The 144,179-nt window shown below is 41.4% G+C and overlaps 2 protein-coding genes and 4 long non-coding RNA genes across 6 annotated transcripts; 4 read left to right on the top strand and 2 right to left on the bottom strand.

Moving 5' to 3' along the window:
• The first annotated feature begins 21,910 nt into the window (after positions 1 to 21,910).
• On the top strand, positions 21,911 to 38,649 carry LOC115775279 (NLR family CARD domain-containing protein 3-like). Its single transcript, XM_030722839.1, has 8 exons — positions 21,911 to 21,955; positions 22,824 to 22,941; positions 31,812 to 31,853; positions 32,329 to 32,442; positions 33,136 to 33,258; positions 35,038 to 35,116; positions 36,544 to 36,772; positions 36,860 to 38,649. Exons 3-8 carry the CDS (start codon positions 31,846 to 31,848, stop codon positions 38,647 to 38,649), a joined length of 2,343 nt encoding a protein of 780 aa, XP_030578699.1. The 5' UTR covers positions 21,911 to 21,955; positions 22,824 to 22,941; positions 31,812 to 31,845.
• On the top strand, positions 38,593 to 64,163 carry LOC115775285 (ribonuclease inhibitor-like). The gene is made up of 5 exons (XM_030722842.1): positions 38,593 to 38,640; positions 58,446 to 58,619; positions 60,532 to 60,702; positions 63,053 to 63,099; positions 63,973 to 64,163. The coding sequence occupies exons 2-5, from the start codon at positions 58,534 to 58,536 to the stop codon at positions 64,161 to 64,163; spliced, it is 495 nt and encodes a 164-aa protein (XP_030578702.1). The 5' UTR covers positions 38,593 to 38,640; positions 58,446 to 58,533.
• A 9,966-nt stretch (positions 64,164 to 74,129) lies between these two features.
• LOC115775281 (uncharacterized) lies at positions 74,130 to 75,828 on the top strand. Its single transcript, XR_004019288.1, has 3 exons — positions 74,130 to 74,262; positions 75,553 to 75,608; positions 75,716 to 75,828. It is a non-coding gene; the product is annotated as an uncharacterized LOC115775281 (long non-coding RNA).
• A 9,961-nt stretch (positions 75,829 to 85,789) lies between these two features.
• Positions 85,790 to 86,474, top strand: LOC115775280 (uncharacterized). Its single transcript, XR_004019287.1, has 3 exons — positions 85,790 to 85,845; positions 86,209 to 86,264; positions 86,372 to 86,474. It is a non-coding gene; the product is annotated as an uncharacterized LOC115775280 (long non-coding RNA).
• A 13,339-nt stretch (positions 86,475 to 99,813) lies between these two features.
• LOC115775283 (uncharacterized) lies at positions 99,814 to 101,791 on the bottom strand. Its single transcript, XR_004019290.1, has 3 exons — positions 101,732 to 101,791; positions 100,018 to 100,073; positions 99,814 to 99,910 (listed from the first exon to the last, which is right to left on the bottom strand). It is a non-coding gene; the product is annotated as an uncharacterized LOC115775283 (long non-coding RNA).
• A 5,086-nt stretch (positions 101,792 to 106,877) lies between these two features.
• LOC115775282 (uncharacterized) lies at positions 106,878 to 108,696 on the bottom strand. The gene is made up of 3 exons (XR_004019289.1): positions 108,586 to 108,696; positions 107,969 to 108,070; positions 106,878 to 107,877 (listed from the first exon to the last, which is right to left on the bottom strand). It is a non-coding gene; the product is annotated as an uncharacterized LOC115775282 (long non-coding RNA).
• Between the last annotated feature and the right edge of the window lie 35,483 nt (positions 108,697 to 144,179).

Raw genomic sequence — 144,179 nt, forward strand, 5'->3', positions numbered from 1 at the left:
CTGAGAGAAGAGCTAGAGAGGATGTGGAAGGTGAAGGTAACAGTGGTCCCCCATAGTAATCGGATCACTTGAAGCAGTGACCCCCATACTGGGAGAGTGGCTCCAGCAGATTCCAGGAAAGACATCTGAGATCTCTGTCCAGAAGAGCTCAATACTGGGAACAACTAAGATACTGTGCCGGACCCTCAAACTCCCAGGTCTCTGGAAGAGGACCCGAGCTTGGAGGGGAAAGACTGCAAAGAGAGCGAGTTGGAGAAATTATTTATTTAATAATTATATACTATTGCATAGCCATATTTATAATATTCTACATCAAATGTTATTTTTCAATCTAATCCTTAAAGACATTTAAAAATTTTGTGTCCCTGAATTGTTCTCTCTTTTACTTTTATGGAAATCCCCCTCACTGTTCCTCTGGTCACATGACTTACAAAACACAAGATATTTTTTGGAGGGAAATCATCTACAAGAACAACAGGAAGTATCAATCTTTCAACAGCTTTTTGTCATCTCTGATGTGTAAAGAATATCATGTCCACTCTGTTACACTTACTTACAGGATAAACTGGTGGGTTTTTGTAATTCTGATCATATGATAGCTAAACTGTTAAGTACCCTTTCTTGTCATCTTCATGTGCTAAAATTTCCACCCTCTAAGTACTTTACACAGTAACAATACAGGCACACAGTAATGGGCAGGTTGGTCATGGGCCTGATATATTTTTTCTGTGTATTTTGAATTTATTTGAACCATAATGTGGGAGTTTAATCTACTGTAGGTATGCATCTTTTTTTAGTTTGAATACATTTTCAGTGCATGTAAATATAATACCTTCTTTAATATGTTGCTAGGCAAAAAAATAAGAAATAACAATAAAAAAAAACTGTATTAAAAATTGTTTAAATAATAAATTCAAAATAATATAGTTTTTGTTCAGATTATTAAAACAAGCAAGCATTTTGTCAAGCAACTGACACTGATATGCAAATGAAGTAAAGGTAGAAGTAAATCTTTTGGTTATTTACAGTAGCATAATGTCTTTATGCATACATGCAAATGTATCTTCAGATATTCACACACAAGCATAATAAACATCCAGACGACTGCATATTTCAAATATTCACATAATCAAAACTAAAGAGAACTAAAATAAGACGACGTGACGTGTCTGAACTGATCTGAACTGTCTTCTATAAATCATGAATCGTCCAGTTCACCTGACTGATTTTGTGAAATATGTAAATTTAAATGGTCTCATGTTTATGGTGTAAAACTTTAATATTATTTTCCACCACTGAAACAATGTATATACAGAAAACAATAAAAACAGACAGATTCAGTTTGAGTCAAATGTCAGTTTGTTATAATGTTCAGAGTCTGCAGGCTTCATCTGTCCATCACTGCAGTGTCAATGTCTCCACACTCATTTATCTATGAACCCCTAATTTATTCTGTCTCTGTGTTTTCTTTTGACCCCTGCAGGTCAGACTGTGAGTATGGAACAGGAAGTTTACCAAGCAGAGGAAAACTGTAACTCCACCATGACGTGGCTCCTCTATTCCAACACCAACAGACCTCCTGACTTGGTGCAAATGCTGCAGAGTTATTGGATGTCAAACAGAAGACAAGTACTTGCCTTTACAGTATAACAATCAGACTGACACTATCCAGATGAGTTCTCCAGGAACCGACTTCAGTGTGATCCACAGCTCGCCAGGAAAGCATGGATCAAATGTCTCTTAATTGATCTCAGTCTCAGTGACAGTGGGACATATTGATGGCTTGTTATCCTTTAAGGAAGAAAACCATTACAACCCCAACATTACAGGTGAGATGACATCACCTGCATCTTTGTTGGTATCCATCGCAATAACTCAGTAGTAACTGATTTATGCCTGGATTGATTGAAGAATTCCACCTAATCAACGTGTTTTTACAGTCAAGAATATTTTTTTATTGATCTTCTTGATTACTTGTCAATAACAGATATTTAAATATACACTTGTGAGAGTAAGGACGGGTCTTAAAAGTTAGTGAAAACAACAGATTGTACATAAAGCATGACTGCAGTCACTATGAGGTCATGCAGTGGTTTGAATTCTCAATCTTAGCTTTATGGCTGCCCTCATGGTGGGTGTTTGGAGACAGAAGTGACTCAAGGCTTGTTACATTTACCTGATTTGTGCTTCTCATCTGCTCTATCTCCTATATGTGAAATCAATTTCAGTACATTGAGTTGAAGGATGTCTGAGGAGAGTGAAGGAGCAGAGGAGCAAGGAGAGAAGATCCTGCAGGAGGAGCTAAAATCAAGGATGCAGAAGAGTTTTTACCTTCAGTGTATAAAAGATGGACAACAGATGGAATATATCAACCCCGGTGAGAACATAACTCTTCAAATTGTTCATTGTATTATTTTTTAGTTACTGAAATTAAAGATAGAACTTTAAAAAGATGACCAACTGTGATAAAACTTTCTGCCCAGCACCTTTTGTGCATGTGTGAAAAAAAGAGTGATTACGGTCCCTGCTTTTGTACTCAGAGTTTTGAGTTTATACTGTGATAATGATTCGTGTTTTTTTCTTTATGTTATGTTCTTTGTTTTTTTCATTTAATTCTGTTTATTAATATTGTTCTAAATTGTCTGCGTTTCCCCTTGTCCTTTGTTGCGTTGTCCCTCATAGCTGTCTGCTTCCTTGCCTTGTGTTTTCCTTAGACTCTGAGATTTGACCATTGTGTGTTTTGCATTAGAAATTAAGTTGATCGACTCTGAATGGCATAAGCGGAAGAGAATGGATGGATGGATGGATGGATGGATGGACACGGATATCTGAGAAAGTGTACATTTGAGTACATTCAGAGAAAATACGGCAGATGGAGTAGTACTTCTGTAGCTTCTTTTTTCTTCTTTTTCCTTTGAGAACTCAAAGCGTTTTTTACTACAAGCCTCATTCACCCAGTGACGCACAAATTCATACAAGCGCTGCTTCAGGTAAAGAGTGTCTCTTTTCCCCACCTGGGATGTGTGGGGAATAGAGCGGATTGGATGCCGAGGGAGACCTGCACAGGTGTGCATCACTGTCAGGAAACGCTGCGCAGCCAAGTCCTGAAGGCAGAACGCGTTATAAGCACGTAACTCAACGTGAACTGTGTAGAGGCAAAGGTTAAAAGCAGCAGTTTTGGTCTTTCTGGAGGAAATACTTTGTGAATTTGGTGACGTGCCTCATCACACCGCTTTGATGAGCTGCCTGAGGAAATCTGTCCGTTCATGGAACAGTAGGAAAGTAGGAAAAGGAAAAGACTCAGCAGGGCTCCGGGATGAACGGTGGCTGTGTGAGTCGGCCTTTTCCTGCGACACAGTGAAGCATTTTAATGTTAAACCCACAAATTCGGCGACTGGACCGCGTGATTACGCACACGTATGACACAATGAAACCTTTTCTAGTCAAGGTGCACCTGCGAGAGATCTTAAAAGGGAATTTATGCTACTTTCCTTGTAGCAAAAAATAAATAAATAAATAAAAACTCACTCACAGGTTTAATTTAAATAATTTAAAATTAGAAACCCCTGTACTGGTAACAGAATTTCTAAATCTTTATACCCCTAAATTACTATCAAAAATATATAAGTTATTATTAAAAATTAATGATTCAATATCCCTCCCAACTACAAAATGGGAGCGAGATCTTTCCATTAACCCAGAGGAAAACTTCTGGACACAGATATGTTTAAACACTTTCAAAATGACTAAAAGTCCGAATTTACAACTTATACAATACAAAACTCTCCATAGAATACATTATACAGGACACAGGATGTTCCAAATGGGCCTCAGAGACACAAATATATGCACCCACTGTTCAGGCAACCATACTGAAAACTATATGCATGCAGTTTGGTCTTGTACACCTGTTCAGAGGTTCTGGCAGAGGATATGTGAGGAATTATCCACATGTTTTAATTGCGATATCCCAACATCACCAAAACTGTGCATTCTAGGTGATTTAAGTGAATTAAACATGGAAACAAATATATCACACATAGTTCTTACTACCTTATGCATCGCTAAGAAAACTATCCTCATGAATTGGAAATCAAAAAATGATTTATGCGTTACTCACTATAAGAATCTACTTTTAGACCACATTAGTCTGGAAAGAATGTCTGCCACCTCTAAAAATCAACTGGCAAAATTTGAATCTCTCTGGTCCCCACTGATCAGCTCCATCGCATGATGGGGGTGACGAGCTGTGGTCTAGTTTCATGGCGCACCCGGTAGGTGGCTGGGGGTGGGCCGGGGGGCCTGGGTGTCTGATGGCTCTGGCCTGGAGGCGGTGGCTACCGTTTTGTGGTTTCTGTGTCCGGGCCCTGGTTGTTGGTGGTGGGGACTTGGATGGTGCTCTTATGGTCGTGGGGTGTGGGGCTCGGGGTCCCGTGGTGGCGGTGCTGGCCCCGTCCGGGTGGCCGGCTTCCTCTGTGGGGGTCGGGGTGCGGGGGTCGGGGCCCTGGTGCCCGGGGTTGCCCGGTTCCTGGCTGGGCCCCTCCCTGCGCTGGAGGGGTCTGTGCCCCCTTGGGCGCGCCGCCGTGTAGGGTGGGTTGGCTGTGTCGGGGTGTCTGGCTGGCATTCCGGGATTCTGGGTGCCCTCCCCCATGGGGTGGTGGGGCGCTCAGGTGAGGGAGCAGCAGTTGCCCCACACGGGGCCGGTTGGTTCTGACTCAGGACCACTGTGTGCGTGTGTGTGTATGTGTGAGTATGTATGTGGGGGTGGTGTGTCTGTGTGTGTGTGCGTGTGTGTGCGTGCGTGTGTATGTGTGCGTACGTGCGTGTGTGTGTGTGTGCGATATTTGTTGTCCTTTGTATGCATGTGGGGTGTGTGTTGTGTCCTGTTTGCAGTGGGGGCAGTGGGTGCCGGCCTGGAGTACGGTGGCGTCCTGGGGGTGCGGTCACTTCAGGCCCTGGGCCTGCCTTCCCTGGGCTGCGGGGGGGTGTAGGGAACTGGGGTGCCTAGTGAGCCAGTAGCTAGCTGGCTCTCTTCCTCCGGGGGGTAGTCCTCTGCCTCCCGGTCATATTTATCCTGGCCCCTCCCCTCCTCCCACTCAGTTTAACATCACATTATGCACACATAGGTTCTCGGGGGTGGGGGGCTCGTGCTGCAGTGAGTAGGGCCATCACCTCGGCTCTGCTCGCTGTGCTGCGTGATGTCCCACTCCTCCTTTTTTAATTGCATTATACAGCTCACAACACATCATAGTACATATAGGGCCTTGGGGGGCAGGTGTGTCACACAGTGGTTAGTGGGTGGCACTGCTGAGGTGGCCCCACTAGTCTGTTCACTGCTGCCTGCACCTCAATTTTATTTACATTTTAGACATTGAGGGCCTTGGGGGGACAGTGTGGATGGGCGCTGTTATTCAGTGCTCATATTACATCTGTCCCTCCAATTTTAAAAGCACTGTAGTTTTCACACACCCATACACATTCTTCTCAGTACATACATTCACATCACCCCCCCAACACGCTGAGTGGGAGGAGGGGGCGGGCGGGCGGGCCTTCTCACACCCCAGTTCCATGCACCCCGCCTGGGATGGGGACTGGCTCATTGTTCGGGGCTGGGTTGGCTGCTTCCCTGGGTTGCCGCTGGCTTGGTGCTGGTACCCGCTCTCCCACATTAGGTGTCCATGTATGTTACATGTGCGTATGCATGAGTGTGTGACTGGTGCATGCGAATGTGCGTGCGTGTGTATGTGCGTGTGTGTACATGAGGGAATGACTGGTACGTGTGTGTGTGTGTGTGTACGTGCGTGCTTGTGAGAGTGTGTGTGTGTGGACAGCTGGGCCTGGGTTGGTGGCTTGCCAAGCCTTGGCACCGGTGGGACACGGAGGGTGGGAGTTACCCCTCCCTACCGCTCCACGCTGCTCCCCACTGGTCGTCACTGCCGCCCCTGGGGTGTGGGTGCCCGTGGGTCCCGGGATGTGTGGCCGGATGTCTCGGCATGGTTTTTGGCCTGCTCCCTTGGCGGCCGTGGCCTGGGGGTGGCTTGGGCCTCTTTGGCGCGTGGGGGGGCTCTGCCGGGTGTCGGGCTGCTCTCGGGCGCTTGGGGCCTTGGGGGCCGCGTGCCTGGCTCGTGCTGGGGGTGCCGGCCTGCCGGGGGGGGTGGGCTGCCCGTCGTCTCTGGCTCTCTGGACTCTAGCCCCTGGATTGTGGGGGTTCCGTCTGTAGCCTCCCTCCTTCCTCTTCTGGGGAGTGTACGCGGTTGCCATCGGGATGTGTGGCCCCAAGTCTTCTGAGCTCCTGTGCTGTGGATGGCCTGGGTCCCCTGGGTCCTTCCCTATCTGCCTCTGGATCGCGGGGGGCATGGTTGCAGTTTCTCGCCCTCATTATCGAATACATTGCATGACAAAGGCGCATACACACACATTACTACAAACAATAAACTTGTGTGTGTGTGTTTGTGTGTGTGTGTATATGTAGGTGCATATGGGTGTGTGTATGGATGTGTGTGTGTGTGTGTGTGTGTGTGTGAGTATATCAACCCCTTTATTTTTTTTATTTTTATTTTTTTTTTCTATCTCCTTTCTTCCTTTTCTCCCCCCCCCCCCCCCCCTTTTCTCCCCCAACCTCTTGTTCTTGCCCCTTCCTTGTTGCCTGTCAGACTTGGCATGAATAACTAAATAAAAAGATAAATAAATAAAAATAAAATTGCAAACATTAACAAGAAGAGCCTATAGGAAACATATAGAGCTGTTCTTGTCAAAGCAAATATGTTTGGTACATCAGTGTATTCGGATCATCATTCCGATTGTGAAAGATGCCAGACATGACAGGCTAAAAAAAAAAAAAAAAAAAAAAACTCACTCACTCTCCACCGCTGTGTTTTACAGCCGCGCTTTTTGCTGATAAGCTGGACACACTGCGCAGTTTACGCAGCGTTTCTTTTTTCGACTTTGAAGCGCAGAAATTAATATCACAATTTTTACCTGAAAAAAAATTGCCAGTTTTCATCAGCTTGAAACACTTTCATTTTCCCTGCATTTGAAGAAAACTATAATGTTTCACATTTTATTTTTATATAAAGTTGCTGTATTCTGGACATTCAAGTTCATATTGCTGATTAAAATATTTTCAGTTCTGGACTCTTCAGTAAATGTTAGTTCTGTTTGGCCTGCGAGTTAGACTGTGTTTGCAATGTTGGCCCATCCTCTGATTGAGTTTAACACCCCTGACCTGTGTCTAAGATATGCGCGCTTCGGTATCTTGCCAAAGGACACTTCGACATGCAAATCGACCCACCTCCTGAAACACCCGGTCTCACCGCAGTCCTTAACCGCAGTGATCATTTGCATAAATGAAACAAAATTACTATCTCATATGCAAAATCACAACAGTCTCAAAGCCGGATGTGGTTTCTCGGTTTCTATTTAAGACCTGATGGCTCGGAACTGTCGCTGAGTGCAGTTCGCGCGCACCTCCTTGACTTCCTGCAGCTCTGTTTTTATGGATTCCTGCATCCTTCTTGTTGCTCTGTGTTTGTAAGTAAACTATAAAAGGTCTCTGAGTGTCTTGAATATATGCGATTATTTTACCAGATAAGATGTTGCAGCCTATTACAGATTGTTTGCATTCTCTCTAATTACCTTTTGTGTATCTAAAGCCCCAGTTCTGCAGCTCCTTGTGTGTTGTTGTCTTTGTTTCCTACAATTTGTGGGCATCTTTGTTTTCAGTTTTCCTTGTCTGATGCAAGGTCATCTGCTTCAGACTTCATTCCTACCTTGGAATTATGATTTTTAACTCCTGACAGAATGAATAATTCATTTTCATTAATGCACAACTTAATCACAGGAATCTGCACTATAACTGTGACACTCTACAATCCCTTCATTGGGGACGCAACTGAGTGTGCAATGTATGTTGGGTGGTGGCTAAGAGACAATCGAGATATGGACAATTACTGCAGAATTACTCCAGATCTACTTTGGTGTTTCTGCAGTTTCTTTGTGTCTGTTTTGTATCTGCTGTAATGAGTGAATGAAGTCAGACTGTAGATTTTCCTTCTTCTAGCTGTACTGACTGACCTTTGACCTCATGTGTTGATGACTCTTCACCTCTGTCTCCTCTCACAGGGAGAAGATGATCTGCAGGATCCTGCTGCTCCTCATCCTCACCTCATGTGTCTCTGGTTAGTTTACAGCTTCACTTTATGAACTCCAAATAAAGCTCAACAACAGATTTGTTCCAGTTCTCAGTGTGTCTGCTCCTCTCTTTCCCTCTCTGTCTCCTCAACAGGATCATTTGTAGTGAATGTGACACAGACCTCCTATCAGGCAGAGGAGAACCACAACATCACACTGGAGTGGACGTTCCCCACCAACCCTGACAGATCCTCTAAATATCTTTTCATAGTGTGTAGGCTGTTCACAGAGAATGAACATGAACCTATAAATCATGATAGTGTCTCAGTCCTGTATCATGTTCATGGAGGTTTTGAGGTGTCAGAGTCTCAGGATGAAGAGTTTTCAGGACGAGTCCAGAGTGACAAAGACGCCCTCAGAGAAGGACGAATCAGACTTCAAGTGTCCAGACTCAGGACTGATGACTCGGGTCTGTACCTGTGTGAGGTCAACACTGATGATGGCTTTGGCTCTGCCAGATGTCGACTCAGCGTCACTGGTAAGTTGATTTATTGTAGTTTTGTTTTGTCCAGTTTATCTTGATCATGTAAACATTATACAGAAAGACTTCTGAAAAAAAAGAGAGATATACATTTCTATACAAAATAAAGAAGTTACACTCCAGTATGGCTCCACCTGCTGTATTCTTATTCAGTTTATTTGTGGAGTGGGAAGACCTGCACACTTATTTAATTCAGCCATATCTCTGTAAGTTTTCAGTTAATATCTGTCTGGTTTCCTTATTAATATAAACTGCAATAACCACAATAAATCTTTTTCTAACTGCACAGATTATGATCATATTGTTGTGTTTCCCTCCAAACAGAAAGACAAAAGATTTTCTGTAAGAACAGTGATTTCATATGATCCCTTTAACCTGCATTTTTTAGAATAAAAAGTGTAATTTACTAGTTGTTGCCCTAATAACTGTAAAAATACAGCACAGAAACGTAATGAATTGAAACCAGAGAACAGAGAATACAGAGTGATACACGATCCAGTATCTTCTCCTCCTGCAGTACTTCTTGATACTTCAGAATGAATATTAATGTGTGCTTTTCAACTAAATCTCTAATCTATTATTAACCCAAGAACTCTGTCTTCATGGACTCTTTCAGTATCGACCTTATTTATTTGTCTTTTGTGTGTTAATTTGTTTTTATTGAGCCAGATCTTCAGTTTAATAATTTCAGCATTAGTCTCATTCAATAAAGGCTGAAAATCAACAAAAGAGCAGAAAATATTAGTATCATCAGCAAACTGTACCAATTTTATTGCATCGTTGATGCATAAGTTAAACATTAAAGACCCAACACTGACCCCTGGGGGACACCACAAGCAATGGCCATACAATCATTAACATCCTGTTGCCTGTTACTTAAATAACTTCCAGCCCAATTTAAAACTAGCTCCCTCTTATCATAAAGTTCCAGTTTATATTTTTAATATATTATTATCTATTGTATCAAGTCTATATAATCAAACCATGTACTGATTTTTGTTGATGGAGTTTGGGATGTTATTGTGTTGAGGGTAATATAGCCAGTGATGTTGATCTGCTTGATCTGAACCTAAACTGACTCTCGGTCAGTTGTTTATGTTTGTTTATAAATGTTTCCAGTCAGTTATTTACTAGTTTTGTGATCATTTTTGAGAACTGAGGTAGTAAAGAGACAGACCTGCAGTTTGTGAAGTTGTGTGTGTTTCCTGGTTTGTTCAGAGATCTAATTTTTACTATTTTAATTTTTTCATCAAATATACTCATTTGAAATGATAAATTACAGCATTACAATCCAAAGATTTGTTACTTTTACTTTTCCCCAAAACAATTTAAAGAATTTAATTTTCCTCTACAGCTGTGAGGATTTGATGAAGATTTCTATGTGTCAAAGTTTCCAGCTTTTCCTCTGCTGTCCCAGGATCAGTGATTTTTCCTGACTAGATCTGGTCCAGCTGTCACAAAGAATTTATTAAAACATAAACATTCCTCATGATTGTTGCTTAGCTGAGCCCCACTTTTTAAAACACTGTTCTAAACACTGTTTAGTAGAACTGAAACAAAATGAACTATACAGATAAAATATATTTCTGTCCTTTCCAGCAGCTGCTGATGAGCGCAAACCTCAAACTCCAACAATGAACCCACAGACAGAGAGTCGAGGAAGGATCGTCCTCCATGCTGCTCTCATACTGACAGCAGCTGCTGCAGCTCTGCTCATCATACTGTGCTTGAAATGCAATAAAAAAAGAAAAAAACAAAATCATCATGTAAACAGTCTCTGAGCAGTGTGTCACCTCGACTTCTTCCTCTGAGTCTCATCCTGCTGCTTCATGTGACTGAGGAGCTCCCTGAACTCCACAGATCCACATGTTAACAGCTGGGTCTGCAGTGGAAGCTTTGTGGGAGCATCAAGCTCAGTGTGAGCTGAGAAACACTGTCTGCAGTCTGCAGCCATCATCACAAAATACTGAGGAAACATTCAAAGCTCTGATCAGGAATAATATTTCTACCCTCTTTCGATTCTTTCAGTTTTATAACTCACATATTTTCAGATGTTTTTTTATACTCATCCATTGATCCCTGTGTTATAATGAAGTCATAATATGTTGATTATTAATGATCATAGTTACAATGTGCAGAGTGCTTCTTTTCTCAAGGTGAATAATTGTCTGTATATATTGTAAAGAAATATTTTTTTAATTATCAAAGCTACGACATTTCTGTGTGTGTGTGTGTGTGTGTGTGTGTGTGTTTAGGTCTTTTGAGAGAGCAACACCAAGTATAATCTAATAAACAGTATTGATAAAACCAGCAGAAAATGATCATTTTAAACCAGCTTGTATTAAATGTGTTTTCTTTATGAATTAAAGATTTAAGAAAAGGTGTTTCTGCAGCTGCTGCTGCTGTTTTCTTCTTTTGCAGGTGTCTTCATTCTCTCTATAAAAATGTTTTCATGATGTGCCACAGAGGTGTCCCCCCCCCCCCCCCCCCCCCCCCCCAATCTGGATATTGGAAATGGGGGCGTGGCCACTTTGATTGACGGGTGTCCTGATGGAGCCTCATTAGAGGAACCATTAACTGTAAATCAGTACAGAGTTCACTTGAGTGCAGAAACAGTGAAACTGAACAAGCTGTGAATTAATTCAGGAAATCTGTGAAACTGAAAAATAACCAGTTCATATTGAATTTGTTCCATAAATCAGAAGTGCTGAAGAACACGTACAGAACCAGCTCAAAGACTCTGACCACACTCCTCAAACAGCATGACTTCACCCACAGCAATAACTGAGCTTTAGGAACACTGAAGTGTGTGAAACAGGAACTGATTTAAAACACGAATTACTGTAGTTTAGAGGAACACTTGAGGTGTTATGGTTGTACATATGTGTTATGGTTGTGTTGTTGGCTCACAGTGCAGAGCTCACTGTTGCCACCTAGCGGTGAAACTATGGCATTGACAGCAGATCAGCTGAGAGTAAATGAGCTGAGAGCAGAGATGTTTCTCTGAGTGTCTCTGCAGTAATTCTCACTTTCACAAAGACGTCTGACACAGAGGAGAGATTTTCACAAACTGCACACAGAAATGCAGTCACAGCTCAGAGTGTTTCACAGTGTTCACAAACACACGTCTGCATTTCTCCTTCAGCTTATTTTCACTTTGTCACAAGTTCTTTTTTCCTGATCAGTTTATCCAGCAGTTCCTTCCTCCTCTGTCTCATTCACACTGCTGCAGACACGTCGTTCTTCCAGCTGATCGTTTCCAGGAGCCGCTGATGGTTTGAATTCAGAAACTGTGGCTGTAAAACTTTTCTACAAATACATTTATACATTTAATCAGCTGACCAAAGAGTGAAATAACCTTTGACCCCTAAAAGGCAGAAGCAGCCCTGAGATCATGAACTTAATGTCATGTGGCCATGAATGATGTGATTTATTTCTCTGCTGTAATCTTTGTTTTTCTGCCCATTAAAATGTTTCAACAACCTGTTTTCATGAGCAGCTCAGAGTCAGACTGTGAGGCATCCAGCAAGAAGTCCAGCAGGAAAACTGCAGCCTCACCTTGATGCTCCTGGAGTCTCTCTCTCACACACACACACACACACACACACACACACGCACACACACACACACACACACACACACACACACACACACACACACAGAGTGGGAGGGCCAAGCAGAAAACACATGATCCTGGATCATAACACACTCTAAAAACTACAAAGTCTGGACTGACAGCAGCTGAAGGTGAACGAGGTGAGTCGTTACCTGCTCACTCATTGATGATGTAACAACGTGCAGATAATAATCAGCTGTTAGCTTATCAAGGTTCTAAATGATTTTCACAGCTGCTGGTTTAGTCTTTGTGTCTTTATTTTCAGAGTTCAGAGCATCATTCCTGCCTCTGGTTACAGCACTGATCTCATTAATCACTGAGAGAAGTCAGACTGATCAATAATCAATCGATCAGACAAGTTAGACAGAACTGAAATGTTGGTAATGATCCCTGAAAGTGCAGCAGGTCAAACTGAAGCAGCAGCTGATCTGGAAACTGTGATGGGCGTTTACAAGAGACTGAAAATAAGAGAGCAGGAAAAGGTGAGCTTATAGCGCCACCATCTGGACAAACAGGCTCATTCCAGCTGTCTGACTGGTCTGACTGGATTTTTGATATTAAAATGCAGCATTTATGTGAGATTGTTTTAATGTTACTCTACATTAGTTGTTGCTGTGATGCTTCTCCTCTATAATACATATAACTCAGTAATACTGTGATAGAAACACTGTTTGTAGCTGTTCTGTTGAGTTTCTGTGTTTAACTCTGAATCTGTTTACAGGTGATTTCTGTGATGAGAATCTAATTATTTAGATTTTAACATTTTATAAGAGAACATTATTAAAAATGAAACTCAAACACTTTCTAACTCTGTAAACATGAATGTGACTCTTCTTCTGATGACCTCACAGCTCACTGCTCAGTGTTTATATCTGCAAACATTTATTTATTTATTTATCTGACATATCTGACACAGACCACAGTTAAACACTGTTGTGCGTCCCCATTAACTTACCTGGATGAATAAACCCTTCATGTATAAATGCAGTAACTCATGAGGTTACTTCTCCCTAGCGTCCAAATGCATCCATTACAGAGAAAGAAATAAAAAAGCTCCAACAATGACAATGAAAGATTTTTATTCTCTTCTATTATTTCCTGCACTGTTAAAGTTGAATAAATCTTTATTGATCTGCAGAAAATCAAAGCTGGAGCATGGAGGGACTGTGTTTTCCAGATGTGATCCAGATGCTGCTGTTTGGTTCATGTATATCTTTCCTTCTATAAATCCAACCTGTGAATGTTTGAATGATGGAACCAGTCACTCAGTGAATGTGATCAGTCCACTGGGACCTTGTTTGGTCTCCATGTAGCAGAGCTGAGTTTCATGTGATGATCCTGTTCTTGAAGCAGAAGAAAGTCCAGCAGGAAACCAGAGAGCAGCTGATCTTTGTGTCCTTCACACTCAAAGTTCATACAAAGTGAAAGCAAAGTATCACTTCCTGCTTATAACCTGAATACTTTGTTACAACCTGCAGGAGTCAAAACACTGCAAACATTAATATAATATCTTCATTATAAAAATACTTTAGATTAACTGTTTAGGTGAAAGAAGACAGTGTTTATTTCATCATCTGTGTGATGAGGGACAGTTTAATAGTTTCCTTTCAGAATAATGAACAGTGTAAACACAAAGAATATTTTCCTTCATTAAGTTCATTATTTGGTGGATCAGTTTTGGATTATGGCTCATTATTCTCTGTCCACATTATTAAACTGAGCAGCAGTCTCCTTCCAACCTATGACACCAAAGTGTGTAATAAACCTGCTCCTATAATAAATAAGGCAGAAGGTAAAGTGTTTGTGAGGTCAATGAAAAAATAAATATGTTAGTAAGTATTTCTGTTTATACTGTGGAAATTTTCTACCTCTGCTGTGTACAGTGTGTATTATTGATCTGTATTTGCTGAACAGAGAACGATGCTGAAAATGTTGGTAGAGTTCAAATAGTTCCACAGTTTTTACCGTGTTACTGTGAAGTGACTCATCTGTATCGTGATTATGCAGTGAAAGAGTGTGTTTGCTGATGCTACTCAGTCTTGTGAAAGATAATTTTAACTTCACAAAAAGAAAGGAAGAAAAAAAGAAAAACTGTGGGTGGAAATGAATATAGAAGGTTCTGCCACTTCCTGTGTTCTTCTCTCACACTGAAACCAGTGCAGAAAACCAAGAACTACAGAGTGAATATAGTTGTTGTTGTTAATATCGCCTCAGTCTGTACCTTTTTCTTTTTATGGTGTTGCATCTTCCTCGTTTCTCTAATGTCTCGACACATGAATCCAGCATGTGATGCAAAGCTGCCTCTTTGGACGTGATGCTTGAGAAGCCAAGACTCAGAACACGCAGCTGTTCTGATAAATTTGAGAAAACATGAAACTGAAATACGTTCAGGTGGCCTATAAACACCTGACATACAGGTACACTTTCAAAGAAATGAAACTTTTACAGCTTTTTTCCAGTTTATACAAGAATAGAAGGAGAATGCTTTTATTTGTCATCATACAGAATGTACAGTGAGGTTGGAGGGCCACTCCTGTTCAGTGCCATGCTGTAGATCTAATATTTTAAAGCAGGGTTTCAGTGACAAAGGCAGGTTTGACTTCTCGGAAGTTCAGTGGTTGCAGCGGTGGGGTACAGTCCCATCCCCCACAAAGGCCAGGCTGTCATATGATCGTTTTTTTCACTTTCCCCGTGTAGGAGACACACCAAGCGGCCAACGTCAGTCATATTTCCTCTCATGGTCCGTGACTGTCTGCAGGTAATGTGTTGATGTTGTTGTTATCATTAATTCTTGTTTACCGCTTCATTCACGGTGTTATAACAGCTTCAGCTTCAGGTGAAGCGCTGCTTCTGTGACCCGTGTTATCTTCGTCACTTTAAAAATCTGCAGGCTGGTTTATCATGTCAGAGACATCAGACCATCACTCTGATTATCTCTGAGTGTAGCTTGAACAGATGAAGCTCTCACGCAGAAGAAAATGAGTGCGGAAGTAGAATTTAATTCCAACTTCTGTTAAATATGTGAAAATGTAAATCGCAGCAGTGAAACCCTTTATTCATATTTTTCAGTGTTAACGTGTGTGCATGTCGGTGTCTTTGCTGGACGGGTGAAAGTATGAGTGATGCTTGCAGTGCACTTATTACACACAGTACCTGCTGTTACTGTCGCCATAATAAAGCCAAAGTAGGCTACATGTGGTAGGTGTTTGTATATAACTTATCATATTCTGTCTTATCCTGTGTTTGAGAGCAGCTCTGTTCACTAAACAAATAATGCTGGATTTGACAGTCGTGGAAAGACGATGTGCTGCAGTGCCACCTGAAGAACCTGAACTTTTAAGAACAGGAATAAACTGCTGGGAATCGTAAAAGTGTGCAGAAAACTTGCTGGCATAGCCCTCAGAAACCTCACTGACTGAGGTGAGGTCAGGGAAAAAGGCCAAACTGATCCTGGAGGATTCAGACCGCCCACCGTGAGTTTAGGCTGCTTCCTTCTAGACGCAGATAATGACTACCGAGATGTAGGACCAGTAGATTGAAGGACTCCTTTTTAAAAAGGTTTTAAATCATTTGTTGCGATTTTATGTATGTTATGGTGTACTTGTTTTTTTTTGTTGTTTTTTTACTATTGGTTGTGTGAACGTTGAGTATCCTCAATACTAAGATTTTTGTTTGGAGGGAAAGGATCAGAAATGATATCAAAGAGAGCTCAGGTTTAGCGGTTTGGAGACAAAGTTAGAGAGAAAAGGCTGAGATAGTTTGGACATGCGCAGAGACAGATACGTCAAAGGATGCTGATTATGGAGGAAAACAGGAAGACCACAGAGAAGCTTTATGCATTAGTGACGGAGGACATACAGAGGGTTGGTGTGACAGAGGAGGATGACAGGGTGAGATAGAGCAGACTATCTGCTATGGCGACCCCTAAAGGGAGCAGCAGAAAGAGGTCCTTGCTCTCACGTGAGAGGTGGGCACAAGGTTTTGTTTGAGCACTGGGGAACCTGTTAAGTCGTGCTTTCAAATAATAATTGCTAATGTAATATTAACTTGATGATTTTGCCTGTAGATCAGATGTTCTTCAGTTCAAGTTTCTTAACAATGTGAATGAGGCTGACCAGAGTAAGCAACATTATCCTAAGATTAGTTCATAAACTAGCAACAACAACTAAACCACACTAAATAAGGGGGTTTGTGACTTGCTTGGTTTTCAAAATATTTTATGGGAGAATGTTTTATTATTTGTCAACATGTGATCGTAGATGATCCCTTGTTGATGAATTTTCCACATCAGTCACTGAAAAGCTGAGAGCTGTTCAGAGAAAAGGAGACGATGCTGCCAACCTGTGACATAAATACATTTCTGCAACACTGAACACTGAGATTTATTTACTTATTGAAAGGGAAAATATTGCTTACATTAAAGTGGTTTATGGTGTAATATTTGTTTTTGACATTGGTCAGGAAGAGGTTAGGACCTAGAGACATACTGGCTGAACTTTGACCTCATGTGTTGATGACTCTTCACCTCTGTCTCCTCTCACAGAGAGAAGATGATCTGCTGGATCCTGCTGCTCCTCATCCTCACCTCATGTGTCTCTGGTTAGTTTACAGCTTCACTTTATGAACTCCAAATAAAGCTCAACAACAGATTTGTTCCAGTTCTCAGTGTGTCTGCTCCTCTCTTTCCCTCTCTGTCTCCTCAACAGGATCATTTGTAGTCAATGTGACACAGACCTCCTATCAGGCAGAGGAGAACCACAACATCACACTGGAGTGGACGTTCACCACCAACCCTGACAGATCCATCAAAACTCTGAACATCACATGCAACTTTATAAATCAACACAATGAGCCTGAAGTGTTACCTAATAATTTAGTCCATCAATCTCCAACTGCAACAAAAACCTTTGGCTTTTATTGTGTGGTTAAAGGTGAAGAGAGCTCTAATCATCAACATGAACGCTTTAAAGGAAGATGCAGAAGTCACAAAGACGCCCTCAGAGAAGGACGAATCAGACTTCACCTGCTGAGACTCAGGACTGATGACTCGGGTCGGTACCTGTGTCATGTGAAAACAGATTATGGTTTTGGCCATGATCAATGTAACCTCACTGTCACTGGTAAGTTGATTAAATTTAAATTATTTGAATTTGTTTTTATTTTGTGTTTCCAGCTCCAAAGTTCTGTTGTTGTTCATCATCTTTCAGTTTTTAGTTTGTTTATTGTGTTTTTCATCTTTGTGTTTTTCTTCCATTGACTGTTGTTTATGATATTCTTCTTTCAGTTTTCCTCACGTATAGTTGAGTCTCCATCGGTGATGTTTCCTTCTTTAGTTCTTCCTGATTTATTTTGATGGCCTCCTGCTTTGTGTACATTGGATTTACTTTTGCTTTCCCTGTCTGGTTTTCCCAGTTAGTTCCAGGTGTGTTCCCGGTCTCCCTGATTACCTTGTGTGTGTTTATCGTCCTTGTCTCCCTTCACCCTCCCTTCTTTGTCGTGTCATCCTGTTCAATATTGTTTCTGTTTCCTCCCAGCAGCTGTAAGACTGTATAACCATCACAGCTCCCAACAAAACCACAATAACCTACACATTGTAGGATAATATATAATATATTGTAAATAGTCCGGCCTGTTAAGGTTCAACACAGGCACATCATGTACATTGTATTATTATTATTATGGTTAATCTTGTTTGTTGTTTTTTATATATATATATATATATATATATATATATATATATATATATATATATATATATATATATATATATATATATATATATATATATATATATATATATATATATATATATATATATATATATTCTTTTTATTAATAATGTAAATTATTATATTTATAATAACTGCAGCTGCTGTTACACCCAAATTTCCCCTCTGTGGGACAATAAAGGCTGTTTCTTCATCTTCTTCTTCTTAGTTTCATAGTTCCCAAACTCCTGCTGAATCCCAAGAATCGTCCTGATTTACTGACATTTTTTTAAAGGATGTTATCAATGTTGCACTGACTGAGTAGTTAAACTAGACGTGATGGAAAATGCATTATTTATCATTGCCATTTTTTCTCCAACATATGGTGTGCTTTAGATGGAAATCAGCATCATGTTTAAGTTCAAGAAAGATTTTTTTCCCTTTGGTCCAGTTGCTGATCCGCCCCAGCCTGTGACACCAACTCCGAGTCCACAACCAGAGAGTTCGGGAAAAATCTTCTGGGGCATTTTTCTGGCAGTTCTGGGTGTTTGTGTTTGTTTTTTCTGTTTAAGAAGAAGATATGCCAATATTTAGATTTGTGACACAACTTTGGTCTTTAAACACATCAAGTATGTTTTGGCTGCTCAGTCTGAGACTCATGAAGCAAACCTGCATCACACTAACACCTGAGAGAGTGTGAAGCAGGTTCTGGGGTAACAGTCCAGATGGGGTAAATATGCTCACTACACCACTGTGTATTCCACTGATACTGTTCAGGTGTAACACACTGAGTCAAAACATTACTTCAAGGCGTGACTCACAACCCTACTTACAAAGGTTCTGTGGGTGTCAGAAAGTGATGAGTTCAATTATGTTCACATGACTTAGTGTTTGAGTTTAAACTAACACAGCTGTAATAATCCAAACTATTAGTGTAAAAAACAAAAAGCTTCCATTCTTCCAGATCAGCTATATCAGAAATATAAATGTAAAATGAGTTGCTGAGCAGTACAGATGTTGTGAGGAGCAGCTGCTTTGGGCTGATGTAAGACATACAACATAATATAATTATTCTATTTATTCATATTATTTTATATAAATAACCAGCAGATGCCAAGTCAAACTTTGAGCTGAACACTGGAAGTGGTCACCAGTGGGAGGATAATGCTGTTAATGGACCTCTGAGGAACTGTGAAACACATCAGTGGGTGTCCTGGGCAAACAGAGCCTGGATTGCTCATTATAGCAGCAAACTGTTAACTTCAGATGATGTTGGATGAGAGAATCACTTTAGATTTAGCTTCACTCCTCATTCTTCAACATGCAGCATTGCTATTGTAAATGAATGATGCATTTGAACTGTTTATAATGTGTTTGTATTGTTAATAAATAATAAATGTGATATAATTGTCATTGTTCTGACTCATCTGTGTGTAATTCATGCAGGAAACCTGCAACAATAATAATTCTCTCCTCAGCAGGAGATCAGATTGAGACGCTGAAAAGCTCAGATCAGCGACTGGTCGTCATGGTGATTTATGGACCTTGAGCCACATGTTATGGAGTGAGATGGTAACCTGGATCTCTTTTCAGAGACGGTCTCAGGTTTTGAATGTAAACAGCCTCCTTGATTTGTCTTTGACTGCCTGCTGAGGCCTAGTTGATGACCTTTGACCTCTTCTGCATCCATGCTGTGTCTATTTCAGCTGCTGTTTATGCTTTCATTTGTCCAGGCTCCAGGATACAGACTGAACAAAATATTTGAAAACACATTTTAAATAAGGAAAAAAGGAAAAAAAAAAAGAAGACTCGATTTAGCAACATCAGGGCCAAAATGGATTAAGCTCATTACATAACTATGTTTAAAATTAATGAAGAAAAACGTTAGGGTAGAAAAGTTTGTATAGAAACAGGATTTCTGACAAGAAGTGGAAAATTTAAAGAAAATCAGTTTAATTTGACTCAGTGAACCATGCAGCTCAGCAGCCTTCATATAGTAACATTTTAGCTCCACCTTCTGGTCAGCCGTAGGGTTTGTGTAGGTAAAATACTGTAAATACTGTCCATGTAATCTAATACATCTAAAACTCTCGATGTTGTGGGTTGTCTTTCTGGGACACTCAGCAATCTGTTTTGTTATTTGCCAAATAAACAGAAATTAAACAGACAACCACTCCAGCTGCTGCTGTTAGTCCCAGTACCACATACAAGACAATGCTTCTCTGACTCTCTGGTTGGGGTCTCAGAGTTGGTGTCTGATCAGCTGCTGTTGGAGAAAACACAAAGATATTTAATGACACTTGTTTGTTGCAATAAGAAGCATATTAAATGTTTAAGTTATAAAAGACAGATAAGCAAATAATACAGTTCTCAGTAGCTAAACTCAGTCAAGTCTATTTTAACGGTTCAGTCAGTGTAACAGTAACAATCATCTTCAAAGCAGAAAAGGAGGAAGAAATTATTTCCTCTCAGTAATCGAAGGAACCTAAAAAAACAGCCTATCCTCCCAGGTTCCGGCATGTTCGTTTATTAAAGAGGAATAAGACCAAAACAATGGAATATGGAGTCCAATTATTAAATTTAATTACGCCATTTCAAACAGTTTACAGATATCTGGGTCAGACTGCACGCCATGCCCGTGTGAGATGGCATGAAGTTCTGGCACATTCTAATTCAGCTTACAGTTTCATATAGTCACAGCTTATCAGTCTTGTTACATCATTATACAAAACAAGAAATGTGCAAGACAGAGAAAAAGGATTCCACAGCTGCTTCTCCCTCCAAGGGTTCCTTTATCATGTTTAGTCTCATTGACCACTCCACTCAGGAGTCCTTGCTCCTGTTATTGATACAATGGTGACAGAGCAGGAACATTCTGACCCAAAACATTATGTACTTCTGTATTTTAATCAGTTATGTTATATTCCAGACCAATTTCTCAGGGAAGTAAATGTACATTTCGTAAAGACAAACATATACCATGAACCTCATGAGGTGAGGATGAGGAGCAGCAGGATCCTGCAGATCATCTTCTCCCTGTGAGAGGAGACAGAGGTGAAGAGTCATCAACACATGAGGTCAAAGGTCAGTCAGTACTGCCATATTCAGTCAAAAATATGGTGAAACTTGAGGAAGAGAACAGACAGGTACAAAGTGGTAGATGATAATGATACAAATGGAGTTTGTATTTTATCTTTTATCTCACTGTAATTCTGTGTCTCAGTTCCTGCTGTGATGTGGATTATTGTCCAGCTTGTTACCTGGTGAACTAAATATTTGAGTTAGTACATATTATGAAGTGAAGCTCAGACCAAAGCAGTTTATTATAAGGGATGGTGTTCTCCTCTGTAGTGGGACCCTGAGTTCCTCTGCCTGGACTGAGAAGGCTGAGGGTCTCCCACTGCAGGCAGATCATAGACTGTGTTCAGCTTTGTCTCTGCTGAGGACTCAAGGTGAGACCATGAATTCAGTCTTTTGTCTTTTGAAACATGATCCTGTGGTCATATTTGCATGTTGCTATGGAAATGCTTTGAATAACCTTTAAACTCCAGCCTCTGGTTGATGATCTGTAATTTTTCATCTTCCTGATTCAGATGTTTGAGTCTGATCTGGTCTGAAAACAAGACAGGATATTCAAAGCTTTGCAGAGTCCTACATTTCATAAAACAAATGTTATTAGAGATGGATTCAAATGTCAAACACTATTTATGTAACTGGGTTATTTAAGCTTTGCTGTTCAAAGAGGAAATTCAGTAACCAGGAGCATGAAATTCAACAACACATCAGAATAATGTGATGGTAACATGAGACTCAAAACTGGTTTAACCAGCTGGACGGTGCAGGCGTGTCCGTCAAGGTCAAATAATGAGCTCAGTGTGTGCAGCTCTCCTTTTATTCAAATCACATTTAAAAAACAGGGAAGTGAAGTTCAGAGTGAAGCAGATTCATGGTGGACATTTGGTGAGCTTTAAATTATTTTCATTACAGAAACATTTCTGTTATTATTGAATGTGCAGATGGAAATTATTTCTCATTTAGTTTGGTAAAAATAATTCTTCATTAATTTATTGATGAAGACGTTCCTGTGAATCCTGCAGTGGTTACAAACAGTCGGTGAGGAAGTTCCTCTTTGGAGAGTTAAAGATTGGAAAGAAAAGCTGAAATGGTTGAAGTAGAGGCTGATTATTAATGTTAGCATGATGATGAGATCAAAGAAGTTATGATGTGTTATCTGAGTTATGATGTGTACACAGAATAACAAGAATTAACTTTACATGCAGTTTCTTTTTTTAGTCTTTAGTCACTTTACTTTATTTCAGCTCATTGGTCACATTTGTTTTACTTTAAAATCATTTTAATATTTTGAATTTTTTAATACAAAGTTCTGTAAAACACCTAAAACCTGTTTAACAAACAGCACAGGTATGCAGTTTGTTTATGTATGAGTCTAAATTTATGACTCTATGAAGCACACAGCTATGATCAGAAGAAATGGTGGATATTAATGGATTTATAGATCAAAAACAGACCTGATGGGGATCAACCTGAGCTGAACCAGTTTCTGTGTTATTAACCTAAAAACAACAACACAGAAGTTACAAGCTGTGAATTCTGCTCTGTGTTTTCAACATCCTGAAAGTTGCATGTCCACTCAGTTTTAGAGCAACAAGTTTCATTTGATTTGAAGGAAACGTCCAGCTTCTTTTCACAGAGACAAACTTCACTGAAACATGTTGTGGGCAGTTCAGAACGAGCAGAGACTTCATGATCATCATGTTTTAGTTTAAACACTGAAAAGTGTCTTTGTGTTATTTTCACCTAAATACAGACTCACACTCTTCAAGCTCAAACTGATGAAGGGACCTAAATAGAAAAAGGGCAGAAACAGCGCCACCTGCTGCAGACAGCACAGAGCTGCAGAGTGACGGCGATCAGGAGGAAGTCGAGTAAGTGAAGCTTTGATGTGATTTCACGCTGATGATAAAATAGTCTCTCATGTTTCACTTCATCACAAACAAACTGATTGTTTGCTGGGTTGTTGATGTTCAGACACAAGCTGACAAATAATGAACGCTTTAAGGAAAATATAACACTAGAATCAGGGCCGTATTACCGACCGGGCGAGTGGGGCTGGCGCCCCGGGGCCCATGGATCCAGGGGGCCCAGGGGGAGGCCAACAACAATCCAGATACCGATGTCGATGCTGATTGCGATAGAGCCCTCTATTCTAGGATCTTCTTCCTATACTTCTTTAGTCTATAAGGGTTAACTGAAATGGGCTGGGGGGAGTGACAGCAGTCAGAGGGCCCTCGGCCACAGGACATAGGAACCAGAGGGCCCCTGGGCCATGTCGTACAGCAACCAGAGGGCCCCTAGGCCACGGATGACGGCAATCAGAGGGCCCCTGGGCCACGGGGGATGGCAAAGGGCCCCTGAACCACGGGATATGGCAACCAGAGGGCCCCTGGGCCACGGGGGACGGCAATCAGAGGGCCCCTGGGCCACGGGGGACGGCTATCAAAGGGCCCCTGAGCCACGGGATATGGCAACCATAGGGCCCCTGGTAGACCCAGGACACGCTGGAGAGATTATGTATCTCGGCTGGCCTGGGAACGCCTTGGGGTCCCTCCGGATGAGCTGCAGAGGTGGCAAAAGTACTGACATTCTGTACTTAAGTAGAAGTACAAGTACTTGTGTTAAAAAATACTTTGGTAAAAGTCGAAGTACTGGTTCAAGTTCTTTACTTAAGTAAAAGTAAAAAAGTACAGGCTCTGAAATTTACTCAAAGTAAGAAAGTAAAAGTAGCTCTTTGGAGGACGTTTCTACCTGCTATTTTTGTGTAAAGCTAACTGAACTGAACTTATTATATATTATTGTAATAATATAAAATAATACATGAGAACACAAACGTTATTCCAATCTAAATTTTAATTCTAATGAATGCTCTCAGCTTGAATCACAAACTGTGAAAGGGAATTTAAACACAGCTCTGTTCTCTGTGTCCTCCATAGCAGAGGGTGACTGTGCCTCCACCTAAACACAAACATGAGGATACTCAGGGGTTACAGTGGGATTCAGAAGGTGGAGGAACACTAAGATCAGCTGTAGTGACTCTGCATGGGGAGAAGAACCACAGCTTTCTATTGTAGCTCCAGTAAATGATGTTGGTGTGCAGGCTGTGATCAGCTGACCTGCTGCTGCTGCTCTGAGGTTTACTGCTCTGTGTGGATGAACTGAACTCACAAAGATGTAACCCAGTATTTCACAGCTATCTGAGCTGATCTCCATCCCCTACACTGACAGCATACAGGCTGTAGAAATGTTGGATTCAGTGAATGAATCTCAGCATCAGCAGCTTTGATTCAAACTCATCTCTGCTGCACTGATGTAACCTGTAACTCTGACCATGAACACAAAGTGCACCAACACAGAGCTTTACTGTAAATACAGTACAACAAGCTAACCCTTTATTATGTACTAAACTGCAGTATTTTCATACAATCTTTGAATAACACAAAGTCAGCATACTTCAGTTTATTTTCCAGTCCTTACCTTTAATTCTAACCTCTCTTCTTCCTCTCCTGTCCTCTTTCTCCATCTCTGAGTGAACTTCTCTCTCTTTGCTCTCCCTGAAATGCAGCAGCTCTTCTTTTAGCTAGCAGACACACTGTGTGACAAACTGCACACACTTTGTGTGTTTGCTGATATTTGTTGAGCATTTAAAAACGTTGCATTTACCTGCCACACGTTACTCCCTTTATGCTCGCTCCTCTTCAGTAGCGCTAGCTAAGCTGTTTATGTCCCGCGAGCATAACTTACGGATTCGGTCCGGCCCGCTTTAACCCCTGATTATAGCGCTAAAAATGAGACATTAATTATCTGGGTTTGTGTATTTAATCCCTTTGTACCCGATAAGCCCCGGTGATGGAGGATACGCCAGTACGATTGTCTCTTATATGTTAATATTCCTCCGTTTAGGCTCAGATCGCTTGATGACTGACGGCGCACTGACCGGAAACGCAAACTTCTCCCTGACGTGTTAAAAAGTAACGAGTCTGTTTTGAAAATGTAAGAAGTAGAAAGTACCGATACTTGTGTAAAAATGTAGGGAGTAAAAGTAAAAAGTACTCAGAAAAATAAATACTCAAGTAAAGTACAGATACCTAAAAAATCTACTTAAGTACAGTTACGAAGTATTTGTACTTCGTTACTTCCCACCTCTGATGAGCTGGAGGAGGTGGCTGGGGAGAGGGAAGCTTGGGCTTCTCTGCTTAGGCTTCTGCCCCCGCGACCCGGCCCCGGATAAGCGGAAGAAAATGGATGGATGGATGGAGGGCCCCTGGGCCACAGGAAACGGCAATCAAAGGGCCCCTGGGCTATGCGGTACGGCGACTAGAGCGCCTAGGGGGACAGCAATCAAAGGGCCCCTGGGCTACAGGATATGGCAACCAGATGGTCCCTGGGCCATACAGTACGAAAACCAAAGGGTCCCTGGGCCACAGAATATGGCAACCAGAGGGCCCCTGAGCCATGATGTATGGCAACCAGAGGGCCCCTGGGGCATGGGGGACGACAACCAGAGGATCCCTGGGCCATGAGGAACGGCAGCCATTGTAAGAGAAAAACCAATATGGATTTTCCAGTGGACTCAGTCCTGCTAAAAATCACAGAAAGTCGCAATTGGCTCTCTGAAAAGTCGCTTAAAGTCACCAGATGACATCATGACATTACGTATGATGTCACAGCACCATGCACGCAATGCCAATCTCTAGAAAACGTGTGGGGACGGTTATGTCTGTAGTAGAAGAAGACAGTGCTAGCGGATTTTTACAGATCAGAGCTAATCTGCAGCACTGATTCACCATTAGAAATGCTTCTGACAGCGGCGCAAAGCTACAGTTATGTTGAGAACAATGATTTTTGTCACTTTAAAGACGAGCAGCCAGATTCACCAAAAGGTTGCGAAAGTTGCTAAATGTTTTTTTGTCGCTAGGGACGCCCACAAGTGCGGACGTTTTTCCTTTCCAAAACCCCGCCACTCCGAACGGGGTTAGGGTTAGGGTAAGGGGGTAGGGATATGCACCCCCTTCGGGTTTCGGGTTTCGGAGTAGCGGGGTTTCGTAATGGAGAGGTGTAACCCCCACAAGTCACTAAATCTAACGGCAAAGTTTCTCAATTGACAACACCTGCTTCGTGACCACAATGTATCCTGGGCCTAACGCTGGCCCCAGTAGAGAGCTAGTAGAACTTGTATCTATTTTCTGTGGGAAGTGATTTCGATGGTGATTCACTTGTCATGATACCTATTAGTTGTCTTCGGGGAGAGTAATAGACAAGTAGACATTCACCTTCGGAACACCAGGTTTTGTACCATTTCACTTTGTAGATTACGCTTCCATATGTCCCACAGTTAAGTGAAAATTGAATCTAATATTCTTAAATCCATTTATCGAAACTTCTATCAATATTATTTTATTAATATCTCACATATCAGATTTAGCCACCAACAATTTGTTTAAAAATCTCATAGACATTTACATAATATTATAATTGTATTGGAATAAATTATATTGTACTTAAAGACTTATGTCATTGAAAGAGCAACTGTATTTTTTCAGTGAACAAATTTGGATTTCCAATGTCGATTTTCCAGTGGACTCAGTATTGTTAAGAAAATCACAGAAAGTTGTTATTGACTCTCTCAAAAGTCGCTAGAAGTCGCCAGATAAAGTCATGACATTATGTATAATGTCACAGCGTTATAACGGGTGCACGGCTACGACTATCCTACAAGAAGGCAGTGGGATTCATGTTGCTATTGCGACATGCTGCTATGCCGACAATTGATGTCTATTGTCGGCATAGCGATATGTGCCTAACCCAAAACTATTCCTAACCTTAACCATCAGTGAAGAAGTGTCGGAATAGCGACATGTCGACATAGCGGGATGTCGGAATAGGTATTGCTAACCAAGGCAGTGCTAGCAGCTTTTTACAGATCAGAGCTAATCTGCTGCCCTATTTCTCCATTAGAATGGCTTCTGACAGTGGCGCAGGGCTACAGTTGTGTTGAAAAATAATGCTTTTGTCACTTAAAAGACAAGTAGCCAGATTCGCCATAAAATCGCCAAAGTCAATAGATGGTTTCTTTTATCGCTAGAGATGCGCACAAGTTACTAGACCTAGCAACACTGTCACTTTGTGACCACCGCATATCCTGGGCCTAACGCTGGCCCCAGTAGAGAGCTAGCAGAAATTGTATCTATATTCTGTGGGAAGTGATTTCGCTCCTGCACAATATTGTTTGCACACAAAATGACATGGTGATTCACTTGTCATTATAACCTATTAGTTCTCTTCGGGGAGAGTAATACACCAGTAGATATTCACCTTAAGAACACAAGGTTTTGTACCTCTCAACTTTGCAGATTTCGCTTGCATATGTCCATATGAACAAATTTGGATGTCCAATATGGATTTTCCTGTGGAAATCACAGAAAGTCACTATTGGCTCTCATGACGTCATGACGTGACATATGACGGCAAAGCGTCATACACAACGCTCATCTCTAGAAAACGTGCATGCATGGCTGCGTTCATAATGCAAAAGGGCAATGCTAGCAATTTTTAAAGATTAGAGCTAATCTGCAGCACTATTTCACCATGAGAAACACTTCTGATAGCAGCACAGAGTTACATTTATGCTGAAAAACAATGACTATGCCGGGTGCATGTCGCTATTGCCATTGATTTCTATTGTCTGCATAGCGGTATGTTTTGGTTTTGTTTATTACTGACACACTGTTTAATTAAATGTGCCTAACCCAAAACTATTCCTAACCTTAACCGTCAATAAAGGCATATGCCTTACCCTAAAACTATTCCTAACCCTAACCGTCAGTAAAGGCAAATATTTATTACATTAGTTGTCGGAATAGCGGCATGTCGGGATAGCGAGAATCAACGGACAATGCCACTGAAAAGATGAGTTGAGTCATCAGCTGACCAAAAAGTTGCCAAAGGCGCTACACGACATTTTTAGTCGCCAGGGACCATCAAAAGTCGCTGAATTGGCCACAAGTAGTGGACTGAAAGAAGGGGCGGAGACTTTGGCTCTGTCTCTATATATATAACCCCCTGCATCACTTCTGTTCACTCAGAACTTGACCTTGGCTTACTGCTTGACAAATTGCTTTGCATTCAACCTGTGCAACATCACTTGTTTAGTTGTAATAATCAACAGCCTTTTTAAAGGCTTGCATTCATTTGTATCATATTATATTAAGCTATACTATATCATTATACGTATAGTTTAATATTCAACAGCCTTTTTAAAGGCTTGTATACATTTATATTATATTGTATTATATTATATCATACTATATCATCATATGTAGTTTAATATTCAACAGCCTTTTTAAAAGCTTGTATACATTTATATTTTATTATTGTGTACTATATCACATTATAATATATCACATTATACGCATATCACATTACACCTTTAAAGGTTAAAAGCCTACCTTAAAAGGCTAGTGTATTTCGTGTTTAAATATAACACCTTCCGAACTTTAAGGAGTGTTGTATTGTATTTGGCCATTCTCTGGCAACTTCATTTAGTGAATTTAGCAACATTGCCTATTAGTTTTGATATGTAAACAACAGCTACTTTCTGCCTTTAAGCTTCACACTGCAACTTTTGGCCATCTTTAATAACTAAAAAGCTGATAAGCGACTTTTTCCCATTTTAATCATTTCATCATATTCTGTTCTGTCTTAGGAAGTCTTACACGGTTGAGATATTACCTTTATCTAGCTTCTGCCCTTAATCATATATCGTGTTGTCATCAAGTGACTTTTCACAGAGCCAGTGGCGACTTGGTTTTTTGTTTGTCTTGTTTTTTTTTTTAGTTTTTTTTGCAACTGTCATTAATAGTAGGCCTATGGATTGCAAACAAAAAAGTGGCACTTCAAAGCGAAGAGCCAAAAAAAACAGAGAGGCAAAACAGGCTGACTTCTTAAAAAATGTGCCTTCGATTTCTGGCTTTTTTGATAAGCCAAAGGATTCCAATGTTGATACCAATGTTGATAATGTCATCAGTGGTCCGAGTTGCAGCAGTGTAGAGAGCACCACTGATTTGATCATGCCGGAGCCCACACAGATCCAATCCGGTGTAGACCTGGCCTCTCAGGCTCAGGCTTCAGGGCCACACACAGAGCTCAGTTTCCACCCAGAAGCTGGGGACACCATCTCCAGTCATGGATCTTCTGCTTCATGCTCAAATACCACAGCCATTCCAGACTTGTGTACTCTTACAACAGCAGACTCACTGTCAGACCAGGAGGAGTACACTGAGACCAGTATCCCATTAGCAGCTAGGACCTCAAACTCCTGGTGTGAAACCGTTAATGACCCTGCTTTGTGGCCAAATGCCATTACTGAACAGGCTAAGTCGATTCTGGTTAGTAGAGGAGCAGTTGCTTTTCAAAATCGGAGTGAAAAGTACCCTGCCTCAATTAGAGATATGACCATGGGGGGTGGCACTAGGAGTTTCACAAATTCCTTAGTCAAATGCTGTCTACCTAATGGTCAGTCTGTGGAAAGGCAGTGGCTCCTTTACTCACCTTCCTCTGGTTGCATTTATTGTTTTGCTTGCAAACTGTTCTCAAGTAAGTGCAATGCATTTGTCAATGGGTTTTCTGATTGGAAACATTCTGAGCGTATCGGTGAGCATGAGAGGAATGAGGAGCATAGGGCTTGCATGTTAGCATTACACAGTCGTTCCAAAGACACAGGAAGAATTGATTCTGATCTTATGAAACAAATTGATGCAGAAAGGCAATACTGGCGGGACGTTTTGAGAAGAGTTGTTGCTGTAATTCAGTTTTTGGGAGAGAGGGGCCTTGCGTTCAGGGGTGATGACGAGCAGTTTGGATCACCTCACAATGGTAATTTCTTAGGCATTATCGAACTGTTGGCCAAATTTGACCCTTTTCTAGCTGACCATCTCCAAAGGTTTGGAGGCAAGGGCAAAGGCTCTGTGTCCTATCTCTCATCCACAATCTGTGGGGAATTTATCCACTTAATGGGAGAAAGAACAAAGGAAGCGATTATCAGTGAGATAAAAGAGGCCAAATACTTTTCTGTTATCGTTGACTCCACTCTCGATCTTGCACATGTGGACCAACTCACTTTTATTTTCAGATTTGTTGAAGCTGGGGGAGACGTTGTTGAGTGGTTTCTGGGTTTCGAGCCTATTGAGAATCATAGCGGGAGCAATTTGGCTGAGTGTGTTGTTGCAATGGTGGAGAACCTGGGCCTAGACATAAGTAACTGTCGTGGCCAGTCTTACGACAATGCAAGTAATATGTCAGGAAAGTACAATGGAGTTCAAGCTCATCTGAAACGCATAAACCCATTGATTTGTTATGTCCCCTGTGCTGCGCATTCATTGAATTTAGTTGGTGTCAATGCTGTTGACAGTAGCCCAGAAGCTGGGCGTTTCTTTGACTTCCTGCAATCTTTGTACACATTTTGTGCCTCTTCAACACACAGGTGGGGAAAGGTTTTCAGAAATACAAATGTGAAACTCACACTGAAGTCCTTGTCAGGCACTCGCTGGAGTGCAAGAGCTGAATCAACAAATGCTCTGTGGAAATATTATGCACAACTGAGAGATTCACTGAACAATATTTCCAAAGATCCACAGGAGAAACGTGACACTAGAAGTGAGGCCTCTGCACTTTGTGGCAAGCTGGACACCCTAGAGATAGCTGTCATGGCATACTTTTGGGATACAATACTGCAGCGGTTCCAAGCCACAAGCCTGCAGTTACAGAAGCCTAACATCAACATAAATACGGCAACACAGCTTCTCAGTTCTCTTTGTGATTTTGTGGCAGCACAGAGAGACAATTTTGCCCATTTTGAAAGATCAGCCTTAAGTGTTACTGATTCAGTCTCCCAAGACTACAGACATGATCTCCAGCGCACAAAGAAGCGCAAACATATGGCTGATGAAAGTGCAGAGCCAGATGTTAAATTAGGTGGAAAAGAAAAGTTTCGAATTGAAACGTTCAATGTTCTAATTGACAAGCTTGTGTCCTGTCTTGACCATCGGTTAACTGCATACACACACTTGACCAATCTTTTTCATGTTCTTTTCATGCCTGATAATATGTCAATCAGTGAGCTCACTTCAAGGGCCGAAGCACTTGCTGCAGCATATCCCACTGATCTAACCATGAGCCTGGCAGATGAACTTGTTCAATTCAAATCATTCATTCCAAAAGAACAAAGATGCCCAAATACAATGCTAAAGACCGTGGTAAATTTGGATTTGCAGTCCACTTTTCCAAGTCTTTACATCGCACTTCGACTGTTCTTGACTCTGCCAATTACAAACTGTGAAGGGGAACGGTCATTCTCCAGAATGGCTCGAATAAAAAATGAGCTCAGGATGAAAATGACCCAAAATCGTCTGAACTCCCTCTCACTTCTTGCAATTGAACCACAGTTTGTGCAACAGCTGAACTTTGATGAGTTGGTAGATGATTTTGCACGAAGGAAGAGCAGAAAGAGACTTTTGTAGGGGAGTGTGTGTCGGGGGGGGGGGGGGGGGGGGGGGGGGGGTTGGTATGGGCTCGAAGCGGGAGGGGGGGGGGGGGGGGGGCCTTGCAATCTCCTTGCCCCGGGGCCCAGACCCACCTTAATCCGGGCCTGACTAGAATATTAAACAGGTCACTGCCTTCACAGCAATCAAAGATCCCAATAAACAGAAAGAAAACCAAATTATAATCTGTGTTTGATTCTCAGGTTTCTCATCAGGTGACTGCAGGTTTGGACCAACATGGAAAGGTATCACACTCAAAAGCTCACATTAACTCTGCAAACACAAAGACACTCAATAACTCTACAACACCTCTGTTCTCTCTGTCATCACTGATTACACCAAACTGCAGCTCTCTGTCAGACAGCATGTTAGTGTGACTCATGGAGATGAAGATGACAGCTTTAAGACATTCAGCCAACATGATCAGAGACCATCTCATCAAAGAGAAGAAAATAAAGAAAATCTGACTCAGACTGTGAATTTAATAAAGTCAAAGAAAAGCAGGAAAATTTTCTGAGACATCAGAAATCAAACATTTACAGCACAGAATGTGGCAGCTTAACACTAGAAATCATTCAGTATGAAGAGCTTCAAACTTTATAGGTTCACTGTTTTCTATTTGCTGTAGATGTTCAGTCTGTCCAGCATATGTTTCACCTGAAGAGTAAAAATAAAATTGTAGACATGTTTCTCTAACTTGTGCTTTTCCTCCCTTCCCAGAGCAGACTCTCCTGAAGCTGAACCTGGACTCAGCTCTGTGTCTACAAGGAAGCAAAACTATCCACAGGAAGAAGCCGCTGACCTTAAAAGAAGAAATGTGTCTGCTGCTGAGAAGTAAGAGTTAACTGAATGTTAAAGGTATCTTACAGCTGTCATTACAGCTGACCTCCCACTGCTCAGCTTTAAGAGCTTCACGAGGAAAACTGACCAGAGTGCTGTCATTTATTAAAATGGTGGCTTAAAGTAAAACTGGAAGAAGAAATATTTTTATCTTATAGATGAAGTCATTGTATTAAATCCAAACATGATATGAATATGAGCAGTGAGTGATGATAGATGTGGATATTCATTCTCTGCTTCTACCTGAGACTGTGAGGCTCTGCTCCACCTCACAATACATTTATCATCCAATATTAATTCTTCCCACAGTGCAGTTCCTGCATGATTTATAATGAAATTTGTATTTAATCACAAAATCAAAGTTTGAAAAAATAAACATTTTCCTGTTTATAACTTTGAGCCATAAGCAACGAATAAAAAAACACTTCAGAAAAAAATGTGTTACACAGTGCAGCCAACCCATCTCAAAGGCTGTACAGTAAGTAGCAGCTGCTGTGGTCACTTTATGATTATTATTTTTTATCTGTGTTAATGGAAATGAAAAAAAAGACTAAAGAGAGCAGAAGAGCTTCAGCCTTCAGAGGCTTGCAGTATTGTTATTGTGGTGACAGCTCTGAGTTTGTCCAGTACTCACAGCTGAAGACTAAGAAGTTCATTTCTCTCTGTTATGGTCTCTTTGTCTACCAGGATCAGTGAGGGACCAGACTCCTCTGAACCTGAACCTGCAGCCAGCTGTGTGTCTTTGAGCAGTGATCAGTCAAAGGAATTCTTGATCCACTTTAAAGGATCAAAATGTTCTGGTGTTGAGAAGTAAGACATTTTAAAATGACCTCACAGCTGAACAGTTCAACTGTCCATCAGTAATCTCTGGAGCTTTTTCCTGAAGACGTTTCGTGTCTCATCCCAAAGGCTTCTTCAGAAGTAAACCATACCCAGTGCAGCAGTCAAACATTTATGCCATTTATTTAAAATAAAAAATGAGCCCAGGTCAAAAGAAAACAAAAACTAAAAAGCAGAGCTAAACTTTCAGTCCAGCTTCATATTACATGAACGTTTCAGTCTGACACAAATGCTTCAGGGCAGGAAACATCAACTCGAGGCCCGCCAGAGCTTTCCATCAAGCCTCTTGAATAGTACTGCCACAGGTACTTTACCCCAATCAATCATGTCGCCTCATAACCCGTTAAATACCATCTCTGACTAGTCTGAGTTATCAAAAGCCTCCAAACACCACTTCCCATTGACCGTGAATGAAATGACTAAAATTTAAGACACAGATAAAATAAAAAAAAAAACTCTTTTAAAAGAAAAGTGTCGGGCAGATTTAGAGGGTTTTGCATCTGAACTCTTCATGTTTCTACATTCGGTTAAAAACAACAACATTGTCTGAAAAGTAGATTGTGCAGAGATAAACTCATGAAATAATTTATTCCAGCTTTTATAAAAAAGAGATATTAATCACCAGTGGTTCTCTACATAGGAAAAATTAAAACCTTTAAGATGCTCCCTTTATGGCTCACCACAGCAGATCATCTTCCTCCATCACACCCTGTCCCTACCATCCTCCTGTCACAGCAGCCCACTGTATGTCCTCATTCACAGAATCCATGAATCTCTTCTGTGGTCTTCCTCTTTTCCTCTTCCCTGGCAGCTCCATATTTGACATCCTTTGTCCAATATATCCACTATCCCTCCTCTGCACATGTCCAAACCATCTCAGCTTTGCCTCTAACTTTGTGTTCAAACTTCCCTCTGATGCACTCATTTTGAATCTTCTCCATTCTGGTCACTCACAGGGAAAATCTGAACATCTTCAACTCTTCAACACAGGAACTCCACCTCCTGTGTTTCTGTCAGAGCCACCGTCTCCAAACCATAGATCACAGCAGGTGTTACTACCATCTTGTAAACTTCCTCTTTCATCCTTGTTGCCATCCTTCTGTCACAAATCCCCTCAACACTCCACCCACTCCATCCTATCTGCACTCTCTCCTTCACCTCTCTCGTCCACTGTTTGTTGCTTTGGATGGTTGATCTCAGATATTTAAACTTGTCTACTTTCACTCCTCTTTTCATCTTCACATTTTTACTCGTCTTCCTCTCACTTCATCCTTCCTTCACAACTTCCTGCCTAAAAGATGAGTTCATTATATTACATTGAAAACAGGACATGAATATGGGCACTCAGTGATAGATAGATGTCGGTGCTGATATCCCATAATTTTACTAATTAGATACAAAAGTACTGAGAGAGGTTTACTCGGGGGAGGTAATGAAGTACAAACACTTTGTTACTTCCCACTACTTTCTTTTTTAAATACAGGATGCTCTTTTCTGACACAACCCCAAAGACGTTTGTCGCTCCTTCTGGGCTCAAACTGTGTTAACCACCACACTGTGGACCCACAGATACAGTAGAGTCCAAAAGTAAAAACAAAAAATGACCCTATAAATGAGTGCAGTAAGCTCCCTTTAAAAACAACAGTACAGCAGTGTTTGTGTTAATCAGGATGATCACCACAGAAGAAGAAACCTTGAGCTTGTGTTTGTGTATAAAATGTTTACAGTTTCTTCCTGCTGTCTTCACAGAGTCGATCAGCAGAGCTCAGATGTTTTGAGTCTCCAGCATCAGCAGCAGCAACAAACTGATCTGGACCAAATATTTATGGTTTGTACCTGTACAGAAAAACCTCTTTATCATCTTCATGTTTCACTTTCAGAGTGTCAGAAAATCTAAAACATCCAACAGCAAATGTTGTCCAACAGTTGCTGTAAAATAACCACAAAATTACAAACTTAATTCAATAGTCAATTATTGTCTAATTACAGTCTTCTCTAGTAAATTTCCACAGTACAATAACACATTAATAAAGTTTTATCTAATCTAATCTAATTTTCCCCATCAAAAAAAAAAAATCTCTAAAATATAATAAAATACACACAAACACAATTTGGTGGTTCCTCTTTTAAATAACAGAATAATCATCTTTTTTTGGTTTTTCCAATCAGTTTATAACATACACTTATGAAGGACCCAGTTTCTTGAAGTAAAATTATTACATTTATTTGAAAATAACAGTCACCATTTTCTATTTTCATAAAAACATATTCAGTTATTTCTATAGCATTTTTTTTTTTTTTTATAAATCTTATGTCCATTTATTTTACTTAAAGGTCACCAGCCTAAATACACCAATGTGTGTACTTTTCTTCAGTCCCAGTTTACTCACCCTTAGCTGTTATGATATATGACTTTAACCATTTTGATAAACTGGTCATGGCTCCAGGGTGAGCCCCACTTTTCACCCTATGAGCTGTGAAAGGCTCAAGTCTGTCCCATCAATCTGGAAAGGTTTATAAGACGATTTTCAAACACTGTGAAATCCATCATTATACAGTAAGGAAAATTATTGATAAGGGAAAAGCATTCAATTCAATTCAATTCAATTTTATTTATATAGCGCCAAATCATTCATTCAAGACACCTGCAATTGTTTCAGAAGTAGTTGTCCCAGCAAACTCATGGGAAGGTCAGACTGTGCAACAGTCAGAGAAACAAAACAAACTTTTACAAAATTGCACCTGAACAAACCACCAGACCTCTGGATCAGTGTTCTTTGGCCAGACAAGACGAAACTGGAGATGTTTGTCTATAATGCAGAGAGCCACATTTGACAAAAACAAACACACCTCAAACCAGCTGTCAGCACGCTGATGAAAGGGTGATGATTTGGGCTTATTTTGCAGCCACAATGACCTCCTCCTTATGCCAAAGTATTCTAGAGTCAAATCTGAGCCCATTTGTGTTTGTGTTATGTTTATGTTGCTTGTTTATATCTTATCACAATTTCTTTTTTGAGAAATATAAAATAATGTTAGGAGTCTATGTTTGTACATTAATAACTACCACATTCACCCTCCAAAATGTAAAGGAAAATTATTACTACAATTTTATTGGAAAAAAAACCAACATATCTGTAAGTCTTTTAACATTATATTTTCTTTAAACAGATAGCAGAAAAATATATGTAAAAAAACAAAAAGATATTATTACAGTGTAGATCTGATTTATCTGATTCATTTATTCTTTTCCAGAGGCTGGAGGAGAACATTATCACTTTTGTAAAAGATGAGCTGCAGAAGATGAAGAGTTTTCTGAATCCAGATTACCGAGAATCCTCAGAGTGTCAGAGGGAGGATGAGGAGGAGTTGGACAGTGAGGAAGAGAAGCAGAGGAAAAGCAGCAAAGAGGCATTTCTGAAACTCACAGTTAACTTCCTGAGGAAAATGAACCAGGATGAGTTTGCTGACCGTCTGCAAAGCAGTAAGATTTCTTTTAATAAATGGAAAATTAAAATGTCATATTTTCTCTTGAAATTATGATATTCATATTTCTGCTGCTTTCCTGCAGAAAACCGAGATCCAATTTGTGTGTATCAATTTAAATCTAACCTGAAGAAGAAGTTCCAGTGTGTGTTTGAGGGGATCGCTAAACCAGGAAAATCAGTCGCTCTGAATCAGATCTACACAGAGCTCTACATCACAGAGGGAGGAACTGAAGGAGTCAATGATGAACATGAGGTCAGACAGATAGAAGAACTTTCCAGAAAACGAGGCAGACTAGAAACATCAATTGAATGTGAAGACATCTTTAAACCCACAGTGGAGAGAGATAAACCAATCAGAACAGTGCTGACAAAGGGAGTCGCTGGCATCGGGAAAACATTCCTAACACAGAAGTTCACTCTGGACTGGGCTGAAGATAAAACCAACCAGGACATCCAGTTCATGTTTCCATTCACTTTCAGAGAGCTGAATCTGCTGAAGGATAAAAAGTTCAGTTTGGTGGGACTTGTTCATCATTTCTTTACTGAAACTAAACATGGAGGACTCTACAGCTTTGACAGCCTCAAGGTTGTGTTCATCTTTGATGGTCTGGATGAGTGTCGACTTCCTCTGGACTTCCACAACACTGAGATCCTGACTGATGTCACAGAGTCCACATCAGTGGATGTGCTGCTGATAAACCTCATCAGGGGGAATTTGCTTCCTTCTGCTCACATCTGGATAACCACACGACCTGCAGCAGCCAATCAGATCCCTGCTGAGTGTGTAGACATGGTTACAGAGGTCAGAGGGTTCAATAACCCACAGAAGGAGATGTACTTCAGGAAGAGATTCAGAGATGAGGAAAAGTCCACCAACATAATCGACCACATTAAAAGTTTGCGAAGCCTCCACATCATGTGTCACATCCCAGTCTTCTGCTGGATCACTGCTACAGTTCTGGAAAATGTATCAAAACTCAGAAAGGAAGAAAAACTGCCTCAGACTCTGACTGAGATGTACATCCACTTCCTGGCGGTTCAGACCAAAATGAAGAACATCAAATATGATGGAGGAGCTGAGTCAGATCCAGACTGGAGTCCAGAGAGCAAGAAGATGATTGAGGCTCTGGGGAAACTGGCTTTTGAGCAGCTGCAGAAGAGCAACCTGATCTTCTATGAATCAGAGCTGACAGAGTGTGGCATCAATATCAGAGAGGCCTCAGTGTACTCAGGAGTGTTCACACAGATCTTTAAAGAAGAGAGAGGGCTCTACCAGGAGAAGGTGTTCTGCTTCATCCATCTGAGTGTTCAGGAGTTTCTGGCTGCTCTTCATGTCCATCTGACATTCACCAACTCTGGTGTCAACCTGCTGGAAGAAGAACAAACAGCATCAGTGCTCCCTGAAGAGCCTTCAGTGAGACACTTCTACCAGAGTGCTGTGGACAAGGCCTTAGAGAGTCCAAATGGACACCTGGACTTGTTCCTCCGGTTCCTCCTGGGTCTTTCACTGCAGACTAATCAGACTCTCCTACGAGGCCTGCTGACACAGACAGAAAGCAGTTCAGAGACCGATCAGGAAATAATCAAGTATATAAAAGTGCAGATCAGTGAGAATCTCTCTCCAGAGAAAAGTATCAATCTGTTCCACTGTCTGAATGAACTGAATGATGACTCTATAGTGAAGGAGATCCAACACCACCTTAGCTCAGGAAACCTAGTTAATCTGTCTCCTGCCCAGTGGTCAGCTCTGGTCTTCATCTTACTGTCATCAGAACCAGATCTGAATGAGTTTGATCTGAAGAAATATTCAGGTTCAGAGGAGGCTCTGCTGAAGCTGCTGCCAGTGATCAAAGTCTCTAAGAAGGTTCTGTAAGTGTGTATAATAATAATAATAATAATAATTAAAGCCGCAAGCGGCGATGAGCGGGCCCTCGCACCCGGCGCGCGTCGACCCCTGGCGCGCTCCAGCCAAGCCGCGCGTCGACCCCTGGCACGCTCCAGCCGAGCCGCGCTCGGAGGTTCTCGCAGACGAGAGAGTAGCGGGCTCACCCGGCTGCTGACGGCTCAGCAGGCTAGCCGTACTTCGCGTCGATCGTCTCCCGCTTCCACTAGGTGGCGTCGGTGAGTGCCCACTAATTAATATGTCACAATGCTCTATGTAATGCCTGCAGCCATCAATGAAACTGTAATGACCATAGGATGATGAGTATCAGTGTCCTACTGATTTCCTGTTGCCACTAGGTGGCGTTATGAGTGTGAAACAAAGCTGATAGAGGGGTGTGTCCGGTCTCCCTTACCCTCCCATTAAGCCTGTGAAGTTTGAGGCAGATCGGACAATGTATGTCAGAGATGTAACAATTTGGTGCACTGTGGTATATGAGTAAAATCCCACATTTAGAGGGTTGCTACGGCAACACCGTTCAATATTCTACAAAACCATGAATATCTTTTGATGGGCTACTTGTGTAGATGATCTGGAGCCATTTTGGTGTGACTGGATGAAAAGCTGTAGTAGAAGATGATTCAAATAGCAGGCCTGAAAAATGTGAAAAATGCTGCAAAAATGACACCTTAATTAGAACATGTCAGGCTTCCTGTTGGATTTCGGCTATCGGTCCAAGAGACTTTTTTGTACGTCTTAGGATGTTACTTCAGCATGCACGATTTCAGGTACACAGACCAAGCACTGCCCTGGGGCTGATGTTTAGAACCTATCTGGGCCTGAAATGGAAAAAAAGTCCAAATTGAGAGGGTTGCTACGGCAACACCGTTCAATATTCTACAAAACCATGAATATCTTTTGATGGGCTACTTGTGTGGATGATCTGGAGCCATTTTGGTGTCACTGGGTCAAATGCCCTAGGAGGAGTTGAGGCAAAAAGGCCTGAAAAAGGCGAAAAATGCTGCAAAAATGACACTTTAAAGTGAACGTGGCTGACTTCCTGTTGGGTTTCGGCTATCGGTCCAAGAGACTTTTTTGTAGATGTTAGCATCTTACATCAGCAGGCACATTTTCAGATACACAGAGAAAGCACAGCCCAGGGGCTGATGTTTAGAATATCTGTGAATTTGAAATTGAAAAAAGTCCAAATTCAGAGGGTTGCCATGGAAACACCGTTCAATATTCTACAAAACCATGAATAACTTTTGATGGGCTACTTGTGTAGATGATCTGGAGCCAATTTGGTGTCAGTGGGTGAAATGCCCTAGGACAAGTTCGTTCAAATAGCAGGCGTGGAAATCGCAAAAATTGACACCTTCAATTGAAGATGGCCGACTTCCTGTAGGGTTTGGGGTATGGGTCCAAGAGACTTTTTTGTACGTCTTAGTATGTTACATGAGCATGTACATTTTCATACATGTAGATAAAACGTAGCTCCGGGGCTACTCAAAAAACTTGCTATTTTAAGATATTCCGAGCTGCCACTAGGCGGCGCTCTAACGTTTATGGACTTTATGCATATCAGTGTGTTCAGGACAGGGTGCTTATCACACCACTGAAGTTTGAGCCAGATTGGGCAAGTTGGCTTTGAGTTACAGCCATTTTTGTGTTCATGGCGAATCATCGAACTTTGCCGTCCCATAAGGGTCACGCCCTTTTGTCAAAAACTCACAGTTTTGAAAACACAGTAAGTCCAACTTCTTAAGGCTTTCCAGGTGAAATTTGAGATGGTTCTGCTAAACCACCTTGGAGCTGGACCTCCAAGTGTAAAATATGACATTTCCTGTTCCCACTAGGTGGCGCTGCGACTGATATTAAATATTGTCATATGTATGTGTTCAGGGGGGCACCCTCATCCTACTGGAGAAGTTTGATGCACATTGGATCATGTAGGTATGAATGAGAGGCAATCAAAATTTCATGGCGAATGATCAAAGTTCAAAGGGGCATAAGGACCCCTCCCCCTTGGCAAAAACTCACCATTTTCGAGATTTAGATTCCCCTGGGGGTGTAGGTTAGACAAACCAAATATGAAGATGATAACGTCTAAAACCTCTGAGTTATTAGAAAAAGTGTGAGGGCTGCAAATCGCCAAATTTGCATAATTAATTCAAAATGGCGGACTTCCTGTTGGGTTTAGGGCATGGCTCCAAGAGGATTTTTTGTGCGCCTGGACATGATATACATGTGTATGAAGTTTCATTCATGTACGTGAAACACAGCGGTGGGGCTCCAGTTTAGGGGGCGCTAGCGAGCCATTTGGGCGCGCCCTTGCCCGAGCCCATTAAAATACTTAAATTTTCACCAGGTGTGACGCATGTGCAAAGTTTCATGAGTTTTTGAATATGATAAAGCCCCCAAAAAGCCAATTCATTTGCCTGAATAATAATAAAAAAAATAAAAAAAAAAAAAATAATAAAAATAATAATAAACGAAGCAATTACAATAGGGCCTTCGCACAGTTCGTGCTCGGGCCCTAATAATAATAATAATAATAATAATAATAATTAAAGCCGCAAGCGGCGATGAGCGGGCCCTCGCACCCGGCGCGCGTCGACCCCTGGCGCGCTCCAGCCAAGCCGCGCGTCGACCCGTGGCACGCTCCAGCCGAACCGCGCTCGGAGGTTCTCGCAGACGAGAGAGTAGCTGGCTCACCCGGCTGCTGACGGCTCAGCAGGCTAGCCGTACTTCGCGTCGATCGTCTCCCGCTTCCACTAGGTGGCGTCGGTGAGTGCCCACTAATTAATATGTCACAATGCTCTATGTAATGCCTGCAGCCATCAATGAAACTGTAATGACCATAGGATGATGAGTATCAGTGTCCTACTGATTTCCTGTTGCCACTAGGTGGCGTTATGAGTGTGAAACAAAGCTGATAGAGGGGTGTGTCCGGTCTCCCTTACCCTCCCATTAAGCCTGTGAAGTTTGAGGCACATCGGACAATGTATGTCAGAGATGTAACAATTTGGTGCACTGTGGTATATGAGTAAAATCCCACATTTAGAGGGTTGCTACGGCAACACCGTTCAATATTCTACAAAACCATGAATATCTTTTGATGGGCTACTTGTGTAGATGATCTGGAGCCATTTTGGTGTGACTGGATGAAAAGCTGTAGTAGAAGATGATTCAAATAGCAGGCCTGAAAAATGTGAAAAATGCTGCAAAAATGACACCTTAATTAGAACATGTGAGGCTTCCTGTTGGATTTCGGCTATCGGTCCAAGAGACTTTTTTGTACGTCTTAGGATGTTACTTCAGCATGCACGATTTCAGGTACACAGACCAAGCACTGCCCTGGGGCTGATGTTTAGAACCTATCTGGGCCTGAAATGGAAAAAAAGTCCAAATTCAGAGGGTTGCTACGGCAACACCGTTCAATATTCTACAAAACCATGAATATCTTTTGATGGGCTACTTGTGTGGATGATCTGGAGCCAATTTGGTGTCACTGGGTGAAATGCCCTAGGAGGAGTTGAGGCAAAAAGGCCTGAAAAAGGCGAAAAATGCTGCAAAAATGACACTTTAAAGTGAACGTGGCTGACTTCCTGTTGGATTTCGGCTATCGGTCCAAGAGACTTTTTTGTAGATGTTAGCATCTTACATCAGCAGGCACATTTTCAGGTACATAGAGAAAGCACAGCCCAGGGGCTGATGTTTAGAATCTCTGTGAATTTGAAATTGAAAAAAGTCCAAATTCAGAGGGTTGCCATGGCAACACCGTTCAATATTCTACAAAACCCTGAATAACTTTTGATGGGCTACTTGTGTAGATGATCTGGAGCCAATTTGGTGTCACTGGGTGAAATGCCCTAGGACAAGTTCGTTCAAATAGCAGGCGTGGAAATCGCAAAAATTGACACCTTCAATTGAAGATGGCCGACTTCCTGTAGGGTTTAGGGTATGGGTCCAAGAGACTTTTTTGTACGTCTTAGTATGTTACATGAGCATGTACATTTTCATACATGTAGATAAAACGTAGCTCCGGGGCTACTCAAAAAACTTGCTATTTTAAGATATTCCGAGCTGCCACTAGGCGGCGCTCTAACGTTTATGGACTTTATGCATATGAGTGTGTGCAGGGCAGCATGCTTATCACACCACTGAAGTTTGAGCCAGATTGGGCAAGTTGGCTTTGAGTTACAGCCATTTTTGTGTTCATGGCGAATCATCGAACTTTGCCGTCCCATAAGGGTCACGCCCTTTTGTCAAAAAGTCACAGTTTTGAAAACACAGTAAGTCCAACTTCTTAAGGCTTTCCAGGTGAAATTTGAGATGGTTCTGCTAAACCACCTTGGAGCTGGACCTCCAAGTGTAAAATATGACATTTCCTGTTCCCACTAGGTGGCGCTGCGACTGATATTAAATATTGTCATATGTATGTGTTCAGGGGGGCACCCTCATCCTACTGGAGAAGTTTGATGCACATTGGATCATGTAGGTATGAATGAGAGGCAATCAAAATTTCATGGCGAATGATCAAAGTTCAAAGGGGCATAAGGACCCCTCCCCCTTGGCAAAAACTCACCATTTTCGAGATTTAGATTCCCCTGGGGGTGTAGGTTAGACAAACCAAATATGAAGATGATAACGTCTAAAACCTCTGAGTTATTAGAAAAAGTGTGAGGGCTGCAAATCGCCAAATTTGCATAATTAATTCAAAATGGCGGACTTCCTGTTGGGTTTAGGGCATGGCTCCAAGAGGATTTTTTGTGCGCCTGGACATGATATACATGTGTATGAAGTTTCATTCATGTACGTGAAACACAGCGGTGGGGCTCCAGTTTAGGGGGCGCTAGCGAGCCATTTGGGCGCGCCCTTGCCCGAGCCCATTAAAATACTTAAATTTTCACCAGGTGTGACGCATGTGCAAAGTTTCATGAGTTTTTGAATATGATAAAGCCCCCAAAAAGCCAATTCATTTGCCTGAATAATAATAATAATTAAAGCCGCAAGCGGCGATGAGCGGGCCCTCGCACCCGGCGCGCGTCGACCCCTGGCGCGCTCCAGCCAAGCCGCGCGTCGACCCGTGGCACGCTCCAGCCGAACCGCGCTCGGAGGTTCTCGCAGACGAGAGAGTAGCTGGCTCACCCGGCTGCTGACGGCTCAGCAGGCTAGCCGTACTTCGCGTCGATCGTCTCCCGCTCCCACTAGGTGGCGTCGGTGAGTGCCCACTAATTAATATGTCACAATGCTCTATGTAATGCCTGCAGCCATCAATGAAACTGTAATGACCATAGGATGATGAGTATCAGTGTCCTACTGATTTCCTGTTGCCACTAGGTGGCGTTATGAGTGTGAAACAAAGCTGATAGAGGGGTGTGTCCAGTCTCCCTTACCCTCCCATTAAGCCTGTGAAGTTTGAGGCACATCGGACAATGTATGTCAGAGATGTAACAATTTGGTGCACTGTGGTATATGAGTAAAATCCCACAATTAGAGGGTTGCTACGGCAACAGCCGTTCAATATTCTACAAAACCATGAATATCTTTTGATGGGCTACTTGTGTAGATGATCTGGAGCCATTTTGGTGTGACTGGATGAAAAGCTGTAGTAGAAGATGATTCAAATAGCAGGCCTGAAAAATGTGAAAAATGCTGCAAAAATGACACCTTAATTAGAACATGTCAGGCTTCCTGTTGGATTTCGGCTATCGGTCCAAGAGACTTTTTTGTACGTCTTAGGATGTTACTTCAGCATGCACGATTTCAGGTACACAGACCAAGCACTGCCCTGGGGCTGATGTTTAGAACCTATCTGGGCCTGAAATGGAAAAAAAGTCCAAATTCAGAGGGTTGCTACGGCAACACCGTTCAATATTCTACAAAACCATGAATATCTTTTGATGGGCTACTTGTGTGGATGATCTGGAGCCATTTTGGTCTCACTGGGTCAAATGCCCTAGGAGGAGTTGAGGCAAAAAGCCCTGGAAAAGGCGAAAAATGCTGCAAAAATGACACTTTAAAGTGAACGTGGCTGACTTCCTGTTGTGTTTCGGCTATCGGTCCAAGAGACTTTTTTGTAGATCTTAGCATTTTACATCAGCAGGCACATTTTCAGGTACATAGAGAAAGCACAGCCCAGGGGCTGATGTTTAGAATCTCTGTGAATTTGAAATTGAAAAAAGTCCAAATTCAGAGGGTTGCTATGGCAACACCGTTCAATATTCTACAAAACCCTGAATAACTTTTGATGGGCTACTTGTGTAGATGATCTGGAGCCAATTTGGTGTCACTGGGTGAAATGCCCTAGGACAAGTTCGTTCAAATAGCAGGCGTGGAAATCGCAAAAATTGACACCTTCAATTGAAGATGGCCGACTTCCTGTAGGGTTTAGGGTATGGGTCCAAGAGACTTTTTTGTACGTCTTAGTATGTTACATGAGCATGTACATTTTCATACATGTAGATAAAACGTAGCTCCGGGGCTACTCAAAAAACTTGCTATTTTAAGATATTCCGAGCTGCCACTAGGCGGCGCTCTAACGTTTATGGACTTTATGCATATGAGTGTGTTCAGGGCAGCATGCTTATCACACCACTGAAGTTTGAGCCAGATTGGGCAAGTTGGCTTTGAGTTACAGCCATTTTTGTGTTCATGGCGAATCATCGAACTTTGCCGTCCCATAAGGGTCACGCCCTTTTGTCAAAAACTCACAGTTTTGAAAACACAGTAAGTCCAACTTCTTAAGGCTTTCCAGGTGAAATTTGAGATGGTTCTGCTAAACCACCTTGGAGCTGGACCTCCAAGTGTAAAATATGACATTTCCTGTTCCCACTAGGTGGCGCTGCGACTGATATTAAATATTGTCATATGTATGTGTTCAGGGGGGCACCCTCATCCTACTGGAGAAGTTTGATGCACATTGGATCATGTAGGTATGAATGAGAGGCAATCAAAATTTCATGGCGAATGATCAAAGTTCAAAGGGGCATAAGGACCCCTCCCCCTTGGCAAAAACTCACCATTTTCGAGATTTAGATTCCCCTGGGGGTGTAGGTTAGACAAACCAAATATGAAGATGATAACGTCTAAAACCTCTGAGTTATTAGAAAAAGTGTGAGGGCTGCAAATCGCCAAATTTGCATAATTAATTCAAAATGGCGGCCTTCCTGTTGGGTTTAGGGCATGGCTCCAAGAGGATTTTTTGTGCGCCTGGACATGATATACATGTGTATGAAGTTTCATTCATGTACGTGAAACACAGCGGTGGGGCTCCAGTTTAGGGGGCGCTAGCGAGCCATTTGGGCGCGCCCTTGCCCGAGCCCATTAAAATACTTAAATTTTCACCAGGTGTGACGCATGTGCAAAGTTTCATGAGTTTTTGAATATGATAAAGCCCCCAAAAAGCCAATTCATTTGCCTGAATAATAAAAAAAAAAAAAAAAAAATAATAATAATTAAAGCCGCAAGCGGCGATGAGCGGGCCCTCGCACCCGGCGCGCGTCGACCCCTGGCGCGCTCCAGCCAAGCCGCGCGTCGACCCGTGGCACGCTCCAGCCGAACCGCGCTCGGAGGTTCTCGCAGACGAGAGAGTAGCTGGCTCACCCGGCTGCTGACGGCTCAGCAGGCTAGCCGTACTTCGCGTCGATCGTCTCCCGCTTCCACTAGGTGGCGTCGGTGAGTGCCCACTAATTAATATGTCACAATGCTCTATGTAATGCCTGCAGCCATCAATGAAACTGTAATGACCATAGGATGATGAGTATCAGTGTCCTACTGATTTCCTGTTGCCACTAGGTGGCGTTATGAGTGTGAAACAAAGCTGATAGAGGGGTGTGTCCAGGCTCCCTTACCCTCCCATTAAGCCTGTGAAGTTTGAGGCAGATCGGACAATGTATGTCAGAGATGTAACAATTTGGTGCACTGTGGTATATGAGTAAAATCCCACATTTAGAGGGTTGCTACGGCAACACCGTTCAATATTCTACAAAACCATGAATATCTTTTGATGGGCTACTTGTGTAGATGATCTGGAGCCATTTTGGTGTGACTGGATGAAAAGCTGTAGTAGAAGATGATTCAAATAGCAGGCCTGAAAAATGTGAAAAATGCTGCAAAAATGACACCTTAATTAGAACATGTCAGGCTTCCTGTTGGATTTCGGCTATCGGTCCAAGAGACTTTTTTGTACGTCTTAGGATGTTACTTCAGCATGCACGATTTCAGGTACACAGACCAAGCACTGCCCTGGGGCTGATGTTTAGAACCTATCTGGGCCTGAAATGGAAAAAAAGTCCAAATTCAGAGGGTTGCTACGGCAACACCGTTCAATATTCTACAAAACCCTGAATAACTTTTGATGGGCTACTTGTGTAGATGATCTGGAGCCATTTTGGTCTCACTGGGTCAAATGCCCTAGGAGGAGTTGAGGCAAAAAGGCCTGAAAAGGCGAAAAATGCTGCAAAAATGACACTTTAAAGTGAACGTGGCTGACTTCCTGTTGGGTTTCGGCTATCGGTCCAAGAGACTTTTTTGTAGATGTTAGCATCTTACATCAGCAGGCACATTTTCAGGTACATAGAGAAAGCACAGCCCAGGGGCTGATGTTTAGAATCTCTGTGAATTTGAAATTGAAAAAAGTCCAAATTCAGAGGGTTGCCATGGCAACACCGTTCAATATTCTACAAAACCCTGAATATCTTTTGATGGGCTACTTGTGTAGATGATCTGGAGCCAATTTGGTGTCACTGGGTGAAATGCCCTAGGACAAGTTCGTTCAAATAGCAGGCGTGGAAATCGCAAAAATTGACACCTTCAATTGAAGATGGCCGACTTCCTGTAGGGTTTGGGGTATGGGTCCAAGAGACTTTTTTGTACGTCTTAGTATGTTACATGAGCATGTACATTTTCATACATGTAGATAAAACGTAGCTCCGGGGCTACTCAAAAAACTTGCTATTTTAAGATATTCCGAGCTGCCACTAGGCGGCGCTCTAACGTTTATGGACTTTATGCATATGAGTGTGTTCAGGGCAGCATGCTTATCACACCACTGAAGTTTGAGCCAGATTGGGCAAGTTGGCTTTGAGTTACAGCCATTTTTGTGTTCATGGCGAATCATCGAACTTTGCCGTCCCATAAGGGTCACGCCCTTTTGTCAAAAACTCACAGTTTTGAAAACACAGTAAGTCCAACTTCTTAAGGCTTTCCAGGTGAAATTTGAGATGGTTCTGCTAAACCACCTTGGAGCTGGACCTCCAAGTGTAAAATATGACATTTCCTGTTCCCACTAGGTGGCGCTGCGACTGATATTAAATATTGTCATATGTATGTGTTCAGGGGGGCACCCTCATCCTACTGGAGAAGTTTGATGCACATTGGATCATGTAGGTATGAATGAGAGGCAATCAAAATTTCATGGCGAATGATCAAAGTTCAAAGGGGCATAAGGACCCCTCCCCCTTGGCAAAAACTCACCATTTTCGAGATTTAGATTCCCCTGGGGGTGTAGGTTAGACAAACCAAATATGAAGATGATAACGTCTAAAACCTCTGAGTTATTAGAAAAAGTGTGAGGGCTGCAAATCGCCAAATTTGCATAATTAATTCAAAATGGCGGACTTCCTGTTGGGTTTAGGGCATGGCTCCAAGAGGATTTTTTGTGCGCCTGGACATGATATACATGTGTATGAAGTTTCATTCATGTACGTGAAACACAGCGGTGGGGCTCCAGTTTAGGGGGCGCTAGCGAGCCATTTGGGCGCGCCCTTGCCCGAGCCCATTAAAATACTTAAATTTTCACCAGGTGTGACGCATGTGCAAAGTTTCATGAGTTTTTGAATATGATAAAGCCCCCAAAAAGCCAATTCATTTGCCTGAATAATAATAAAAAAAAATAATAATTAAAGCCGCAAGCGGCGATGAGCGGGCCCTCGCACCCGGCGCGCGTCGACCCCTGGCGCGCTCCAGCCAAGCCGCGCGTCGACCCGTGGCACGCTCCAGCCGAACCGCGCTCGGAGGTTCTCGCAGACGAGAGAGTAGCTGGCTCACCCGGCTGCTGACGGCTCAGCAGGCTAGCCGTACTTCGCGTCGATCGTCTCCCGCTTCCACTAGGTGGCGTCGGTGAGTGCCCACTAATTAATATGTCACAATGCTCTATGTAATGCCTGCAGCCATCAATGAAACTGTAATGACCATAGGATGATGAGTATCAGTGTCCTACTGATTTCCTGTTGCCACTAGGTGGCGTTATGAGTGTGAAACAAAGCTGATAGAGGGGTGTGTCCAGGTCTCCCTTACCCTCCCATTAAGCCTGTGAAGTTTGAGGCAGATCGGACAATGTATGTCAGAGATGTAACAATTTGGTGCACTGTGGTATATGAGTAAAATCCCACATTTAGAGGGTTGCTACGGCAACACCGTTCAATATTCTACAAAACCATGAATATCTTTTGATGGGCTACTTGTGTAGATGATCTGGAGCCATTTTGGTGTGACTGGATGAAAAGCTGTAGTAGAAGATGATTCAAATAGCAGGCCTGAAAAATGTGAAAAATGCTGCAAAAATGACACCTTAATTAGAACATGTCAGGCTTCCTGTTGGATTTCGGCTATCGGTCCAAGAGACTTTTTTGTACGTCTTAGGATGTTACTTCAGCATGCACGATTTCAGGTACACAGACCAAGCACTGCCCTGGGGCTGATGTTTAGAACCTATCTGGGCCTGAAATGGAAAAAAAGTCCAAATTCAGAGGGTTGCTACGGCAACACCGTTCAATATTCTACAAAACCATGAATATCTTTTGATGGGCTACTTGTGTGGATGATCTGGAGCCATTTTGGTCTCACTGGGTCAAATGCCCTAGGAGGAGTTGAGGCAAAAAGGCCTGAAAAAGGCGAAAAATGCTGCAAAAATGACACTTTAAAGTGAACGTGGCTGACTTCCTGTTGGGTTTCGGCTATCGGTCCAAGAGACTTTTTTGTAGATGTTAGCATCTTACATCAGCAGGCACATTTTCAGGTACATAGAGAAAGCACAGCCCAGGGGCTGATGTTTAGAATCTCTGTGAATTTGAAATTGAAAAAAGTCCAAATTCAGAGGGTTGCCATGGCAACACCGTTCAATATTCTACAAAACCCTGAATAACTTTTGATGGGCTACTTGTGTAGATGATCTGGAGCCAATTTGGTGTCACTGGGTGAAATGCCCTAGGACAAGTTCGTTCAAATAGCAGGCGTGGAAATCGCAAAAATTGACACCTTCAATTGAAGATGGCCGACTTCCTGTAGGGTTTAGGGTATGGGTCCAAGAGACTTTTTTGTACGTCTTAGTATGTTACATGAGCATGTACATTTTCATACATGTAGATAAAACGTAGCTCCGGGGCTACTCAAAAAACTTGCTATTTTAAGATATTCCGAGCTGCCACTAGGCGGCGCTCTAACGTTTATGGACTTTATGCATATGAGTGTGTTCAGGGCAGCATGCTTATCACACCACTGAAGTTTGAGCCAGATTGGGCAAGTTGGCTTTGAGTTACAGCCATTTTTGTGTTCATGGCGAATCATCGAACTTTGCCGTCCCATAAGGGTCACGCCCTTTTGTCAAAAACTCACAGTTTTGAAAACACAGTAAGTCCAACTTCTTAAGGCTTTCCAGGTGAAATTTGAGATGGTTCTGCTAAACCACCTTGGAGCTGGACCTCCAAGTGTAAAATATGACATTTCCTGTTCCCACTAGGTGGCGCTGCGACTGATATTAAATATTGTCATATGTATGTGTTCAGGGGGGCACCCTCATCCTACTGGAGAAGTTTGATGCACATTGGATCATGTAGGTATGAATGAGAGGCAATCAAAATTTCATGGCGAATGATCAAAGTTCAAAGGGGCATAAGGACCCCTCCCCCTTGGCAAAAACTCACCATTTTCGAGATTTAGATTCCCCTGGGGGTGTAGGTTAGACAAACCAAATATGAAGATGATAACGTCTAAAACCTCTGAGTTATTAGAAAAAGTGTGAGGGCTGCAAATCGCCAAATTTGCATAATTAATTCAAAATGGCGGACTTCCTGTTGGGTTTAGGGCATGGCTCCAAGAGGATTTTTTGTGCGCCTGGACATGATATACATGTGTATGAAGTTTCATTCATGTACGTGAAACACAGCGGTGGGGCTCCAGTTTAGGGGGCGCTAGCGAGCCATTTGGGCGCGCCCTTGCCCGAGCCCATTAAAATACTTAAATTTTCACCAGGTGTGACGCATGTGCAAAGTTTCATGAGTTTTTGAATATGATAAAGCCCCCAAAAAGCCAATTCATTTGCCTGAATAATAATAAAAAAAATAATAATAAAAGCAATTACAATAGGGCCTTCGCACAGTTCGTGCTCGGGCCCTAATAATTATAAACGAAGCAATTACAATAGGGCCTTCGCACAGTTCGTGCTCGGGCCCTAATAATAAACGAAGCAATTACAATAGGGCCTTCGCACAGTTCGTGCTCGGGCCCTAATAATTAAAGCCGCAAGCGGCGATGAGCGGGCCCTCGCACCCGGCGCGCGTCGACCCTGGCGCGCTCCAGCCAAGCCGCGCGTCGACCCGTGGCACGCTCCAGCCGAACCGCGCTCGTGGTTCTCGCACGAGAGAGTAGCTGGCTCACCCGGCTGCTGACGGCTCAGCAGGCTAGCCGTACTTCGCGTCGATCGTCTCCCGCTTCCACTAGGTGGTGTCGGTGAGTGCCCTAATTAATATGTCACAATGCTCTATGTAATGCCTGCAGCCATCAATGAAACTGTAATGACCATAGGATGATGAGTATCAGTGTCCTACTGATTTCCTGTTGCCACTAGGTGGCGTTATGAGTGTGAAACAAAGCTGATAGAGGGGTGTGTCCAGTCTCCCTTACCCTCCCATTAAGCCTGTGAAGTTTGAGGCAGATCGGACAATGTATGTCAGAGATGTAACAATTTGGTGCACTGTGGTATATGAGTAAAATCCCACATTTAGAGGGTTGCTACGGCAACACCGTTCAATATTCTACAAAACCATGAATATCTTTTGATGGGCTACTTGTGTAGATGATCTGGAGCCATTTTGGTGTGACTGGATGAAAAGCTGTAGTAGAAGATGATTCAAATAGCAGGCCTGAAAAATGTGAAAAATGCTGCAAAAATGACACCTTAATTAGAACATGTCAGGCTTCCTGTTGGATTTCGGCTATCGGTCCAAGAGACTTTTTTGTACGTCTTAGGATGTTACTTCAGCATGCACGATTTCAGGTACACAGACCAAGCACTGCCCTGGGGCTGATGTTTAGAACCTATCTGGGCCTGAAATGGAAAAAAAGTCCAAATTCAGAGGGTTGCTACGGCAACACCGTTCAATATTCTACAAAACCATGAATATCTTTTGATGGGCTACTTGTGTGGATGATCTGGAGCCATTTTGGTCTCACTGGGTCAAATGCCCTAGGAGGAGTTGAGGCAAAAAGGCCTGAAAAAGGAGAAAAATGCTGCAAAAATGACACTATAAAGTAAACGTGGCTGACTTCCTGTTGGGTTTCGGCTATCGGTCCAAGAGACTTTTTTGTAGATGTTAGCATCTTACATCAGCAGGCACATTTTCAGGTACATAGAGAAAGCACAGCCCAGGGGCTGATGTTTAGAATCTCTGTGAATTTGAAATTGAAAAAAGTCCAAATTCAGAGGGTTGCCATGGCAACACCGTTCAATATTCTACAAAACCCTGAATAACTTTTGATGGGCTACTTGTGTAGATGATCTGGAGCCAATTTGGTGTCACTGGGTGAAATGCCCTAGGACAAGTTCGTTCAAATAGCAGGCGTGGAAATCGCAAAAATTGACACCTTCAATTGAAGATGGCCGACTTCCTGTAGGGTTTTGGGTATGGGTCCAAGAGACTTTTTTGTACGTCTTAGTATGTTACATGAGCATGTACATTTTCATACATGTAGATAAAACGTAGCTCCGGGGCTACTCAAAAAACTTGCTATTTTAAGATATTCCGAGCTGCCACTAGGCGGCGCTCTAACGTTTATGGACTTTATGCATATGAGTGTGTTCAGGGCAGCATGCTTATCACACCACTGAAGTTTGAGCCAGATTGGGCAAGTTGGCTTTGAGTTACAGCCATTTTTGTGTTCATGGCGAATCATCGAACTTTGCCGTCCCATAAGGGTCACGCCCTTTTGTCAAAAACTCACAGTTTTGAAAACACAGTAAGTCCAACTTCTTAAGGCTTTCCAGGTGAAATTTGAGATGGTTCTGCTAAACCACCTTGGAGCTGGACCTCCAAGTGTAAAATATGACATTTCCTGTTCCCACTAGGTGGCGCTGCGACTGATATTAAATATTGTCATATGTATGTGTTCAGGGGGGCACCCTCATCCTACTGGAGAAGTTTGATGCACATTGGATCATGTAGGTATGAATGAGAGGCAATCAAAATTTCATGGCGAATGATCAAAGTTCAAAGGGGCATAAGGACCCCTCCCCCTTGGCAAAAACTCACCATTTTCGAGATTTAGATTCCCCTGGGGGTGTAGGTTAGACAAACCAAATATGAAGATGATAACGTCTAAAACCTCTGAGTTATTAGAAAAAGTGTGAGGGCTGCAAATCGCCAAATTTGCATAATTAATTCAAAATGGCGGACTTCCTGTAGGGTTTAGGGCATGGCTCCAAGAGGATTTTTTGTGCGCCTGGACATGATATACATGTGTATGAAGTTTCATTCATGTACGTGAAACACAGCGGTGGGGCTCCAGTTTAGGGGGCGCTAGCGAGCCATTTGGGCGCGCCCTTGCCCGAGCCCATTAAAATACTTAAATTTTCACCAGGTGTGACGCATGTGCAAAGTTTCATGAGTTTTTGAATATGATAAAGCCCCCAAAAAGCCAATTCATTTGCCTGAATAATAATAAAAAAATAATAATTAAAGCCGCAAGCGGCGATGAGCGGGCCCTCGCACCCGGCGCGCGTCGACCCCTGGCGCGCTCCAGCCAAGCCGCGCGTCGACCCGTGGCACGCTCCAGCCGAACCGCGCTCGGAGGTTCTCGCAGACGAGAGAGTAGCTGGCTCACCCGGCTGCTGACGGCTCAGCAGGCTAGCCGTACTTCGCGTCGATCGTCTCCCGCTTCCACTAGGTGGCGTCGGTGAGTGCCCACTAATTAATATGTCACAATGCTCTATGTAATGCCTGCAGCCATCAATGAAACTGTAATGACCATAGGATGATGAGTATCAGTGTCCTACTGATTTCCTGTTGCCACTAGGTGGCGTTATGAGTGTGAAACAAAGCTGATAGAGGGGTGTGTCCGGTCTCCCTTACCCTCCCATTAAGCCTGTGAAGTTTGAGGCAGATCGGACAATGTATGTCAGAGATGTAACAATTTGGTGCACTGTGGTATATGAGTAAAATCCCACATTTAGAGGGTTGCTACGGCAACACCGTTCAATATTCTACAAAACCATGAATATCTTTTGATGGGCTACTTGTGTAGATGATCTGGAGCCATTTTGGTGTGACTGGATGAAAAGCTGTAGTAGAAGATGATTCAAATAGCAGGCCTGAAAAATGTGAAAAATGCTGCAAAAATGACACCTTAATTAGAACATGTCAGGCTTCCTGTTGGATTTCGGCTATCGGTCCAAGAGACTTTTTTGTACGTCTTAGGATGTTACTTCAGCATGCACGATTTCAGGTACACAGACCAAGCACTGCCCTGGGGCTGATGTTTAGAACCTATCTGGGCCTGAAATGGAAAAAAAGTCCAAATTCAGAGGGTTGCTACGGCAACACCGTTCAATATTCTACAAAACCATGAATATCTTTTGATGGGCTACTTGTGTGGATGATCTGGAGCCATTTTGGTCTCACTGGGTCAAATGCCCTAGGAGGAGTTGAGGCAAAAAGGCCTGAAAAGGCGAAAAATGCTGCAAAAATGACACTTTAAAGTGAACGTGGCTGACTTCCTGTTGTGTTTCGGCTATCGGTCCAAGAGACTTTTTTGTAGATGTTAGCATTTTACATCAGCAGGCACATTTTCAGGTACATAGAGAAAGCACAGCCCAGGGGCTGATGTTTAGAATCTCTGTGAATTTGAAATTGAAAAAAGTCCAAATTCAGAGGGTTGCCATGGCAACACCGTTCAATATTCTACAAAACCCTGAATAACTTTTGATGGGCTACTTGTGTAGATGATCTGGAGCCAATTTGGTGTCACTGGGTGAAATGCCCTAGGACAAGTTCGTTCAAATAGCAGGCGTGGAAATCGCAAAAATTGACACCTTCAATTGAAGATGGCCGACTTCCTGTAGGGTTTGGGGTATGGGTCCAAGAGACTTTTTTGTACGTCTTAGTATGTTACATGAGCATGTACATTTTCATACATGTAGATAAAACGTAGCTCCGGGGCTACTCAAAAAACTTGCTATTTTAAGATATTCCGAGCTGCCACTAGGCGGCGCTCTAACGTTTATGGACTTTATGCATATGAGTGTGTTCAGGGCAGCATGCTTATCACACCACTGAAGTTTGAGCCAGATTGGGCAAGTTGGCTTTGAGTTACAGCCATTTTTGTGTTCATGGCGAATCATCGAACTTTGCCGTCCCATAAGGGTCACGCCCTTTTGTCAAAAACTCACAGTTTTGAAAACACAGTAAGTCCAACTTCTTAAGGCTTTCCAGGTGAAATTTGAGATGGGTCTGCTAAACCACCTTGGAGCTGGACCTCCAAGTGTAAAATATGACATTTCCTGTTCCCACTAGGTGGCGCTGCGACTGATATTAAATATTGTCATATGTATGTGTTCAGGGGGGCACCCTCATCCTACTGGAGAAGTTTGATGCACATTGGATCATGTAGGTATGAATGAGAGGCAATCAAATTTCATGGCGAATGATCAAAGTTCAAAGGGGCATAAGGACCCCTCCCCCTTGGCAAAAACTCACCATTTTCGAGATTTAGATTCCCCTGGGGGTGTAGGTTAGACAAACCAAATATGAAGATGATAACGTCTAAAACCTCTGAGTTATTAGAAAAGTGTGAGGGCTGCAAATCGCCAAATTTGCATAATTAATTCAAAATGGCGGACTTCCTGTTGGGTTTAGGGCATGGCTCCAAGAGGATTTTTTGTGCGCCTGGACATGATATACATGTGTATGAAGTTTCATTCATGTACGTGAAACACAGCGGTGGGGCTCCAGTTTAGGGGGCGCTAGCGAGCCATTTGGGCGCGCCCTTGCCCGAGCCCATTAAAATACTTAAATTTTCACCAGGTGTGACGCATGTGCAAAGTTTCATGAGTTTTTGAATATGATAAAGCCCCCAAAAAGCCAATTCATTTGCCTGAATAATAATAATAATAATAAACGAAGCAATTACAATAGGGCCTTCGCACAGTTCGTGCTCGGGCCCTAATAATAAACGAAGCAATTACAATAGGGCCTTCGCACAGTTCGTGCTCGGGCCCTAATTAAAACCGCAAGCGGTGATATCGGGCCCTCGCACTCCGCGCGCGTCGACCTGTGGCGCTCGTCGACCCGTGCCGCACTCGGAGGTTTTGTGATCGTGATGGGTCTCTAGAAAGTTGAATTCTTTTATAGGAAAAGGTATCTTTTGCTCTCGGCATAGACGCAATGGAATATTTGGGGGTGTGGTCACGGCTCCAGCATGCAAAATAGGGCATGGGTCTGATTGACTTTTTTGATGGGCTGTTTGTCTAGATGATGTGGAGCCAATTTGGTCTCACTGGGTGAAATGCCCTAGGAGGAGTTCATTCAAATAGCAGGCCTGAAAATGGCAAAAATTGACACTTTCAATTGAAGATGCTGGACTTCCTGTAGGGTTTGGAGTATGGCTCCAAGAGACTTTTTTGTATGTCTTAGGATGTTACATGAGTGTGCAAAATTTCAGAGCTGTAGATAAAATGTAACTCAGGGGCTAGCTAAAAAACATGGTATATTATGATATTTAAAGCTGCCAGTAGGGGGCGCTCTAACGTTTATGGACTTTATGCATATCAATGTGTTCAGGGCAGGAGGCTTATCAAATAGATGAGGATTTTGTAAGGAATGGTGAAAGATATTTCATGTATTTCAGAGCAAAACTAATTCTGTGGACGGTCATACAAATTTTCATTTGCTTCTGTAGGGGGCGCTATTGCGCCTACAGTCTTGAATCTGTAGTTATGGATTCAGCCTGGGTGTGTACATGAGTGATTAAATTTTCAGCCTGATCAGACAAAGCATGTGCGAACAAGTGCACAAACAATTTTGGTGGTGAGGGAGAAAAACAAAGGCCAACTTTAATGGCCTGGTGTGACAAGGCCGTTTAATATTTTGTAAAGATTTCCACAATATTTGATGGGCTACTTGTGTAGATGATCTGGAGCAAATTTGGTGTCACTGGGTCAAATGCCCTAGGACAAGTTCGTTCAAATAGCAGGCGTGGAAATCGCAAAAATTGACACCTTCAATTGAAGATGGCCGACTTCCTGTAGGGTTTGGGGTATGGGTCCAAGAGACTTTTTTGTACGTCTTAGGATGTTACATGAGCCTGTACATTTTCATACATGTAGATAAAACGTAGCTCCGGGGCTACTCAAAAAACATGCTATTTTAAGATATTCCGAGCTGCCACTAGGCGGCGCTCTACCGTTTATGGACTTTATGCATATGAGTGTGTTCAGGGCAGCATGCTTATCACACCACTGAAGTTTGAGCCAGATTGGGCAAGTTGGCTTTGAGTTACAGCCATTTTTGTGTTCATGGCGAATCATCGAACTTTGCCGTCCCATAAGGGTCACGCCCTTTTGTCAAAAAGTCACAGTTTTGAAAACACAGTAAGTCCAACTTCTTAAGGCTTTCCAGGTGAAATTTGAGATGGTTCTGCTAAACCACCTTGGAGCTGGACCTCCAAGTGTAAAATATGACATTTCCTGTTCCCACTAGGTGGCGCTGCGACTGATATTAAATATTGTCATATGTATGTGTTCAGGGGGGCACCCTCATCCTACTGGAGAAGTTTGATGCACATTGGATCATGTAGGTATGAATGAGAGGCAATCAAAATTTCATGGCGAATGATCAAAGTTCAAAGGGGCATAAGGACCCCTCCCCCTTGGCAAAAACTCACCATTTTCGAGATTTAGATTCCCCTGGGGGTGTAGGTTAGACAAACCAAATATGAAGATGATAACGTCTAAAACCTCTGAGTTATTAGAAAAAGTGTGAGGGCTGCAAATCGCCAAATTTGCATAATTAATTCAAAATGGCGGACTTCCTGTTGGGTTTAGGGCATGGCTCCAAGAGGATTTTTTGTGCGCCTGGACATGATATACATGTGTATGAAGTTTCATTCATGTACGTGAAACACAGCGGTGGGGCTCCAGTTTAGGGGGCGCTAGCGAGCCATTTGGGCGCGCCCTTGCCCGAGCCCATTAAAATACTTAAATTTTCACCAGGTGTGACGCATGTGCAAAGTTTCATGAGTTTTTGAATATGATAAAGCCCCCAAAAAGCCAATTCATTTGCCTGAATAATAATAATAATAAAAAAAAAAAATAAAATAATAATAAACGAAGCAATTACAATAGGGCCTTCGCACAGTTCGTGCTCGGGCCCTAATAAACGAAGCAATTACAATAGGGCCTTCGCACAGTTCGTGCTCGGGCCCTAATAATACTTTATTGTTATTATTATTATTATTATTATTATTACTACTATTATTATTATTATTATTGATTATATTAATAATATTTCCAGGTTGAGTGGCTGTAACCTCACAGAAAGAAGCTGTGAAGCTCTGTCCTCAGTCCTCAGCTCCCAGTCTTCTAGATTGAGAGAGCTGGACATGAGTAACAACAACCTGCAGGACTCAGGAGTGGAGCTCCTTTGTGCTGGACTTGGGAGTCCTCACTGTAAACTGGAAACCCTCAGGTCAGCTTAATGTTTGTTTAAGAGGATTTTGATCCTTTGCATTAATTACAGTGGCTTCCAGAAGTATTCATACATGTACCCCTTGAACTTTTCCATATTTTGTCACATTACAACCACAAACATAAATGTATTTCACTGGAATTTAATGTGAAAAACCAACACAAAGTGGTATACAATTGTGAAGTGGAACAAAAATTATACATGATTCAAAACATTTTTTTTACAAATAAAAAACTGAAAAGTGTGGTGTGCAAAACTATTCAGCCCCCTGTCCTCTGAGTGCAACCAATTGCATTCAGAAGTTGCCTGATGACTGCTAATGCCTAAAAAGTGTCCACCTGTGTGTAATCTAATCTCAGTACAAATACAGCTGCTCTGTGACGGCCTCAGAGGTTGGTTAAGAGAATATTGGGGAGTAAACAGCATCATGAAGTCCAAAGAACACAGCAGACAGGTCAGGAATAAGGTTATGGAGAAGTTTAAAGCAGGCTTAGGCTATAAAAAGATTTCCCAAGCTTTGAACATCTCACGGAGCACTGTTCAATCCATTATCCAGAAATGGAAAGAGTATGTTACAACTGTAAACCTACCAAGACAAGGCCGTCCACCTAAACTTACAGGCCGAACAAGGAGAGCACTGATCAGAGATGCAGCCAAGAGGCCCATGGTGACTCTGGACCAAATGCAGAGATCCACAGCTCAGGTGGGGGAATCTGTCCACAGGACAACTATTAGTCATGCACTGCACAAATGTGGTCTTTATGGAAGAGTGGCAAGAAGAAAGCCATTGTTAAAAGAAAACCATAAAAAGTCCCATTTGCAGTTTGCCAGAAGCCATGTTGGAGAGACAGCAAACATGTGGAACAAGGTGCTTTGGTCAGATGAGACCAAAATGCAAAACGCTATGTGTGGTGGAGAATTAACACTGCACATCACTCTGAACACACCATCCCCACTGTCAAATATGGTGGTGGCAGCATCATCCTCTGGGCTGCTTCTCTTCAGCAGGGACACGGAGGTTGGTCAGAGTTGATGGGAAGATGGATGGAGACAAATACAGGACAATCTTGGAAGAAAACCTGTTGGAGTCTGCAAAAGACTTGAGACTGGGGTGGAGGTTCACCTTCCAGCAGGACAACAACCCTAAACATAACGCCAGGGCTACAATGCAATGGTTTAAAACCAAACATATTCATGTGTTAGAATGGCCCAGTCAAAGTCCAGACCTAAACCCAATCGAGAATTTGTGGCAAGATCTGAAAACTGCTGTTCACAAACGCTCTCCATCTAATCTGACTGAGCTTGAGCTGTTTTGCAGAAGAATGGGCAAAAATTTCAGTCACTAGATGTGCAAAGCTGGTGGAGACATACCCTAAAAGATTTGCAGCTGTAACTGCAGCAAAAGGTGGTTCCACAAAATATTGACTCAGGGGGCTGAAAACTTTTGCACTTTTCAGTTTTTTATTTGTAAAAAATGTTTTGGATCATGTATAATTTTCTTTCCACTTCACAATTTAAACCACTTTGTGTTGGTCTTTCACATTAAATTCCAGTGAAATATATGCATGTTTGTGGTTGTAATGTGACAAAATATGGAAAATTTCAAGGGGTATCAATACTTTTGCAAGCCACTGTATAATTATTATATAGCCAGAAAAAACGCTTCCACACATTTCATGAGCAGATGTTGGTGCTGTTTGGTTATATGCTATGCAGAAGTACAGTAGAGTAATGTTAGAGAAATCAAAGCAAAACAAAATAACTTTATTTGAATCTTAAAAGTCTATCAAAATGCAAAAGAGTAAAGGTTTAAGATTTTTAAGCTGATTTTAGAATTTATTACTTTGACTGCATTTACCCCACCAGAGTTCTTTCTAATTATGTGGCACGTATATGTTTTCTTTGTTTGCAGGCTGTCAGGTTGTCTGATCACAGAAAAAGGTTGTGAGTCTCTGGCTTCAGCTCTGAAGTCCAACCCCTCCCATTTGAAAGAGCTGGACCTGAGCTACAACCACCCAGGAGACCCAGTGAAGTTCCTGTCTGCTCAACTGGAGGATCCACACTGGAAACTGGAAACTCTCAGGTAGGAAAACTGGAGATAAAAGTGGAAACAGTTTTCTACAGCACACTGTAAGGAAGAACATAAATTTATCTGTTGCCTTCTCAGGGTTTGTCAGAACCAGTGAACATAAGGCCAGTAAAAACATGTTAGACCAGTTCCTGACACAGTTATGAGTTCAGCTGTGAATCAAAAATGCAAAACCAATCACGCCAAACATTTTTTTCTTATCAGTAACATATTTTCACGTCAACCCTCTGAGGTCTAATTTATAAAAAAATAACCTCCACATAACCATAACCTCCAACCTCTAACCTTAATCCTAACAATGTCCTATATTTTAAAGAAAATCAAACCTCGTAGATTTATTTATTTGTTTATTTTTTAGAAAAATGCAAATATTTTTTTGTTTTTTCCGTAGGTTGATTATTTTCATTTCCTTCAAATGATACGGCATTATATATTCCTAACGTGTTATGCAGTCCATATCAGTATAGATGTCCAGCTTTTGTTGTTTTATAGCAGTTTAGTTAGATGTTTAATTCACAACAACTGGAAGCCTTCAGTGTGGAGAAGCAGTGCCTTTGCTCTGACCCTTTCCCCAATGACTGAACTTCTCACCATATATCTAAGAGTGAGCCCAGAGACCTGTCACAGGAAGCTTTTTGACAGTCTTATTTCAGTTCAGTAAATCAGCAGCATTATCTTCATGCTCTCATTACTTCAACGAACAGTTGTCTATAATTATTCTGAACAAGACCCCATGATACTTTTATCTTTTAACTATGTTAACACACTAAAATAAACAAGTCCACTTCAGGAACTACTTCAGGGTCTAACCTCAGTAAAGACACAACAACAACAAAAGAAAAACTGCTGAATTCAGTCTGGAAAGGAGAGATCTTCAACAGAGGCGTATCAGCCACAATATCCAGAGGACTCACTCCTCACACTCCTTCCATGTCACACTGCCTGGGCTCCACTTGGCTCCACTTGGCCACTGAGCTCCTCTGTTTACTCAAGATTTCAACACATGCAACTGAAAGTTAGATGATACAAATAAACTTGTGTTCATCTGATTGTTTCTTTGTTGTAACAATGCATCTTGGCAATAAAACCTATGCTGTTGGAAAGAGTGTTTATTTCCCCATAATGCACCATTTATTTGTAAGGAAAATGCATTTATAGCTTGAGCAGCAGAGTTTAGTAGGTGGGCTGTGCTCATGAGATCTTCTCTGCCAATGCCAAAAAGCTTATTCTGCTACTGACTCTTGTTTGGTGTCTATAATATTAGCTGACTGCAGTCTGAGCAAACAAGGCATATTTAACAATTTACTCAAGTAACAAACAGGGGCCTCAGCAGCTTTTGGAAGAACCATACACAGACACAAGAGTCTGGTACCTCCTCCTCATGCTGGTCACCAGTTTGATCACACACTGCTGTGGGATGATATCCCATTCTTCAACCAGCTTTTGTTGCAAGTCAGCAAATGTGATTGTGTGTTGGCCACTCTGGCACAAACAGCACGCCCAAGCTGAGCAAATGCATTTCCTTAAAAATCTGATGTAATTTAGGGGAATAAACATGCTGTCATTGTACATTCTGTATAATCGCAATAAAGGCCTTCTATTCTCTTCTATTCTATACTATAAAATAGGATTAGATTTATTGCCAAGAAACATTGTTATAATAAAGAAACAATCAACAAAACACAAATTTCTTTGTGTGCTATGTTAACAAAAATGATCATTGGCCCATGATGTTCTGGTGCCATGTGAAATTGAACTTATGCTCAGACATGCTGCTAGTTACTGAGAAAATGTCACTGTGAATTTCAATAATATAAGAAAATGTTTCAATAATATGAGAAAATGTCACTGTGAATTTCAATAATATAAGAAAATGTTTCAATAATATGAGAAAATGTCACTGTGAATTTCAATAATATAAGAAAATGTTTCAATAATATGAGAAATGTCACTGTGAATTTCAATAATATAAGAAAATGTTCAATAATATGAGAAAATGTCACTGTGAATTTCAATAATATAAGGCTGTTCCTCCAAATCATGCCCTATCAGGTTTTAGTATCATTACTGTCTGTAACTTATCATACACCTTAATACCAATAAATACAGCACTACTTTAAGCAACAGGTCTTTCTAATTTCTGCAGTGACTGTCAGTTGAAGTCATACTGTTAAATAAGAGGAAAGCCAGTAGCCTAATTTTTATTTCATGTATCCATAACAATGTAGAATAGATTTTGGCGAAAACAAGAAACAAGCTTGCTTCTGTAGAGGAAGATGACAAAGATGACTCAAATAATATAAATGTCCATGTTTGCACGCTGAAAGAGAATGTGCTCATTCAGGGTCGAGCCTCAAGGAGTCCAGTGGTTGAGACCAGGTCTAAGGAAATGTAAGTGTTCTTTTCATTTAGCAGCTGTATTTGCACCCTGCTGTTTTCTGTTCTATAAGACGTTTTGTAAACTTTATATATTCCTTTACCAGAGGTCCTTTTTCATGAATTTTAAGAAAAAAAAAACTGTTCTAGGAATTTATTTCCATAACTAAAAAGCATCTTTTGTTAGCAATACAACCTTTAAATATCACTGTTATACATGCTAGATCTTGTTCGAAATACACTACTGTGAAAAACACCCATGACTTTACCTGGTGACATAATTTTTACTACCTAGCCAAGTAATATTTTGTTCTTATATATAATTTTGCAATCAATAACATTTGTAATAACTTTGAAGAAGTTACAGTCAGCTAGCTATAATAACACCAATCTGGCTCAGGATGTTTGCTGCAGAAATCAAGCCTAAAGCTAATCTACCAGATCAGCCTCTGGCGTTCAGAGGAACTAGCCAACCTTACCCACTCAGAACAGAGGTTAGATACATGAGACAGCTTGTAATTCATCTGTGATAAAAAGCAATTAGCAGCTGGTTACACAGGCAGAAAAAGACAGATGTAGGCCAGATTTGATTCTAAAACCATAAATTGAATACTGCTCATCACAGGTGTAGTGCTATTCTCTACATGACATATAATGCTATTTGTCTATAGGCTGTCATTTTCAGCATCTACATGCATGTTACAATCACCCACTACAATATTTTATCTGAACTTAGCACTAAATCAGTTAAAAAGTCTGAGAAGTCAGATAGGAATGCTGGGCCAGATGGACAAAAGCTCCAGCCATTCATTTATTTTCCTGCTTATTTGGGGCCTGGTCATGGGGGCAGCAGCCTAACCAGAGAAACCCAGACATCCCTCTCCTCAGCTACCTTCTACAGTTTATCAGGGGAACACCAAGGCATTCCCAGGTCCTCCAAGAGCTATAATCTCGCCAGTGTGTCCTGGTCTGCCCCGGATAAAACATGCCCAGAACATCTCAACCACGAGACACTCAGGAGGCATCTTGTTCAGATGTTCGAACCACCTCAACTGGTTTCTTTCGACGTGGAGGAGTAGCGGCACTAGTCCCTCCCAGATGGCTTCTCTTCTCACACTATCTCTAAGGGAAAGGCCAATCACTCTTTGGAGGAAGCTCATTTCTGATGGTTGTATCTACAATCTCTTTGTTTCAGTCACTACTCAGAGCTTGTGAGGATGGGAATGTAGATTGTCCGGTAATTCAACAGCTTCTCTTTTATGCTCAGCTCTCTTTTAGTGCACTCTTAGTTGATAACCCAAGGAACTTTCCACTTCTTTGGGAGCATTTTTAAAAATACATCATCACGTAAATTTACCTCATAGTTTTCAGTCACAAATCTGACGGTGTGCTTCTTTGATAAACCCTAATAGCAGCTTTGCTAAGCCTAAACACTCCTCATGACACTGCCTGCGTTATTCAGTGTTTACAGGTCACAGACTGTGTGCGCCACTTGCATACATACATACTCTCGCCCTATGACAGCTGGGATAGGCTCCAGCCCCCCCCCCCCCCCCCCCCCCCCCCCCCCCCCCGCGCGACCCTTAACAGGATGTGCGGAAGTGAATGGATGGATGGATGGATGGATATTGGGCTGCTAGAGTTAAAAGCATTAATGTCTTTTGTCTCTTTAGATTCTGTGATCTGACTCTGGATCCAAACACAGCACACAGAAACCTCAAACTGTCTGACAACAACAAGAAGGTGATGTACGTGAATGAGGAGCAGTCGTATCCTGATCATTCTGAAAGATTTGATTACTGGCGTCAGCTGCTGTGTACTAACAGTCTGACTGGTCGCTGTTACTGGATGTTGAGTGGAGCGGAGAGGTTCATATTACAGTAACTTATAAAGGAATCAGACGTAAAGGAGACGGCTATGACAGCAGGTTTGGAAGAACTGATCAGTCCTGGAGTCTCTGCTGCAATAATCATGGTGATTACTTTGGAAATCACAATTACAGATCAGTAGTGATCTCTGTCCCCTCCTCCTCTGTGTCTCACAAAGTAGCAGTGTATGTGGACTATCCTGCAGGCACCATCTCCTTCTACAGTGTCCTCTCTGACACACTGACCCACCTCCACACCTTCCACAGCACATTCACTGAATCTCTATAGCTGGGTTTAAATTAAGGATTGCTAACTCCAGCATCTGTCTCTGTGGTGACTCAGAGAAGTGAACTTACTGTGAAGAGAAACATTCTCACAATGGTTAAAAATTCAGCATTTTTGAGCCAATGAATGAGCTGAATGTCATTGATTTACCAGCACTTCACAGCATGCATTAGGTTTTCATTAATCATTAACTGCATTTGTGATATCCAGAATGAACACTGTGGTGTTCAGATGAGTGTGATGCAATGTTGGACAATTATCCAGACTCTCTTCCACCTGCTCCCTACTCTCACTACAGGTAACACACTGCTCCAACAAGTTAAAGAACACTTTAGTGATACTTTAGATCTTGAATTTTCACTGTTTAATCTCTGAGAACAAAGTGACAGAACAATCAGTGGAAACCAAATCATCAGCACCAAAAATCAAAGTTAACTGTTCAAAGCTTCCCTGAATGTTTAATGTTTGCAGTTTATATTCTGTATGTTGTTCAGACAAACTCATACTGTACATCATGTGTTGCAGTGGGAAGATATTTTAGTGGAAATTAATATATAAGCACTGAAAATAACTATGCACAGATAGTTTACAAAGGATTTTATACTGTGTGTTTTTGACTGATAAAATGCTCAGCTTACAAATTAAAAAGCGTTCAAATGTTATATTTTATTGTGTTTATTAGTTTAATGTGGTTTAATGAAAATAATAAAGGAGACCTATTGTGCTCATTTTCAGTTTCATATTTTTGTTCTTGGACTCTACCACAGTACCTTTGCAAGATTCACTTTCAAACTATTCTTTATTTATTTTACACGTGACCTTGGAGCATTATTATTATTATTGTAGGTATTTGTAGTTAATGTCTTTGTAGTTTTTAAACTTTATTTGAACAAATGTAAAATCTTGAGAATAAATCACTGGGGGGGGGGGGGGTCTATATGTTTACACATGTAACAGTGAGCTTTGAATTTCTCTGAATAAAACAGACCCTCACATACTTATGAAAACAGAAAACTAGCCTCTGCTGTCAGTTCAAGCTCCAAATGAAACAGTTTTAGCTCCAACTTACTTCTGATTGGCTGCCGTTCGTAAACAGAAGGTTTGAACAGCAGGTGGGTGGGGCTCCTGTGCTAACAGAATAGGTCCACTTTAAATATGGAAAATGAAAAAAAATCTAATTTATGAAACATTACGCAGCTTACTAGGTTAAAGACTGAAATATATTTTTACGCAGAACAACTGCATTAATTTACAGTACTGACATATCAAATATTATTAAAAATTTGTTATAAGTACAAACATTTTTTCACCTTGAAATGATAGTTTTTAAGTTATTTGGGTCGGTGTTTGACATTTACTGTCTGAGGAAATGTTATGTTGCAGTACCAGAGTTGATCAGTAGCAGCATCATTGTGCATATTTACATCAACCATCTACAGAACAATAAAGACAGCACAACATCAGAGCCCTCAGAGTCTGTCCACTCTGCAGTGCACCTGCACCATCTCCACATCCCAAAGCTGCTAACAGATCAGCTCAAAGTGTCTGCATGGCAGCCATAACAACAGCTGTTGTGTCTCTACATACTAATGAAAGGTGCTTCATTGATTATCTCCTTTAGCAGAGGACACACTGGACCATCCTTAATCAATACTTGGGCTACAGATTAGTTTAGAACTGTAAACACACACGAGTTGTTTAATGACACTAACATGACTCTACATCTAAAGCTAAGCCACGCCCTACATTAACTGAGATGTTTACTTTGGGAGACACTATTGTGTTTGTCTCTGACATGCCTGAACACTGATAACAAAATAACTACATCTAAAGTTTGATTCTGAGCAGGAACCTTAGTTAATGTTAACAGCAGCCTCATTACAGGAAGAGCTAAACTGAGAGGTGATCTGTGATGGACGACTGTTTCACAGTAATGTAAACTTGATAATACGAGGCCTTCATCACATCAGTTATTCCAGTAGAGTGTTTGTTATCAAACAAAGTGCATTCATCTTAAGGTCAACATCTCCTGATTGCTGAATGGTCGACTGATTCATTTGTACTGGAGACCAATATCAAACTGTCTTCAGTGTGCTGAGCTTTGAAGCAGAGCTGCACAAAAGTCTCATCTTAAATAAAGACTAAACTGCTCCATAGAAGAAGAATGGACTTCAGGAGCTGATACAAACACACTTCTGTATAAACTGAGGGAGCTCTAATGAGCATCAGCACCAGAGTTAATTAGCAGCAGGTTTTCTTTCTTTAAGCAAACGTTTCCTGAATACATTGGTGTGAAATCCTGAGAACATTTACAGTTTACAGTACTGGCTCAGTGCTGTGGTTTCTTTATTTATACTGACACAGTTTATTGTGTACAGGGGCGGAGCTTCAGGGGGGCTGGGAGAGAGGCACTCCCCCGGCCTGGGTCTAGAGGGGGCCTGGATGGGAGAGAGGAGAGGAGGATAAGATTTCAGGTAACCAGGCTTCTGTTGTGTCCGAAGAGACGTGGAGAAGGAAGGCTCTCTCCTGATTGTATCCCGATGTTCACGATGTATGGTCAAGGGTACAGCTGACTAGTGATGTAGTAGGTGTAAAATATTGAATAAGATGTTGTGCTGCATGAGTGGCCTTATTTTCACTCTTACATTTATCTTTATGACACGCAAATTTTCAAGTGGATCACTGATATTTTCTCCAAGTGTATTATGGGTAAAACGCGTCACCAACCATTCACCAACGTCATCGTCAGTCACTTGGCAAGAGATTGTAAAGTAAGTGGAGCATTTTTCAGACTAAGCTAACATGAGTGGCACATCATAACATACACGTTCCCGCTGTTGTGGGCATGTGTATGTTGGAAAATGATGTTATGATCTGCATCCTCCTTTTTACATTATTTACGTCTGTTTGCAGATAGTCAGGAGGCCTGTTGGTGTTGAAATGGAGCAGCCATGTTATCATGATGTTCCTGTTTTCCTTTGCCTGGTAGACGTCCTGTTCTACATTCACAGTGAATTTAGTTCCCTTCCATCCTCTTCTCTGTACTTGAGATGCTGTAATATGCAAATTTCCCCACTGTGAGATAAAGTTTTTTTTATCTTTTTTTTCAAGAGTCTGAAGCAGTTTTATCATTATCTCATCTCATGCCCTCAGTCTGTCTGTGTAACTCCAAACATCAAACTAAAGACACGTTTTTCCTCAGCCTGCTGTTCACAGTGTGCAGCTGATCAAAGTCTAGTTTTCCTGCAGCAGTCAGTGAAGGTTTAGATCAAGTTGGAAGAAATTATCTCCACAGTCCAGTTTCCTTTATCAGTTAAAACATGGCGCCACCTTGTGAAACTTTTCTGCACCTCTGAAGATTTTAAAATGTGAATTATTTCAGTGTTGGAAGATTCAGAGTCAGCATCACTGGTAAGTGACACACTTTGTGTTATATACTATTATGAAAATGGCAACAAAAGTCAGATAGTTGACTTTTATTTCTGGTCTTTAACAGCTGCTCATCAGGTCCAAACACTGAGACCAACTGTGAGTCCAGAAGTAAACAGCTGGGGAAGGACCACCCTGTATGCTGTACATGGTCTAACAGCACTAACAGCTCCACTGGCTGCTTTGCTGGCTGCTCTGATCTGGTTTGTTGTAGGAAGGAAATAAAAGAGCAAAAAGCTTCACAAAAACAAGTTCCCAGAGATTTTGGGTAAGACTTTGTCCTCCAGCAGACTACGAGACTCTCTTCCTGTAACGACTGTTAGTGGCAGAAAATTTCCTGCTGTTGAACTGAAGTTAATGCAGCAGAAATAATCGATGCCTGATTAAATAATGAGATGTCTGAGAGTCCTCTCAGCTTCTTCTGATGTGACTCATCCAGTTTCTTCTTATTGCAAATAAATGCAAACTTGATGAGTTGTTGTGACTTTCTGTATGTTTTTAATCAGAGACAGGAGTCATCAAGAGTGTGTGACGATCCTCAGAGTGAAGGAAACACAGAGCAGCTGCTGAGCTTCACCTCACAGGAAGTTCAATAAGGACTCAGCATCTTTAGAACAAGTTCAGGCTCTTTGCTGGATTACACACATTCAACAAGTCAGTAACTAAACATGATTAAAATCCTCAGAGCTTTTTAAAACTCTTTAAAACTAACACTTGAACACTATGTGCAGTCACATTTAGTCTCTGACAGAATTAGAAATAATATCACAAAGTCAAACAGAAAATATTTCAATAAACACTGAAAACAAGTCCAGCAGACCCAAACAGCACACAGGTGTGAAACATGTTGGTCAGACTGAGGTCCTGAATCCATCAGAGGATTTTCTTCCTCTGCAGTGAAGTCAGCCCCCCCCCCCCCCCCCCCCCCCCATCATCCAAGCTCTGTTTCCTCTTCCTCTCCTCAGTCACGTCCCTGTGTTCATTTCCTTATTCAGCCTCACACTTCAAGCACAGCGTATTTCTCTTCAACCTGAACGACCTCTCAGATTTTTCTCTGAGCTTCTTTCTTTGAATGCTCGTTTCTTCGTGTCTGTGTTTAAATCTCAGCCTCATTCTGTGAGTCTTTGCTCCTCTTTGTGTGACATCACTGAACTGCATCACCTCCCTCTGCTGTCTACATTTGGGCCTCTGTGCATGTTAATCTGCTATCAACTGTGGCATATGAAGATGTTTCAGCCACGTGGACTCTGAAACTCTGACACCTCGTTTGTGTAAAACCTCGTGGTGACGGTCCTTCAGCTCCGCAGCTGAATAATTATAAGGTTATAAACAGGAAGTGATGCTTTTACATGAACTTTGAGTGTGAAGACACAAAGATCAGCTGCTCTCGGGTTTCCTGCTGGACTTTCTTCTGCTTCAAGAACAGGATCATCACATGAAACTCAGCTCTGCTGCAGAGCTGAGTTTCATGTGTGCTTATCTAGAAGTGTCTACATAAAATGTAAGTTTATCTCATGTTAATTGGCTTTTTTACATTTTGCATATCTGAACCAAAATCAAATTCTTCAAGGCTTGGACTCACAAAAGAGAGTAACTGTGGTCTGTGTCAGATATGTCAGATAAATAAATAAATATTTGCAGATATAAACACTGAGCAGTGAGGTCATCAGAAGAAGAGTCACATTTATGTTAGAAAGTGTTTGAGTTTCATTTTTAATAATGTTCTCTTATAAAATGTTAAATCTAAATAATTAGATTCTCATCACAGAAATCACCTGTAAACAGATTCAGAGTTAAACACAGAAACTCAACAGAACAGCTACAAACAGTGTTTCTATCACAGTATTAATGAGTTATATGTATTATAGAGGAGGAGCATCACAGCAACGACTAATGTAGAGAGTAACATTAAAACAATCTCACATAATGCTGCATTTAAATATCAAAGACCAGTCAGACAGCTGAAATGAGCCTGTTTGTCCAGATGGTGGCGCTATAAGCTCACCTTTTCCTGCTCTCTTATTTTTAGTCTCTTGTAAACGCCCATCACAGTTTCCAGATCAGCTGCTGGTTCATTTTGACCTGCTGCACTTTCAGGGATCATTACCAACATTTCAGTTCTGTCTAACTTGTCTGATTGATTGATTATTGATCAGTCTGACTTCTTTCATCAGTGCTGTAATCAGAGGCAGGAATGATGCTCTGAACTCTGTAAATAAAGACACAAAGACTAAACCAGCAGCTGTGAAAATCATTTAGAGCCTTGATAAGCTAACAGCTGATTATTATCTGCACGTTGTTACATCATCAATGAGTGAGCAGGTAACGACTCACCTCGTTCACCTTCAGCTGTTGTCAGTTTTAGGAGTCTCTTCACTTTTCTGGGTCACATTCAGACCAAATGTTGTGTGGAGGAAATCAGTGTGAGTGTTACAGCATTGCACTGCAGCAGCACTCAGAGCTCTGCTGACTTTCTCTGCAACTAAAAGCTCAGTGAGAAGGAGAAAAACTGCCAGCTAAACTCAGCAGAGGTCTGAGCTCTAAACTCCTCAGGACTGCGCTAGAATCCGATCACAGCTGTAGTTTCAGAGTCTTTAACTGTGACTCTGGAAGATGAAATCTGATTGGTCCTCCTCTCAGAGCGTCTCTGTCACTTTGAACCCGCCCATCAAACTGCTCACACTGAGTCCTCAACTCCTCTGATCATTTTATACAGAATCTCAGTGACACCTGAGAGGAAAACACATCATGTTGGTGAGAGACGTGTCAGTCTGGTTCTGACTGTCTGATGATGATGATGTCGTCCTCTCTGCCTGAAAGGTCGGAGTCACAGCAAACTCTTTGGAGGAGAGAGAGGAAAGAGAGCCACATTATTAAAAGTTATTTGGCATCTTAATGCAGCCTGAAGCTGTTGGAGCTCTGAAGATTTTCTCATAGCAACAAGTATTCAGTGTTCAGTCTGAATGAATGAAAACTGTGTAAAAATGTGTAAAGTCTGCTTGAGTTTGACTGCAGCAGTGTGAATGAGACAGAGGAGGAAGGAGCTGCTGGATAACTGATCAGGAAAAAAAGAACTTGTGACAAAGTGAAAATGAAAGCTGAAGGAGAAATGCAGACGTGTGTTTGTGAACACTGTGAAACACTCTGAGCTGTGACTGCATTTCTGTGTGCAGTTTGTGAAAATCTCTCCTCTGTGTCAGACGTCTTTGTGGCCCAAAGTGAGAGTTACTGCAGAGAAACCATCTCTGCTCTCAGCTCATTTACTCTCAGCTGATGTGCTGTCATTGCCATATGTAGTCTACCAATAGGTGGCAACTGTGAGTTCTGCACTGTGAGCCAGGAACGCAACTATAACACATATATAACCATAACACCTCACGTCAACAGGCTGACCCAGATCATGCTGGGAGATTACATTTGCTCCCACCATGCTGCAGGATTCTTAGAGAGAAAATGAGGGGCGGAGACACTCACTGTGACGGAGCGCGACGTGAGGAGGGCGTTTAGACGTGTAAACACCAGGAAAGCGGCTGGACCAGACGGTATTAGCGGACGTGTCCTTAAGACCTGCGCTGACCAGCTGGCACCTGTGTTTACAGTGATATTCAACCTCTCACTGAAACTGTGTGTGATTCCCACCTGCTTTAAAAAGTCCATCATAGTCCCTGTCCCAAAGAAACCACACCCCAGCAGCCCCAATGACTTCAGGCCCATAGCACTCACCTCTGTGGTGATGAAGTGTTTTGAGAGACTCATCAAGACATTCATCACCTCCTCACTGCCCACCACCCTCGACCCACTACAGTTTGCATACCGGCCAGACAGATCCACAGATGACGCCATATCCTTCCTCCTCCACAAGACCCTTTCACACATAGACACTGGTAAGGGGAACTATGTGAGAGTGCTGTTGTAGATTACAGCTCAGCATTCAACACCATAGTTCCCTCCAGGCTGGTCTCTAAGCTGCTGGACCTGGGCCTGGGCCCATCCCTGTGCAGGTGGGTTCACAGCTTCCTGACCAGCAGACCACAGGTGGTACGAGTGGGTCACCTCACCTCATCCTCCCTCACCCTCAACACTGGATCCCCCCAAGGCTGTGTGCTCAGCCCTCTGCTGTACTCACTGTACACCCATGACTGCGAGGCCACGTCAGAGTCCAACGTCATCATCAAGTTTGCTGACGACACTGCTGTTGTGGGACTAATCTCTCACAATGAGGAGACAGCCTACAGGAGAGAGGTCTCCCGCCTGGAGAACTGGTGCCAGGAGAACCACCTCCTGCTCAACGTCAGCAAAACAAAGGAACTGATCGTGGACTTCAGCAGGAAGCAGCAGAGGGACTACCATCCACTTGTCATCAGTGGTGCTGAGGTGGAAAGAGTGGACACCTTCAAATACCTGGGAGTGACCATCTCACAGGACCTGTCCTGGACTCATCACATAAACATCACTGTGAAGAAGGCCAGACAGCGTCTCTACCTCCTCAGGCGGCTGAGAGACTTCAAGCTCCCACTCAAGGTGCTCAGGAACTTTTACACCTGCACCATTGAGAGCATCATGCGTGGGAGCATCACCACCTGGATGGGAAACTGCACCAAGCAGGACTTCATGGCCCTAAAAAGGGTGGTTCGTTCAGCTGAACGGACCATCAGAACCACCCTCCCCAACCTGCAGGACATTTACACCAAGCAGTGCAGGCTGAGGGCCATGAAGATCCTAAACAGCCCAGCCACCCCGGACACTCTCTCTTCTCCCTGCTCCCATCAGGCCGGCGTTACCGCTGCCTGAGGGCTAAGACTGAAAGGTTGAAGAAGAGTTTTTACCCACAAGCCATCCGTCTGCTCAACTCTGAGCCCTAACTGGACCATTATTGCACAATGTAAATATTATAATTTATAAAAGTGTGTGTAGTGTATAGTATATAGAGTATAGTGTATAGTGTGAATTACTTTTTTTTATTTTTTATTCTTATTTATATGTGTGTGTATATAAGGTTGCAGGTACAAAATACATTTCACTGTGCATTGTACTGTGTATAACTGTGCATGTGACAAATAAACACTATCTTATCTTATCTTATCTTATGTCCCACCATTGTTTCTGTTACTGTTCTCAGTGATTGAGTCATTTTTTTTTTTTTGATAGAATCAGAGAAGCTGACAGGAGACAAACTCAGCAGAATCAAAGCGTTAAATTTTCGGTGCTGAGACGAAAAAACTCATTTCAGTTTGTGTTCAGTGTGATTCAAAGAGCTGCTCTTAGATCAGAGTTAAATCAGGTCTCAAATTTTAGTCGGTGAACACTTCCCTCTTCCTCTTTGTAAGACACAAAGAAATAGGCGGAGTGTGTTCACACGGTGACAGATACTGAACTCCGCCTATTTCTTTGTAGCGGAGTGAGTTCCGTATCTGTCAGAGAGCGGACAGTAAAAAAAAAAAAAAAAGTGTAGGACGAGAGAATGAGAGGTGTGCTTCCTGAAGCTGCAGCAAGTGTGTGTTTTTTGTGTTGGTTGCTTTAAAAGCGTCGCCTCTGTTTGCGCTGCGACAGATCCAGAACACACTCCACATGTCTGCAGAACATGAAGACAACAGCAGTGAGTATTTTATCGTTTACTCTGTTTTCAGGGATTCCTGCGTCCTTCGCTCTGTAATTGTAAGTAAAGAGTAAAATGTTTCTGAACGTTTTTAAAAGGAAATTTATGGTTCATTTACAGTTAGTTTTAATTATACTATTTGTTATCAGGTTACAAGACGCTACAGCCAAATGAGACAATCAGGTGCAGCATGAAGCTGTAGGTCACCTGACTTACATTATCACTCGTAGAGGCTGGATTTGGCTATAACATCTTGTAACTTGACAACAAATAGTATAATTATAACTAATGGTAATTCCCAGAAAACAGAGTTAAAGATAAAATACTCACTGCTGCTGTCCGCTTCTTCTATTCACAAACATTCTGCACACGAGACGCAGCAAGCAGAGAGATTTCACTGTCTGTCACAGAGTGAACGCTGATGCAACGTCAACGGCTTTTATATTCCTACCGTGACGTAAGTGAAATAATATAAAAGCCGTTGGCGCTGCATCAGCGTTCACTCTGTGACAGACAGTGAAATCTCTCTGCTTGCTGCGTCTCGTGTGCAGAATATTTGTGAATAGAAGAAGCGACAACATCAGTGAGTATTTTATCTTTAACTCTGTTTTCTGGGATTCCTGCGTCCTTCCTGTTGATCTGTTACTTTGAGTAAAATGTAAAAAGTTTCTGAGAGTCTTTAAAAGAGATAAGATAAAACTTTAATGGTCCCAGGTCTCGGAAATTTGTGGTCCAGTTACCATTAGTTATAATAATAATAATATTAGTTGTCAGGTTACAAGGTGTTATACCCAAATGCAGCCTCTACGAGTGATAATGTAATTTCTGATTTTGCTGTAATGTGAAGACTTTATATTTATTGCTGTCAGCATGAAGCTGTAGGTCACCATGAATACTGGAAGGAGTCAAACTGATCATTTCAATGAATCAAAGCAGTTTCATATAAAGTAGTTGTGTTGTTGTATCCTAGAATGAACCATCTAAACGAGGCAGTAATCACAGAAAATTCTACTTTGATCTTTTATTTACAGACTTCTGTTTCTACACGTTTTTATAACATTCACACATAAATATGTTTTTCTCCTCTGGTGGTCAAACTCTGTAACTACAACACTGTTTCTAAATGACTTCAAACCTGCTTTGGTGTTTCTGCAGTTTTTCTTTGTGTCTGTTTTGTATCTGTTGTAATGAGTGAATGAAGTCAGACTGTAGATTTTCCTTCTTCTAGCTGTACTGACTGACCTTTGACCTCATGTGTTGCTGACTCTTCACCTCTGTCTCCTCTCACAGGGAGAAGATGATCTGCAGGATCCTGCTGCTCCTCATCCTCACCTCATGTGTCTCTGGTTAGTTTACAGCTTCACTTTATGAACTCCAAATAAAGCTCAACAACAGATTTGTTCCAGTTCTCAGTGTGTCTGCTCCTCTCTTTCCCTCTCTGTCTCCTCAACAGGATCATTTGTAGTCAATGTGACACAGACCTCCTATCAGGCAGAGGAGAACCACAACATCACACTGGAGTGGACGTTCACCACCAACCCTGACAGATCCATCACTTCACTGAACATCCTCTGTAAACTGATCATTGATCATAAAGAGTTTGTCCTGTATCGTGTTCATGAAGGTGTTGAGGTGTCAGAGTCTCAGGATGCAAAGTTTTCAGGACGAGTCCAGAGTGACAAAGACGCCCTCAGAGAAGGACGAATCAGACTTCAACTGTCCAGACTCAGGACTGATGACTCGGGTCTGTACCTGTGTGAGGTCAACACTGATGATGGCTTCAGTGTTGGAAGATGTCGACTCAACGTCACTGGTAAGTTGATTTAGTAGAACTTTGCCAAAAAAAAGTGTTGTATTTTAGATTTGAACTTTAGGATAATATACATTTTATAAATTATAGGAATAAAATATATTTCTGTCCTTTCCAGCAGCTGCTGATGAGCCCAAACCTCAAACTCCAACAATGAACCCACAGGCAGAGAGTCGAGGAAGGATCGGCCTCCATGCTGCTCTCATACTGACAGCAGCTGCTGCAGCTCTGCTCATCACACTGTGCTTGAAAAACAACAACAAAGAAACAATCACCATGTAAACAGTCTCTGAGCAGCGTGCTCACCTCGACTTCTTCCTCTGAGTCTCATCCTGCTGCTTCATGTGACTGAGGAGCTCCCTGAACTCCACAGATCCACATGTTAACAGCTGGGTCTGCAGTGGAAGCTTTGTGGGAGCATCAAGCTCAGTGTGAGCTGAGAAACACTGTCTGCAGTCTGCAGCCATCATCACAAAATACTGAGGAAACATTCAAAGCTCTGATCACACAGATCAAAGAAGGACTTTTCTTTTTCCTGGAGCTTCTTTCATTGGTCTGTCAGACATTTTCAGAGGAGTCTTTAATATTTAGCTCTTCAGTTTGTAGACTGATTGATCACTGTGCTGATCTCCAATCAGCTGTGATCAATAATTACTGTTTAAAATGTGCCTGAACTCAACAGGTCAAAATAACTGTTATAATGAAGTCCTAATAATTTAACTGTGGATGGTCACAGTTACAATGTGCAATGTTCTACTGTTCCTAATGTTACTGTTTATAAAGTGTTCATATTGTAAATAAATCTTTATTTATGTGACAGAAGTTATGACTCCTGTGTGTGTGTGTCTGTATGTGTAATAAACAGCATTGATACATCACACGGTTCATCAAAGGGAGGACGAGTATTTAATAACAAACAAAGAAGAAGCTGAGGTATGTACTCCACTCAGTGGAGACAGTTTAAATATTTTTGCACAAAATCTAAAATGATTTTAGAAACATTATTTGCAGATCAACTGCAGCATTGATGATTTCAGCTGTTTTACTTTAAAAGTATGAGAGTCTTTAGTGGAAGAAGTCTTCCCCAAACTCTCTGGTGACTCAGCAGTTTTCTGGAGTCTTTTTCTCTTTTTAATTCCTAAACATAAACAAACAACAAGCAGACAGACAAACAGAGATGCTGCTGTCAGTCCCACTACAAGGAAGACGGTGGTCCATCCACAGCTCTCTGCTTCTGGACTCCAGGTCGGTCTCTGAGGCTGGAGCTGATCAGCAGCTGCTGTAAAACCCAAAATATATTTGTTGATACTTGTTGATGTGCAGAATTAAAAGGTGGACTTCAACCAATGATGTTTGCTGACATTTAACCAAATAATCCAGTTTAACATCCCAGACAGTGATTAATGTTTAAAAAAGTTAAGTTCTAATAATCAACTTACCATTAACTTACAGTCTGACTTCATTCACTCATTACAACAGATACAAAACAGACACAAAGAAACTGCAGAAACACCAAAGCAGGTTTGAAGTAATTTAGAAACAGTGTTGTAGTTACAGAGTTTGACCACCAGAGGGACAAAAAGACATTTATGTGTGAATGTTATAAAAATATCAGCTTATAATAAATGTGTGTGATGACTGAACAAATGAAAGTGAATGAAAACAAACACATTGAGCTTCATTTGGTTTGAACTCATTTCTATAATTATGAGTCAGGTTGGAGCCTGAACAGAGTCTGGATACAAAATGTGTAGAAACAGAAACCTGTAAATAAAAGATTACAGTAGAATTTTCTGTGATTACTGCCTCGTTTAGACGGTTCATTCTAGGATACAACAACACAACTATTTTATATGAAACTGCTTTGATTCATAGAAATGATCACAATAAACAGAACATGGAATAAAACAGTGTGACTGCTTCTGGATTACAGCAATATTCAGAAATGACATTATCACTCGTAGAGGCTGCATTTGGCAACACATCTATTCCGTGTTTATTCAAATATAATCATTCAAGAGGTGCTTTTCTTTCTCCCTTGTCTTCCTCCTATAACCTCCCGATTGGCCCGTCATTTGATGAATGCGCACAAACCTGTCTGTTACTCATCACAGACAGGTTTGTGCAGTCATCAAATGACTGGCCAATCGGGAGGTCGGGACGTTCCGAAGGGGCGGGCCGATCGGCTTCCCCTTCCCAGTGTCCCGACCTATAAAAGCGGCTGGCTCTACCACAGTGTTCGCACTGTGACAGATACGTAACTAACTCAGACTTGTCTGCAAAATGTGTGTGAATAGACGAAGCGACAACAGCAGTGAGTATTTTTCTTTAACTTTTTCCTCATAATGAGCATAAGAGGTTATTTCTCTCCTGACAAAAGCTTTGAGTGATTCCCAAAGAAGAGCTGCAGAGACCCCTGGGGTTCTGTTAATGGACAGAAAAAAATCTATCTGCTTTGAAATGTAGTTACTGAAGCTGCTCTGTGAGAGAAGACGTGTGTTTAGCTGCCATGGAGGGCGTTCAGGCAATAGTTTGTTTAGATTAATATCCATTAGAAGTGGAGCATGATCAGAGATAGTTATGGCATCATATTTAGATCAAATTTTCCTTCTTCTAGCTGTACTGACTGACCTTTGACCTCATGTGTTGATGACTCTTCACCTCTGTCTCCTCTCACAGGGAGAAGATGATCTGCAGGATCCTGCTGCTCCTCATCCTCACCTCATGTGTCTCTGGTTAGTTTACAGCTTCACTTTATGAACTCCAAATAAAGCTCAACAACAGATTTGTTCCAGTTCTCAGTGTGTCTGCTCCTCTCTTTCCCTCTCTGTCTCCTCAACAGGATCATTTGTAGTCAATGTGACACAGACCTCCTATCAGGCAGAGGAGAACCACAACATCACACTGGAGTGGACGTTCACCACCAACCCTGACAGATCCATCACTTCACTGAAGATCCTCTGTACTCTGATTACTCTTCATAAGCTCTCAGTCCTGTATCGTGTTCATGGAGGTGTTGAGGTGTCAGAGTCTCAGGATGCAAATTTTCAGGACGAGTCCAGAGTGACAAAGACGCCCTCAGAGAAGGACGAATCAGACTTCAGCTGTCCAGACTCAGGACTGATGACTCGGGTCTGTACCTGTGTGAGGTCAACACTGATGATGGCTTCAGTGTTGGAAGATGTCGACTCAACGTCACTGGTAAGTTGATTTAGTAGAACTTTGCCAAAAAAAGTGTTGTATTTTAGATTTGAACTTTCGGATAATATACATTTTATAAATCATAGGAATAAAATAATATTTTGTGTCCTTTCCAGCAGCTGCTGATGAGCCCAAACCTCAAACTCCAACAGTGAACCCACAGACAGAGAGTCGAGGAAGGATCGGCCTCCATGCTGCTCTCAAACTGACAGCAGCTGCTGCAGCTCTGCTCATCACACTGTGCTTGAAAAACAACAAAAAAGAAACACAATCACCATGTAAACAGTCTCTGAGCAGCGTGCTCACCTCGACTTCTTCCTCTGAGTCTCATCCTGCTGCTTCATGTGACTGAGGAGCTCCCTGAACTCCACAGATCCACATGTTAACAGCTGGGTCTGCAGTGGAAGCTTTGTGGGAGCATCAAGCTCAGTGTGAGCTGAGAAACACTGTCTGCAGTCTGCAGCCATCATCACAAAATACTGAGGAAACATTCAAAGCTCTGATCACACAGATCAAAGAAGGACTTTTCTTTTTCCTGGAGCTTCTTTCATTGGTCTGTCAGACATTTTCAGAGGAATCTTTAATATTTAGCTCTTCAGTTTGTAGACTGATTGATCACTGTGCTGATCTCCAATCAGCTGTGATCAATAATTACTGTTTAAAATGTGCCTGAACTCAACAGGTCAAAATAACTGTTATAATGAAGTCCTAATAATTTAACTGTGGATGGTCACAGTTACAATGTGCAATGTTCTACTGTTCCTAATGTTACTGTTTATAAAGTGTTCATATTGTAAATAAATCTTTATTTATGTGATAGAAGTTATGACTCCTGTGTGTGTGTGTGTGTGTGTGTGTGTGTGTGTGTGTGTGTGTGTGTGTGTGTGTGTGTGTGTGTGTGTGTGTGTGTGTTGTGTGTGTGTGTGTGTTGATACTCCACATGGTTCATCAAAGGGAGGACGAGAGTTTAATAATCATTTAAAATGTTTGAAACACTTGAATCTATAAACTCAGCTCTGAAAACAGGAGCATTTTAAAGTGTGCTGATGACTCTGTGATCCTGGAATGAGTCCTATCTTCAAGTCAGCACAAGAGACACGATCACTGCTGTTAGGAAATGCACTCGCACACAAGAGGACACATTTTTCACCCTGCTGCAGTTAGTGTCAAACACTCAGTAATGAGTCTGTTAACAAGTGAAATCACAAATATATGAACATTTTAAGGCATCATCAGAAATCAAACCTTCTAAAAATCTGGACTGTTTTTCACACCTGCTGATCTGTTTCTTACATTTGCGTTTCCACAACTTCAGAGATGAAAAGTATCCTAAAAGCTTCTGTAAAGACTCCTTTAAAGATGCAGCTCACACAGTTACTCCCCAAACCGACCGCAGTTCATTTATTTAAGAGTAGAAGAAGAAAAGCAGAGCAGCTCATTCCTATAAATATATATTTGACTCAAGAACACCTGGGATAGTCTCCAAACACGTACAGGGCTCATATAAAACATCACTTCTTTTATTCATCTTTACGGTGTGTCTCTGTCACAGGGAAGATAACATGTGTTCAACAAGCCGGACGGCGAAGCTCTCTTTCCAACTCGGTCCCACTTTGGATTTCTGCCCTGCAGACCGTGTTTCTTGCCGGAGGGATACAGATCCACGGAGGATGTAAATCCACTTCCAGGGAGCTGATGGAGAACAGAGAGGAGCAGTAACACCACCCGGTGCCTGTTTACCTTCTCATCGGGTACTTCCTCGAGGAGAAGCAGAAACCAAGATCGGACTCACCCGTGATTAAAGCTCGAAGCGACCGATGGACAAACCCTGTCGATTCACCGGGTATTTCCTCCAGAGTGAGAGTGGAGCCGACCGCAAACACCACAAACACTGATCTGTGTTTCATGGAGAGGAAGCGAAGCTCGGATCAGCCGCGCTGATCTGTCCTGGATTTCCTCGACAATAAACAGGAACCGAGGCGGGACAAAGGAGCCAGAGACCAGGTGGGAGTGACACTCAGACCGCTCACAGCTGATCCGCCTTTGCTTGCTGTGAGGTGGCGCATGCGCATCGATTACAGGCAAAGCTCCTCTCAGGAGCAGGTACAGAGCTGCTGTGAAGCTGTCACTTCCTCCTCTCTGTTCTCCTCTCTGCACTCTGAAACTGTCATAAATAAGAGTCCAGCTGTTCATAGAGCCAGGTAACATGACTGCACATATTTGTACTCAGAGTCCAGCTCAGCTTGTTTTCATAGAGACGAGTTTGGGTTTTAAATCAAACAGAGGAGCGTCTGTTAGGAAAAAAGGTAAAAGTTTAGATTTCTGTATTTGTTTCCGCTGGGACAGAGTTCAGCATCTGTTATCATCATCCTGAGTTTACATCCTAAAAAAGTAAAAATGCAGTTTTCCATGACTGCAGGATTTCTGCTGCAGCTCCTCTGAGAGGCTTTTACCTTCTTCAGAGCGCTTTGCGACATCTCGCGACATCTTTGAGGATTACACCGATGATGAGAGCTGCAATGAAACTGGAACAGAATCAGTCAGGATACAAAATAAAACACTGCAGGTTTTTTTGTTTTTTTTTCATATTTTGAACTTTTTAATGTTAACAACAGTTGTACAATGTACAATTAATTTTTTTTATAAATAAATAAGTTTCAACTTAACAAAAACATTAACAGTTTTGATTTAAAAGAATCATAAAGTTATTTTTTCGTCAATAATTCAAGAGTCAAATGTTGAAAATTACACTTTAATTATTACACTGCAAACACACAGATAGTCAGAGGGATTTGTTTTCTGATGCATTGCAATAAAGTTTTACACACAATCCCACCACATTATTATATACACATACTAATTTTACATAGTTAAAATAATAAGATTTAACATAGAAAACATTTATATTTAAAAAAAAGTTGGAAAGTGCCTGAGAGATAAAAATGCTCTAAAAATAAAAAATAAAGCAAATTTTAAAAACAGAAAAAACAAAACAAAACAGAAACCTCACTTAGACACAGTCAGGTGATGTGGGTGCTTTGGACCAAATTTCAGAGCTGTGCTTCAGAACATCTGCCCTTCAGAAACTCGACACAGTATTGAAACGTCTGTATCAATCATCCCATCCTTAGCTCTCAGAGATGTCCCAGGAAGACGTCTGTTACAAAGAGACACACTGTACACAGTCCTCCCAGCAACCACTGCTCAACAACTGCAGCTCCATCAGCTTCACTGTGAGCGCACACAGAAACAATCCAACCAAAGTAAAGAGGACTCATTGCTTACTGTGTTTAATGAATCTCTAAACCAGCTTCAGTGTCTGCAGGTTTGTTTTCATGCTGCTCTTAAAGTTTACAGCCTGGAGCTCCATAATGTAACAGGACTGTTTAACCACTGAGCTGCTGATCCTTCTACAAAGCTCTCTGTAGCTCTGTGAGTTTCTACATGTGTGACAGATTTATATATTTACTGTATAGATAAGTGTTTCTTTAATGTGCGGTCATATTTTACACACAGCAGGTGTCAGAGTTGTGTGTTCATGCAGTTCTCTACATTATGAATTATGTAGAGAGCAGAGGGAGGTGATGCAGGTCAGTGATTTATGTCACACAAAGAGGAGCAAAGACTCAAAGAATGAGGCTGAGATTTAAACACAGAGATGAAGAAACAAGAATTCAAAATATGAAGCTGAGAGAAAACTTACAGGTGACTGAGGTGAGGATTTAGAAATAGAGTGTGGATGGGTGGGGTAGTTAGTCAGCTAATGAGAGCAGGAGGGAAAGTCTGAGGACACCTGGTGGACACTTAGAGGAAGACAGCCTGCAGGAAGGAAATGAGGAGCAGAAATGTTTGGTGGTTTCCTAAAAAGTCTGAGCCTCTGCTTAAAGTTGAGCTTATTTTTAGTTTTGGCGTTATTTTTTTATGCTTCAAAAATCTTCATATTTTTAAAGATCTTTGAGTTTGTGAAGCTCTTTAAGACTTTATTAGAAACATAAAATGTACCGTTACTATCATATACAGTTGTAAAGTACAGTAATTTTATTTAAAAATAGCATCCAGATTGCTGGTTTGTGATTTAACATGTGAAAAATATTAATTATTGCATTTCTTGAGAAAATTCCTCTGTTGTATAGGAGTTACTTTTCATACTCTCAGCTGCATGTAAGCAGTGCAGGAGTCCTGCAGCCATTTAAATACATGAGATCTGAATGTCTTGATACAGGCTCAATAATCCAGGTAAGAAAATCCCCAAAAGATCGATTTTCTTCATCTGGATGCAGCGTTTGCACTGAAAAATTCTCATCCAAGCTCATCCCACGTCTGGGTGCATGAGGTGTGTGTCTGTGGAAAGTGATGAAAGAGGTTTAAAAGCATTTGTATTTTTAAAAATCACCAATCAAAACACAAATTAAGCATAAAGATGAAAGAAATGAAACCTGATGTGATACATTTATTCCTCTGGGGTCTGCATAGACTCCACTCTGCAGGATTAAGATTTCCATGAAACACAAACTGTGTTGACTCTTGGTGTGAGCTTCTCACTCAGCATGTTTTTTCCAGTTAATCACTAAAGAGAAGTCAGACAGTTCAACCACATGATTTAAACAAGTTTATTTGGAGGAAAAATCTCACTCAAATTGTCTCATTTTAAATACACTTGGCAAAATAATTGTGATAAATTTCAAGTTGAGTGAAATAATATCAGTGAAGTCAGCTGGCTGGAAAAGGAAACAGTAATTATGTTATATGAAGCAATAAGGGGGTGAAACCACACAGTCATCAGCTGATGCTGCTCCTGCAGTCCAGTGACTCAAAAGTGTTTCACTTCAGAAGGTAACAGAAGTTCAGCCGTCATGACAGGACTGTCGAGCATTGGTGTGAATACAGTTTGTAATTTGTGTTGTTGATAAACTCTTTTAGGCCCTTTCAACTCTGATTAAAAATAAATGAAGGTAATTCATCACAACTTCTCTCATAAAAATGATATTTATTTACAATCTACAACTTATTACATTAACAAAATCTCTGCATAAACATTACTAATGTAAACAATCCTGACTAACTCATAATGTTAATGATATTTTAGCAGGAACATTCATTCAGGTGAGAGATGAAGCTGTTGGACTGAACTTTAATGGATCAGCATGATGAGATAAATCAGAACAAGCTCGTTCAGACCTTTGAATTCTTTTTTAATAAAAACATCATCATTATTGACACTGACATGACATCACTGCTGCCAAAACTTAATATAATCTTTTTCCATAACTGGATTTTTTGGCACTTAAACAGATGTTAAAGAGTGTGTGGCAAATTTGTGACTTTGGGCTTTATTTGATAGTTTGCATTGCTAGAAAGTTGGTCCTCCAAAAAGTGTCCTCTAAGTCTTGATAGGCTGGGTTTCTGAGACACTCATCAAGGGTTGGGTCCTTTTTTTTATGTAAAAAAAACAGAGCGCAGCACAGATGAGCACTGCAGCTAGTACTGATAGTACCAGTGTCAGTCCAACAACACTCTGCCTTTCTCTGCTTTCTGGTTGTGGACTCATTGTTGATCTTTGAAGGTTGGACTTATGAAAAGCTGCCAAAAATAAATCAGATCATCACCAAAATAACAGACATTGTTTTAACTCAAACTGAATAATGTTGTAAAGTGCTGCATGTAAAAATGGCAAGCAAAGAAATTTCCAGCAGCCAAAGTTCATTCAAATTTATTTAAATCAGCTTACCTGTAATTTTGAGATTACATCTTCCAGCACTGAAGCCATCATCAGTGTTGACCTCACACAGGTACAGACCCGAGTCATCAGTCCTGAGTCTGGACACTTGAAGTCTGATTCGTCCTTCTCTGAGGGCGTCTTTGTCACTCTGGACTCGTCCTGAAAACTTTGCATCCTGAGACTCTGACACCTCAACACCTCCATGAACATGATACAGGACTGAGAGTTAATGAAGAGTAATCAGAGTACAGATGATCTTCAGTGAAGTGATGGATCTGTCAGGTTTGGTGGTGAACGTCCACTCCAGTGTGATCTTGTGGTTCTCCTCTGCCTGATAGGAGGTCTGTGTCACATTGACTACAAATGATCCTGTTGAGGAGACAGAGAGGGAAAGAGAGGAGCAGACACACTGAGAAACTGCATCTGTGTTCGTTAAATACAGGTGAGGGATGGGGCGGGATCAGAGTACTTTCGGATCGCCCCACCGCGCCCCTCCGGAATGTCCGGAACGCACCCTAAAGTACTCTGACAAAAGTCGGGACATTCCGGAGGGGCGCGGTGGGGCGATCCGACGGAATACTTTAGGCCCTAAAGTATTCAACAAGCGGAGTGAGTTTCGTATCTGGCACAGTGCGAACTCTGATGTACAGCCAACCGCTCATTAAATACAGGTGGGGGCGGGGCGACCGACGTCCCATTTTAAGTTCCCGTAAATACTCTGATCCCGCCCCGTCCGTCACCTGTATTTATGTACAGCGGTTGGCTGTACATCAGAGTTCGCACTGTGCGAGATACTCGCTCCACTTGTTGCGGCTCGTCTGCAGAATGTTTGTGAATAGAAGAAGCGACAGCAGTGAGTATTTTATCTTTAACTTTTTCTCATAATGAGCATAAGAGGTTATTTCTCCGCTGACAAAAGCTTTGAGTGATTCCCAAAGAAGAGCTGCAGAGACCCCTGAGGTTCTGTTAATGGACAGAAAAAACTATCTGCTTTGAAATGTAGTTAGTGAAGCTGCTCTGTGAGAGAAGACGTGTGTTTAACCGCCATGGAGGGCGTTCAGGCAATAGCTTGTGTGGATTAATATCCATTAGAAGCAGAGCATGATCAGAGATAGTTATGGCATCATATTTCGATCAAATTTTCCTTCTTCTAGCTGTACTGACTGACCTTTGACCTCATGTGTTGATGACTCTTCACCTCTGTCTCCTCTCACAGGGAGAAGATGATCTGCAGGATCCTGCTGCTCCTCATCCTCACCTCATGTGTCTCTGGTTAGTTTACAGCTTCACTTTATGAACTCCAAATAAAGCTCAACAACAGATTTGTTCCAGTTCTCAGTGTGTCTGCTCCTCTCTTTCCCTCTCTGTCTCCTCAACAGGATCATTTGTAGTCAATGTGACACAGACCTCCTATCAGGCAGAGGAGAACCACAACATCACACTGGAGTGGACGTTCACCACCAACCCTGACAGATCCATCACGTCACTGAAGATCCTCTGTGGAACGACAGCTAATGATAGTGTCTCAGTCCTGTATGATGTTCATGAAGGTGTTGAGGTGTCAGAGTCTCAGGATGCAAAGTTTTCAGGACGAGTCCAGAGTGACAAAGACGCCCTCAGAGAAGGACGAATCAGACTTCAAGTGTCCAGACTCAGGCCTGATGACTCGGGTCTGTACCTGTGTGAGGTCAACACTGATGATGGCTTCGGTGCTGGAAGATGTCGACTCAACGTCACTGGTAAGTTGATTTAGTAGAACTTTGCCAAAAAAAAGTGTTGTATTTTAGATTTGAACTTTAGGATAATATACATTTTATAAATTATAGGAATAAAATCATATTTCTGTCCTTTCCAGCAGCTGCTGATGAGCCCAAACCTCAAACTCCAACAGTGAACCCACAGACAGAGAGTCGAGGAAGGATCGGCCTCCATGCTGCTCTCATACTGACAGCAGCTGCTGCAGCTCTGCTCATCACACTGTGCTTGAAAAACAACAACAAAGAAACACAATCATCATGTAAACAGTCTCTGAGCAGCGTGCTCACCTCGACTTCTTCCTCTGAGTCTCATCCTGCTGCTTCATGTGACTGAGGAGCTCCCTGAACTCCACAGATCCACATGTTAACAGCTGGGTCTGCAGTGGAAGCTTTGTGGGAGCATCAAGCTCAGTGTGAGCTGAGAAACACTGTCTGCAGTCTGCAGCCATCATCACAAAATACTGAGGAAACATTCAAAGCTCTGATCACACAGATCAAAGAAGGACTTTTCTTTTTCCTGGAGCTTCTTTCATTGGTCTGTCAGACATTTTCAGAGGAATCTTTAATATTTAGCTCTTCAGTTTGTAGACTGATTGATCACTGTGCTGATCTCCAATCAGCTCTGATCAATAATTACTGTTTAAAATGTGCCTGAACTCAACAGGTCAAAATAACTGTTATAATGAAGTCCTAATAATTTAACTGTGGATGGTCACAGTTACAATGTGCAATGTTCTACTGTTCCTAATGTTACTGTTTATAAAGTGTTCATATTGTAATTAATCTTTATTTATGTGATAGAAGTTATGACTCGTGTGTGTGTGTGCGTGTGTGTGTGTGTGTGTGTGCGTGTGTGTGCGTGTGTGTTGATACTCCACAAGGTTCATCAAAGGGAGGACGAGAGTTTAATAATCATTTAAAATGTTTGAAACACTTGAATCTATAAACTCAGCTCTGAAAACAGGAGCATTTTAAAGTGTGCTGATGACTCTGTGATCCTGTGATGAGTCCTATCTTCAAGTCAGCACAAGAGACACGAGGAAATGCACTCGCACACAAGAGGACACATTATTTAGGCTGCTGCAGTCAGTCAGTGTCAAACACTCAGTAATGAGTCTGTTAACAAGTGAAATCACAAATATATGAACATTTTAAGGCAGCATCAGAAATCAAACCCTCTAAAAATCTGGACTGTTTTTCACACCTGCTGATCTGTTTCTTACATTTGCGTTTCCACAACTTCAGAGATGAAAAGTATCCTAAAAGCTTCTGTAAAGACTCCTTTAAAGATGCAGCTCACACAGTTACTCCCCAAACTGGCCGCAGCTCATTTATTTAAGAGTAGAAGAAGAAAAGCAGAGCAGCTCATTCCTATAAATATATATTTGACTCAAGAACACCTGGGATAGTCTCCAAACATGTACAGGGCTCATATAAAACATCACTTCTTTGTATTCATCTTTACGGTGTGTCTCTGTCACAGGGAAGATAACATGTAACGGTTTGTGTCCTGCAGACTGTGCTCCTTGCCGGAGGGATACAGATCCACGGAGGATGTAAATCCACTTCCAGGGAGCTGATGGAGAACAGAGAGGAGCAGTAACACCACCCGGTGCCTGTTTACCCTCTTATGGGGTACTTCCTTGAGGATAAGCAGGAACCAAGACCGGACTCGCCCGTGATTAAAGCTCGTGGCGGCCGATGGACAAAATGTTCCACTGGGTATTTCCTCCACAGTGAGACTGGAGCCGACCACAAACACCGATCTGTGTTTCATGGAGAGGAAGCGAAGCTCGGAGCAGCCGCGCTGATCTGTCCTGGATCTCCTCCACAATAAACAGGAACCGAGGCTGAACTCACTTGTGAGCAAACTTTGCCTGAGGCGGGACAAAGGAGCCAGAGACCAGGTGGGAGTGTCACCTGCTGTGAAGCTGTCACTGCCTCCTCTCTGTTCTCCTCTCTGCACTCTGAAACTGTCATAAATAAGAGTCCAGCTGTTCATAGAGCCAGGTAACATGACTGCACATATTTGTACTCAGAGTCCAGCTCAGCTTGTTATCATAGAGACTTTAAACCGTGCATTGTGCTGTGTATAACTGCGCATTTGACAAATAAACACTATCTTATCTTATGGTATCTTATCTATCTTAAATCAAACAGAGGAGCATCTGTGAGGAAAAAAGGTAAAGGTGTGCTTAGATTTCTGTATTTGTTTCCACTGGGACAGAGTTCAGCATCTGTTATCATCATCCTGAGTTCACATCATTAAAAATGTAAAAATGTTATTTTAAAGGAGAAAGAAGAAGCAGCTCAGGTGTAAACCAAGAATGAAGTTTCTGCGTCTAAAGGTCTTCATGGTTCTTCATAACAGATTCCTGGAGGATGTAAGTCCACTTCCAGAGAGCTGTTCAAGCAGGAACTGAAGCTGACTGCAGGATTTCTTCAGCAGCTCTTTTCTCTGAGAGGCTTTAACGTTCCTGCTGAGTGCTTTATGCTTTAGTTACATATCTGTGAGTCTTGTAGAGCTACAAATAAAGATGAGAAACTTTCACTGAGTCAATGTTTGAAGACTGAATACAATCAAAAAGAAAATACTTTATATTTACAGATTAAAGTGTGGTGACTTTTAGAATAACTGCCTTAAAGATCTATTTTTATGTCCACAGGTTTTCAGATATTACCATCAGCAGCAGATAATTGATCATTAACGATCTTTCACCAGGAGCCTGTGTTAGATGGAGCTGAGCTGATGACACTGAAAGCCTCTGTTGCTTCTGACCTGTCAGTCAGAGGGACTCACCTTCACTCAGGTACACTCTGGAGTTCACACACAGCTGGTTCAAACAGCCAGTTTAAGCAGATTTGTGCAGTTAGCTGTTCATTCATAAACACACAAAGTCTGGATCCAGTTCTTTTAATTCACACTGATTACTTTCAACACCATTTTCCTTTCATAATATCAGATAATGAGTTTTGTTTGAAACGGGAGAGTGGAGGAAGATTATCCAGCAGGTCAGCTGACTTACTACTTATTGTTAAATGTTTTGAGTTAAAGTTCATCTTTCCAACAAACAGCTCAGCTTCCACAAATTACTGTGATAGTGCAGACTGTAATACTGCAGTACTGAAAGAGCCAAACAGGTTTGACAGACTGAAGAAAGTTCATGACTAAACTTGTTCTCATCAGCTGACAAACTAAACATCCACATCATTATTTTTTTTTTTCAGAATAAACATTTTAATGTTTCTTTGAGCTTCGTACTTTTTAGCTTCCAGCCTCATTCTGGAAGTCTTTGCTCCTCTTTGTGAACACTATGGTCTCACTCTGCTGTCTGTACTTGTTACTCTGCTAACATCCACTCTGACACTTCATACTTCAGTCATGCCTCATAATTCATAATGTGGACTCTGAACGGCATGAACTCTGACACCTTACTGTGTGTAATCCATGATGACACATTAAAGAAACACTCATCTGTACAGTAAATGTATAAACACAGCTTTGTAGAAGGATCAGCAGCTCAGTGTTTAAACAGTCCTGTTACATTAATATTACACACATTTAGCATGTCTTGTGAACAGTTGGTTGTTGAATATATTTATTTAAATGGTATCTTTTTGTCATTACACAATAGTCACTTTTGCGCCTTGAATCTTGCACCTGATTAGGTATGAAAATACTAAAACTAATACTGAAACTAACTGAAACTAACTAAAACTAAGCATGAAACCAAAAATAAAAACTAATAAAAACGAGAAAAACCACTCTGAAAACTAATTAAAACTAACTGAATTAGAGAAAAAAAAAGTAAAAACTAACTAAAACTAAACTATAATGTAAAATCCAAAACTATTATAACCCTGCTGTCAACTGTGTAGTGAAAGTTTGATCAGTTACAGAGTCTGAATAAACAGAGTGGGTGAGCCGGTGTTTCACCTCATGCCCCCACAGCATGTGTGTGAAGTAGTTTCAGGTTTCAGTTTGAGGTGTTTCTTGTTTCAGTCACAGTCTGAATGGAGGATTCAGGCGTAAGATCAACCTTTTCCCCCAAACCCTGTAAATTACCCAAATATCTCTCCATCCATTCTCTTCCTCATATCTGTTCATTGCAGTTAATCTTCATGGTCATGTGTAGTGACAGTTTTATCAGCTAAAGAGTCTGAAGCAGTTTTATCATTATCTCATCTCACGCCCTCAGTGTGTCTGTGTAACTCCAAACATCAAACTAAAGACACGTTTTTCCTCAGCCTGCTGTTCACAGTGTGCAGCTGATATTCACCAGGATACGATCTAAGTCTAGTTTTCCTGCAGCAGTCAGTGAAGGTTTAGTTCAAGTTGGAAGAAATGATCTCCACAGTCCAGTTGAAACATGGAGCCACCCTGTGACACAAAAACATTTCTGCAGCTCTGAAGATTTAAAATGTGAAACATTTTCAGATCAAATCAAAGTGCAGGTTCTTCTTCTGGTTGTAGTTCACAGTTTTGGTCAGTCAGTGTAAGAATCAGGATCATGAACAGGATCAGATGTTGTAATGAGTGAATGAAGTCAGACTGTAGATTTTCCTTCTTCTAGCTGTACTGACTGACCTTTGACCTCATGTGTTGATGACTCTTCACCTCTGTCTCCTCTCACAGGGAGAAGATGATCTGCAGGATCCTGCTGCTCCTCATCCTCACCTCATGTGTCTCTGGTTAGTTTACAGCTTCACTTTATGAACTCCAAATAAAGCTCAACAACAGATTTGTTCCAGTTCTCAGTGTGTCTGCTCCTCTCTTTCCCTCTCTGTCTCCTCAACAGGATCATTTGTAGTCAATGTGACACAGACCTCCTATCAGGCAGAGGAGAACCACAAGATCACGCTGGAGTGGATGTTCACCACCAAACCTGACAGATCCATCATCATTATCCATGATAAACTGTCAGTCCTGTGTCATGAGGAGTGATGAAGAGGATTGAGAAGCTCAGGAGTTTCTAAACAGGGAAGAAAATGAGAGAAGGACAAATTTATAGAATATTGTTTCCAATGTTTCCAGCCTGCAGGTGGTGTAATTATTAGGACAAAGTGAAGCTGCATGTTTATATTTAAGGTGTGTTGATTTATTCTTAATGTCAACACATTCAGTAACAGGATAACACACTGCTTGGTGATGTGAAATGATCATCATCAGTGAATGTGGGCAAACAGAAGCTACCTTGGATTCATAACTGTGATGATGACTGCATGTCCACTCTGACCTGTTTCTTTTTGATCTCTCTTTGCTGTCTTCATCCTCCTCTTTCTCTTCCTCTCTGTCTTTGTGCGGTCGCCCAAAAGATAAATGTAAATGTGAAACTGAATTTACAACCCAATAAAGTTCATAACAACATTGTAACAGCTGCTGCTCACGGGTAACATTTTTATCATAATTAAAAATAAAAAATTCCAACTAGTCAGGGTTTCTTTCTGGGCTTCATGTCACTCTCCATAAATGTTCAGTAAACAGGAAATGAAACACAATTCAACTAAAGCAGAAAACTTTAACAAACTAACACAATGAAGAACATCAGCTCCATAAGAAGACACTGTTTTCAAATCACATTAATGACTCTGCAGAATCAGGAGAATTTTCACTTTTGCTGATGTTTGAGGTACCACTGATTTGTCTGGTGAAATTACAGCTTCATCTTTCAGCCACAGCAACTCAGGTCTTACATACTAATGACAAACCACACTTGCTCTGTTGAAGCACAGCCTCTGTGTGAGTGCACTGTAACATCATGATAGATGAACATCTGACAATCAAACCTGTTTTCATTCCAGCTTTAACTCTGTCCAACAGACACGTTGGCAAAACATAACTTTAGAAAACAATGTCAGAAAATAATACTAAAAATCATTATTAATGACACAATTCCTATTATTATTTTAGGGGTAATATGAACCCCACCACCACCAACACACACACACACACACCGAAAATCTGCTGCATCTTCTCGCCATATATAAAGCGTAGCCTGCTGCCTGTATCTCTCTCTGTCTGTCTTCATAGATCTGCAGTCAGCCCAGCGCCCCTGCAGGTTAGACAGCTTCCCAGCAGCAGGGATGTTCTTTCAGAGAAAAAGGGAAATTTGGTAAGAATGAAAAGAGATGCAACTAGTATGTGTGCACAAAAAAACAAAAACGCAAAAAACTGAATGAACAAAATTAAAGTCAAATCAAAATCTTGAGAAAAAGCCGAAGTATTTTTTTCGGGAAAAAGTCCAAATGTGGAGATTAAAGTTGTCGTTTCAAGTCAAACACCTGTCACAGCGTATTTCTATAATTACACTTTGGATCTCTGTGTTTAAGAGAGTGGAAAGTATTTATGTGTCTTCACAATCCACAGCAAAAATAATAATGATAGATCAGGTATTGTTTTCTTAATTTTTTCATCCGCGTGTGTAATAAATAGAAGTATTACAATCACGAACTTCTGTGATTACAAAGCTCAATAGTGTGGTCGGAATTCTGCCTCTCTGCAGTCTCCAACGCGCAAAGGCGCGCGTGCCGCCCATGAACTTATAAAAGCGAGCATGATTTAACTTTCAGTCTCGGTAAGACAGACAGCGCGGACCTGCAGGTTAGACAGTTCCTCGGGAGGGATGGATGGTCGATCTGAGGAAATGGGAAATCTGGTAAGAATGAAAAAAGAATTTTCCTGCTGCACTCGCAGCAGGAACACTGAAACTCAGCATTCACAGGATTGTCTGTTCGTCCCAAATGTTTGATGTGTAACTGGAAAACTTTCCTCTGAGGATGAAGACACGTGTCTGCGTCAGAGGAGCTCACTACTGATTGTATTAACACATTTGAGTGTCACATTGATATCATACTAATGATAATCATACTAATCACTAATCATACTATCATACTAATGATACGTTTTCTTTTTGTGTAGCTTTCATTAGTGTTACAGGAGGTCATGGTGACACTGGTGCTCACATTGGTTACAAACTGCTCTGGTTTTAAGTGGATTACACTTGTTTAATTTTAATTATAGCATGATCGCTCTTTTTCTCCTGTAGATGACCTAAATCTCATTGCAGTTAATTCCCTGTTCAAATGTTTAGTGAAGGTTGATCAGCTAAACAGTCTGATTAAACAAAGCTGTAACGACACACTCCACCGCGTGTGTGTAACGTGGTTTCAGTTTCCTTCATGAGTCACAGTCTGACTCGTGGCCAGAATACAGAAACCCTTTCCCCAAATAAAATATAAAATTATATTTTTTTCTCAAAAATAACATCAGGAAAAAATGAAAATATTTTAAGCTGATGAACATTAGCAAATTTTTCAGGTAAAAACTGTGACGTGAATTTCTGCCCTTCTCAGTCGGAAAAAAGCTGCATAAGCTGCGCTGTGTGTCTGCAGGGACTAGGGTTTAATATTTTTCCCGAAAATGACATGAATCAAATCCCGGGAAATGACGAGCCATTTCCCGGGAATCCCGGGAAAAAGTTTATTTATTTTTTTATTTTAATTAGGCCTTCTGTAGCCTGTGTCGGCCTTAACCTATTGTGATATTTTAGAGGTAGCTTTCCAGCTATGTCCTGTTATGCCCAGTAGGGGGCAACGTCGGCTTGATTAACGCAATAAAACCTACATCTCTGCATTCGAGTGCTCGAGCTATGCGGTGTTGTATCGTTCCTCAACACTCCCTTAACAAATATAATTCAAATATTCCTCCATTGTACATGGAATTATACCAAGCTATTTTACAACTGCTGGTACAAAACAATACGGTTCATCTCCATAAAGGCTCAGCCACGCTGTCGTGGCGACATCTGTTGCACTATATCTCCACCAGTGGAACGCTGTAATAGTCATTGAAAAGTTAACTACCGTACTACACTATAATATGACATAACACAGGGCCTTGAGTAATGCACTACGACTTGGTCACTGCCATTCTGGCAACAGCAAATTTATAACACCGTGTCTGAGGGTTAAAGTAGGTTCACTGTGAATCGTCTTTTGAAAAACTGGCCAATCATTATAGCCTAAAAAATATACATTTTACTCAACTCCATTTTAAAAGTGAAATATGTTAAAGCAATCTATTTCATGATAATTTCTTCACACATTAGGCCCGTATCCTAATTCATGATTGTTAGTAAGCGGCTGCAAACGAGGAAAAGAAACACTCGAAGTTAAACAGATATTTCTTTATTGTTCAGGGCAGCCATATTTTATAGGCTATATAATGCAATATAACAATATATAATAATATAGAATTATATAATACAAAATACCTTAGGGTAAACACATTGCCTACGATTTCAACAAATTAAAGAGGAAAAAAGTACAACTGTGTAATACCTCTATTAAAACGCTTGAGATGAAGGCTGAAGCCTTAAACGGAGGCTGAACGTGCCTGAAATGAAGAGTAATGCTTTTCGCATTAAACGAACCCTTCTCTCAATACTTCCTTAAATTTAACTTTCTGAAGCTTTCTTTTCTTTCTGAAAGTCAAATCGACGCGCGCGACTTTTTTCCCGGTTTCCCGTCTAACGTTTCCCGGGAAACGGGAAATGGTTCTGATCGCATTTCCCGGGAATCCCGGATCCCGGGATTAAACCCTAGCAGGGACGTATTAAGATGCTTTATTTTAACGCAGAGAAAAGCCGACTCACACAGCCAGCTTTCATCGTGGAGCCCCGCTGAGACTTTTACTTTACCTGCCATGAAATGACAGATTTCCTCAGGTAGCTCGTCGCACCTGTGATAAGGCACGTCACCAAATTCAGAAGCCATTTCCTCCGATACTGCCGATGATTTAAATTTTGCCTCTTATAAAGTTCACAGTCTGTGTTTCGGTGCTTATGACAGTTTTATCAGCTAAAGAGTCTGAAGCAGTTTTATCATTATCTCATCTCACGCCCTCAGTGTGTCTGTGTAACTCCAAACATCAAACTAAAGACACGTTTTTCTTCAGCCTGCTGTTCACAGTGTGCAGCTGATATTCACCAGGATACGATCTAAGTCTAGTTTTCCTGCAGCAGTCAGTGAAGGTTTAGTTCAAGTTGGAAGAAATGATCTCCACAGTCCAGTTGAAACATGGAGCCACCCTGTGACACAAAAACATTTCTGCAGCTCTGAAGATTTAAAATGTGAAACATTTTCAGATCAAATCAAAGTGCAGGTTCTTCTTCTGGTTGTAGTTCACAGTTTTGGTCAGTCAGTGTAAGAATCAGGATCATGAACAGGATCAGATGTTGTAATAAGTGAATGAAGTCAGACTGTAGATTTTCCTTCTTCTAGCTGTACTGGCTGACCTTTGACCTCATGTGTTGATGACTCTTCACCTCTGTCTCCTCTCACAGGGAGAAGATGATCTGCAGGATCCTGCTGCTCGCGTTGTGTCTTCAGGACTTTGCTGCAGCGTTTCCTGCTGTGTGACGCAGTGATTTACGCTGTCAGCTCACCTGTGCAGGTCTCCCTCTGCACCTTCTCCCGCGTCTGTTACACCAATCCGCTCTTTTCCCCGCACATCGCAGGCGAGGAAAAGAGACACACGGTTAACCTCCGATGTCAGCGATCAGGTCCTTTGTCTCCCACCTGTTTGGAAAATCCTTGTTTTCCACTTTTCATTTGGTCATTTTTGGGAGTCAAACTGCTTAAATGTCACTGTAAAAAGTGCTGACTGATGTTTTTATCCGCTGATCAGTGATCACTGTGTCATTGATAACAGGGAAGTGGTTAGCCACAGGTCTTGGCCTGCACGGCAGCTGTTACAGTGCCTTGTGGGATTTATCTGCCATTTATCTGCGGGCTATTAATAATAGCTATAAGAAATCATCTCGCAGGCCGTATAAAATTATAAAATTGACAAGAACATAGGATGAAGCAACTCAGGGATGTAACAGTACAACTGGAGCCAAAATGGATGGGAGACAGAAGCAGGCAGTGATATTCCTCCATTGTGTTACATTAAACAGCTCCGGTGGCCCTTGAGTCTGACACGTGGTTTAGTGTGTTGAAGTTGGCAGAAATGAGCTCCACATGACCCCACATTGTGACAGAAAACAAATAAATAAATTTTAATGTTATCGAGTGAATGAAGTCAGACTGTAGATTTTCCTTCTTCTAGCTGTACTGACTGACCTTTGACCTCATGTGTTGATGACTCTTCACCTCTGTCTCCGCTCACAGGGAGAAGATGATCTGCAGGATCCTGCTGCTCCTCATCCTCACCTCATGTGTCTCTGGTTAGTTTACAGCTTCACTTTATGAACTCCAAATAAAGCTCAACAACAGATTTGTTCCAGTTCTCAGTGTGTCTGCTCCTCTCTTTCCCTCTCTGTCTCCTCAACAGGATCATTTGTAGTCAATGTGACACAGACCTCCTATCAGGCAGAGGAGAACCACAACATCACACTGGAGTGGACGTTCACCACCAAACCTGACAGATCCATCACGTCACTGAAGATCCTCTGTGGAACGAAAGCTAATGATAGTGTCTCAGTCCTGTATCGTGTTCATGAAGGTGTTGAGGTGTCAGAGTCTCAGGATGCAAAGTTTTCAGGACGAGTCCAGAGTGACAAAGACGCCCTCAGAGAAGGACGAATCAGACTTCAAGTGTCCAGACTCAGGACTGATGACTCGGGTCTGTACCTGTGTGAGGTCAACACTGATGATGGCTTCAGTGTTGGAAGATGTCAGCTTAACGTCACTGGTAAGTTGATTCAGTAAAATTTTGTAAAAGCCACAAATGAACTCAGATTAAATTAGAGTGAGTTTGGTTCTAATATTAAATAAAGCTCTTTTTAGTTTTATTTCTGTATTAATGTGTGAATTGGATCAAATGTAATATTCAAAGTTAATTTCAGCACCTGTTGATCTGAGTGATGTTGGTAGCAGAGAGGGTCACACTGATTGTTGCTGTTTTTCTTCACCTTGATCTTTGTGATCTCCATGTTTCATATTTGTTGGATTTTTATCCATCAATAAAAGTTACAAATGAGATTTTATGATCTGTTTGATATTTCAGTCAAACATTTAAACCAACACTTCCTGTCCTCTTACAGCCTCTCAGCGACTTTTATGCTCTCACAGATGTGTTGCATTTTATTTCATGGTGGATATTTTGTTTTCTTTAATACTGTTTTTATTGATTTATTATAAGTGAGTAGATGTGTTTGGTGTGTCTGCAGCAGTGAGGGATCGGCCTGAACCTGAGAGAAAACCTGAGACATCAAACACAGACAGTCGAGGAAGGATCGGCCTCTACTGTGGACTGACTGCAGCTCTGCTGCTTCTCTGCTGCTTTTCAGTCATTTACTGTCTGAATAGAAAACAGCGTTTCAACTCAGAGTTCACTCAGTGTCAGCCTAAATAACATGATTTCTAATGCACTGAGAGAAATTTGAGTTTTCTTGACTCCTGCAGGTTGGAGTGAAGTATTCAGGTTATGATCTGATGATGATGATGATGATCTGATGTGCCATGATCTGTCATGAAGCTGCAGTGTAACACAGGAAGTGATGCTTTGCAACAATCTTGTGTGTTGTGCATTGATCCACAGTGATCTGCTGCTTTACTGTCTGACCTCATAAAAACTGTCAGACTGCAGTTGTGAGTTCAGACCTTCAGGATTCATTTACAACAGATGTTCTTCATGAGAGCCAGTTTAAGGAGCCAGCTGTGATTAAAGGCTGCAGGAAAAAAGCACAAACTGAGTAACTTTCAGTATTTGTAATGTATTGTGTGTCAGATGATGCTGCTTTATGCTGCAAATGGTCATTTTTGTGTTGTTTCTAGTTTCTCGGCCATCAGTGAGCTGTCTGCTGCATTCCTGACAGCAGCTGCTTTTGTCACTGTTAGGAAGGTTGAGTCTGCTCTGCCTGCTGCAGCAGGAGAGTTTGAATAGATGAGAAAAGCTGCTTTGGTCTGTGTCACAGTTTGATATGAAATGTACATGAATGGATTCTTTACATTTCTTTGTGTCTTTAAATAATGATTCAGTTCCAGTTTCCTTGTGTTCTACTTGTTCTCATGACAATACTCAAAGATGTCACTAGATGGCACAAAGTGTTCAGTAGGAACATAAACCTGGGCAGGTTGAGGACCCCGATGCAGGACTTGAGAGGCAGTGTGTAAACTCAAGAAAAGCTTTATTGCTGGAACACTAGACAGACCTGGCCAGAGCTGCAGCATGAACTAGAAAACACACCTGATAAGAAGGAAACACAGGAACACCAGCAAGTCAGACCCAAAGCACACGGATCAAGATGTACCAAAATAAAACAGGAAGTAACCAAACACAAAGACCAGAACACACAAACTTGACACAAGGGCAGGGAATAAATGATAACACACACACATGGAGATGCAGGGATGACCACAAGGACAAAGGGAAACAGGAAACTACAGGAACCATAACTAAGAAAAATTTGGAATCAAAACCAAAAGTAAACCTAGAACATAGAACACAATAACAGAACCTCAGGGAAACACAACACAAGATGCTCTGCAGAAGCCCCAGGACCATGACATGATGTTCTCCAGTGGGATGGCAGGAAAAAGCCTTTTGACAGAAATCAGTGTTCATCAAATCAGAGCTGGGCTCAAAGCTTCACTCCTGTTTGTTGTTGTGAATGAACAGCTGCAAACTCTCCTCACTGCACACATCAGATCCTGCAGCATGTTCAGAGCCTCATCACTGAAATCAAACTGCACTAAAATATTAAAGTTTATGACAAAAAGCAGCTGAAGTGTGTTCATGTAATGTTACAGCTTTGGATGCTGATCAGAGAAAACTGTTCCATAAATAAACAATGATTTTAATTTTCACTTCCAGTTTGTTCTCAGCACAGGGATCAATCACTCTGCAAACTGCCAAATATTAAAGATTCCTCTGAAAACGTCTGTGACGCTTTAGGTGTTGATTGTTTTCCTTTCTTTTTTTAATGCATTTCAAGCACAGTGTCATCAGCAGAGCTGCGGCAGCTGATGTTAGTATGAAAGCAGCATAGAGGCCTCGACTCTCAGTCTGTGGGTTCACTGTTGGAGTTTGATGTTTGGGCTCATCAGCAGCTTTAGAGGATCTGTCAGGTTTGGTGGTGAACGTCCACTCCAGTGTGATGTTGTGGTTCTCCTCTGCCTGATAGGAGGTCTGTGTCACATTGACTACAAATGATCCTGTTGAGGAGACAGAGAGGGAAAGAGAGGAGCAGACACACTGAGAACTGGAACAAATCTGTTGTTGAGCTTTATTTGGAGTTCATAAAGTGAAGCTGTAAACTAACCAGAGACACATGAGGTGAGGATGAGGAGCAGCAGGATCCTGCAGATCATCTTCTCCCTGTGAGAGGAGGCAGAGGTGAAGAGTCATCAACACATGAGGTCAAAGGTCAGTCAGTACAACTAGAAGAAGGAAAATCTACAGTCTGACTTCATTCACTCATTCCAACAGATACAAAACAGTGTGCTGTGGTCTGCTGAAGAATCCATCCATCTATTCTCTTCTGCTCATCCTCTTCAGTCTATCCCAGCTGTCACAGGGTGAGAGGAGGGGTACACCCTGTACAGGTCAGCAGCCTGTTGCAGGGCAAACACAGAGAGGACTGTTTTGCCTACTGAGGGCTGTTTTGCCTACTGAGGGCTGTTTTGCCTAGAGACTTACCGTTTTCATGAAGGGTTTCTGTTCTGCCCTGAGACTGATGTTGCCACGCCTCGCTAACGGACTCGCACCCACCTGGACTAAGTATATCTCTTCGGTTTGACACATTATACTGGAACTGACTGTGATGCAGTGGTGGTATCTGATTTAGCTTGGCGTCCCTTTTTAACTATTATTTGTTGGTTTTAAGTGTTTTGACCCCAGTGTGTGTGTGTGTGTGTGTGTGTGTGTGTGTGTGTGTGTGTGTGTGTGTGTGTGTGTGTGTGTGTGTGTCATCATACCGACTGGGCATTTTAGAATTGTTTTTTTATTTATTTTTATCCTTTGTCAAATTGTTGTTATAAGGTGCTCATTTGTGTGATTATCGCACCTCATTGTGAGTGTTTCTATTTGCTTTTGTTTCTATTTGTTCTTGTCTTTGGTTTTAGGTGCGACTGGACAGCGACGAGCCACTTGAAGTGCACTTGGGGTGAGATCGTTGCGTGTGTGTATCGCTGTGATTATTTGTGTTTTTTTTTCTTTTTGTTGTGAAGGTCCCCTGCTACTGGTAAGTCTAGCTTGGCTTTTATCTTTTTGGTTCATTTATTTTTGTTTATTTTGAGGTTGCATGAGCACTTACTATTGTAGTTTTATTTATGATTTTATGGTTTTATGCCTATTTCTGCCAAATAAAGAAACTGTGTTAATCTAGAACCATATCTCTGACCCAGTGTATAATTTTGAACCTGTGCAATTATTAAGGTGTTTGGTTTTTTTTAATTTTTCTATATTTAAAAGTAAGACTTTCCAGAGGGAGAAAGTCCCTCCGGTGGCGTTGTCGCAGCAATTGACTGAAACATGGGCAATTTAGAGTGACCAATTAACCTAACCCCAGTAACTGCATGTCTGTGGACTGTGGGAGGAAACCCACGCTGACACAGGGAGAACAGATTCCACACAGAGAGGCCCAGGCCAAGGAGGAATCGAACACAGGCCTGTGAGACAGCAGTGCTAATGACTACGCTGAAGAATCCAGAGTTATAATAACCTCATGATGATAAGAACTAGTTCTGATGGTTTTCTGGTGAAGAAAAGGGATGATGCAGTCTCTGCATCAGGGATGCAGAGACTGATGAAGGAAACACGAGTTTCTCTGAGCTGACGGCAAAAATATAAACTAAACTGTGCAGTAAAATCAGAAATGACATTATCAGTTGTAGAGACTGCATTTGGCTACCTGACCAAAAATAGTGTCATTATAATTAACAGCAATTCAAACATAAATTAGCTTTTAACAACAACAAGAGCAACAGGAAGGACGCAGGAATCCATAAACACAGAGTCAAAGTTAAAACACTCACGTCTGTTGTCTCCTCTTCTTTTCACAGATATTCTGCAGACAAGAAGCTACAGGTTGAGTATCTGCAACAGAGCAAATGGAGGCGCTCAGCTTTTAGACACAAACACATACAAGGCCTCACCTTTTATTCACACTGGAATGCAACCTGTCTCGTCGTCCTCTCACTGAATGTCAGAAGGAATTTAGGTGTCGGAATTTCTGCCACGTCAGCTGAGTCACTCAACATATATATATATATATATATATATATATATATATATATATATATATATATATATATATATATATGTGTGTGTGTACTCATCAGAGGGCATGCTTTGTACAGTTTTTTTGTTTTTTTAAGCTGAGCACTGCTGTTTGCTCTCTGACAGATACTGAACACACTCAACCTGTTTCTTTGAGTCTAACAATGAGGGAGCCGAAGTGTTTACAGAGAAACATTCACATAATAACTCTGCAGACTGTAACTGGGAGACCTGACTTTAATAACTTATAATAACTTATTAATAAAATAATACATGAGAATAGAAACAATCTAAATTTTAATCCTAATGAATCCACTCAGCTTGAATCTGTTCTGTAGGACACAAACTGTGAAAGGGAATTTAAACACAGCTCTATTCTCTGTGTCCTCCATAGTAGAGGGTGACTGTGCCTCCACCTAAACACAAACATGAGGATACTCAGGGGTTACAGTGGGATTCAGAAGGTGGAGGAACCCTAAGATCAGCTGTAGTGGCTCTGCATGGGGAGAAGAACCACAACTTTCTATTGTAGCTGCAGTAAATGATGTTGGTGTGCAGGCTGTGATCAGGTGACCTGCTGCTGCTGCTCTGAGGTTTACTGCTCTGTGTGGATGAACTGAACTCACAAAGATGTAACCCAGTATTTCACAGCTGAGCTGATCTCCATCCTCTACACTGACAGCATACTATTTATGCTCTCTGACTGTATGCAGCTGGTACAAAGGTTGAATTCAGTGGATGAATCACAACATCATCAACTTAAATTCAAACTCATCTCTGCTACACTGATGTAAGCTAATAATGAGCATGAACACCACAGCCATGTGCACCAGTCCAGCACTGAGCTTTACAGTGAATCCACCACAGTACAGCAAACTAACGTGATTATCCTGCACTAAGCCCAATAAGACCGGCTGTAATGTGTTATTGTTCCTCCGTTTACACTCAGCAACGCCTACCGCACTACTCCACTAATGAGCACCTGCTGTGTGGTGCTTTCTGCCGTGGTCTGACAGACAGGTTTTAACAGAAGGTCCCCCCACCATCACAGGCACACTCAGAATTTTTTATTATTTATTTTTTTAATATACACTGCTTTCAGTGAGCTGTTAACATTTCCACTATATTTGGTAGGTTTTTAGGAGGTTTGTATTGGAAAATTATATATCTACATAATTTTATAATTATATAGATATATCTATATAATTTTCCAGCTCAATGTAGTCACAGACTGCCCAATCTGGCAACACTGCGCCATCCACAACACTGTGATCGTTCATTTGTCCAAACGGTCTAGATTCGTATTTGTGTTATTTTTTTTCATCAGGATTCAGGTTCACACAAATACTGTGAATTAATGACCATATTAACAGTATTATAAATGAAATGTGCTTTGTGTTCTATCAATTGTGTGCATCTAAAGCACATTTCATTTATAATACTGTAAATATGGTCATTCTAGATTCATTCTAGGCTCAGCAACCGAGACGAGAGAATCCCCCGCCTGCTCCTTTCCTTCTGTAACGACCTGTCTGTTGTTACAGTGTGTGGTGCATGGCAGAAAGCTACATGCACCACACAGCAGGCAGAGGGCGCTCATTACCCCACAAGTGGAGTAGTGTGGTAGGCGCTGCTTCAATGCATTGGGGGGCGGGGCGACGGTCATGCCGCCCTATGAGAAGCTGCCCTGGGTGGCTGCCCATTCCGCCCATATCAGGAACCGCCACTGATAGATAGATAGATAGATAGATAGATAGATAGATAGATAGATAGATAGATTGACTGCACTGAATGCTTCGTGAACTTGACTTTTGGACCAGAAACAAATTTGTATATTTGGTAGTTTCTGGCAACTTGCGCACAAATAAGTGTGTCAAATATTTTGACTGCTGTGTTATGACTGCAATGCTTTTAATGGTTTCATGATGAATTTACGCACTTGTGTGTGTGCCTGACCTGCCTGTTTGTGTGTTGCATGCTGCAGCAAGAAGTGCAAAGTGATTTTAATCATTTTTCCTCTACAATGTTAATCTGTACCAATGCATCATAACGGTAATGTAGAGATGGCTTACTGCAAATGTAGTGCCTAAAGCTCATTTTAAAATTATTGGAAATTTTTTGCGGCTTACTCAGTTAATACAGAGGAATTTTATTTTAATTTACAGACGGTGTTTGATTCTGTATGTAACTGTAATTATGCTGTTTTCACTCTAAAAATAAACACCTGAAAAAGTATCACAAATCACACATTTAAGGAAAAATAATGAATTATTGGTTAATTGGTGAGAGTTCGGTAAATGTGGACGCTTGGTTTACGGAGAGGTGGTGATGGTGGTGGTGGGTGACTTTGGGGGAAAGAAGAAGGAAGTCGTGTCGTTGCGTTGGTGAACGACGCTCCCCTCCCATAAACCGCGTCATTTATTTAGTCTTCCTTGTCCGGAGCCATGTGAAACTTGACGAACTGTTTGAGCAGAAATGTGGATTTTTCCGCAGATATTTGCACAAAGCTTCTGGGAGGAAGAGCGGAGCTTTTGTTTATTGTCGACACTTTGCGCCTTCTGCCAGACTCTCGGGAGCAGACCGCAGTAAGTAGCGGCATTTCTGCAGATGCCTGCACTCTCATAGAGCTTCATCAAAGTCTCCCGAGTCTGCAGCTTTACTCTGGCATTTAAATGAAATGCTACCACTTAGACTGACATCGGCCTAAAATTGAAGGCTGCGGCTCTCTTCAGATCAGAAACACCGCAGGGTGAAATTGCTCGGTGTAATTTGTTTTCAGCGCACGCGCGGCAGCTTCGTCGATCACGTTCGCGTCAGATCATCCAAATTATTGCTCAACGACGCTAAAGAGGATTCAAAGCCGATCCAGCGAGAGTGGGAAAAAATCGACTAAATGAGTAATCGTGGTTTTTGACCAAACTGAAACTAAAACTGGATTTTGTGATTGTAATTTTTTTCTCATGTAATACAAACAGTGTGGTGTTAAATGCTTGTGATTTCGCACTTTAGGCCCAAATGAAGAATGTCAGGCTGCACAGCTCTGCTCCTGTCTGTGTTAACGGTGACTCTGGCCTGGCCCGCAGTGGGTGAGTAGCTGCTGTATTCAGCCGAGGAAGATTAAGTAGTAATGTTAATTATAATATATCAAATGTAGTATTTAATGCAGTAATAAGCTCTGTTCTACTGAATGATGCCTGTTACCGCGGGCTGTGTGACGGAGCCCTGAAGTTTGTGCTTTAAAAGGTTTGATGCTACGGAAATAAAATATGAAAATATGAGATGTTATCCAAATAAAATAAAAAAAGAAAGTGGACTCAGATTACAATAATAAGATGCATTTTGTATTTATTTTTTTCTTTTTCTGATAGTGAGTTTGTGTTAAACATCTACAACAGGCCTCACACTCTGTGAAGATGAACACTGACCAAAGTGGACTCTCACATATTTTTGGATGTTGAAAACTGAAAGCTAAAAATTTTGTGTGAAGCAAGCAGCTTAAACTCTTCTCCCTTTAGGCCAAATTTCTCATGAATGGCTGCACCTCGTGGCAGCAGGTGGCGGGATGACATCAGACAGAGTTAAGATTAGAAAAAAAAGCCTGAAGCCGAGCATTTACAGCAGTCCAAGTCTCAAGCTTGTCATTGTGATTGCTGAGTTTAAATGCCTGATTTGAAAGCTTCATCTGTCCATTATATTTTAGATATTCATTTATTTGAGTTCTTTTTGCTTTTTGTCATGATTCTTAATTTATTCTGTGTCTCTTTCCTTTAACTCCTGCAGGTCAGACTAAATTCAGTGTGAGTGTAGAACAGGACGTCTACCAGGCAGAGGAAAAGAGTAACATCACGATGACATGGCTGCTCCATTTCAATACCAGCAGGCCTCTGGACTGCTTTAAAATAGACTTAATGAAGAATAAAAGGAAGAAACCGATTTTTCTCTATAACAGTGACAGAGACACTGAGACGTATCCAGACGAGTTCTACAGGGAACGACTGCAGTGTTACCCACAGCTCACCAAAGGACAGTTTAAATGTCTCTTAACTGATCTGAGGCTCAATGACACGGGCACATATTACTTCATGATTTACCTTAACGGAGAAAGCAACTTCAAACCATGTGACCTCAATGTTACAGGTAAGATGACATCACTGGCTCATTTGTTAGTATCCAGCACAATCACTGAACAGTACACTCAGAAAAGTTTGACCACCCTCTACTTAAAAAAATTATGGCAACAAAGTGACACTTAATATAATTGAGTAGATTTTAAGAGCTCCAACTTTAAGTAAAAACTATTGATTTAATTAAGTAAATTTAAGTAAAACTATTAAATAGGAAATAATGAAATCATCGGTTAAAATATGTTGGATTTACTAATAGTTTCACAAATTTTGAGTAAATCCAAACCAATTTTAGTGCAAAAACTGATAAATATTTACTAAATATCTAAAAGAATTTAATTTAGATATACCAAATATCTGTAAAAAATGATTTGGATTTACTAATTTATTAGGTTGAATTAATTTATATTTACTAATTATCTGAATTAAATTAATTCATATTTATTAATTTTGCTGGGTAAAATTGATGCTATATTTCTAAAATTCTGAATAAGATTTATTTAAATTGAATAAATAAATCAAGTTTCATAAACTTATAACTTGTATCAGTGTCACTTAATTCAGCACATTTTAACTGCAACTGTTGGTTATGTTTACTTAATTGTTCAAATTCTCTTTGAACTAGTACCACGTCTTAAAATCTATTTACATCTCTCTGTTGAATCTACTTAATATCATACCTTCTTTTTTGCAAGAATTAATTGAAAGTCAGTTAAGAAATTATCACTTAATATACAAAACCAGCAAGTATACATTTATTTAAGTAATTTTGCTAATATACACATTTTTATCCTTTTCTTAAACCATGTTTGTGTAAAATTTAAAAGTACAAAGTGAATAATTTATTTGTGCCAATTCAAAATTCCTCTATTAAAAACATGCAACAATTATGTATCCCTGGTGTACACAGCAGAGTCACAAAAGCAAGCCCCTCAATAAGTATGAAAAACTGACTTTTTTACGAAATGCAACACTGAAACTCAGACATGTGACAGTGAACAAAAAACACTACATCAGAAAAAAAGATTTGTTTTCAAATGGTTTTCAAGAGTGGCAAGAACTTTGAGGCCCACAACCAGAGTGATAAAATATTTCTGTAGGCAAACAAAGACACCCTGTATTTGAGGCAGAACAATTGCACAGGTTGACTTCTTAGTGTCAGATCTGTACAGCAAGTGCTTACAAATTAAGAGTTGCACAAAACAGATGAAGGTCAAACAATTTTGTCCATCTTCATATTGGAACTGTGAGGTGGTTTAAAGTGAAAGTGGACTGTATTCTGTCACTGATATCCATAGATCCTAAGCTGGTGGCAAAGTCCTCATAGTCAAATCAAGAAGCTCTGCATTTTCAAAACATTTGTCATTGTCAAAAGCATTACATCATATCCTTCAAATCAATGTCAATAACATTTGTTTTTCTGAACAAGTCCTGAAGACTTACATGCAGCACAAAATTCTGTGCCCTCAAGTAGCCAGTAACTTGCTCTTGAGGTTGTGTACTTTTGGGGAAAGCTTTGACCCATCCAGCTCGAGGAAGAGTTTCTGAAAGGCTTCAAAAGTGTACCTGACCTCCTTGGGGTACACAAGAGTCAATGCATAAGTCACAACCTTGAGCATGGCACGAGCCCTTAGAAAGTTGCCCAGGTTAGCTAGGACCTTTGTTCCATCTATCGCAATACCAATGTCCTCTTTATCCTCTGATGGATCAGTTTTGATGCTGTAGATCTTCATTGCTTGTCCAGAAAGGTTCTGTGCCACATGGTCTTCATCTGCATCCTACAATAGGAAAAAATATATATTTTAGACTGTAAAGCTAAAGATGATGGTCAAAAAACAGAGATAGAAGGATATATGCATTTTAACTTACACAATACTCTGTAAAGAGCGGAACTGCAGATTCCCCAAAGTACAACATCAAACACTGCATGACAAGGTCTCACGTCAAGCTGACAGTAGGATTGCTAGGAGCCTAAAATGACAAATTAATATTACTGAAGATCATAGTTCAGTTTTTAACAGGACACTTAGATTTAGAGAAACCATTGTTAATAATGCAGTGCCAAAGCAGCAAGTCTTTTGAATCACTTACTGTCTAAACTTAGGTTTCAGCAGACCAGCAATCACTCCAGAAGGTAACTAGTCCTTCCATAAAACCAATACATTTCAAATGTCATGTTTATCACTTAAAATCATTGATTTTGTGGTATCACCCAATACTTTTGGCAATATAGTGTATATAGGGCACACTATTTAATTTCTGTATGTAAAGATGAAAATATTTTGCATGAACCAATTAAATGGTCACATTTTTGAAAAGGTGTGATGAACAATGTCTAATTTGGTTACTATTAAGTGCATACAAACTGCTGGAATTACAAAAGTATCCACTTATTTAACATTTTATAGACACCACAGGCTAACATTTTCTCTTAAAGATTTGATGCAAACATATATAAAACATTATATGGCCAAACTTATGGTTACCTTCAGTAGGACAGTCCACAACCTTAATCCGATGGCCCCACCCTTTGAGTGGAAAAGGTTCAGAAGCCTAGGAGAGTATTCGTCCAGCCTGGACATGAACTTTGATTCCAGATGCACTGTTGTAATTTGGTGAAACTCATCCTGGATGTATAAGACAAATGATGAACCTGTAAATATTTGTTATTCAAAACACCTGAAGCATGCTTTATGCAGCACCGAGCTGATACCAAGCTGTCTGTGCGTCCTTGCGACTGTCCGCCATGCAACTTTCCCACACTAACAGGTGTGTGAGCTAGGTGCCCTGGTGGAGTAGAAAGGCACCAAGTGCCCAATTAGGGCGCCCTGGGCCCACTCTCCTTCTCCAAACTGACACAAAGTGTGGGAATTTGCTGGGGGAAAAGTAGATAATTCGACTATGATCTCTATATCTCAAATGACCGCGAACAGCAGAGTCTGCGCGGTTTATTATAATGCGCACAATTCGCCGGACTCAGTAGGAGCCTAGTTACTAACCTCTCACGTTAACGGCGTTAGTGTGATAAAATTTCACCACAACCAATCATCAAGAGTTTGATAACACGGAATAAATAGGGATTGAGGACATTTCTTGTGTGCCTTCGCGCTCAATTTTTAGCTAGCTTGTTGAGGTGGGGAGGGATGGAAGCTACGACTCTGAATTACGATAAACTGGACTAAATAGAACATACTGCCAGTAAACTTGTTAGGTTACTCACGGTAAAGTAATACAATATCCAACAGCTTGAACAACATAGACTTAAAGTGTTACTTTTGAAGCCTCTTACCTTGAATAAAATTGCATTCCACGGGCAGTAACACACTTCAACCAACGGTCGTGTGGAGCAGTTTCTGGCTGGGGCGGAAGTGTACGGCAGTTAAAAGCAAAGAGTTCCCATTGGGTAGAATTTACTAATTATTTGACGTTGTTGAACTTACTGATAAAATGTAATGAAATTCTACTCAATAATTTTGAGCTGAAAGTATTTTTTGAATACTAAGTAAAATTCAATTAATAAATAATTAAAAGATCATTAAATCAACATAATAATATACCAAACTACACACAGTCATTTTTTTATGAAAAAACTACTAATATTTATTTTGTAAATATTAATTTAGCCCAGTCACACTTTTTAGAGTGTAAACAAATATTTAGGCCTCAAAATGAAAGGATTGTACCCAATAAGTGTGTTTCTTCATGGAGAGTTTTGCAGCTACATCATTGGTCAAAAATAAATTAATGAATAAAAATAAATAAAACACACACAAATGTATTATTTCAGTTTGCTGAAAATCATAAACTGTACATAAAAGATTGACATAGCCACCACTTGAATCCAAAAATAATGAAAGAAAAGTCCCACCACAAAATACTATCACAACCATGTACTGTGTGTTAGGTACCCTTTCTCTATCGGCTTCTCTTCTCTAGTTATGCTGTGCATTCTTTTATGTTATCAGATAACAGCTTGCAATCATTTTTATAGTTTCAGCAAGTCCCACACACGTCTCCTGAGCAGTCCCAGCCCATTCTTCTTTAGTGAGTCACTCAAGTTGCTCCAGATTTGGTGTTCTTCTGGCATTGACCTTAGGCCCCGTTTACACGAGAACGTTTCCACTGGGAATGGTGTTGATTTGCTGTTGTTGTCTTTTCCAAAAAGTAACGTGTTCACACTGAGACATTTCAGAAATGATCTCCATTCACACAGAAAGGCAAAACGCTGAAAACGCAGCAGTTCCCCTTGCCAGGCCACAAGTTGGCGGTGTGGATATAGGAGCCTCAATCATAGTACACATGTGCGAGTGCACCCGTTTCCAAAAAGCATAGTTTTCATCTGTTTACACAGAAACAGAGGCTGGAGTGTTTCAGAAACGCTCCACTCTGGAGCCCATTTCCAAAAAGTATCGTTTCCACTTTGTTCTCGTGTAAACGGGAGGCTGAAACAGTCATGATCCTGGGTCAGTGGTCCGTTGTTTTGAGTTTCTTTTTGTGAAGTTCTATTCTTTGTTTTATTTCTGGTTGTGTTTGCAGTTTATTATTAGGATTTTTAGTTTGCCTTTGTCTGTTTAGTTTTCTGCATTAGTTCTTGTTACCCCGTGTTGTCAACCTGTGTGTTCAAGTAGGTGTCTGTTTTGTCTTATGTGTAGATTCCCTCAGTCTATGGCAGGCCGTTTTAACATAAAATCCAATTCACCACACTTACATTCCAGATATCTGAAATTGCTTTATGACTATTAGTAAATTAAGATATCACTAATTATATTTTGACTAGTCAAAACTCTTATTTGACATATCTCCAATTACATTCTGACTAGTCGAAATGAAGTCAGATTTACCATTGAGTTGTATGGTGGCTTCAATTCAAGATATCTTCAGTGAATTACTATCTGAAACTCACATTTCAGATATCTACAATTGAATTATAATAAGTCAGAAAGTGAATTTGAGATATCTCGTTTGTTATTCTGACTAGTCATAATTCTAATTTAAGATATCTTAAATGTATTTTTAGATAGGCGATAAATAGTTTTGGAGTCAATATCAGTATAAAGTACCTTTTTGGTGTCCTCATCAGAATGAATAAATTATTGTTAACATGTTTCAAAATGAAAATTTTAGGTATTATTATAAATATGGATACACTGACACAGACACCAGTACAAGTACAAGTTTCTTAAAATGAATTTCACTAATTTTATACCATTTTCTTTGGTTAGGTGTATCTGTTTTTGCTATGTCCCACACACACTGGTCTGTTCGTTTCAAACAGTGTAATAAGGTATTAAATGGCACAAAATGAAAATACTTTTTAAATATTCTTATTACTCTTACCAAATTCTTGGTTAAAACAAACCATTTTGATTTTTTTTGGCTCCATTTTTATTATTTTATTTAACATTTTGTGCACGTCCCTAAAACTACTGTTCACCCTGTCATCATGGAGTAATTGCCCCATTAAGAGACCAAATAATGAAATCAGTAACATCAACACCCTGAATCTGTCTTTCTTCAATGGAGGTTGAAACATCTGCGGCAGCTACAGTGAGCAGCTACACTTATATTTCCTAATTTTCATGTAAGTATGTTGGTAGTTAGGTGCGTCAACCTTAACATGTCCACCCTGTCAGAGGAAAAGCTGATTAATAGAAAAGGTTTTCAGAAAGTTTAAATATATTTTGAAAACAGCATGTGGTCTCCTTCAATAACCAGTAACTTTGGTAGCTGATGGTCCACCATGTGCTTCTTAGATACTAAATTAATCCAAAAATGTCCATCCTGTCATTCTCCACCCTGTCACCAAACCCCACATGACAGGGTGGACTTTGTGTTGTATCGTTGGTGTTAGATAGCACTAGCAGAAAGGACTATATAGGTGATATTGGGTGTCTTCCCGGTGTGTCGATCAGAACACTCAGCAGCCCATCACATGCAGTTGTGTACTTTATTCGGGCTTCAGCATATGAACAGCACAGTAACATCAGTAGGCATGCGTGATAGTACGTGTGGTATCCTCAGCAATGACGCACACTACACACATTAAGGTTTTCCCTCATAGTCCACTCCGGCACTCGCCATCCACAGCCGATCTTACTGCTACGTTGCTGCTATACTGCTACTTGGCGCATGCCCAGTAGGTCGGTCTTTCCAACAGTTGGGATTTTCTTTGATTTTTTTTTTTTTTTCTTTTACATATTTTGATGAGATGGTGATAATTTAAGAGTTCTTTGAACCTTTTTTTCTGAAATTAGGCTCATACTGCTAAAAAGGGTCAATCATTGGTGATTTTTATATTGTCTTTTTAGAGCAATGAGTCCAGGTGGAGCAGAGACAGCAAGGCAATATTGGGAACACCATGATGCTGCCCCAGACAGAGGAAGAGATAAAGACAGAAACACTGGATAGAAGAAGGGCATCCCTGAGCTCAGTGAGACAGAGAAGGGGGGGAAATGGGGGAAAAAAAAAAAAAGAGAGAGAGTGAGACGAGTATCCTGCTGCCTTAACTTGCTGTGGGAGAAATGCATCGGTACAATTGAGATTTTTTTTTTTTAAGTAACATCCTTGTTGCTACAAGATTCCATCCATCCGTTCTCTTCCGCTTATCCTGTTAAGGGTCGCAAGGGGGCTGGAGCCTATCCGACCTGTCATAGGGCAAGACACAGGGTACACCCTGTACAGGTCGCCAGCCTGTCACAGGGCCAATACAGAGAGACAGACAACCATTCACACCTATGGGCAATTTCGAGTGACCAATTAACCTAACCCCAGTAACTGCATGTCTTTGGACTGTGAGAGAAAACCCACACAGACAAGGGGAGAACATGCAAACTCCACACAGAGAGAGAGAAGCCTGGGCCAAAGTGGACTCAAACCCAGACCTTCTAGATGTCATATTAACTGTGAGGCAGCAGTGCTAACCACCACACCACCATGCTGCCCTCTGCAAGATTATGTTAGTCAAATGGCAACTGGACACAAGCAAACAGTCACACAACTTAAGACAAAAATGCAGGAGAGTTTGTGTACGATACAATGAAGAACTTAGGACGTGACTCCCAGAGAAGCAATTTGTCATACACTTCCTTTTGCCACCTTAGACCCTATTATAGATCTTAATTGTGATGCAAAAAGCTTATGAATGTTCATATTTATATTTTGTAATGTTCACCTTTGTTGAGAAAGCTTAAAATCTACTCATGTCAGCAGTTAACACATTTTTGTCCACCCTGTCATCTCACTGTCCACCCTGTAATTTTTCAGTTTTTTTTTAAATAATCAAGGTTAGTAAAAGCTTTTCGTTAGTTTCATTAGATTAGTTTATTAAGAAAAACTAATCACTGCCAAATAATATTGGTTGAAAAACTGATCAGATCACGGTTTTTAGAGATTTTATTTAAAAAGGAAAACACAGCTATCACAGATTCTTTGACGACACGAGCAATTTGCAATTATTTTAAATATTTTCAAAAGCCTTCAAAATGCCCTCACATTGTTATGAAAATGTATTTATTTTCATTTGACTTTGTCCATGACAGGGTGGACATATTTTACAATGTGCTCATTCGTTATTTGCTTGTAGTAAATTCATAAAAAAGTGTGGGAGCTTGACCAACATTCATTTACAACAGCCAAAGGTCAACTTGATACAATGGATATGAAATTAGTTGGGAAATTGAAAACATTTTTTTGATGAATTACAATGTCCCAAAGGCACTTTTTGGTGATATTGACCCTTTGAGTAGCGCAAATTAAATTCTAGATAGCTTGAAAGCAAATAATGACTAGGAAAAACTAAATTAGAGATATCTAGAATTGTAATTTTGACTAGTCAAGATGCCTTTTAATATATCTCCAACTGAATTACAGATATCTTGAATTAGACGGCTTTTCTATTAAAGATATCTTAAATTAACATTCTGACTAGTCAGCATGAAGTTCGAGATATCTTGAATTACGGAGCATTTTGGCGGAATGTTTATAAGGCAGTTTGTTACAGTGGCCTGCCATAAAATCAGAGATTCTGTGCAGATTTCTCAAGCAGTCTTCAAGTACGCGATTATCGCGCTCTCCGCATATCCCATACTGAGGAGCTCTTTCTATATTGTTGCATTTTCTTACAATTTTGTCCACAACGGTCAGCGCCATTGCAGCCACCTGAAATTCTACACAGGCAATTGTTTGGACAGCTCAAGGGGTCTTACACAGCAATCGCTTAATTCAGATATCTTTTTTTTTTTTTTTTTTTATAATTCAGATATCTAAAACGTAATTTTGACTAGTAATAATTACGTTTGAGATATCTCAAATTTTAATTAAGGATGTATGACCCGTAAAATGACGAATCTGGTGATGTCATTTAAGATATCTTGAAAGGAATTTCGGATCGTCAAAATGTAATTGAAGATATCTTGAATTATTGTTCTTATTAGACAGAATGTAATTGCAGATATCTTAAATTACCATTCAAAATGTAGTTTTGTCAAGTCAAAATGCAGTTTTAGATATCTGAAATGTAATTAAATGTAATTAATGTAAACACATCTGAACTTAACTGTTTTAATTTTTAGATGTTGTCATGTAAACAAGGCCTCAGTCTTCACCCCTCAGATTTTAAATGGGATTCCAGCCAGGGCTTTATGCAAACAAAGTGGTGACTGGAATCTTCACATATCCCTGTTTCTTCAGGATTCCCTGTATCTTGACAAGATTCCCAGTTCCAGACACACTAAATCACCCCCACAGCTTAATACCCACACCACCATGTTTCACTGTGGAGATGATGTCCTTCTACCTTCTTTCTCCAAACATAAGCAGTGTCTCTAAGACGTACAGTAATATATCTTTGAAGCACAGCAGCAGAAGATCACACCGGGTGCCACTGCTGTCAGCTAAAAACAGGAAATTGAGGCTACAGTTCACATGGGCATCATAATTTGATTATAGAGGATTGGAAAAACGTTCCCTGATAACTTTGAGTTGAAGGTTCTGCTGTGAAATTTGGAGACTAGAGTTAGAATTTGGCGTAAACAACATGGTTCAGGCTTCTGCTGGTGGTTTAAGGTTGTGTGGGGAGATTTTCTAGGCACACTTTTGTACCCTTAGTACCAACTGAGCATGGTTTAAACTCCACAGCCTGCCTGCTGCTGACCATGTGCATCCTTTATGACTGCAATGTAACCATGTTCTGATGGATCTCAAACTGCTTCCTTGAACATTACAATGAGTTCACTGCACTCACATGGCCTCCACAGTCACCAGATCTCAATCCAGTAGTGCACCTTTGCGATGTGGTGGAATGAGAGATTCGCAAATCTGCAGCAGCAGAGATGCTGTCATGTCGTCATAGACCAAAATCTCTGAGAAGTGATTCCAGCACCTTGTTGAATCTGTGCTAAATATGAATTACAGCAGTAGTATTAATGTTTTTGGAGGACAAGATGGAGACCAAGCATTAGAGTTACACAACTCCAAATGAATGAATTTCTCTTTACTCTGTCTTTCCTCAGAGTGTTTAAACACTTTCCAGCAACAGCCCACTGGCCACATCATTAGTTACACCTTGCAACCAGACTGGACCTTCAGAACTGCTGTAAGTAGTATTAATGTACCCTGTCACCCTCTACTGTTGTATCATTTCTATTATGTAATATCTAAACCCAAGGTCAAACATCAGCACCTCTCCCCACCCACACACACGCATACATCAAAACTTAAACTAGCCCCCCACACCCCACTCCCCCACCCACCCTGCTCACCCACTCACCCTCAAACTGACAGCTACCCCTCCACTCCTAAGGATAAACCGTCATCCCAGCTGTTAGCACATATCCGTATCACTATCCGACATGCGGCCGTTGTTCAGTCAAGTCTCCTCCTAGGGCTTGTGTTTTTATGGGAGACAATGGGGATATAAGGACCTACCGATCGTCATTTCTACAGCAGCCATCACCACAGCATCTGAACCCTGTCCTCTGAACCCACACATCGACCATGGAGGCCTTTCCACAGCTGACCTGTATAGGGACTTTTGAAGGTACGTTGCCAGATGACTAGTTGATGTGTGCTCCCCACAAAGAAAACATGGAGAGAATGAGTCTAAATTAGAATACAAAAGCTGTAGTGGGTATGTGTATACAGTTAAATTTAGTGAGGTGAAATTATGATGCGTGTGGTTTCTAGCGAGGAGGTTAAATTTTGCCAGTCTCACATGTGTATTTGAAGAGACCTCTCTATTTGGGCATGATGGGTTTTGTTCATGCTTTTCCTATACACGATGGTGATCAGGATTATTTTATGCAGTATGTTTTTTCCATGATCACTGTGATACATATGAGGTTAACATTAATTTTTATTTCAACAGCATAAAAACCAAAAATACAGAGAATGCGTCATACATATAATCTGTGTTTGCTGCTCCAGTAGTTTTCCACCATGAAAAGCTCTGCTGAGTCATCAAAGAAATACTCCTGCCTTAATTCATGATACAAACTGTCTATCACCTCTATGATGTTTAATGCATGCTTCAATTCAGACACCTGAACTTCCACAATCCCTGTGAAATCCTTGCGTGCGTCCATCACACTGTTGGACCACAAGAAGAGCCAAAATGGCTGGAATGAGACAATCCGACCAGAATCTTTTCATCACTTCATCATAGTGGATTCCATAGAAGAAATCAGGAATATCCTGCAGACAGCTGTGTTGATCCTGGCTAGGATGTTTGACTTGACATCTGTAGCATATCTCTTCATGATACTTCTGCACTGCCGTAGCCAGAATGCGAAGCGTAGCCAGCTTAAATGCCGTGACACCGCGCTCTGACAGTTCCTGTTCAGGTATTTGAGGTATTTGGTGAAACGCAGGAGGTGATGATGGTGGTGGTGGTGAAGGAGGTGTCTGTACAGGTGGTGGTGGGGGTGACCCATACGTTTCTGGCTTGGTTTTAGTGAAGGCTGTAATAGAAAAAAACTATGTTATTTTTATTATTATTATGATATACGTATTCATCATTTCATTAATGTCACACATACCACATTTATTTTCTAGTAGACTGATGATTTTTCACCCTACACATATGAGACTGGCATGTGTAATATCAAAACATAAGGTGATTTCTAACATACTCAAAGCTGAGCTGTGCACTGAATAAAATTTAACCTCCTCGCTAGAAACCACACACATCATAATTTCACCTCACTAAATTTAACTGTATACACATACCCACTACGGCTTTTGTATTCTAATTTAGACTCATTCTCTCCATGTTTTCTTTGTGGGGAGCACACATCAACTAGTCATCCGGCTGCGTACCTTCAAAAGTCCCTATACAGGTCAGCTGTGGAAAGGCCTCCATGGTCGATGTGTGGGTTCAGAGGACAGGGTTCAGATGCTGTGGTGATGGCTGCTGTAGAAATGACGATCGGTAGGTCCTTATATCCCCATTGTCTCCCATAAAAACACAAGCCCTAGGAGGAGACTTGACTGAACAACGGCCGCATGTCGGATAGTGATACGGAAATGTGCTAACAGCTGGGATGACGGTTTATCCTTAGGAGTGGAGGGGTAGCTGTCAGTTTGAGGGTGAGTGGGTGAGCAGGGTGGGTGGGGGAGTGGGGGGCTAGTTTAAGTTTTGATGTGCGTGTGTGTGTATGGGGAGAGGTGCTGATGTTTGACCTTGGGTTTAGATATTACATAATAGAAATGATACAACAGTAGAGGGTGACAGGGTACATTAATACTACTTACAGCAGTTCTGAAGGTCCAGCCCGGTTGCAAGGTGTAACTAATGATGTGGCCAGTGGGCTGTTGCTGGAAAGTGTTTAAACACTCTGAGGAAAGACAGAGTAAAGAGAAATTCATTCATTTGGAGTTGTGTAACTCTAATGCTTGGTCTCCATCTTATCCCTCAGAAGGTCCTTTTTTTAAGCTACTAAAAGCTTTACTTTGTTAACTTGTCTCTTAGGCTATGTTCACACTGCAGCCTGAAGTGACCCAAATCCCATTTTTTTTTTTGCCCTCATGCAACCTGTATCTGATCTTTTCATGCCAGTCTGAACAACACAGATCCGATTTTTTTCAAATGCGACCCAGGTCACTTGGATATGTGGTCCTAATTCCGATAAGTATCCCATCTTTTCAAATGCGACCTGTGTCTGTACGGCCAGGTCGCATTTATCTGACCTGCACGTCATTGATAGTTGACAAACGATTCTGCGTCCCGTTACGCGGACGCGGGAAGGAAAACGTGTGAGTTCCGCAAACACTGAGCACGCTCGCTACATGTGACGTTATCGCGTCCTCTACTGCGCATGTGGGACACTTTCAGGTTCATCTGCTGTTCACACACAGATCACATCATATATTTGGAAATGTGAACGCCCACGCAAAAAAAATCGGATTTCACAAAAAATCAGAATTGAGTCACTTCAGGCTGCAGTGTGAACGTAGCCTTAGTTTTCTCGTTCTCAGAAGTTTACATTAATGATCCCGTCCCTCATACTTGTTTAATGTCTTTGCAGCAGCCATCAGAAAACCTGTGGGACAAACATCAAAGGCAGCGAGCCGTGAGAGGACCGGCCTCTTTGCAAGTGTGGGTGTGTTTGCAGCACTTTCACTCTATTAATTCACTTTGAATGTATGTTGTAAATAAGGATCTGATGCTGCCAGTGTTGGAGATGTGTTTGACTTTCCTCAGAGCTGTACCACGGAGCAGCGCACAGTTACGTCATCCTCCACGCCTCTGTGCATTTATAAAACAGACTTTTAGTTTCTCCAACACTTCACTGGCTTCAAACCACGCTGACCGCCTGCATCACATGTTGTTAGGTTTAGTTTCAAAAGAAAAGTTTGTGGATGAATTTGAAAAAATGAAAATATCAATTCACCAAAATACAATTTATCCCAAACATCAATCAAGTTCTTAGAGCTGCCTAAAACTTTAAAACATCCATTGTTTAGTCCTCTTGTGTCAGATATGAAAGAAAATAACTTCAGTCAGGAACATCTTAGTTCATGCTAGCCTGACAGTTACAGTCTCACAGCAATATTCTCATTATTCAGTCGGTTTATTCTTCTCTCTCTGAGACCGTCTGTGGCCACAAACAGAAAAAGAAACTGCACGTTCAACAGACAGCAAAGCCTAGACTTCAAATAATGGAAAAAAACAGTTGGAAAAACATACCTCTTATAATTCTTATAGTTTGATTACTACCTCCACTTCATAGTTCAGGATAACATAAATAAATAAATGTTATGATGTAAATAATTGAAATGTATTTATAGAGTTTTTTATAGCCTTCCAAAATAAGAAACCACCCACAAAGTGCTTTACAGAGATACAAATGAAAACTAATATTGGTGTGAATGATTATTTGATATCTTGATAAGAACCACATCAGAAGGATAAGCTAACTGCAGTCACAAAGCTGTGACCTACTTGGTCATTATTCATTCAGTACTTTGTTTGAAGGATTTCATATCAGCCTGCTCAGGAGAATTTTAGCGACGGAAAGAAAAATGTGCTGCTAATGAGCTCATGAGCTGATGGTCTCTGGAGCTCGCCCCGTTCACACAGAGGGGTGTTTGTATCAGCTCCTGTTTGCTAACCTTTCTTCTCCTGTGGAACATTTTAAACTTTGGAAAGATTTCTGTGCAGCTCTGCTTCAAAGGTCAGCGTGGTTTAGACAGCTTGTTGTTGATCATCAGTATGACTTTGGTGTGTCACCACTCTGTTTACCCATCACTGACCTTAAAAAAATGCACTTTGAGCAGCAGCTGATGAACAAATCTTTGTTTTTACTTGACATGTATCTACCTCATATTATCTATTGGTGCTAAAACAGTCAGGCTGCTGCTAACATTAACTGAGACTCCCCGGACAGCAATCAGACTTTGGATGTTGGAGTTGCTGTGTTTCCACCAGACACTCTGATTTTTTTTTTTAAAGTTTTTGGTGTCACCAGAGGGGTGTACTATGGTGTCAGATTAGTGGGTTAGCAAAAAGTCAGAGCATTCACACAAAGAGACATTTCCTTTTACCAAAGGAAAGCTGAACACTTTTTCCAGTGCTGGAATTACAGCTAATAGAGCACAGATTAGAAACTCAGTCACTTTATTTGCAAGTTATTTATTACACACTACTCAATTAGCAAAATTAACATGATGTGTTTGAAGTTTGAAATCTCCTCAGTAGATATGAGCCGGTGTCATATCTGGATGCACTGATGTTTAAGCGTGTCCAGTTTAAAGCTTCAGAGCTCTGATTCATGAGTTCATATGATGCTGCTAAAAACAAGCAGCACCAACATCACACTGCAGAAATAATCATATTAACTCATGAATTTAAAAGTTTAACCAGTAAGTTGATGTTGAAGCTGTTGAAGCTGGTTCCTAGTATCTCCCTCAGGTCTTAATTCCAGTGTTGGATCAGTTTGTTTTCTCACTGAAAGGCATTTATTCCGTTACTTCTCACTAACTGACTGAATGACATTAACTTAAACATGAAGACACATCGTTGTCCCGGCATTTCAGAGAAAACAGCAGGAAAGTGTTTCACAGACCTGAGCCATAGGGTCATGTTCTTGCTGTGAAACATCTCATCTTTGTTTAACTGCAAAACGCTCAAAGCAGAACTCACTCCTCCATCATCATCATCAATGAGGAGACAGTAAGATTATTTGTTGCATTATGGGAAATGAAGGATCCACAATCTGTGGAGGTTTACCCAGACATGCATCAGCCTGAGCTGTTGGGATTCCTTTTTCTTTATGAAATACCTCAAACTTACTGCCAGAACGCTGCTCTGTCACCAGCTTTGTTGGGGTGTGGAGATGATGTGGATGTGCTGCAAAGTGGACAGACTCTGGGGGAACTGAACTTTGTTGTGCTCATACTGCTACACTAAAAAATAAAACAAGTGCACTAATGAAGGCTTTTTCTAGCATAAAGTTTTTCATTTAGCTAGATCAGGGTTAGTAATGTAGCATGAGGTGATACCTGGACCTTACAGAGGATGCACATATGCTGTATACTTTAGCAGCTACATATGTATATAGTGTTTTGATATCTGTATATATTGTTCTGATGTATATGTGTGTATATGTATATAGCAATATGTGTATTGCTATAGACACATATTGTCTATAGCAATACACATATTGTATTGCTATATACAATTACCATAAGCCAGAAATTCAGACATGAGACTGATTAAAATGCTCAACTTCAGAGAATTTCTTTTTTTCTTTTAATATTGCTAATATGTTCACTTATTATTCCCAGAAAAGCCCCCTGGTTTATAACCATTTCATCACGTCATGAACACGGTAATGATTTGAGAAAAGATCCAGACTGTTTATTGTTCGCAGCTCCAAATATGGTTTCAGTGTTTAGTCACGAAACATTTGCTGATGTGCTGACTCACTGCCAACTGTCCATCTGTATATTGCACCTGTCATAACAGCATATTCATTCTGGAAATCACAAAAGGAGTTCATTTAAATTTTTACATGTAAAGAAATTCATGACATCATTGGACATTTAAGATTGTCTCTTTCTGTTCAGAGAAAAATGATTCAGAACATCTCAAAGACGTTTCTTCATGTGCAGAACTGCTGGTATTTGTTTGTTCTCTCGCTCTCCATTTGATCTTTATCAACTTCCACTAAATCATCAACATATCTTTAAATTCCCACAAGACTGCTCAAAGAAGTCTTACCATTAATTAATGCTACAATTTTAAATATGATCATTTTATCTTTAACAGGCAAACACAGGCTTTAAACGTGGCATTATTAAATACCTGAAGTTGACATGTTTTGTGATTTGTAGATTGAACTGAATGACTTTCTATTTAAATTAATGACTTTATTCATTGTTGCCTTAATTTGTTTTTATTATTTGAAAACCTTAATATAACTGTAAACACACATTTATTACATACCAATCAAAGTATCCTAACTATGCTCAAGCAAACTGAAGATGTTTTGATTAAAAATAAATTCAGCGCTGCTGCTCTAACAATGTCTACAAAAGCATCTGGCAGATGTGCACAACTTAAACACAACCAGTAAGTCCACTTGATAAATTATTATTAATGAATTGATATTAATTAATTAACTTATCAAACATTTGAAGAAAAGGCCTCTGCTTTTCTCTCAAATGAGAGAGACTGACGAGAAAAGCTCAGCCAGCATCAAACAGGAAACCACAGTAGGTGCCACACGGTTTTCCTCTCTCTGACTCTCAGCCAACGTCAAGCTAAAGGTTAAAGAGCTCCTCGAGAGCGATGGTCGATCTGAGAAAATGGAAAGTCTGGGAAGAATGAAAAGAGATGCAGATGAATGCAGAAACTAAAGGGCACTCAGAGTAACAGCTGCACAGTTTTATATTTTTGACCTAATTCCTGCAGCAGTCAGTGATCAAGGTCATGACGGTGAATCCTCCTGCAGCTACACAGAAATAGGCCTGTGCTGCCGGGGGGGGTTCCCACGATGCACTGAGTGTTTCTTTTTCACTCACCTTTTTTCCCTCCCACTTTAATCATTAGTCTAATCATTAGAACATGCGGTTTCTACCTCCGCATGTTCTCAGGCCCTCAAAAGTCTTACTGCATCTGATATTATCTACAAACATGTACAGTGATTGGAGTGTAACTGTCGATGACTCACAAACGCATGCTCTGATCCACACACAAACACAAAGCAATCTGACACCACGTGAAACAAATTTACAAATGCTTTAAGTTAAACCTGAATAAATGGGGATCATTTGAGCTCAGTTATTTAAATCCAACTCCATAAATCTAATAATTTTTGCTTTCATACATTTTTGTGCACTAACAAATATCTAAAAATATTTGTGGTTTTCTTATTGCTCACTTACAGACCTTAAATGTGCACGAATCCTCTAATATGCACAGATCACACAGAAACCCTGTGAAACTCCATAATTAACCTCAGTGTGAAGAAGACTTCCCATTTACACTAACAAACTGGAGTCTATTAGATAAATATGATTCAAGCCACTGCACTGCAGTACCTTTAATACCTATGGCATGGTCTAATCTCTGTAATAGAATATTATGGACAACAGTATCGAACGCTGCACTGAGGCCAAGCACAGAGATAACTGCATGGCTTTGGAATTTGGGAGAAAAATGGGAACCCCACGCAGACACGGGGAGAAGGAGAGCGCGAAGGTAACTTGAAATTACAGAAAGAACCCAGCCAGGTGGTGGATTTGAACCCAAGACCTTGCTGTGAGTCAACAGCCACCATGCCACCCTGCAGATGAGCAGTTAGCTGCAAAGCAGCTAACTGCTCATCTTCAGGGTGCTCATCTGCTCATCTGCTTATCTCACAGGCCTAACTAAGGTTAGGCCTGTGAGATATTTTTGGCTTCGGAAAAAGATAAGATAAAACTTTAATGATCCCACGACGGGGAAATTTGCACATTACAGAGAAAAATGTAAAGGATGAGTAAAAAACAAATGAACTAAAAATAGAATAAAATAAAATAAAATAAAATAGAAAAACACTATACACATATACATAAGCACTATATACATAAAATATATATATCAAAGCTGATCAAGTTTAGTTTAATCAGCTCTGAGCGTGTTCACCCTGAGCTACGCATGCTCATTAGAAAGGAAGCCAAGTCTGATACCACAAATCACCACGGGTGAAGAAAGAGAAGAACTACCACTGAAATCCAGCAGACTAGTGTGGACAGTCATATCCAACATGAGGATTTTTTCAAGAGATAAAACTGCAATCTACAAACAAATTTACATTTTATTTTTAATTGTAATGATTCAGGTAAAACTCAACAGGATAAAAATGCAAGCCTAATGCAACTCAAAACTGTAGCTCAAACAGATAAGAAACACTAACCTAGTTAGACTGATTTAGGTGATTTGCAGTAGTGAAGATGCTGAGGTCATATTTTTTGACATGTACTGTTCATTTCAAAATGTTGATGCCTTTGATGAATGCAGTAAAGTTCACATTTAGATGTGCAGAAATGAAACTGCAGTCTTGTCTTTGATATTCAGTAGCTGGCAGACGATGAGGCGCGTGTACGATGATGTGGTTTGTGGTTAAACAGGAACCTGCTGCCTTAAGGCTGAGAACCATTCACAAGACAACAAATCTGCAAACTAGAGATGAGAAATGACAAGACAGGAGACCAAACCATCCTCCTATAATGATATGCAGCCACGTAATTTGTCTTCATACAAGCTGCCCCCCCCATTGTGCACAGGTTAAGCCATGAAGCAGTTAGAACATAAGGTGTTAGAACGGAACATAAGGTGCAGTAAAAAAAGATGATGATTAAAAAATGTAAAAAGAAAGATAAATAAAAAGTAAAATGTTATTTGTAGAAGACTAGAATATGGTTCCTCTTTCTACTTTTTTTAAAATCTGTGTTTTTGGCCCTTAGTTTCACATTTTTAAGCAAAGTAAGAAACACAGATCACATGACACCTGTTACCTCTAAACACCAGCTTGATCAATCATAATAATTCTTGATTGCTTTCTGTGCTTAAACTGAAACAAGATTCACTCACCGCAGGTTTGTTTGCATTCAAAAAAGCTGAAAGTTTAGAGCCTATGACTTGATGATGTGAGGGGACTTCTTAAATCACTAAACAGGTGACCATACTTCAAAGCAAACAGCAGCTATGTGTTTTACCTTGTTGATAGTTATACAGTTATGAATGTGTGTCTGTATCTCTCAGGCAGATCGTAGATTTAGAGAAGGTGGGTGCTGTTGGAAATGAGTTTTTATGAAGTTTCATGAGGTTCGTGGTATATGTTTGTCTTTACTAAATGTACATTTACTTCCCTGAGAAATTGGTCTGTAAAATAACATAACCAATTAAAATACACAAGTACATAATGTTTTAGGTCAGGCTGTTCCTGCTCTGTCACCATTGTATCACTAACAGAAGCAAGGACTCCTGAGTGGAGTGGTCAACGAGCCTAAGCATGATAAAGGAACACTTGGAGGGAGAAGCAGCTGTGGAATCCTGTCTCTCTGTCTTGCACATTTCTTGTTTTGAAAAATGATGTAACCAAGACTGATAAGCTGTGACTATATACTGTAAGCTGAATTAGAATGTGCCAGCACTTCATGCATCTCACACGGCATGGCATGCAGTCTGACCCAGATTAATCTGTAAACTGTTTGAAATGGTTTTATTAAATTTAATAATTGGACTCCTTATTCCGTTGTTTGGTGCCATTCCTGTTTAATAATCAAACATGCCGGAACCTGGGGGATAGGCTGGTTTTTCAGGTTCCTTCAGTGTCTATTGCACTATGACTGGGGTGTTAAATACAGTGGCAATTTTTCGTCTTGAAAACCAGACTTCCTCAACAACAAAGTCTCTCTGAAATAGAGATATGATGTGAATAATTTTTATTATTTTAGTTGTAAAACCTTGAAACAAACATATTCAATAAAGATATTTCCAACTTTGATAGAAATACAAAATATGACTGATTGCTGTACAGTATTCATTACTGATTTTAGTGTGTAATATAAAAAAATGCAGCACAAAACCAAAAGATAATTCTTAAAAAGCAGTTTAAAAATAGTTGTAAATCCTCCAACTACACCCACGATGCTGATCAATCGCACGGCAGATGGTAATAAACTGTCAGGTGGTGCTGGCAGTTTCAAAGTACATCGGCAATCCAACAAGCTGTTAAAAAAGAGAACACACCTCAGAGTTTATTTATTTATAGTGGACTGTGGCAGTTTATATGGGTTTGAAAGCTGTTCAGGAGTTCCTCTTGTTGACCTTTGAGACCCTCCAGAAAAGAAAATTAGGACCAGACATCTGTAAGACTTGACCCCTCCTTAACATAGCAGAGTCATTACTATTTGCCTGCTGTGTAGATATTAATCCCACTCCCATAGCAACAGTACTGTTATTCGTTTCTAAAATTTCAGCTGGATCATCCTGTTCTGATATTTATAAACCTCTGTCATGGTCTCCACTTTTTCTAGCTGTAATATTCAGTCAGTTGAGTGTTGAAGTGGACCAGTCTGACCAGCAGGTACAACTGAATACACTACACGACTCCTGGAAGGAGGTCTCACTACCTGATAGGACATACGGTTCCAAAAATCTTGAATCTGAAGACGGCCTCTTACTGAGCGATTTCTCATATACGCCAAAATCCTCACTTAGCAGTCGCTGTATATTATATGAACCAGCCAAGGAATTCTGATGTTCCTGTACCCACTCTTCAAGAGTGATATCCTCATTAAAATCATTTCCAGCATCTAACAAAACATCTGCTGGTAAACATGACTCTCATCCAAACATCAAATAGTGCCAGCTGACTGATGGACTGTGGTATTATAAAAATATGTGACTTGGGACAGATTTAGAGGACACTTGGCACATAACAAGTCAGGAAGCATGCAATGAAACCATTCACACAGCATTACCTTGTAGATCAGGGGAATCAAACTCAATCATATGAAGGGCCCAAATTGAAGACAAGGTCTGAGTCGGGGGCCGAACAGAATTTAAAATCATTTTAATCAGCAATATGATTTGAATGGTCAGAATACAGCAAATTTTTCCTCAACACATTAAATAAAATATAAAATTATATTTTTCTTCAAAAATGACTTCAGGAAAAATTCGAATATTTCAACCTGATGAAAATTTGCAAATTTTTCCGGTAACAATTGTGATGTGAATTTTTGCGCTTCATATGCGGAAAAAACGCTGCATAAACTGCGCAGTGTGTCCAGTTTATCAGCAAAAAAGCGCAGCTGCAAACACAGCGGTGGAGACCTGCTCTGTTTTCCATCCCTGAAGCTGCCGGTGTTACGTCGATTCGCGTTTCCCCATCAGATACTGTTTCCCCAGCGCCTCCTCGCCGCTCCGCGCCTCCCACGCGGCAACAAACGCGCGCGCTTGCTCAAACAACGTGTTTTGACGAAGTTGTCCCACTTTTTGCAACTGCCCAAAACTGAGGCAGTACCCAAAACGCGGGGAATCCTGATGGCCCAATAAGTGCCATCAGATACAGTTCCCCCTGTGTTAAATTGGGGGAACGTATCTGATGGCTCTAATGCACCCATTAGCTACCGTTCCCCCTGTGTTTGACCTTTCACGGTGTCCGTAGTTCTCTTGCAGCGCAAGCACGGCGCGCTGGTTACGAGGCTGTTTTTTTGCCGCGTGGGCGGCGAGGAGACGCGTCTCAGCTGTTCACGCCAGGTAAGGGCACGTAACGGGTCCCTCAGCGACGATCGCCGGCACTGTCTGTGTTACGGTGTTAATGACGCGTTGTGTCTTCGGGACTTTGCTGCGCAGCGTTTCCTGGTGTGTGCGCAGTGATGCGCTGGCATCTCACCTGTGCAGGTCTCCCGCTGCATCTTCTCCAATAACTGTCCCACCAATCCGCTCTTTTCCCCGCACATCGCAAGCGGAGGAAAGAGGCACGCGGTTTACCTCCGCTGTCAACGATCAGGTCCTCTGTTTCACACCTGTTTTCCACTTTTCATGTGGCCATTTTTGGGGGTCAGATTAGCTTATATGTCTGCTGATCACTGATCAATGGGTCATTGGCAACACAAATGGGTTAGATCTCGGCCTGCAGCAGCTGTTGTGGTGCATTATGGGATTTGTATAAGTGGTGGGAGCGCTGTTTACCGAACTCTTCTCTGTCCTATAAATCTTACAAAGCTGTTGTACGCTGTGCTGGATACTGTGGCTCCTCTGAAAAAAGTCTCAGATCAGAAGTGCCTGACTCTGTGGTATAACTCACAAAAGCACAGCTCAAAGCAGATAAGCTGGAGGGGAAATGACGTCTCACTAATTTAGAAGATCATCGTTTAGCCTGGAAAAAGCTCTATCAAAAAGAAAAAGAAAGAAAAAACTTCCATAAAGCTAGGACATCTTACTACTCATCATTAATTGAAGAAAATAAGAACAACCCCAGGTTTGTTTTCAGGACTGCAGCCAGGCTGACAAAGAGTCAAAGTATTCTTCATAATCACCTCAAAGAGGTATTTTTATTTTTGGCTACTTTCAGTACTGCTGGTATTTGTTTAGACTCTTTCTCTCTGATTAGTATTTGTAAAGGTTACAAATGATCTTCTTACAGTGGACTCATCTCTGTGCTTGTCCTGCTGGACCCTCATTGCAGCTTTTGAAGCTGTTGACCATAAGGTTTTATTAGAGCATAGCATAGGTATTAAAGGTAATGCACTGCAGTCATTTGAATCATATTTATCTGGCAGACCCCAATAAAACTGAAATTCTTGTATTTGGCCCCACAAATCTTAGAAACATGGTGTCAAACCAGATACTTACTCTGGATGCCATTACTACTTACTGGCCTCCAGTAACACTGTGAGAAACCTTGGAGTCATTTTTGACCAGGATATGTTCTTCAATGCACATATTAAACAAATATGTAAGACCTCTTTTTTGCATTTGTGCAATATTTCTAAAATTAGAAACATCCTTTCTCAGAGTGATGCTGAAAAGCTAATTCATGCATTTATTACTTCTAGGGTGGACTATTGTAATTCATTATTATCAGGCTGTCCTAAAAGCTCCCTGAAAAGCCTTCAGCTGATCCAAACTGCTGCAGCTAGAGTACTGACAGGGACTAGAAAGAGAGAGCAGATTTCTCCCATATTGGCTTCTCTTCATTGGCTCCCTGTTAAATCTAGAATAGAATTTAAAATCCTTCTCCTCACCTACAAGGTCTTGAATAATCAGGCCCCATCTTATCTCAAAGGCCTAATAATAGTATGGGATCACCCAAATAGAGCAGCTTGTAGTTAGGGCTGGATCAGGTGACAGTGACCCCTCCCTTAGTTACGTAGCAATAGGCTGCTAGGGGGGTTCCCATGATGCACTGAGTGTTTCTTTTTCACTCACCTCTTTTCCCTACCGCTGATTATATCCTGCATTTAATCATTAGTTATTATGAATCTCTGTCTCTCACAGCATGTTTTTTGTCCTGTCTCTCTCCCCTCAGCCCAACCAGTCACACCAGATGACTGTCCCTCCCTGAGCCTGGTTCTGCTGGGGGGGTATTTGTCCTGTTAAAAGGGAGTTTTCCCTTCCCACTGTCACCAGGCACTTGCTCATATGGGGTTGTTTTGACTGTTGTGTTTTGCTGTAGTTATTTTAGGGTCTTTACCTTACAATAATACCCCCTTTGCCGTGACTGTGTGTTGTGATTTGATGCTATATGAATAAATGAATGATACTTTATTGATCCCACAATGGGGAAATTACAGTTAACAGAACATCCATCCAAGAAGACAAACAAACAAACATGGGGAGATAGGTGAACTGTGGCCATGCCGCCCCCCCTTCTGGAGGTGCTGCCATTAAAAAGACGGAAACAATAGTGAGAACACATACGGATGATTGAGGGAAAAAAAATCATCTCATACTTTGTATACATACACACAGTATATGGTTACAAAAACCTCTGCAATAGTGCAGGAAGAACATAAACAGCATGAACTAGCATGGGGAGGGGCAGGAATGAAAGGAAGCCAGCGGAGACGGGGGGGGGGGCTACTGTGGGGCTGACTCAAACTCCCCCCTCGGCTAACTGTCCTGGTAAGATGTGGAATGTTCATCAGCAGCTCGGGCTGGGGATATCAGTTCACAGGTCAAAAAACAGGACAGCGGGGATGTGGAGCATCTCTTCACAAAGCATCCAGGAGAAAAATGAGATAAGTGGCAGTCCAAGGCCGGCATCAGGGAGCCAAATTTCTGATTCCACAAATTGTTTTGGTACAGGCTGCACTGATTAATTTGTTGACAGCCTTTCGTCTTTCTGGCACCTCTCTGTGGCAAAAAACTCCAATCCTGCGAATCTTCTTGGTTCGTTCCTTCGCTGTGCAGAAATAGATACGTCTCCAAGATCTAATCCCGCCGAATCAGCTCCAGATATACTGAGTCAGACAGCTGCCCAGACTTCCCGAATTATAACGACAAGCCAGGTATCTACAGATCCAATTCTGAGAGATCCTGGTGTCAATAAACCAAATGCGTGTGTCCTCCATCAACAGTACAGCCAGACACGTCATCTTCCACAACAAATCCATAAAGTAACCAGCTGGGAATGTCAATTGGATAAGAGGGAAGAGGGTTCTCTTTCCCAATCTCCTCCTCATGGTGAAAATTTGATCAAATAATGGTGCTGAGAGACCAGCTGACCAGATTTATAATTATATAAATAGAATTGAATTGAAATGTCCTGCTTCAGTAACATCTGCTTGGGCTCATAGTCTGAAAGGTTTGTGACTGGGAAAAAGTTTTTGTGTGGCAACCTGTTGTTTATGGGTAGGTCAGCAGGATTTTCTACTCCCTCACCTCTCCACCCACTTCTGAATCTTAATGATATTTAGAGCTTATGGCACTCATTAACATTAGTGGAAGTTTAGCTCTATTAGTTAAAGTTTATTTTTCTAATCTTCTCAGCTTTAGTGAAAGATTTCCTCAAATATCTGATTATTTAACTTTGGCATAGAAACACAGAGGGGCACCATCACACCCGGTGTCACTGTTAGGGCTGCAACTAAAGATTATTTTGGTAGTCGAATAATCTGTCATTTTTTTTATCGATTAGTCAACGATTATTTCAAGCTTAACTCACCTGTTCAAGCCTGCCCACCTGTTAACATCACCTTGTTCTCTTCTCACAATTAAAATAATGAACCATAAAAATACGAGTTTGAAACTATTCAAATGTATTTTTAACATTGATGTGACCATCACAATAAATATCAAATAAAAAATGCATATTAAAGTAAATGCAATTTTTATTTTTTAAATGAAAATATAATGTGCAAATAAATAAAAATGGCCTCTGTCCAAAAGTTCAAATACGGCTTCAAATTAAATCAAAAAGATTTTTCCGTCCAAAACAGCTGAAAAGTTTACAGACGATTCAGTTCATACAGAGGTTTATTATTCAGAATGAACGCTGATATTAATACGAGGAAAAACAATAGGAGCCAATGTAGCTGCTCCTGTTGTTCTTCACTCGTTTGCTAACATCACTGAAATGGTGGTGCTTAGCAAACATCATCCATGAGAGCTTGTTTCCGACAGGTAAACTAACAGAAACATTACTGCACAAACATTAACAGGTATCAGCGACGCACTGACGTACCCATTGTGACGGTGCAGAGAGAAAAGTTCGTTTATTTCTGAACAATACGTGCGGTACACTGACGGTGTAGAGAAGAGAGAGAGAAAAACAGTTCTTACTCTGTAGTATAGTACAATGCAAAAAAGGAATAGGCGCCCCCTTGAGGTGATACCTACTCATGTCTAGGAACCCATCCGTATACTGACTGTTACATATGCCCCCCTGGTAAATAAAGGCTGTCCTCAGCCGCACACGACTATAGACACCAGTACAGAAGTTAACAAAGCAACACATAGCTGTAAAACTGCAGGCACACATGGGGCAGGTATCAAATCACACCTGTACACATATCAGTGGATAACCATATAGCCAGCTTGGGTTCCAAAAACAAACATAAAATGAGTGTAGAAATCTTCTTTGCTTTATGAACACAATCCCTCCAAAAGACAATCAAGGGATAAACAAAAGTCTTCCTATGTAACTATGGGCGACAACAAAACCACCATCATCCCAAATAATCAAAAGCTTTTGTGTGCACGTTTGTTTTGTTTAGTAACCACAAAATTTTCAACATAACATATTTAACTGAAAATTACATGCACTTATCAACCTGAACAAATATAACTTTACACTCTGTCAAGCCTGTCAGTATGATAGATATTTGTCCATTTATGATCTGACCAACCAGTCGTGATCCTGGGATGACGCCGGGCTCTCAGATTGTAACGGCCAGCACTACCTGAAGCTTGGCCAGACTGTGAGGCACCTGTGAGTGTTGAATGTCATATGGCACATCACAAAACACATCACCTGGAGGGAGGTCAAGGACGGCGTCACTCTGAAGAGAACCGTCCTCAAAGTCATCGTCCATGTGATCCACTTGTGCAGCCGCACCGGCAGTCTTCTTGCAGTTGGCAGAGTCCCAAGTATGGAAAGGCTGCATGTTCACGACATGGAAAACCCCAGCATCGGCTCCAGTTTCAACATCTATCAGTCTGTAGTTCACGTCGCTTAGTTTCTGACTGACACGAAAAGGGCCTTTGAACAGCGGTGCCAGTTTAGCTGTAAAATTGGCCAAAGCATCCGACCTTGGGTGAGACTTCACTCGAACAAGATCACCAATCCCAAAGGCAGAATGGCGGCGTCTCAAGTCGTAGTAGTGTTTCTGTCTTCTATGGCTGAGGTCCAGCGCAGCCCTGGCGTGGTGATGAGCGTCCCTGAGGGTGGCTCTCAGAGTCTCCGGATACTGCACGTCTGGGTCATCCAGTCCATCACAGCTTGGCTGAGTGATCAGATCGAGAGGCGTGTCCAGCTCACGACCATACAACATCATGGATGGGCTAAGACCTGTGCTGTCATGCGGGGCTGTGCGAAGTGCAAAACAGATTTGTGGTAGAAACCGGTCCCAAGCAGTGTGTTTGTCACTCACATAGGCACGGATAGCTGTTTTGAGTGTTCTGTTCACGCGCTCTGTCGCATTTGTTTGTGGGTGATAGGCTGTAGTAAGCCTGTGTGTTGAGCCTAGAGCTGACACAGTGTGTTCAAACAGCTCACTAACAAAAGGAGAGCCTCTATCTGAAATGAGGTAGGTGGGGCTACCATGTCTAGCAAATATTTCACTTAAGAACTTGGTAGCTGCGACCTGAGCTGTGGCTTCTCTAACTGCACACACCTCAATCCACTTCGAAAAATAGTCCACAAAAACTAGCAAATAAGCATTTCCCGATTGAGTACGGGGCAAGGGACCCACAAAGTCCACCCCTGTGTATTCCCAGGGTTTTTGGGGCACGATAGGGACCATGAGACCAGCTTGTTTCTGTTGACTTGGTTTTGTGAGTTGGCAGACTGCGCAAGAAGTGACATAACGTTTGACATCACCTGCCATGCCAGGCCAAAAGAACCTGTGTCGTAGTCTCATTAGTGTTTTGGAAACACCAAGATGGCCAGCAGTGGGGTGGTCATGGTAATAGCTCAGCAGGGTTCCACGAAGAGATGTTGGGGCAAAAAGTTTAAGTTCCTTTAATGGGTGTAAACTGCACACAGCCTTTCGGTCTCTGTAGTACAGCAAACTGTCGTAGACAGTATACTGTTCTTGGCATTTACTGTCCATTTGAGCTGATGAGTCTGATTCAATGTCTCTGAGGATCTGACCGGTCACAGGGTCATCCATTTGTAGCTGCCTCATGTGCGAACGATCCGACAATAACACTGGGGGCAGGGAACGGAGGTCCAAACTGCCTAGAACAGCGTGTTCTGGCAGGATATCAGTAGGACTGTCACTTGGATTTGACAGGGGATTCCTGGAAAGAGCAGCAGGAACTGCATTGCGTTGTCCTGGCTTGTGGACAATTGAAAAGTCAAAGTCTTGTAGTCTCAAAGACCATCTAGCCAGCCGGCCAGAGGGGTTTGGACGGGACATAAGCCACCTAAGGCTGCTGTGGTCTGTGAAAACAGTCACGTGAAGGCCCTCAACATATGGCCTGAAGTGCTCCAGAGCCCAGATGACGGCCAAACATTCTTTTTCAGGGGTTGAGTACGGTCTTTCAGCCTTTTGTAGAGAACGACTCGCATACGAGACCACAATATCTCGGCCGTCTTCATCTCTTTGCATCAAAGCAGCACCCAATCCTAGATCACAGGCATCAACATGAACGTAGAAGGGTCTGGCAAAGTCTGGAAATCTTAACACAGGAGCTGACGTGACTCGGTCTTTTAAAACATTCATGGCTTGCTGACATTTGTCATCCCAGTGAAAAACAGTGTCCTTCTGTATGAGCTTATGGAGTGGGTCAGCATGCCGCGCATAATCCTGGACAAAGCGCCGATAGTAGCCCGAGAGTCCCAGGAACTGTCTGACCTGTTTCACTGTAGATGGCGACTGAAAATCAACGACAGCTTTGATTTTATCATGGTCAGGTTTTATGCCTGCCGGTGTGATGCGATAACCCAGAAATGTGAACTCACTCAAACAGAACTGGCACTTTTTCAGTTTTAAAGTGAGGCCAGCTGCTTCGAGTCTGTTCAGGACCTCCCCCAAATCTTTCAAGTGCTGCTCGAATGTGGGAGATGCCACCACGATGTCATCAAGGTACACCGCGCATGTTTTGTAGATCAGGCCCGCTAACACTGAATTCATGAGCCTTTGAAATGTTGCTGGCGTATTGCATAAGCCGAATGGCAGCACACGGAACTGGTAAAGGCCACAGTGAGACACAAAAGCTGTTTTTGGTCGGGAGTCCTCTGAAACAGCAACTTGCCAATATCCTCGAGCCAGATCCAGGGTGGAGATGTACTTTCCTCTTGCCAGAAAGTCGAGGGAGTCGTCAATACGTGGTAATGGATAGGAGTCCTTTTGTGTGACTTGGTTTAAACCCCTATAATCCACACAGAATCTTGGATCAGAACCAGGTCTATTCACAACCACCACTGGAGCAGCCCATGGGCTGGTGGAGGGTTCGATTATGTTGTCCTCTAGCATTTGTCGCACTTGATCCTCTATCAAACGCTTTTTGGTTGGTGATGAGCGATAGGGTGGAAGATTTATGGGCTTGGCGGTTCCGGTATCGATCACATGTTCTGACATTGCAGTGTGTCCAAGGCGGCCATCAAAAGTGGAGCTGTGGTGAGAAAGAAGATCATACAGATCTGATTTTTGTGCCTCCTCCAGGCTTGCGTCAGCCACTTTTGACTCTATGGTGTCTGACAAAATAGTTAGAGACATAATAGTCTGTTTAACAGGAAACATTTCAAGGTTGTGTTCCTCATTTTCATCCACGGCAGGACATGGACTGTCATCAATGAAAACTGTTCTTGTTGGTATATGTATGGTTACTGAGGCTCTCATCATAAAGTCCATCCCTAATATGAAAGGGGAAGACAGGTTATGGATGATGGCGAAGCGTTGATAAAAACGCTTGTTCATAAAGCCGATACTCAGCCAAACCACTCCATCTGGAAGGCAAGGGGCGTTGTCCGCTAGGTTCACTGGTGGCCCCTGCCACTGATGTATTTTCTGTGGGCAAACCCCATTTGCATTAATGAGATCTGCACGTACAGCCGAAAGTGAAGCGCCTGTGTCCAGAGTCGCCTCGATGCAGGTTCCATTAAAGTTCAGTTTAGTCTCAAATGGAGTGTTCCAGGTAGAAGTAGAATCGTTGTCCTCCACATGACCAAGGACGTGGAATTCATTCGCAGGAGGGTGAGGCTCGGTTAACGTCTGGAGGGAGGATTGCCTTGACGAAATATCCTCCCCCCCCTGAAGTTTCCCATTTGCCTTTGGGGTGCTGTGTCTACAGGTGGGCTGAAGTTTCCATTGTCCGTTTCAGCTCCCGGTGTGTCTAGGGAAGTAGTGGGAGTGATCTCATTATGGAACCGAGCCGACATGTGTTGTTGACTACGGTCCTGATTGCAGGAAGGACACGTTTTCGATGTATATCCGGGGCTTGAGCACTTATAACAGTATGGCTCAGCTCTCTGCTGCCGCCCTTGTCTTTTTTGGGGATTCTGATGGCTATCAGGTCCCAGTACAGCATGCAGTTCATGAGCCCTGAGCAACAACTCCGTCACAGAAGACACGGGCGAGCCATACAGCACCACCCTGTATTTTTCAAGTGAATGTTTACATATTAGTTGAATACGCTCTTTTTCAGGTGGTGGGCAACTTAGTTTATTAAACTCACTCAACATGTGAGCCACAAATGTCGGTAGTGGTTCCTCAACCGACTGGACACAGTCAAGTATGCCTCTGAGAATTCTTTCTTGGTTGTCAGTGGGCAGAAAGACTGTTCTGAAAAGTTGGCAGAAGTGCGCCCATGAGTTAATGTGTGAACTAAGGGCTCTAAACCACTTACTAGGCTCTTTTGTTAGAAAATGGGGCAACTCATTCAGAATCTGGACGTCAGTTAAGTTCAGAGTAGACTTGTATGCTGACACAGCCTGTAACCAGTCCTCTGCCTGCGCGTCACCATCCCCAGCAAATACTGGTGGTTCCAGCTTGGCGTGGTGTAGTGCAGCAGCAATCACTCTTGTGGTGTTGGTTAGCTCAGCTGAAGGAGTCTGTAGTAGAGAGCTATGCAGGTCCCTCTGAGTTCCAGGATTAGGGAAGGTGTCATTGGATTGCCTCGCACTGATATTCACAGGAGGCACATATGGTGTTGAGGTGGCCACAGGAGCTGCAGGAGACTGTTGTGCAGAAGGTCCCCCAGGCTCACAGGAACTAACTCTGTCTAGATGATTCAGCATTTTCTGTTGCAGGGACAATGTGTTATGAAGGACATGCCTCAGCTGCTTGACATCATCTTTTAATTCCAGAACCTGCTGACGGAGGTCTGGAGCTCCCTAATGTGGCGATACAGATTGACTAGGTCTAATATCCATGTCAGGGTCAAAAATAGAAAAATCTGGTTCAAATGCCATTTCGTTCTTTCAACCTTTATGGTAGAGTCCAAAAAAAAATATGAAATGTTCTCACCAAAAACGTTTGTTTTCTTTAGTGTTCATTTCGTTGTGTTTTTATTTCTATATCAGCACTGGCAGTAGGGCTCGTAGGCGAGTAAATGTCCAAATATGAAATATGAAATCTTCTTATACAAAGAAACAAACAAGCTCACAGGCGTATTTCTCTCCGCCGCCACTGCTGCGTTATTTGTGCAGCACAGTCTGTCCGTATCCGTCCGCAGTTCGGCGGGTCAAAATCCATGAAATAGTCCGCATGACTGAACTCACCCAGTCCTTCAGCAATCGTGAGTTGATTTAGTTAATATGCGGTAGTCTTGTCATTTAAATATATTCTCCTCTTCAGCAGACTAGCACAGCTCTCAGGAATTTAATCCGACCGGGACAGTTCATTACGAGGTCCAGCGATATGCAGGCAATGACTAGCTCCAGCTAACACTGATCACGACGTACTCCTCTCAGAAACTGTACTCACCCCGTGAAACAGACATCCACATCCACCGTGAGCTTGTAAACATTCACCTCTAGCCCGAAGCTGAATCGGTATCCAGGAGGGAAGGTCCAAAATATGTTCGGGCGCCAATTGTGACGGTGCAGAGAGAAAAGTTCGTTTATTTCTGAACAATACGTGCGGTACACTGACGGTGTAGAGAAGAGAGAGAGAAAAACAGTTCTTACTCTGTAGTATAGTACAATGCAAAAAAGGAATAGGCGCTCCCTTGAGGTGATACCTACTCATGTCTAGGAACCCATCCGTATACTGACTGTTACACCATCCAGAGCTGACGTCACAGCTCCGGGGTGCCGGCGTTTTAAACGCTCAGCACTGCAGCGATGCTGCCGTGGAAGGAAAGCTCTGCTCTGCATTCAGCTTTATTTTAGTTTTCTGTCAAATGCTCCCACACCTTTGACAGTCTGTTTCCATTTTCTTTAATTTTCTCCACCCTCCTCTCTGTTCCACTAACCTTACGCTGTTGTTATTTTCTTCTTCGTTGGTATTGTTGTTGCTGGCAGACAATGAAGGGAATACTGCCCCCATATCTTCCTGTAGTGTATTGCAACTACAAAATCACACGATAAGCGGAACAAAATAGATGGATGGGTTTAAAAGTACGACGCTTCGACGATGAAATTCCACGTCGACAAATTTTTGTAGTCGACGTCATCGATTACGTCGATGAATCGTTGCAGCCCTAGTCACTGTGCCTCTGTGAGTGTGTGTGTGTGTGTGTGTGTGTGTTGGAGTCAGCAAAACCACATTGCTCTTTTCCTTCTTAGTTGCTACTGGGGGAAAAAAGAGAGGAAGAGGTGCCAGGTTTTCAAGTCATCTCATGATGACCTGATGATGAACATCGTGGCTCACTGATGGGCTCTAAAAGAGAATCTAACTACCTATTTAATGATGTCAGAACCACAAATGTGTCCATGGGTCACATTTATCAACCCTCTTTAGGCGTTAAAAAGCTGCTGCCGGGATTTAATGAAGAGGCGCAGCGTTAGTTTGAGCACTCAAAGGCGTGGGCACAGGTGTTTTGGTGGCTGGACTTTTATCTGAAGGCGTTTCTCTTTCAGACCGCAGAATGTAACTGTATTGTAGTTTTTACTTCTCTCTATCAGAGTCATACATACCATATTAGATTGTTAGATGCAAGACATGGAAATACAAAGGAGGCATGAAAACATAGTAACTCAAAGAATAAAATATAAACTGAACTAAAACCATGAACAGAACTGTATGAAAATAAACCCTGATCATATAAATATAAAGAAACCAACCAGGAAATACTTTTATAAGAAAATCACAAAACTCAAAACAAGTGACTCTCGAAACCAAAAGACCACAAAAAAAAGCTCAAAACCATGACACATAACGACCCTCAGCATCAATGGCTCACAAATAATGGGCGTAATTCCCCAGCAATTAACCAGAATTTCAGGGTATTTATTTGAAATTGCAAGGTAATATTACTACTTACAACTACTTAAAGATTGGTACACTAGAATACGGGGGTAACAAGTCAGGTTTTTAAAGGAAACAAAGAAATAATTATATTGAAAGTAAATTTAAGTACTGTGTAATTTCATGGTAATTTTGTGGAAAAACAATTATTTCCCCAATTTACAAGGGGTATATTATAAAGAGATTTAGAATATATTGTAAGGCAGTCCACAGTCGAGGAGTTTGTCCCCTCCTCTTTCTCTTACGTAGTGTGTCACGTGTAATGCATGTAGGATACTGATTGGTTACGAATGTTCTATGGTCCTGAATATAGACAACAGAGACTTTGTTATTTGGTTACTAAGGCTACAGACGGCGCTCACGGCTCATCACATGGACAGTGCAAACTTGCTGTTCTGTGCCCGAGCTAGAGCCCGCTGCCTTCATTGATGCAAACAGCTGAATGTTCTGTACTGACACTGCATGAAAAGTGGGTTTTTCGACAGTTTCTTGTATGTAATATTGACGCGCGCCTTGAGTTTTAGGGCTCTCAGCAGGAGGCTTTGGCCAGAACAGTAAACTGTAGGGAAACTGCCGTGGACTCTCTGTGTCAGTGCTCCCTCAGCTCCCCCCTCTCGTCAGGTCTAGGGCAGGCTCTCATATGTAAAGGAGGTTTCTGTGAGTCATACAAATGCAAATCAAGTACTCACCAGTGGTCACCAGTACTCACCAGTGGTCTACCCCTCCCAAGTTGTAACCAACATTTTTTATTTCTACAGCGAAACATTCAAACAAGACTAATCTCACAAGAAATCATTCTAATTTATAAATTTGAATTATCTAGTTGGAAATATATTTTTGGAAGTTTTCAGCTTTTGTCCCTTTTTCCAATAAGGCTGTGAGCTTCTGTCTGTGAGCTTCTGTCTGTGAGCCTTTGTCATGGAGTTTTTTGTGAACCCTGAACTTTAGTGGACTGAGGGAGATAAACAAAGGCTATAACTTGATTTTGGTGACACCACAAGCATTATTTTCATTGAAAAGCATACTCAGTTTTCAGTCTAATTCACTGTAACAAAAAGTCTGTCACACCATCATCCTCTCCTGTGCAGTGGCTTCCCAGCTAGCATTGAACATTCAGACAACATCCCATGAACGCTGCTATAAACGTTCAGTGAATGTTCACATGCATTAATGACATTAAAGACTACCAAGGCAGATGGAATACGAAAATGTATAAACTTTTATTTTGCTATACATGGATGTACATAAGAGATATCAGCAAAACCTTCATGAGAAAAATGTAAATGTAAAAAGGTAAATAAAAAAAAAAATAAGGAAAATTTTAATGCAACAGTCACCTTCTCAGTTGTCCTGCTTAAACAGACAGTGGATGTGTGAACAACACATCTTCCAGCTCATAGGGGGTCATTTTGACTGTTGGGTTTTCTCTGTATTATTGTAGGGTCTTTACCCACAATACAAAGCGCCTTGAGGCGACTGTTTGTTGTGATTTGCTGCTATATAAATAAAATTGAATTCACTTGAAATGAAATGAATTTAATTTCCGTGTGGCAGCTTCCTCGCCTGTGATTGGACAATACAGATCATGTGCGGGATCACGCTGAAGGTCTGTAGGACCAATCAGTGCCTTCCTTCTCTTCCGTTCAAACTGAATGGCGGTTTTTGTCTACGCTGCTTTCCCGGTACGACAATGGAGGACGTCGTCTATATTTCAACACCCCAGAAGCTCCCGGTGAAAGCGGGCCTCTCTACCGGCCAGCCTCAACCAGCCCCGCTGCAGACGAGAAGACGCTGCTGGCTGCAGTGAGTGGGTTATCGACTCAGTTACTCAAGTTTGTACGAGCGCGACTGAAAGACAACATGGCGTCTATTGTGTAGAGACTCGATGCTCTAACAAAGCCTCACCTACAGAAGGACTCAAGGAAAAGACGGCAGCACGATCCGAAAACTGCGGTAAGACTTGGTCGTTTCTAAAACAAAAATACTAAGAGTGGAGGAATGGTCACAGTAAGCTGACAGACGTATTGTGATTTGGTTTCTTATTTTTATTTCATCTTATAGGAAGCAGTTCGCGGCCTGCACAACTCTGAATCCAATAAAAGCCGGTATGCTCCTCTGCAGAGGTAAGAATCAGAAACAAAGCAGCAGTATTCAATGTGTGGAGGAGAGAAGAACTTAAAATGTTTTTACTCTTATTTATTTTCACGTTTTTTTTCCACAGACTGTTCGCCTCGCAACGCGAGTGGGTTTCTAATGCGTGGACAGTGATATAATTGTGTGTAAGTATCTTTTTTTGCCTGAATATTGTTTATGTATGCACTGTGTTTACACTGTGTTTATTTACAATGTACAAAAATGTTTTTCAGCTTCTTGAAAAACCTACAGACGGTTCGCCGCAGCTTCCGCTACAGTCAGCCTCACGGTCCGGAAAAGGCGGCAGCCATTAAAAATTCTGCCCGGTGTCGTGTAAGAAGGAAGCCGGTAAGACATATTGGATTGTTTTGTTGGTCTGCTGTATTTGTGTAGTTAGCTTGGAAATGCAGTTTTATTTTTGGAAAATATTACTTATTGTTTTTTTTAACTTTATATAAAATCTGGCTTCTTCAGAACAACCCAAAATGTATATAAAAAGCAGTGGCGGCCGTGCATTTCACACCTAGGCCTTCAGTAGTGATCCGCCTGAATCACTCCACCCTCAATAACTATTTTATGGCAATAAAAGCATCTTTTTATGCAGAAATGCAGTAGAAAGAGCTGTTGCATCGCAGATTGAGAGCTCATGTAGCCAGAATAAAAGCATTTACCGAAGAAACAAACCCAAGGTGCACAAGTCTGCTTTTACTGCCGCTACAGCTGCGACACATATAAAAATGCATTGATAACAACCTCATAAAATTATTATTAAGAGAAACATTTTAGTCATCGTGACCCCGAAATGAAAGTTCCTGCTTGCCCCCCCCCCCAAAAAAAAGCCAATCTAACAGTCTCTTTAAGATTTCCCTATTATTCTTCACCTTTACGTCGTGGAGCTCCGCTTCCCTGCGCTTTGGTGTCTCGTTGCTGCCTTGGTTAGGCAAGTCAAATTTACAAACCCAGTGTGGCTCCAAACACCATGTCGATCAGTGGCAAACAACAAGCACTCCCAGCAATACAATTTGCAGTGTTCCTCGGGGCCTGTGAGCCAGTGGTACCACTCGTAATTAGTGGACTGAAAGTGGTGGACACATCCTTTTCCCGGTTGTGACAGGCTTGCTAGCTTTGGAGTTGCCCGACCTTTCTTAATGATGTCCAGCTTTTCTTGAAAAGTCCGTCTGGGCTTTGGCAATAAATCTGCAACCAAATCCATTTCTTCTCCTCCTTCAGCCATTGTGGGTTGACAAAACAGCTATAAAATCAACACAACCATTTTTTTGCTTGTACAGCTCGCTACAGATGCAGTTTGCTAGCTCTGGCTAGTACGCTGACTATCCAATCAAAGTGTATGAATATGCTGACGTTACCGTACGCCTGCTAGAGGGCCTCGGTGTTGCCAACTCATAATCTGATTGGTTGATCAAACTGTTTGATCGACACTTATTTTTGTACTACGGGGCCCGCAGAACTGATTATGAAGGCCTCCAGGCAGATTTCTTTGACCCTGGCAACAAATAATGGCTGAAATATGATTGGTTAAATGCTTTAATATGAAAATACACGTCTGGAAACAGCGCGACCACAGGAAAAGCTGTGAAAGGAACCATACAAACCATTTCGAATAATTTAACAAGTATTGATGGACAGGATATAATTAACATCAGTCTGTGATTCAGATATTTTTTTAGGCCAGCAGAGAAGGCCTTGCAGGCCCTGACGGCCTACCACTGCACTGCATCGCCTTTTTAATAAAAAGGTGATGCAGTGCAGGTGAAAATAATTAACATTGAATGTTTATAGTTTCAGCAGCTGTAACATTTTGGGACCTAAAAGATAAAAAGTGTATAATCAGTTTAAAGGTGCCTCAAGGGTTAATGACCAAAATCACTGAAGTACTTTTATCAGTGTTAAATGTTTTCAAAGTACTTGTTCATTTGTCTTTTATTCACAGGATGCAGGAGTTGGTACTTTGTCACATAACCATTGTTTCTGATGACAAAGATGGGCTGATTAATTTTTTTTTTTTTGCCTTCAGGGTCTTATCTGCTATGTGTACATTCAAAGTCAAGAGACTCAAACTTTCAGTGTAGTTTCCTGATTTTTCACAATATTTCATATAGTTTCATAATGACTTAATGTGTGCTCTGTGTCAACAGCTGCTGGAGGCGAGGACGAGTGACCTGGCACTGAAGGAGGTTGCCTTCTGGGACGGTGTCACCACTGACCTCATGTTGGATGAGGAGGATGGCGTCTCAGAGGGCGTATCGGGCTGGATTAAGACCCCCAAGCTTCCCCAGCCAGGAGCTCAGTGACCTCTGAGCCAAACTGCAAGACAGACTAGAAGCTCACCCTAAATACAACACTGTGCACCATAAGTGTTTGTATGCTGGACCATGCTCTGAGAGAAAGCCACCACCACATGGCCCAGAAGTAGCAAAGCATTATATGTCATAATGTTTTTGTTTATATATATATATAGATTATATGATGTGTGTGTGTGTGTGTGTGTGTGTGTGTGTGTGTGTGTGTGTGTGTGTGTGTGTGTGTGTGTGTGTGTGTGTGTGTGTGTGTGTGTGTGTGTATGTGCATATTGCTTTATAAATAAAACAAAAAAAAATATTCAAACTTGTGCCTCACAATTTGTTTCTCTTAATTGAATTCCCTTTAGTTGAGGTTATTAGCATGGCATGAATACAACATAACATACAAGGTATATCACAGAAATAATAATTAAAAATAATTTTTATTACTAGGTTATTATTTGTTAGGGAGGGGCTTACCCAGGCCTGTCTTTATAAAGGCCAATGGGGGGACAGATCTACCAACCAATCACATGTGAATACTGAATTGTGATGTCATTTTTATCATCCAATGACTGAGAAGCCATGTGGGTCTCTTGCCGCTGCTTCGGCTTGCAGCTGCTTTTCATATGTAAAGTAGAGGCGTTAACACCTCGCGCCTGCCGGCTCCCCCCGTACCTCTACCCCCCGCTGCTTCTGGTGGTACGTAAACGACCATATCCGTCTCAGGCGAACGAATATGCGCTGCCCCGTATGCTGACGAAAGCTGACGATAACTAGGTGCGCCCGCGACAGTATACGGGGACGGATATGCCTCTTTTCGTGCAGTGTGACCTGAAGAAGTCTCAGAAAGTTTGTAAACTGAGGATTCCTTGTCTTGCGAAGTTTTTCCACCCACGTCGTCCACCCACGTGTCCGAGCTCACTCCCAGAGGAGCACAAGCACGACAATATATATATATTAGGGGTGGGACTTTAACGCGTTAATTTCGATTAATTAATTACAGGGAAATTAACGCGTTAAAAATTTTAACGCATTTTAATCGCACTTTGCACCGTGGAACGTTTCTCAGT

The sequence above is a fragment of the Archocentrus centrarchus genome, unplaced genomic scaffold (assembly GCF_007364275.1).
Source record: "Archocentrus centrarchus isolate MPI-CPG fArcCen1 unplaced genomic scaffold, fArcCen1 scaffold_100_ctg1, whole genome shotgun sequence".
NCBI classification, from domain to species: Eukaryota; Metazoa; Chordata; class Actinopteri; order Cichliformes; family Cichlidae; genus Archocentrus; species Archocentrus centrarchus.

Excerpts from the sequence above, each read along its gene's own strand:
- LOC115775285 (XM_030722842.1), top strand. The coding sequence starts at position 58,534 with ATGAGTAACAACAACCTGCAGGACTCAGGAGTGGAGCTCCTTTGTGCT. Across the intron at positions 58,620-60,531 it reads TGTAAACTGGAAACCCTCAG|GCTGTCAGGTTGTCTGATCA; the intron begins GTCAGCTTAATG and ends CTTTGTTTGCAG. Across the intron at positions 60,703-63,052 it reads TGGAAACTGGAAACTCTCAG|GGTCGAGCCTCAAGGAGTCC; the intron begins GTAGGAAAACTG and ends GTGCTCATTCAG.
- LOC115775279 (XM_030722839.1), top strand. Across the intron at positions 33,259-35,037 it reads AAATGTTCTGGTGTTGAGAA|AGTCGATCAGCAGAGCTCAG; the intron begins GTAAGACATTTT and ends CTGTCTTCACAG. Across the intron at positions 35,117-36,543 it reads ATCTGGACCAAATATTTATG|AGGCTGGAGGAGAACATTAT; the intron begins GTTTGTACCTGT and ends ATTCTTTTCCAG.